Below are 143,947 nucleotides of genomic sequence, written 5' to 3'. Positions count from 1 at the left end.
ATGATAAAAACTCTCCAGATAAAAAGCAATGCTCGATTGAAACTGAGAAGTGCTAATTCAAGCGAAGAAATCTACCACGAAATTATACCGAACAAAAAAGCAACTAATAAGAAATGAGAATTGAGCGGAATTCAAGGGAGAACAGGGGAATAGATGGAAGTAAAGAAGAAAAGCTGCCGAACGTAAACGGTTCGCTATCCAGTCGCGAGAAACTTCTCGCTGTAAATAGCATAATGTTATAACTAATTTGAGATACAAATTCAGCATATTTAAATCTTAAAAAAACTTCTCGTTCATCGTCTATAACTAATTTGTACATAATATAAAAATAATAATCTAATATCATTATTATTGACACCAAGAGTCTCCCAAATTAATAATTAAAATAAAATATTCAATCGGTAATGAAAATTATATTCTCATAAACAATGGGGATTTACGTAAGCAAAATGGCTTATTAAGAAGTGCCTTTACTCCTTTCCTGCAGTTCCTCCTGCTACTACAAGCTTTATGAATGATCCTGTAACAAATAAAACTGAATGATGGATACCAATATTTATATGCACAAAGGGTGCTGATAAAATCATTTGAATAGCATGTAAGTTAATTTAGAACAACATTCAATGTTATAACCACCGTTTGGTTTGGATTTTTCTTTCACGAGTGATTGATCCATTGAGCCAATAATGTAATGCCAAAGAAAGTCAAAAACCTTTTTCTGGTGTACATGCATCTTACCTTTGATTTCTTGAATCAATTTCCAAACTTTGTCATTTTCTTTAGATATTAGTTCATCAGGATCAGTAGCATGAGTTGAGAACATATCATCATCTTCATCAACTTTTGGCTATGATTTTTGTTCATTATTATCTTCTCCACTGCATTCTTTCTCCTCCTGTGTCATTTTGGACTTTACACCTATCATTAAATAGTGAATCTTAAAAGAATGGTGATTTGTTCAAATTTCACTATGTTGTAGCCGCTATTTAAAATTGCAGCAGACAAAATATATAACTATCCTTAAAAAGAACATATATAACCAAATTAGGGAATAAATTTATATGTATATTCTTGTACCTCGGTTTCCACAAAGCCGCATCTAAGGAGTATATTCCAATTTCTTCATCTAATTTATAGTCATGTTCACAAATTTACTTGAATTCCTTCTTGGTATTCAATAAATCCTCTGCATTTTAACCCTGCTATTGTATACTATTATAGTTGAACTGAATCAAGATTTAGCCTTAGAATAGAAGATAAAATAAAAAAAATAAAAAAAAACAACTAATTGAATTCATATATACTGTCAATATAAAAATTTGTACACTGTTGATCGGTCAAAATTTTTAGATCATTAAAAATGATAATTGATTGCAACTTGTTGACATGAATGACAATTGGTTGCAATCTGTTGACTGTATACAATTTTTATAGCAATGCATCAAAATGTAACAAAAAATTCATATAAATAAATACAAGTAAAAGACAAGAGAGGGGGAAGCAATTGTCACCTCACTTCCATCAAGGAGTTTTTTTTTTTTTTTGAAAGAACCTCACTTCCATTGTATCCATTTCTTCTCGCATTGCTTAGAAATATAGTGTGTGTAGTGTTTATAAAGCATCGGCAACCCTCACCTTACAACCCACTATACATTAATGTGAACTTTGACTACTTTATAAAAGCTTGAAAAAAAATAAAAAATTAATGTGAACATGTGAACATTGACTACTTTATAAAGCATTGAAAAAATTAATGTGAACATTGAAATTAATTAATAGATAGAGTTTAATGGTGGTGGAGTTGACGATCCAAAATAACTTTGCACACACGACCAATAAAAATATTTAGAATTGTTACGTCAATTAATGTTTTTTATTTATATGACAATTATGAATAATTTGATTAATCGTGTGTGTAAAGTTCTTTTAGACTGTCAACCCACCACTATTAAACTCTATTAGATAACTATGTAAAGTATTTTGACACCTTAAACTTTAAAATTAAAAAATTAAGTTTTTTTTTCAATTGTTAAGGTGTAAAATATATTTTCATAAAAAAGGTCTAAAATATTTATTGTTAAAATAGGTATAAATTTGTTTTTTGACAGAAAGGTATAAAATATTTTTTGATAATCATTTAATACATTCAAAATTTTGTTTATATTTATCATTATTAATTATTAATTTGGTGTTGAACACAAAAGATTATTTTTGTAAAGTAAGTAATGAATTATTAAATATTATTTGAAAGTTTTTCCGGACATTTTTTCTCCTCTTAAAGTGAATATGTAAGGTATCCGGAATTCGGATCACAACCGTTGTATATATTATGCAATGTTCATACCAACAACCGGAATTCAGATCAGAACCGTTGTATATATTATGCAATGTTCATACCAACAACCGAGTTAAATGCATGGAGACTGTTAATGATATTTATTAATTTAATACTATATTTATTCGCTTTGTAATCATTCGATACCATTAGATTGACAATTTTATCATGCCATTCCATATGAGCATGTTTTAGACTATACAGAGATTTATACCTTGTTTTCTTGTTCATGAATCACAAAACCTTTAGGTTGTTCCATATCGCGATTTCTTCTTTTAGTTCACCTTTTAAAAAAGCAATTTTCATATCCATTTGGTGTACTAACGAGTTATGAACAACAACTAAGGAAATTAGTACCCTTATAGACATGATTCTAGTGACTGATGAATGAGTGTCGAAGAAATCTATTTTTTCTCTTTGTCTAAAACCTTTGACAGCAAGGCAAGTCTTGTATTTATCAACTGATCCATCAAGTTTTAGTTCCTTTTTCAAAATCCAAATACAGCTGATTGATTTGCAACCAAGAGGCAAGTCTACTAAGTGTCATGTTTCTTTAGACTTTAGAGAATCCATTTCATCGTTTATTGCTTTTTTCCGTAAATTAACATCCAATAAAGACAAAGCTTCTTTAATGCTTAATGTATCTTTTTGAAGGAAAATCGAATACAACAGAAGGGAGTAGAAGCAGCGGAATAATTTCGATTTTCTTTCCTTGGATCATTACGAAATTCAAACATGAATCAGTGATTCGATTGTTACCTCGAAGTGTGAAATCTGAAAGCTGAAAACTGGAAACTGGAATCTCGATCACAGCCAAGCAAGCAGCAAGCAGCAAAGCCTCTAGCAAGTCCACACGAACAGTGCTCCTCCAAAACTCGGTGCTAGCCAAGGAATCAGAAGTGCAGAGAAGATGGTTGCTTCAAAACGTGTAACCAAAAACTTCAGCACTAGGGTTCTATTTATAGATCTTCTAGTGTGCTCTGCAAGTCAGAAGTCACTACTGGGCTTCATTAAGCCCAACAACGAGTTTAGTAGTTTTGCTAACTAATTAGCGTCATTTACTAAACGCACCCCTTTATGTAAGTCATACTTATATATTTCTCTTTTGACTGTTCTTTGTGTGTGACCCTATAGGTTCTAGTCACGTTGGCAATAATATTAAATCTAATATTTAATACTATAAACAATGAGCGGTATCTAGCAACACATCATTGCTACCCAAGTGACAAGAATGTCAAGTGATCTGACGAAACCTTTCCATGATAATACTCATGTGTATAATTACTCCTTTGTCGCGATATCTTCATTGATCCCAAGGCATAGATATTTTGTCATCCTTGTATAGATCAATATTTATATTTGTTGATTCCAAAATATACTGAATAACGAATAAGTCCAATATCTTATATTGACTTAGTTCGGCATGGCCATGCAGTTTTACAGTCATATTTCATCAAGAGGCCTAAAGATATATCTCCTGTTTATGAGGATGGACAAATCCCATCTAGGACACTCATGTCCCTCAGCATGATTCATCAAGTACCCATCAACCAACGTTATGGTTATCCTGTTACAGACAACGTTAGAATGACAACAAAGCACTTGAGTCCACATCTAGGAATCATAGTGGTTTCAGGTCTAAGAGCGATATACATTATTATCATTGTGAGAATATCTTATGACAATATCATAACATACTATGTAGTATTCTCACGGTGGGTCAATGCAGTATAAATATTACTCCTAATACTTATACCTATGTATAGACTTAATATCTCATATCTATGACCCATGAGATGCGGTCATCAGTCTACATACATAATAGTCTCGATGCTTTATTATTATCCTTTATTCATATTAAAGCTTTGACTACGGATGCATTTAAGAATAGCGTTCTTTATGATAATGTAATCTCATGATTAAGTCACACTTAATTATATTATTACACGAACTATCTATTCTAAGGACTTTATTAACATTACATAAATATAATAAAGAGTGCCATATATTATTCAATAATAAAAGTCATGATACATGTTTTATCTTGGTTTTCGGGTGTCAAACATTGATTACGTTTGAACCTTTTAAACCGGTGATATCTTATTTTTTCTTGGGAAGGGAAAAAGTAAGCAAAACCCTTGAGAATCGAGGTCCGGGAGTTGTTTTCGCTATGGGAAGGTGTTAGGCACCCATAACGACTATAGTAACCTATAGGAACCGTCTTTAATTTCTACGTGCACGCTTTATTTTTAAATGCTATTTGAAAATGTTATTTATACCTAAATTTTGCTAAGTGAAGAATTGGAGGGAGAAGAAAGTGTTTGAATTTTTATTTTATTTGAATTGAAGGAATTTTGTTCCTTGCCTACGTACCCGATTAAGGGATCAAATCCACCGTAGTTCTCTTCCAAAAATGTTTTTGTTTTTGTTGATTAATTTTAAGTTTGAAAAAAGGGTTTTGAAGAATAGAAAGAGACCTCAAGGGCATGAGATTAGGAAATAGTGGGGTTGGATTAGTGAATTGCAAAAGAGGTCAAAGTTTGATTATTTTCATTGAAATTTGATTAAGAAAATGGAAAAGAAAATACAATGGGATGTTGGATCCCAAGGTTTATTTGGGAAAGCTTTGAGTGAAGTTGTTCACATTTGTTTGAAAAATTGGTTTTTCCTAAGTGTAAGTCCTAGGCATTCATCTAAACATACAATCCTAAACATACATCTAAACATGCATATTCTAGCTATATAGTGATGTGTGTGCATGTGTCGGTGCTTGTGTCGGTGTACATTATTAGAGTCCATTGTCCTTTACATCATACCCTAGATACATTCTATGGCCTCTTTGCCAAGAAATTAAAAGCATGAAAGTGAAATATTACAAGAATTCCTAAGTGTTTACATTCTAACTTTTGGTACAAATTAAATTGCAAGAAAGAAATAGAGATGAATATAGGATGAAATGGAGATGCTTATGAAATGATGAAACATGAAATGAAAGGAGTTAGTAGGACATGACAATATCAAGGAAGTGAAATAAGAGAAATACTAGAATATAAAAGATAGAAAATAAGTGCAAACATGGCTAAAATTTGTTCATAAAATGCAAGAACCAAGTGACCTATAATTCTCACATTCCAATTACATTTTAAAGGTTTAGAAACAAGTTTTGGAATGGGAATTAAAGCTACATGATTTACTTGACATTTTAAAACAATTTTGGAGCATATTTTCATTATTTAACTACTTAATGACTTGTAAGCTAAGTAACCTACCAAAATTCACAATTATGCAACAAAATTAAACACAAACAGTAGCTAAAATCCTATGGACTCAAGGAGTATAGGTCACCAACATTCATCAAGCAATTTGGATTAAAATCAAGTAGATTTTCATTCATTTTTAGCACAAAACATGACAAAACTAGCAAGAAAATTAACACCTCATTTTTTAACCAATTTTAACATGTGAAAAATATCACAAAACACTACAAAAATATCAAGAAATCTATATAAATTTTTTGGAATTTTTTAAAGGTTTTTTGGACTAAAAATCACAAGAAAATTACTAATTCTAACAAAAAATGGGGAAAAAATGCTTCAAATACTTTTCTCAATTTTTGGCACAAGAAAAAGTCGCAAACATGTTGAAAGAAATATTAAGAATCACATAGAAAAGATTTTAGGATGTTTACAAGATCTTTTAGCAAGCCAGGGGTATAAAAATCAATTTACAGTGTAAAAATAGTAAAAAAACGAGAAAATAGAAAATCTGCAAGAAAACATGCCCAGGCCCAAGGTCATGCATGGATCTGGACTATCCATTAGCTATACAGCCGTTGGATTGATCCAGGTCCACGTTTGACCTAGATCTAACGGTTAAAAGCAAGATGGAGCATGGTAAGCCCAAGGACGCGCGCGCGTGGGAGAACGGGGAGTATAAAAGCCTGGCGTCAGCAAGAAACAGCACAACTCACCTCTCCTTCTCTCTCTAAGTTGTTTTTAGAGAGAGAGGCTCTGCAACCAGACGAACGGAGAAGATGACCGGAGTAGTTTTCCGGTGCGGTGGCTGCCGGAGGCGCCGCCACACCGGAAAAATGAAACTTATTATTTTTTAAAGATTTTTATACCAAATCAAACCTCTTATTCTCCTCCGTTCGAAACTGAAAGTAGTTTTTAGAGATAAACACGAAATCACGCCAGATCTAACAATCTAAGTCACGAAAATTTCAAGAAGAGAAGGAGAGAAAAGGATACCTGTTTGATTCGTCGCACTCTGAGGACGTTGTTATCGTCCTTACTTCGTTTTGCTCCGTACTTTCCTCTTCGTCTTTTGATTTTCTGGAAGTTGCTCAAACCCTAACCGTTTCAGTTCTTTCGCAGATTCAAGATCCTTTCGCTGTTGTTCTTCGATTTGATACTTGATTCGAAACCCTAGGGTTTTGGATTAGCTCGAATTGAAATTTGATTTAGTTTTGTTGAAGGTTTTGATTCGGTTATGGCGAAATTGGTTCAATCTTGATGAACTTGTTTCTATTTGAGTTCGATTTGATGTTGATGCTGGTTTTCTTGATCGGATTTGATTTGGCTTTGAAAGATTGTGTTGTTACTGTATTTTCTGGAGACGAATTCGATGATGAACTTGATGAAGATTCATCATGTTCTTCATCATTTTCTGGGTTTTGATCGGTTTTGGAAGAGAGAGAAATGTGTACTTGTGTTTCTGATTCTGTTGCTGAGTTGTTAGCATCTGAATGGCACTGCAATGATTGGAGCCTTTTATAGGCTGCCAAGTGTAGCTTCTGGACCAATAGAATACTGCCACGTGGCACTGGACCTTGTAACAAACTCTTGGACAAATGGACCAATAAGAAACTGACACATGTACAGACCTGATGACTTGGACAAAAAATGGACTATAATGCAAATATTAGAAACTTTAGGACTAAAAATAAAATAAAATGAACTAAAATTGGTAATTGGAAAATAACGTAAAGTGAAACGATTAAAATTGACAAAACGGACTAAAACGAACCAATGGCCTAAATGAGGTACTTTAAAGTAACCTCTCTCTGCCGAAATTTCGTGTGAAATGACCAAAATGCCCCTGGGGCTAAAACGACTGAAAATGACTCAGATGCAAATTTAAAATGGATTTTTTAACAGAGAAATGAAACAAAGACTTATACAAGCAAAATTAAAAGACTCAGAGACAATTTTTAGGATTTAAACAGTGACTTGACACTTGAAATGACCAAAATGCCCCTAGGGGCAAAATTGACCTAAAATGACTTCAAATGCAACTTTTGAAATGGATTTTGACATAGAATTGAAATGAAGACTTATTCAAACTATTTGAAAGGACTCAACCAGATTTTTGAAAAACTGAGAGAGATTTGACATAGGAAATGACTAAAATACCCTTACATGTGAATTTTGCAAATAACATTGAAATAGAATGCAGAGAAAGATGCAGTTGATCAGAGACATTTCAAATAGCTTGTAATGCAAGAAAAGAAGAATTAACTAGTATTTTTAGGTCCAAAATTAGGGTATAACAGCTGCCCCTATTTAAGTTTCTTTGTCCGGAGACTCAAGAGACGAAGTCTTAGAGTTGACGGGACGAAGATACTTAAATATTAACATTTGCACTGTTTTTGGACATAAAAATACGCTTTCAGAGTTTCAAAAACATGAATGTTATGTAATGTTTGATTATGAATGCAAGACAAACAACTGGAGTCTATGGAGCCTGTCATGTCACTGGGGATTCAGGTGAACATTGACAGGGTAGACAAACCAGGGAGTAGAAAATAAGGTACAAGTTGTTCTTTGGGTCGAACTAGCCACTTGACCAAGGAATACAAACAAAAGATAGGTGCAAGCTATTCTTGGGATTGAACTTGGCGCTTGACCGGAAACATAGACATATAGGCTGATACAAGCGGTTCTTTGGATCGAACTTGACACTTGGTTGAAGATACAAACAGATAGGCAGACACAAACTGTTCCTTTGGATTGAACTGGCTGTTTGGCTGGAGACATAGACAAAAGGGTTGATACAAGCTGTCTCTTTGGATCGAACTTGCTTGTTGGATTACCACCACATCATGTGGGAGAGTGCAGACTGTTCTCTTAGATCGAACTTGTCGTTTGACCGATAACAAAGCATAAGCTGGGTACAAACTGTTCTTCAGATTGAACTTGCTGTCTGACTGATAACAAAGCATAAGCTGGGTACAAACTGTTCTATCGAACTTGCCGTTTGACCAATAACAAAGCATAAGCTGGGTACAAACTGTTCTATCGAACTTGCCGTTTGTCCGGAAGCACAGGTATACAAGCAGGTACAAGTGGTTCTTTTTTTCGGATCGAACCTGGCACTTGACCAGTAACAAGATACCAGTTGAGAGTCTGGTTTAACAAGATACCGATTAGGGGGTAAATTGTCATTGACTTGATTTGGAAATAGACATGACCATTTTTGTTGGCCCAAGAGTAAATTGAGAGTAAATTGACATTGATTTGAATTGAAAATTGACATTGAAAGTTGAGATTGAAAGTTGAGATTGGAAATTGGAATTGGATTGAGACATAGACATTGACATCGGATTGGAGAATTGCAATTGACATTGAAATTGGATTGAAATTGGATTGAAAATTGACATTGACATTGGATATTGACGTTGATATTGACATTGGATTTGAAATTGGAAATTGACATTGGAATTGGATTGAAATTGGAATTTTGACATTGGGATTGGGTTGAAATTGGAAATTGACATTGAAATTGACATTGGAATTGGATTGAAATTGGAATTTTGACATCGGGATTGGGTTGAAATTGGAAATTGGCATTGGAATTGGAGATTGACATTGACATTGTCATTGGATGTCAACATTGACATTGTTATTGGAGTTGAGATTGCTTCGAATTCGACATTTGACATGGTTTGGAATTGAGATTGGAAGGTTGAGATTGCATCGAATTTGACAATTGACATTGAGTTGAATTTGACAGTTTGACATTGAAATTGAGGTTAGGATTGACATTGGAGATTGGAAATTGCTTCGAATTTGACAGTCGACATGATTGGAATTGAAGTTGGAGAGTGGAAACTTGCATTGAATTTGGCAGTTGAAAGTTGGATATGCAACATGTATGTATGGTATAGCAAGATTATTGGATGTATGAGCACATAAAATGCATGATTATGCATGTATGAATGCTTGAAATGCATGATTGATTGGCAGTTTGACAGAGAAGTTTCACAAAGGCAGACGAAACATTGGAAGATTGGGCACATAGTGGCTCGTGCTGCAACATATTCACAGGGGAAAAACCTCTTTTGGAGAGACCGTCGTTGGGAGACGTATCGAGACCATGGCTGAGGGCAATAAAACTTGTAAAGGAGGACCCTTGGAAAGTCCTTGGATACAGGTCGCCGTTGCTAGGCGTGTCAGTGCTGGGTAAACATTGGATGTTCGCATCTGTGGTCAATGCTTTTCAATATTTCATTCTTTCATTTTCAAACCCCACTTTTGCCTGAACCGCCCTTTCGGGTTTTCGATTCACCGGGGAATAGATTCTTTTCATTGCCCCATTTTTGCCTGATTTGCCTTCACAGGTTGTCGATCAGCGGGGTGCTCATTTTTGCCTAAACCGTCCTTTCGGGTTTTCAGCTTAGCGAGCTTTTCATTTTCATTTTTCATTTTTCATTTTCATTCTGTTTTTTCATTCTTGCCATTGACCACAGATCATCCTGGGGAGTAACCTGCTTGTAACATGTATTGAAATAGACATTGATATTCATTTATTCATGCATGTTTCATTGAAATGTACCCTATTGCTCAGGTTTGCTTTCAAAATAGACAGGAAAAGATTTTTTCAATTTTCAAAAATGTTTGTTTCAGATATTGACATTATCAAATAGAAAGAAAATGTTTTGTATAAAGCATTGAAAGTAGAAAGAAAAGTAGAGTTTCAAACAAAAGCACAGGCTCAAATTGATGTAGAAGAGTGAAAGTCAGCCAAGGGCACGACTCCACGGATTTACAAAGCTTGGAAAATGGTAATTTTATTGGTTGGTGATACATTGAACACGATGACCGCTACATTTCATAGAAATTTTGCATTCACAAGTACAGAAGCCTCTGATGAAGACGACCATTGACAGTTGCAGATGCCCCAAGGGGTGATGGTGATTTGCCAGATATAGTTACTTGTCTTTTATTATCAACCTCATTTTTGCATGAACCGCCCCTCCGGGTTTTCGGCTCATCGAGGCGCTCATTCTTGCCTGAGTTGCGTACAATCTCAGCGAGCTTTTTCATATTCATTTTTTTGTCCCTAACTTTTGCCTGGATCGCCCTTTCGGGTTTTCGATCCACCGGGAAGCGCATTTTTGCCTAGGCCGCCCTTTCGGGTTTTCGACCTACCACGCTGCTCTTTTCTTTCTAGACAAAGTATTTCTTGACTATATCGGCATTGACAGGATTTGGGAGTTCAACACCATCCATGTGTGTAAGAATCAAAGCACCACCAGAGAAAGCCTTCTTGACAACGTAAGGACCTTCATAATTAGGCGTCCACTTGCCCCTTGGGTCGGGTTGCTGACTTATCCTTCTTTTCAATACAAGTTCGCCTTCCTTGAATTCTCGAGGTCGGACTTTCTTGTCAAAAGCATTCTTCATTCGTACTTGATACAACTGTCCATGAGCCATGGCATCCATACGTTTCTCTTCAATCAGATTCAACTGGTCATACCGACTTTGACACCATTCAGCCTCGGTTAGTTTTGCTTCCATGATCACTCGAAGAGATGGAATCTCCACTTCCAGAGGGAGAACTGCTTCCATACCATACACAAGAGAGAAAGGAGTTGCCCCAGTTGAACTGCGCACTGTAGTACGGTAACCATGCAAGGCAAATGGTAGCATTTCATGCCAGTCTTTGTAAGTAGTGACCATCTTCTGAACAATCTTCTTGATGTTCTTGTTAGCGGCCTCAACTGCACCATTCATCTGAGGTCTATAAGGAGAAGAGTTGTGATGCTCAATCTTGAATTCTTCGCATAAAGCTTGCACCATGCTATTGTTCAGATTGGAACCATTGTCAGTGATGATCTTGTTGGGAACACCATATCGACAGATGATGTTATTCTTGATAAACTTGACAACCACTTGCTTGGTCACATTTGCATAGGAGGCAGCTTCAACCCACTTGGTGAAATAATCAATTGCCACTAGGATGAAACGATGTCCATTGGAAGCCTTCGGTTCGATTCTTCCGATCATGTCAATGCCCCACATAGAGAAAGGCCACGGGGAAGAGATAACATTGAGAGCATGGGGAGGCACATGAATCTTGTCAGCATAAATTTGACACTTGTGGCATCTCTTAGCATGTTTGTGGCAGTCACGCTCCATAGTTATCCAGTAATAGCCGGCTCTTAACAGCTTTCTTGACATAGTGTGGCCCGAAGCATGGGTCCCAAAGGTGCCATCATGTACATCATGCATCAACTTCTCAGTTTCTTGTTTGTCAACACATCTCAGCAAGACCATGTCATAGTTCCTCTTGTATAGGATTTCTCCGTCCAGAAGGAATTTGCTAGCCCATCGTCTCAAAGTCTTTTTATCCCTGTTGGAAGCACCAGGTGGATATTCACGATTCTGCAAGAATTGTTTGATGTTGTAATACCAAGGCTTTTTATCATTCACATCTCTATCAGCTTGACCTGGCATATTTTCAATAGTAAACACATGAGCGGGTCTATCAAGACGCTGCACTTTGATTACAGGCACATCATTCCAATGGTTCACCCGAAACATGGAAGACAGAGTAGCAAGAGCGTCAGCCATCTGATTTTCATCCCGAGGGATGTGGTGTAGCTCGACCTTGGTAAAGTATGTCAACAGACGTCTTGCATAGTCACGGTAAGGGATCAGCTTCTCATGATGAGTCTCCCATTCACCCTTTATCTGATTGATAACAAGTGCAGAATCTCCATAGATGTCAAGGTGTTTGATTCTCAGGTCAAGGGCTTCTTCAATGCCCAAGATGCATGCTTCATACTCAGCTATGTTATTCGTGCATTCAAAAGTTATTCGAGCGGTGAAAGGAATGTGGTGCCCCTGCGGAGTCACAATGATGGCTCCAATTCCTTTACCGTAAGCATTAACAGCACCATCAAACACCAATCCCCACTTGCTATTGGGATCCGGCCCTTCATTGATCAGTGGTTCTTCACAGTCTTTTGCTTTCAGATACATAATCTCTTCATCAGGGAAATCAAACTTAATTGGCTGGTAATCATCAAGAGGTTGGCAAGCAAGATGCTCAGCAAGGACGCTTCCTTTGATTGCTTTCTGAGCTTTGTATACAATATCATATTCAGACAACAACATTTGCCAACGTGCAATCTTTCCAGTAACAGCGGGCTTTTCAAAGATGTACTTGATTGGATCCATTCGGGATATCAACCAAGTTGTATGATTCACCATATAATGACGCAGGCGTTTGGCAGCCCAGGCTAAAGCACAACAAGTCTTTTCAAGCATCGTATACCGAGTCTCGCAGTCGGTGAACTTCTTGCTCAGATAGTAGATAGCATGCTCTTTCTTACCAGTCTCATCTTGTTGACCGAGAACACAACCCACTGAATCGTCTAACACTGACAGATACATAATCAAAGGCCTCCCTTCCACTGGCGGGACAAGGATAGGTGGTTCCAACAGGTATTCTTTGATGCTATCGAAAGCTTCCTGACATTCATCATTCCATACAACAGGCTGATTCTTTCTGAGCAATTTGAAAATGGGACCACAAGTAGTAGTCATGTGAGATATGAATCTTGAAATGTAATTCAGACGTCCGAGGAAACCTCTGACTTGCTTCTCAGTTTGAGGGGCCGGCATCTCTCTGATGGCTCGGACTTTATCAGGATCAACTTCAATGCCTTTTTGACTGACAATGAAGCCTAGCAACTTTCCCGATCTTACACCAAATGTGCACTTGTTAGGATTCAACCGCAGCTTGTACTTTCTCAGTCTTTCAAACATCTTTTTCAAATACACAACATGCTGCTCTTCATCACTTGACTTCGCAATCATGTCATCAACATATACTTCAATCTCTTTGTGGATCATATCATGAAATAGAGTTGTCATACCCCTTTGATAGGTAGCACCAGCATTTATCAAGCCAAACGGCATCACTTTATAGCAAAATGTTCCCCACGGAGTAATGAAGGACGTCTTTTCTCTATCTTCAGGTGACATTCGTATCTGGTTATAGCCAGAGAAACCATCCATGAAAGAGAACACTTTAGATTGAGCAGTACTGTCAACAAGAACATCAATATGAGGCAATGGGAAGTTATCTTTTGGACTAGCTTTATTCAAATCTCTGTAATCAACACACATTCGAACTTTCCCATCTTTCTTTGGTACTGGTACGATGTTGGCAATCCACTCAGGATATTCAGCTGTCATGAGGAAACCCGCATCAATTTGCTTCTGCACCTTAGCCTTGATCTTAAGGGCCATATCTGGACGAGACCTTCTCAATTTCTGTTTGACAGGAGGACATTCAGGTCTTGTCGGTATCCGGTGTTCCACAATCTTGGGATCTAAGCCCGGCATATCTTCATAGGACCATGCAAAGACATCTGGATAATCATGGAGAAGCTGGATGATTTTCTTTTTCACCTCTGGCTCGAGTGCTGCACCAATCTTGATCTCTCGCTTGTTCTCTTCAGTACCCAGGTTGATAAGCTCAATCTCTTCCTGGTGAGGCTGAATGGCTCTTCTTTCCTGCTCAAGCAGTCGAGTGATCTCATACGGTATCTCTTCATCATCATCATCCTCATCTTCAGCTTCATATACAGGGAATTCAAAATTTGGATGAACCATAGGGTCACTGTGTTCAACGGGTTCATTATGGTTCAATCTGCATAATATGATTGGGATGATTTTAGAAAAATGTTTTTCATGCAGATTTTTGAAATTAATAAGAAAAATACAGATGTTTTGGTTTTTTCTGGCATTACCATTATTTCCAAGAAAAAGGCACTAAAAAGTAAAAAACAAAGAGTCGTGGGAAAGACGACAACTTTTTATTGATAACGGCAATGCCGAAACAAACATGCCCTTACAATGATATCACTTTCGCCTTGGGCAGAGCGAAAGGATTGTTATTTTGAAAACAAAAAACATGAGCAACAAAACACATTACATGGAAGCATGCATGATTAAAGGAACATCAATGGCTTCCCAATTTCTCACAGTGCCTCCTGGTATAACAAAGGCAGGCACATAACCACCCTCAGCAGCATCTTCAGTAATAGCATTGATGAACCCAGCACTGTAGAAAGTTCCCTTTGAAACAGCAGATGTCGGGGAGAATCCAAGGCCCTCTTTACGCTTGTTTTCCAAGATCTGAATCACCTTGCCCCAGCCAGCAGCTTGCCCTGCTTGAACAGCCTTCTGGGCATCTTTCAGTGAAGCCATGCTAGCACCAGCCCTCCGGGGCTCTGCACCCTCAACAGTCAAGCCTTGGAATGACGTCCCTTCTGCGGACCCTGCTTCAACACAAGAGAACGATGATATTTGGCTAACCAGAAATGCCTCCTCACCATATACGGTGACAACCTTACCGTTTCTCATGAACTTGAGCTTCTGATGCAAAGTGGATGTGACTGCTCCAGCGTCGTGGATCCATGGTCTTCCGAGGAGACAGCTGTAAGAGGCATTGATATCCATGACTTGGAAGATTATTTGGAATGTCTCGGGTCCAACGGTAATTGGCAAGTCCACTTCCCCGAGAACATCCTTGCGGGATCCATCAAAAGCTTTAACCAGATAACTGCTACCCCTCAGAGAAATTCCATGGTGGCTCAATTGCCTTAGCGTGGATTCGGGCATTACATTCAGAGATGATCCAGTGTCTACCAATACGTTGGATATCAGGTCAGATCCACAATGTACTGAAATATGTAGAGCCAAGTTGTGGCGTTTCCCTGCTTCGGGGAGCTCATCGTCACCGAACCCCAAGTTGTTGCAGGCAGTAATATTACTCACTATCCCATCAAACTGATCCACAGAGACCTCGTGGTCAACATAAGCTTGCTCGAGTATCTTCATTAACACTTTCCTGTGAGCCTCAGAGCTCATGAGCAGAGACAGGATGGATATCTTTGAAGGAGTCTGTAGCAGCTGGTCAACAATCTTATAGTCACTTTTCTTGATAAGTCTCAGGATTTCGTCCAGATTGGACTCTTCAATAGATTGGCCTGCTGGGCCGGTGTTCTTGTCAACAGGGGGAGCAACTGGTGGAGTTACCGTGGCAATAGGTGTCACCACCTTCTTTTGAAACAAGGGTGGACGGACTTTTCCACTTCTCAGAGTTGTAACTTCACTAGCAACATTATCAACTGTAGCTGGGGATACGAGAGGCACCTCCACTCCGTTCTCAATCATGGTTGCATTGTATTTGTAGGGAATTGCTTTGGTAGAGGTATAAGATACCGGACCAGGTAACCTGATTACCAAAGGCTCAACATTCTTTACCTGAGATGCACTTTCAACAGGAGAGTCATGGAATACTGGCACAATCACACATACATCACTGGCAATCAAGTACTTGTCATCCATCAGGCTCTGGATATCATTTTGCACAACACAACAGCCCATAGGATTCTGCAGACATTCTGAACAAGAATCATGATCATGTTTGAACAGAGAAGCCTGGCAAAGCTTGACATGTAATGGCACCAAGGGAGTAACGACATTGCGGACATCCAACATGGGATCCTCTTGAGGAACGGGAATCCTTTCAAAAGCCTCAATCATATTGACGGCAGCATGGTTCGGAAGCGGATTGTCAAGGACATGAGGAACACTGTTCTCAAAAGTCAACCGTCCCTTTTCTATCAGATCTTTCACAATATATTTCAGAGCAAAGCAACCTTCGACATCATGGCCTTGAGCACCTTGATGGAATTCACATGTTAGGTCCTGACGGAACCTGGGAGGCAATGGATTAGGCGGAGGCCTGCCTGGTCTAGTGACACAGTGTCCCTTAGCCAATAGAGTTGGAAGCAGCTCACCATACCGCATTGGTATTGTTGGAAAAGAAGGTTTGGGTCGGGGACCCTGTTGTTGTTGCCGTTGCTGTTGAGCAGGAGGCTGTTGTTGTACTTGCTGGGGGATGGCATTGACGGGCATTGGTGGTTGACCCGGTGGTAGAGGATATTGCTGGTAGAATGGTGGGAAGAAAGGATGTTGAGAGTATTGCATGTAGTGATAAGGTAGAGGTAATTGTGTAGCAGCTGCAGATGGGTTACCAGACACCATTCCTACGTCCGATTCTTTTCTCTTGTGGTGACCATTGCCATACTTCTTTGGTGCACTGTTTGAAGATTCACCTTTCTCGAGGACAATAATACCATCTCGGACAGCCTCTTCTAGACGGGTTCCCATTGTAACCATATCAGAGAAGTTGTTAGGAGCAGAGACTATCATTCTCTCCTTATATTCCTTCTTCAGAGTCTTCAGGAATGTCTGTGTTAACTCTTCCTCATCAAGTCGAGGAGAAACACGGGCAGCTGCCCCTCTCCACCTCTGAGCGTATTCACGGAAGGTCTCATCTGATTTCTGAGATAGGGCTTTGAGAGAGTCCCTGTTTGGCCTTAGACGGGTATTGAATTCATATTGACCTTCGAAAGCAGCAGCGAGTTCCTCAAAAGTATGAATGTTATCTTTGCTCAGACTAGTGTACCAATCTGCTGCATCATCTGTCAAGCTACTCTGAAAGCAGTGGATCATCAGTGCGTCATTGTCGGCATAGTTAGCCATCTTTCTGACATACCGGATAACATGGTTATGCGGGCAAGAAGTCCCATTGTACTTGTCGAATTCTGGCTCTTTGAATTTCTTAGGAACCTCAAATCGGGATACCAAGCACAGATCACGAGCTTTAGCAGGAGCACCATTGTTTCCCCGGCTAGCCTTGACCTCACGGAGTTCTCCAGCCAACTCCCTCAACTGTCTCTTCATAGCTTCCATTGCGGGATCTTGTCCACGCGGAGTATCAACATCAATTACCTGTTGCACAGTGTGTACAATAGGGTCGGTAACAACAGCAGTTACCTGAGGCATAGCAGTAGACACAGGAATCTGTCCTTGACCAGCAAAACCAGAGACACCAGCAGCAGTATTAGGAGAGTAGTAAGCTGAGAGGCCATAAGGACGGCCGTTGGGCATAACAAAACGAGCATCTGTAGCCACAGTAGATAGTGGGATAGAGGGAACCACCTCAGCAGTAACTGGAACAGAAGTGGCTGGCTGTTCTTGTGAAGCCATCATAGCGGACATAGCGTCATGAGCCTTGGCCAAATCTTCTTTCATAGCAGCCAATTCGGCACGGAGCTGAGCATTTTCCTCTTCAAAGTTAGCCATTATCCTTCTCTTGTGAAATCTTGTTTGATGAATTCTATCTGGTTGGTAGACTTTGCGAACACGAGCCACCTTTCAGACTGCGGCGGACAAAACCAGGAGGCAATGAGCACGAGAGAAGTTTTTTGTGGTCAATGAATGCATATGATGCATGAAATGTGCTGATGTATATGCAAAAAAGACTCTTTTTAGGTTATCGAAGGGTTTTAGACAAATTATGAACTCGTAAACATTACTAAACAACAATTAACATAAACGGGAATCAAACAACTAACATATAGTTTTACAAGACAAATCCAACATGAACAAATAACAACAGGAAATGGAAATCCTCAAGCATAGGAAGTGGAAGCATCGTCCTCAGAGTCGGACTCATAGCTGCAGTATCGTGCGTAGAAGTCACGGGCACTCCTAGCCCTCTTGGAGTCCCTCATAAGCAGCCTATCTTTCTCCTCAATCTCTCTCTTAGCCTTAGCTAACTCTTTCTTCAGTGTCAAGACCTCATGAGTCTTCTGCTCATCCTTTCCATCCAAAGTCATGATCAAGTTCTCAGCCTCATAGCATCTAGCTCTCCACTGATGCTTCTCCCGACTCTCCATAGCTAGGTGCTCCTGATACATCTCCTGGGTAGGTGGGAGTAGAGGCAAAGGCATGGTAGGAACAGTTGCAGACACATATCTCATAGAGGGGTAAGGCGTACCAGCCTCCTCAGCTCGGTTTATCACCCACTGTGTATAGGCCTCATGAGCGATACCGGACCTCACACCCATATGCTTTACCTCTTTCTTCCGAAGTTTGGTCCAAGCTTGCATGAAATCTTCTCTAATGCCTGTGGGAGCACTGGAGTAGTGAAAGAAGTAAGGAGCTGTAGCAAGATTGATGGGCTTATCTTTCATCGGAAAACCAAATTGTCGCAAAGCAAGCTCCGGGTTATAGTTGATTCCACCCCGGGTACCAAGAAGAGGTACATTAAGAAACTTTCCACCACCAAAGATGATTTCCTTGACCCTAGAAGCGGGAGTGAGCCAAACTACTTCATTAGGAGTGAGAGCCATAATCCTCTGTGAAATAGACCAATTCCTCGGATTGTCGTGGAAAGACTGCGGAAGGTGCGAAATAAACCACCTATAGAGGAGAGGCACACAACAAAGAATGTATCCACGACCTTTGCTGGAACGATCGTGAATAGCATGGTATGTGTCAGCTAGCAAAGTAGGAACCGGATTCTTGGAGTGGAAGATCATAATAGCATTCATGTCCACGAAGCCATCAAGATTCGGAAAGAGAATAAGCCCATAGATGAGAAGTGCAAGAATAGCCTCAAGAGTGTCAAACATTGATTACGTTTGAACCTTTTAAACCGGTGATATCTTATTTTTTCTTGGGAAGGGAAAAAGTAAGCAAAACCCTTGAGAATCGAGGTCCGGGAGTTGTTTTCGCTATGGGAAGGTGTTAGGCACCCATAACGACTATAGTAACCTATAGGAACCGTCTTTAATTTCTACGTGCGCGCTTTATTTTTAAATGCTATTTGAAAATGTTATTTATACCTAAATTTTGCTAAGTGAAGAATTGGAGGGAGAAGAAAGTGTTTGAATTTTTATTTTATTTGAATTGAAGGAATTTTGTTCCTTGCCTACGTACCCGATTAAGGGATCAAATCCACCGTAGTTCTCTTCCAAAAATGTTTTTGTTTTTGTTGATTAATTTTAAGTTTGAAAAAAGGGTTTTGAAGAATAGAAAGAGACCTCAAGGGCATGAGATTAGGAAATAGTGGGGTTGGATTAGTGAATTGCAAAAGAGGTCAAAGTTTGATTATTTTCATTGAAATTTGATTAAGAAAATGGAAAAGAAAATACAATGGGATGTTGGATCCCAAGGTTTATTTGGGAAAGCTTTGAGTGAAGTTGTTCACATTTGTTTGAAAAATTGGTTTTTCCTAAGTGTAAGTCCTAGGCATTCATCTAAACATACAATCCTAAACATACATCTAAACATGCATATTCTAGCTATATAGTGATGTGTGTGCATGTGTCGGTGCTTGTGTCGGTGTACATTATTAGAGTCCATTGTCCTTTACATCATACCCTAGATACATTCTATGGCCTCTTTGCCAAGAAATTAAAAGCATGAAAGTGAAATATTACAAGAATTCCTAAGTGTTTACATTCTAACTTTTGGTACAAATTAAATTGCAAGAAAGAAATAGAGATGAATATAGGATGAAATGGAGATGCTTATGAAATGATGAAACATGAAATGAAAGGAGTTAGTAGGACATGACAATATCAAGGAAGTGAAATAAGAGAAATACTAGAATATAAAAGATAGAAAATAAGTGCAAACATGGCTAAAATTTGTTCATAAAATGCAAGAACCAAGTGACCTATAATTCTCACATTCCAATTACATTTTAAAGGTTTAGAAACAAGTTTTGGAATGGGAATTAAAGCTACATGATTTACTTGACATTTTAAAACAATTTTGGAGCATATTTTCATTATTTAACTACTTAATGACTTGTAAGCTAAGTAACCTACCAAAATTCACAATTATGCAACAAAATTAAACACAAACAGTAGCTAAAATCCTATGGACTCAAGGAGTATAGGTCACCAACATTCATCAAGCAATTTGGATTAAAATCAAGTAGATTTTCATTCATTTTTAGCACAAAACATGACAAAACTAGCAAGAAAATTAACACCTCATTTTTTAACCAATTTTAACATGTGAAAAATATCACAAAACACTACAAAAATATCAAGAAATCTATATAAATTTTTTGGAATTTTTTAAAGGTTTTTTGGACTAAAAATCACAAGAAAATTACTAATTCTAACAAAAAATGGGGAAAAAATGCTTCAAATACTTTTCTCAATTTTTGGCACAAGAAAAAGTCGCAAACATGTTGAAAGAAATATTAAGAATCACATAGAAAAGATTTTAGGATGTTTACAAGATCTTTTAGCAAGCCAGGGGTATAAAAATCAATTTACAGTGTAAAAATAGTAAAAAAACGAGAAAATAGAAAATCTGCAAGAAAACATGCCCAGGCCCAAGGTCATGCATGGATCTGGACTATCCATTAGCTATACAGCCGTTGGATTGATCCAGGTCCACGTTTGACCTAGATCTAACGGTTAAAAGCAAGATGGAGCATGGTAAGCCCAAGGACGCGCGCGCGTGGGAGAACGGGGAGTATAAAAGCCTGGCGTCAGCAAGAAACAACACAACTCACCTCTCCTTCTCTCTCTAAGTTGTTTTTAGAGAGAGAGGCTCTGCAACCAGACGAACGGAGAAGATGACCGGAGTAGTTTTCCGGTGCGGTGGCTGCCGGAGGCGCCGCCACACCGGAAAAATGAAACTTATTATTTTTTAAAGATTTTTATACCAAATCAAACCTCTTATTCTCCTCCGTTCGAAACTGAAAGTAGTTTTTAGAGATAAACACGAAATCACGCCAGATCTAACAATCTAAGTCACGAAAATTTCAAGAAGAGAAGGAGAGAAAAGGATACCTGTTTGATTCGTCGCACTCTGAGGACGTTGTTATCGTCCTTACTTCGTTTTGCTCCGTACTTTCCTCTTCGTCTTTTGATTTTCTGGAAGTTGCTCAAACCCTAACCGTTTCAGTTCTTTCGCAGATTCAAGATCCTTTCGCTGTTGTTCTTCGATTTGATACTTGATTCGAAACCCTAGGGTTTTGGATTAGCTCGAATTGAAATTTGATTTAGTTTTGTTGAAGGTTTTGATTCGGTTATGGCGAAATTGGTTCAATCTTGATGAACTTGTTTCTATTTGAGTTCGATTTGATGTTGATGCTGGTTTTCTTGATCGGATTTGATTTGGCTTTGAAAGATTGTGTTGTTACTGTATTTTCTGGAGACGAATTCGATGATGAACTTGATGAAGATTCATCATGTTCTTCATCATTTTCTGGGTTTTGATCGGTTTTGGAAGAGAGAGAAATGTGTACTTGTGTTTCTGATTCTGTTGCTGAGTTGTTAGCATCTGAATGGCACTGCAATGATTGGAGCCTTTTATAGGCTGCCAAGTGTAGCTTCTGGACCAATAGAATACTGCCACGTGGCACTGGACCTTGTAACAAACTCTTGGACAAATGGACCAATAAGAAACTGACACATGTACAGACCTGATGACTTGGACAAAAAATGGACTATAATGCAAATATTAGAAACTTTAGGACTAAAAATAAAATAAAATGAACTAAAATTGGTAATTGGAAAATAACGTAAAGTGAAACGATTAAAATTGACAAAACGGACTAAAACGAACCAATGGCCTAAATGAGGTACTTTAAAGTAACCTCTCTCTGCCGAAATTTCGTGTGAAATGACCAAAATGCCCCTGGGGCTAAAACGACTGAAAATGACTCAGATGCAAATTTAAAATGGATTTTTTAACAGAGAAATGAAACAAAGACTTATACAAGCAAAATTAAAAGACTCAGAGACAATTTTTAGGATTTAAACAGTGACTTGACACTTGAAATGACCAAAATGCCCCTAGGGGCAAAATTGACCTAAAATGACTTCAAATGCAACTTTTGAAATGGATTTTGACATAGAATTGAAATGAAGACTTATTCAAACTATTTGAAAGGACTCAACCAGATTTTTGAAAAACTGAGAGAGATTTGACATAGGAAATGACTAAAATACCCTTACATGTGAATTTTGCAAATAACATTGAAATAGAATGCAGAGAAAGATGCAGTTGATCAGAGACATTTCAAATAGCTTGTAATGCAAGAAAAGAAGAATTAACTAGTATTTTTAGGTCCAAAATTAGGGTATAACAATACATAAGATAAGTTTAACATAAATTATTGGCCTCTAGGGCTTACACCAACACTTTTTCCAATAGATATGACATATAACGGGTCCATACTCTTTAGCAAATCTTGATTTCTTACCTCTTTGAGCTTCTATAACATCTTGTACGATGTTTTCATAACTATTTCTGATTACTGGAATGTGATCAAATGTAGTGCCTCCACCAACGCCCCCATTAGTGCCCCCACTATTCTTTAATTTAAAAGGGCATTTATTTTCATAGAAGTCGACATTTGATTTTACGATGACTTTAACATTTAGGTCATAAAACCTATATGTTTTGCTATTAATAGCATACCCAATGAATACATATTCATCAGTTCTACTAGTGAGTTTAACTCTCCTGAGGTCCGAAATCGAAACGTAGTCCAGACAGTTCCAAGTTCGATTATAAGACAAGTCGGGTTGTCTTTTCTTCAAAATTTCATAAGGAGAAATCTTGTTCTTAGACTTGAGTGCTCTATTTACCACTTAGAAAACGATTAATAAAAGTCCTCTCACCAATGAGATATATAACCAAAAGTAAGTATGATCTAAACAACTAGCTCGATAAAGGTTCTAATTTTTTTGCCAACGTTATTGTTCATTTCACGAGAGTAAGATGTAGTTGTTTCATGAATAATTTTGTATTTCTTATAAAACTCATTGACAATGTTGGGATCATATTATTTATCTCTATCATCACGAAAAATATGGCGTGTCAAATATTAAAATCACAAAAATTATAAAACAAAGTGAGAATTTTAATTTCGAACATACCTTCATCATATAAAATCTTCTTTTTTTCCACTAAAAATGGCTAAAGTTTACCTTTGAATCATTTTTTAAAGGTCCATATTATATACATAAACTTTTCCTAATATTTTATCTATTTCATACATAATATTGTGATTCGATAATATTAATTTTTAATGTATTATATGTTACATTTTGCATCAAGCATACAACTTTACAATTGTTTTATGGTATTGGTATTCTTATAATTTCTTTAGAATTGTAATCTTGATATTCAAAAACCGATCTAAATTACACGAGATTATATAGGATCAGATCAATCTTTTTAGAATCATCTAAACCAAACTTCAAAATAATTTTGGGTTAATTTTGTTTTTAATCCCTTTAAAACTCTTAAGCAAGTTTTGGTCCCTCAAATATTTTCAGTCACAACTTTTGATCTATTCTTTTAAGTAAGTAAACTCATGTGTATCTTTTTTAATGATTTTTTTATAACAAGATCTCCCACAAAAATTTATATTTTTTTAATACAATATGAATTGTTAAACCCTAACAACTTGAGTTCATATTTATTTCTTCTCATGTTATAAAAATTTAAATTTTGTAAGTGAGATTTTTGTTGTGTACTAAACATGACTACAAAAAATAATTTAAAGTTTCTAAAGATAAACATGAGTTTATTCAAAAGTTGGAATCCAAAGTGGTGACAGAAAACATTTTTGGGACCAAAACTTGTTGAAACTTTTTTGATGAACTAAAATAAAAATTTTAGATATTTATAGGGATAAAAAAAACTTATTTAACTCTTCGATCTTTACATTTTATAGTTCTTTCCTTCATAATTGATAAGTGTCATATTTCAATTATTTTACACATTGATTCACGGTACTTGTTAACTTGTTTTGAAAGTAATATCAAGAAACCCCCAATAAATCAAGCAAATATAAAGTCCGTATACTTATAATACCACTTAAGCTGCTTTTGCCTATTTCCCTTCAATTGTGTAGGTTTTTGAACTTAATAACCAAGAAATAGAAGATGCCATATTTCAACTGCACCCCTTAAAAGCACCAGGCCCTGATGGTTTGCCTGCGCTTTTCTTTCAGAAGTTTTGGCATATAGTTGGTAGGGATGTGAAGGCTCATGTTAAGGAAATTCTGAACCATTCCAGGGATCCAGAGGACATAAACAAGACGTTTATCGCTCTGATTCCGAAAGGGAAAAACCCAGCTTCCCCAAAAGACTTCAGGCCCATTAGTCTTTGCAATGTTGTCATGAAGATTGTTACAAAGACCATTGCTAACATAATCAAGCAAATACTCCCGGATATTATAGATGAAGAACAAAGTGCGTTTGTCAAAGGTAGATTAATCACAGATAACGCTTTGATAGCTATGGAGTGTTTTCATTGGTTGAAGAAGAAGAAGAAGGGAAAGAAAGGAATGCTGGCGCTTAAGCTTGATATGTCCAAAGCATATGACCGGATAGAGTGGAACTTTGTTGTTGGAGTTTTGAAATCCATGGGTTTTCCGGAGACTATGGTCCAATTGATCTTTAGGTGTATGTCCACGGTTTCCTATCAGATCCTCATAAATGGGCGCCCTAGCAGAAGCTTCTCACCGGAGAGGGGCCTGCGCCAAGGGGACCCCCTCTCCCCCTATTTATTTGTTCTTTGTGCAGATGTTTTGTCTGGCCTTTTCAAGAAGCAGGTGAATGGTAACAAAATTCATGGCATCCAAGTGGCTAGGAGAGCTCCTCAAATCACTCACTTATTCTTTGCAGATGATAGTTTGTTGTTTGCCCGTGCAAACCCCGCCGAAGCTGATTGCATCATGGAAACTCTATCCAAATATCAGGATGCATCAGGGTGACTGGTTAATTTGGAGAAGTCTGAGGCATCGTTCAGTCGAAATGTGCTTGATGAGGTAAAAGATATGATCCGTAACAGGATGAATGTAAAGACTGTGTTGTCTCACTCCAAATATTTGGGATTACCGGTAGTTTTTGGAAGATCCAAGAAGGAGGTTTTCTCATTTGTCTTGGATAGAGTTTGGAAGAAGATCAAAGGATGGAAGGAGAGATTTCTTTCTAGAGCAGGCAAAGAAACATTGATCAAGGCGGTGGCACAGGCAATTCTTACTTATATCATGAGTTGCTATAAACTCCCTGAAGGTTGTTGCAAGGATATTGAATCTATGTTGGCTAAGTTCTGGTGGGGCTCTAAAGAAGGTGAGAGGAAAATTCATTGGATGAGCTAGGAGCGAATGTCAAAATCCAAAAACAGTGGTGGTATGGGATTTCGAGGGGTCAGTGATTTCAACATGGCCTTGTTAGGGAAACATTACTGGAGATTGCTGACCGGGGAAGAGACTTTGTTGGGGAGAGTCTTTAAAAGTAGATACTACCCTAGGTGTTCCATTTTGGAGGCCAAAGTGGGTTTTTCGCCGAGTTATGCGTGGAGGAGTATCATAAGCGCAAAGGATCTAGTCTCCAAGGGTTTCAGATGGAGAATTGGTAACGGGGAACGCGTCAAAATCTGGGGTGACAATTGGCTGCCAAACCAATGCGGGTTTAAAGTTCATAGCCCGGTGAGGATTCTTGAGCCAGAGGCAAAGGTGGGGGAACTGATTGACAAGGATCTCAGACAGTGGAGGAAGGACCTTATTTTTGCGTGTTTCAACCCTTCTGAGGCTATGCAAATTGTAAGTATCCCTCTTTCAATGAGACTGCCGGTTGACAAGATTATTTGGCATTCAGAGAAAGACGGGAAGTACTCAGTGAGATCAGCTTATCATATGTTGGGTGGTGAGAAGTCCTTAAAGAAACCGGGTCCCTCTACAAGCTCTCATAGCAAGTTGTGGAAAGAAATCTGGCACACACCGATTCAGAACTGGGTCAAAAACTTCATCTGGAGACTTGCAAAAAACATCCTGCCAACGAAGAGTAATTTATTAAAGAAGGGTGTTCAATTGGATCCGGTCTGCCCTCTTTGTAGTTCCTGTTCAGAGGACAATGCTCATCTCTTTATGTATTGTAACTTTGCAAAGATGGTATGGTTTTCTTCCCCTCTTGGAATTCATGTACCTTTAGAACTGGATGTGAATGATTGGCTGTTACACTGGCTGTCATGTAAAAATCATTTTACAATTCAGGTTTTTTGTACTACTCTGTGGAAAATATGGTCTGCCAGAAACCAATGTCTGTTTAAAAACCAGAAGCCTGAGCCCCATGTGACGGCAGCAGATGGCCTGGATTTTGTGTTGGAATTTAACAAAGCTAGCCCTTGCAAGAAAGTTCTCAGACAACAAAACCCTGCTGCTGATACCGACCCTGTGTACCGAGGGTTTAACGTCATTCAAGTAGATGCTGGCTGTTATGTGAATGGGACTGTTGCGCTGGGCTGTGTCATTAAAAACCAAGCAGATGATGTGATTTTATCAGCCAGTAACAGAGAAAACATAGCAGCTAATCCAGCTACGGCAGAAGCCTTTGCCATTCGCTGGTCTTTGCAGAAGGCCCAGGAGCTAAAATTGGACAGAGTTTTAGTGCAGTCCGATGCACTTGTGGTGGTGGATTGCCTCAATGATATTAACTTCTCTGCTGCCCTTGAACCTCTTATTTCAGATTGTAAACTCATTATGAGTAGTTTTTCTCAATGTGCTGTTATTTTTATTAGTAGGAACCTGAATCTAGATGCCCATCACATGGTGGGGGTTGGTAACTTAGTTGGCTCCAAATCTTGGATGGGTCTTATTCCCAGGAATGGAGTTAACATCCCATGTATTGCTTCTGTTGTTTTCAATGAATGAAAATCTTGAACTTCAAAAAAAAAAAAACCAAGAAATAATAAAGAGCAAAGATTTCGAGTCAGAGCAAATTTGCTAGGTGAATCAAAAGAGAATCATCATAAAAGAAAGTTTCAAAGTTGCAGGACAAGAAGTTCGTTAAGCGAGCAAGAGCGAGTTCAAAGGGAGGGGATTTCATGGAAGATAAGGGGTATTACAAGAGTAAATTCTCTAAGCGAGTCATATTTCTCTTAAAGATTTAAGGCAGTTTTAGTGACATGTTGGGCGAGTTGTACTTTCCCTCCATCTGAACAAAATTAAGATTCACTCGAAGAGTTAAATTCTCTATGTGAATGCCAACTTATCATAATTCTATAAAAAAAAAAGTCTCCATTTCTCTTCAATGGAATATAATATCGAATACTACAATTGGTTCTTTGCATTGTGATATATCTCAAGAACATATATATCTACATATATATATATATATATATATATATATATATATATATAGAGAGAGAGAGAGAGAGAGAGAGAGAGTCAGTCAAGGGTCTCTTCTTCTTCTTCTTCTTCTTCTTCTTCTTCTTCTTCTTCTTCTTCTTCTTCTTCTTCTTCTTCTTCTTCTTCTTTTGTATTGTAAGATCATGTATATTTAATCCTCTCTATTTTTGGGATTAGGTCTAGTTGCTATGATTCTAATGTAGATACTTGATATTCCTGGTTATATACAATCTCTGTTTCATTATGTAGATGATTTATTTCAGTTCTTAACACTTTTTCTGACGTGCAATCTGATATTTTGATTTACAAAGTGTGAAATATACATTTTTTTTATCTAAGAGATCTAAAATAATTTCATATGTGAATGTTAGTTGCTAGGCATATGACTAGGTTTACAGTCACATACACTATCTAATCTTAAATCATTGAACTGGTTAACTCTGAGGGAGATATTGAAAGTTAATAGACGCAAGGGATCTTACGTCATTTGCCAGACATAAAAACATACAATGAAGGACAGATGGGAGCATAATTGTAATTTAGAAAATATATAATCGATCAAGGAAGGACATTAAATGATTAGTGAACAAACCTTAATACCAACAATATTTTCTCTTTGCTCTTGTTTCTATCTTTAACTTTGAAGATCCCACTCATGTACAAACAACTCATATTTTCCTACTTTGAGCAATAATAGTAATTGAAGGGCTTTAATATCACACGAGTCTTTATTGATATGATTATTCAAAATACTTATTTTTGATGCCCTGTAAAAGCAACTCATCAAATGGCGTTATTGTCGAGGACTTGGGTTTAAGATATTGGAGCATCGCAATAACTTATATTGTTTTAAGTAAGGGTCTTGTTAATCAGTGCCCCGGGACACTAGTTAAGGAATACAAAAGTAGAAAAGTTGTCTTGGAAATATAAACTGTTACTTTTGACTAACTAATTATTACACAACTTTTTAATAAAATCTTACCTCTTTTAGCTGTTTAACCAATGCCCCAGGGGCACTGGTTAACATTCTCCTTTAAGTAATTGTACATATTTGATTATATTGTATATTATTTTTGTTTCTCACTAACCCTTTTTTGCTAGCCAAAGAAAAATCTTGTTAAATACTTCCTTTTTAGATTCTCCATATCAGATAAAGACATGACTGATCGTGGTTACAACAACGTTTATACTCAGTATGAACAATCTAATTCAAAAGAAGAAGGAATTGATTCTGATCTTATTCACCAAAATTATATGAGAGATAAATGTGAAAACAATATACTAAATGTGATTGTATAAATATACAATTAAACACAATAAAAAAAGCGATAGACATACACATTAGTGCATATGTTTGGGAAATGCTATTTCTCTAGAAAAATAGCATCAAGAATTTTTCAAGACACAACTGACAAGTTTTAGTTGCATTATTTATTTGTTCACTTCCTATTTTTCAGACACACCTCCTTGAATTGTGGCAAATAGTGCATTGTAATTGGCTGCTCTTTATTCTTGAAGAATTCTTGATGTTATTTTTCTAGAGACATAGCATTGCTCTTTATGGCATTGCTCTTTATGATAACAAAAATAAAGCAATGACTAATATGAGTATTTGAGTAATAAAATGCCAGAACTTGGGCTCATAGAAAAGCCTATTAAGTCTCATACATCAGTATTTTGAAAATGGGTCTTTAATGTTCACATGATAACAACTAAATTTTTTTATACCCGTCAAATTTTTATAAAATACAATAGCAAATAATTATTAAAAAAAGTAAATAATTATATTTTTTAGTATTAACCTTCTGGTTCTCATGGGAGGGGTTCTGAAAATTCAAAGTCTGACTGCGAAGTAAGTAAAGTCTAATTATTCCACACATGAATTGAACTCAAGTTATCTTAAATAATTCGTTTTACTAGAACTCGTTAACCACTTGAATTAATTATATCAAATTATTTATCATTCATTTATTTTAATAATTACCTACTTTTCTATTTATTTTATAACCAATCTTACGTAGTTTCTCTCTCCCTACAAAGACCTTATCTAAAAGGAGCTGAAATACTTAATGAGTTCTAGTTTTTTTTTTTTTTTAAGTAATTTAATGAGTTCTAGCTAAGAAAAAAATTATTTAGGAGGATCTGAGGTTTTTTTGTTAGATAGACGAAATGGTAAAATCATTATAAACTCACACATAAGTGGGAGTGTCGGGGTTCAACCCGATCAAGGGATCCTGCCTAACAATTTTGATATTTTATCATCATTAATTGTGGTTAAAACAATTTTTTTGTTATACTTTACTTATCATTAAACTTCAAATTGCTAGAACCCAATTAATAATTCCCATGCCGGGAAAACCATAAAAAAGTATTGAATCATTTGTTTGTTACTTTTTAAAGATATTATTTAAAGCAAAATAATTTTCTTCCTCCTAAAATAATATTATTTTGTCTTCAAAACCACATTAATAATGATAAATATAAATTTTTTAAAATAAATAAATATTACAATTTATAATTTTTTTAGGTAAATATTACAATTTATATATGCACTTTAGTTATATATATATGTATGTATGTATGTATGTATATATATATATATATATATATATATATATATATATATATAGAGAGAGAGAGAGAGAGAGAGAGAGAGAGAGAGATTACTTGGTTATTATGAGAAATGAGAACAATTAATCACAACCAGCATATAAACAATTAATTAAAATTAGTGGTTGGATTATGTTTTGTTAAAGAGTAAATTACACTCCCCTCCGTTGAAAGATACCAACATTACACTACCCTCCCCTCATGTTTCAAAATACTTTGTCCCCTCCCTTATTCAATAAAAACTAGTTCAATTTAATCCAATTTAAGATTTTCCGTCAAATTTTCTAACTTCCGTTAAATAAATACAATTTTATTTATAAAAATTAAAAAAAAAAATACATAAATACAATTTTCTAACTTCCATTGTTAAGAAGTTTTTCATTGTACCGAAAAGGGTACCTTCTCATTTTTTTAATCATATTATTGCTTTGTCTATGCTTGCTTGATCAATTGACTGCAGCTACAAAAATTTCTTTGCAACAATTTTTTAAGAATATGCACCGACTGCAAATAATATATCTTTTTTTAAGAATTTTTCTGCAAGTAATTCATGAGATCAGCCAAATATATCAACTGCACAAGAAACACGACTGTCTACTCAGGTTTCCATTGTTCACATTTTATGAGGTTCATGCCCCAATTTCTAACTCGCGTGTGAGATTTGATGCAAGTGGGGGAGAAAGTTAATAACAGGGGAAGTGGGAGAAAGGGATTTGATATTTAAGAGAGAAAGGTGAAATGGGTGCAAAGGTCAAGACGATAAATTGTTGGATCGGTGGTTTCTAAAACCCTCGTAACAATGGAGAAATTGTTGGCGACATGGTTGTCGCGTTGATAACAGTTAAGGAGATGGTAAACTTGCTTAGAAACAATTAAAGGTTATTTTAGTAAAAGAAACATTTTAACAGAATTATTCTAAAGAGTTAACGGAAAAGTTATAAAATGGTGAGAAAGTAGCATTTTGTAAATATAAAGGGAGGGGAATGTGTGTTTCAAACCATGAGGGGAGGGGAGGGGAGGGGAGGGGGGGGAGTGTAATATCTTCAACTCTCAAGGGAGGGTGGAGTAATTTACTACGCTTTGTTAAAATAGAATGCGTGACTAGAGGATCATTAAATCACTCACACAAATTTTTTTCACCGCCATTAACATGTGACTCCCAAATCTGCTTACCGGTCCTGTATCATGCCTGCATACTAAAATTCTCCAATTTTGCACGAGAACTTGAGAGCAATCTTTAACCTAGACAAATTTTGTTTCTATAAACAAAATATAGTGACCTAATGATTTTCTAGTAACGCATTCTATTGTAACAAAACGTAATCCAGCCATTAATTTTAATTAATTGTAATCTGATGGTTATGATTAATTGTTCTCATTTTTCATAATAATGTCCGTTTGGTTCGAGAATTAGGAGGGAAGGGGAGGGGAGGGGAGGGATTTTAATGGAGGAGAGGTGAGGGGAGATATTTTAATTAATAATGTGTTTGATTCGTAAGGGTTGATTCGTAAGGGGAGAGGAGGGGTTTTAAAATTATTTTACTGTTTTACCCTTAAACTTAATTAAATAAGGATAATAAATTAATCCAAGGATAAATTATTTGAGATTTTAAATTAATCTAAGGATAATTTTGGCAGTACAATAAAATTTGCTCTCCTCCTCTCCCCTTCCATCCCCTTCTAAAAAATGAACCAAACACTTCAAATTAAAAATCTTCCCTCCCCTCCCCTCCAAAACTCTCGAACCAAACGGACAAGTGTTCACCGGAATCACTCCTTTTGTGTGTGTGTGTGTGTGTGTGTGTGTGTGTGTGTATATATGAGATATTCTTGCATGAACTCTTACCTAAGAGATTATTCTTACACCCAACCAATAAAAATATGACACATGTTATCAACTTTAAAAAAAATGTGATTTTAATTAAGGAAATGGAAACATAAATGGTGGTGGGTGGTTTTTGTTGGTTAAAGAAAGTGGAAAAAGGAGAGAGAAATATTAAAAATAATGAGAAAAAATTATGATATTAATTATTTTTATTATTTTAATGAGATGTTTGATTTTAATTGGTTGGGTGTAAGAATGATCTCTTAGGTAAGAGTTCATGTAAGAATTTCTCTATATATATACTCCCTTCGTCCCTATATCTAAGCACTCATTCGACTTTATTTTTGTACCAAATTATTTTACTAGATGCATTTATTTATTTTTTTCCTAAACATACCCTAATTAATACTACTATCTTGTTTTGAAATATGAAAAGTCAAATTTAATACACATACAAACAAAGGACAATTTGATAATATTATCACACAAAATAAACACATTAATTACACTAACAATTTTTCTTAAGAAATGTAAAAAAAATAAAAAATAAAGGGGTATAGGACGAATAAAAAAGGATTCAAATTCATTCAATAAAATTTGACCAAACATGTCCCACGGTCTTAATTAACTTTACCAATAACCGTACGAAGTAGATGTGGATGGACCAACCCCTGTCCCACAGTCTTGATTTGCCTTTCATGAAGTACCCAACAAAGAGAAATTACCCAAGATTTTACAAGATTACAATCACAATCACCCCAAGCTAAAATCCTTAAAATAAAATAAATTGACATCACTAGACAGCCAAATATCATTATGCATGAGTAGTGAGTACGGAGTACCACAGAGAGATTCGTCACCACCACCACTTTATACCAAAACACCTATGATATCCATCCGTATACATGCATAATCGTTGCCTGTCGCATTTCCATCTACTCCATTGGCTCGTAATATTTGAAATGATAGCTACCCTTAACTGAAATGAAGTGAAGTACAACTTGTTTACGTTTCATGCATGTCTTGTATTACTATATACAAACACCCCATGCTAAAATCCAATAATGGCATCATGAGTATCATATAGAGATTCGTCAACACCACCATTATACTTACACTTCTCCTATCCAATCATACATGCATCTCCTGTCACACATTTCCTTCCCACTCCATTGCATTTTCACAATCCACCACTACCATGGCGCAAAACCACCACTTCCTCATCATAACATACCCTATACAAGGTCACATAAACCCTGCTCTCCAATTCGCCAAGCGACTCGTTTCTTTGGGAGCACAAGTCACTTTTGCTACCACTGTTTACTTACACAACCGCCTTATCAACAAACCAAACATTCCCGGCCTCTCCATCGCCACCTTCTCTGACGGCTACGACGACGGTCACAAATCCGACACCGACGCCGATGTGGTCACCTACATGTCTGAGCTCAAGCGTCGCAGCTCGGAATTTCTCACAGATATCATACTCTCCGCCAAACGGGAAGATCGTCCATTCACTTGCTTGACCTACACTCTCATTATTCCCTGGGTCGCAAAGGTAGCGTGTGAGTTTCACCTCCCATCAGCGCTATTGTGGATTCAAGCAGCAACGGTTTTTGATATCTACTATTATTACTTTCATGAACACGGTGACTACATCACAAACAAATCAGAGGATGCAACGAGTTTGATAGAGCTGCATGGATTGCCATTCTCACTCAAAAGTCGCGACCTTCCCTCATTTTTATTCTCTTCAAATACATACACTTTCGGTATTCAATCTTTCAAAGAACAACTTCAAATTCTAGATGAAGAAACCAACCCTAGAGTACTTGTTAACACCGTTGAAGAGTTTGAATTAGAGGCACTAAGAGCGCCGTTGATGTTGGTAAGATAAAAATGATACCCATCGGACCGTTGATTCCATCTGCTTTCTTGGACGGTAATGATCCTAATGATACTTCATTTGGTGCTGACGTTGTCCGTGTTGAGCCAGGTGATAATTACCTTGAATGGTTGGTTTCAAAGGATGAATCGTCTGTGGTTTATGTTTCATTTGGTACTCTTGCTGTTTTGTCTAAGAGACAAATGGAGGAAATTGCACGTGCCTTGTTGGATTCTGGATTTTCTTTCTTGTGGGTTGTTAGAGACAAAAAAGTAATGCAACAAAAAGAAGATGAGGGTGGTAATGACGAGTTGAGTTGTAGAGAGGAACTTGAGAAGAATGTTAATGGGAAGATAGTTAAATGGTGTTGTCAGGTGGAAGTTTTGTCACATAGTTCTTTAGGTTGCTTTATGACACATTGTGGATGGAATTCAACAATGGAAAGTTTGGGTTCAGGGGTTCATATGGTGGCGTTTCCTCAGTGGGCAGATCAAACTACTAATGCAAAGTTAGTTGAAGATTTGTGGAAGACTGGGGTGAGGATGAAACGTGATGAGGAAGTGGGAATAGTGAAAGCTGAGGAAATTAGAAAGTGTTTGGAAGTGGTTATGGGGAAGGGAGAAAAAAGAGAGGAACTTAGGAGGAATGCTAAGAAATGGAAGAGTTTGGCTAGGGAAGCTATGAAGGAAGGAGGGTCTTCGAGTAAGAATCTGAACAACTTTCTAGATGATATTTGATGTATAAGTGAAAATTAGTTAGCTCTAATTTCCCTCTGATTTTAGCTATACATCCAACTAATGGAATGTTAATTTTAAAGAAGGGAAAACTAAAACTATGTTAATTAGAATGTCTCCCAATAATGTTATAGCTCCATGTCTAGGTCAAACTCTAAAAATGTTTCTAGTTGGAAAATGCGGTTTGTAACAAGAAAGCTTTTAGAAAATGGTGTGATATATGATTATGCAATTGGTATTATTAATCATTTAGAAGAGGGAGAGACAATACAGCTGTGGGTGAACCGTCCTAGGTTCTCAGCTGCGTTTGCTGCGGAGGCTCAAGTGAATATGGGTCCGATTAGTGGGTCTTATGAGAGGTTTGGAGGCTCCCGTGAGCGCATGGAGCAATATTTTACACATCAAGAGGAGTATGGTATACGCATGAGGAGGGAAATCACTAACGATTTCAATGCCACCGAGCAAGATCAAGGGGATGGCATCTTTGAGGGATTGAGGACACCGGGTGCTGGACACTCGGATGATGATCACTACAAGAAAGCTTGAGTATTCCGACCAAAAATTTCCGAGGAACAATGGTTTCTCGCTAAAATTAAGGATTTCCGAGGAACTTTTTCCTCGGTATGTCCATGTCAGAATCTCTGCTACCACTTCCTGCAAACTGAGTGCGGCGCGCTTTTCCAAGATAAATACCGAGGAAAATGTTCCTCGGAAAATATGTTGTCATTATTAAATTCGTTTCAAAGCGTGTATGACCTTATAATGTATTAAACAAGGATTTTATATAGCAAAAAATCATTTTGATACATTTGAGAGAACACTACTCTTCTCTGTCTCACTCTTTCTTTCTCTCTCACAAGGCTGGATCTAATATAGCGCTTCTCATCACTTTCTCACAGAACCAAGCTCGGTCACACAACCATTGAAGAACTCAATCAAATATTCAAAGGTATTCTCATCCTTTTTTTTGTATGATTTGGTGATTAGGGTTTATAATCTTTGAAATATTTTTAGTGATTCTTCTCAAATCTTTCAATAGAAGCTAAAAAAAATCAAGCTGAGTTGAAATTCTCCATTTTTGTTTTTGATTTTTGCTGAACCCACAAAACCCTTTTTCCCCAAAATTCCATTTTTCATTTTAGCTTTAAGTTGACAATTTCTGGTGGATTTTTATGATTTTTTATTCAATTGGTTATTCTTTGGGGATTAGAGTTTATAATCATTTGGGCACCCTTTTTGATTTTGTATGTGGTTTATAATCATGACAGTAGTTAACAATACTCTTTGTAATTCGTAGCAACCTAATGTATAGATTTGAGTTGTGACAGAGAAAACCTGCTAACACATTCCATTGAAATTGGATTAACACAATACTACCATGTAAAACGTCTAATTAAGAAGAATGAAAACTCATGAAAAAGTTAACCAGGTCATGTCTATCTCTAGCTCACTATTCTTTCTTTCTATTTTAGATAATGTTAATTTTTAATTTATTAAAGAATTAAATTTGACGTGAAGAAAATATTTTCACATACAATTTGGCGCTTTTTTGAAATTTAAATTTTGAAACACAGGAAAATAATTATAATTTTTATATTTTTTTTAAATATAATACATTCCGAGGACAACGTTCCTCGGAAACGCTAGTCACTTCTATGTCAGCCACAACAGGTGCGGCAGACTGTGGGTTAGCCGTCACATCTTAATTCCGAGGACATGTTTCCTCGGAAACAAAAGTTCCTCGGAAATTTCCTCGGTATTTGGATTGCAACCAACTATTTTTCCAGGACATGAGTTCCTCGGAAAAAGTTGGTATTCCGAGGAGATTTGGACGATTTCCAAGGAATTTTGTGCCTCGGAATTTCAGTGCTTTCTTGTGGTGGATGTGAACATGGGCTGATCTACTGATGGATTAGCATTTTCTGCTTTGTATTTTATTTTCAGTTATTTTTCTTTTGATGTATTGTCTTTATTTTCTTTCTATGTCGAAGTCCATTGAACTTATTTCCCTATTGTAATTGCTCCTGCACGTGTTTAATTAATGAATTTGTTTTGTTTCATGTGACCTATTCCAGTTTAGTAACAGTTGTTTGATGAAACGGTATTCCAAAAGTTCTAAAGGAGGGGTGACTTGATTCAAAGGCGAAGTGTACGGCGTTGCTAGGTAGTCACATACTCCCAGAAATCTCAGCCATAAGGTTCATTGCCAAATTTTGTTTTTCAATTTACTTATATTTAGATTAGTTTTCCATGCAAACTACATTTCTAGAACTTGCATTGTTTCTCTATTATTGATTGGTCTTTGTTAATTACACACTGAGGCAAAAGTGTTTGGTCCTGTGAGCCTTTTTGAAGCCTACCCTGTTTTAATTTGTTGAATTTATCCTTTCTTAACCAATTGTGAGCCGGTAGGATTAGAACTTTTTGTTCGGTGACAAACTACATTACAAGCCTAGAGACTTTTAGGACTTGTCCCTTAATGCATTTTCTGAGTTAAGGCATTGTAGAATGTTGCTAAAGATTAAGTTTGGGGTTGCTATTGGAATTTGCAACCAACTAAGTTTGGGGTAGGGTTACTAGAGAATAAGAGAACAAAGAATGAACTTTATCATGAAAAATACACACAAAAAAATGGTGTATCAAAAAAAAAATGATACTCCTAATTGAATGATGAAAAAAGGGACAAAACATTGAAAATTCGAGTAACTTCAAACTCAATTGTCCCAACTGTTATAAATATTCTCTAGTACCTTTGCAATTGTTGTTCTATGAGGTGAATGAATGTGTTGGATTGAATTTTGTGCTTAACTTCCGTAGGAATGCCTAACTCAAATTTTGTGTAGCCTACTTATCCAAATATATCCCACCTTTCACCTAAGCCCCGTTATAACCCTAAAGACCTCAAAAGTGTGTAATGATATTGACTTTGATTGATGTTTAGAAACTTTTCAAGCGTATGGTAATATGTAGACCTGCATGTCGACTGGTAGAACCCTATTTCAAATTGATGCGAGGAGTTGTGAATTGGTGGATGCGAACAAATCAAACTAGCTCATCTTTAGCTAGAAGGAGAATGAACTTTTGGGTACTATCGTTTTGTCAGGTAACTGTTATTTTACTGTCGTTTGTCACTGTTGCAAGCAAATTCCTTGAGGACAAGGAATGGTTTAAGTTTGGGGTTGTGATGACATGATGTCATTACGTAATTTTTAGGACTTATTGTGACATTTTGATAGAGTTCTCATGCAATTTATACTGTTCTGGAGTGCAAAAAGCTGAAATATTGAAGTCTGTTTGAAGCAAATCGCGCCATGCCAATTTCAATTCGTGCTGCGATTTTGGAAGCAAAATTACAACATCTCTGTTTGATGAAAATCGCGGCACGCCAATATATAGGCGCGGCGTGATTTTGACGGGTCAGGCCCATGACTTCTATAAATACTGCACTCAATCTGAAGAACAAGGGTTACGATTTTGGAGAGCAAAGTGCGATTTTGAGACATCGGAGACGGCTAGAAGGGCGACTTCTTCAACCTTTTACCTATTCATGTATGTTTTAATTATTTCATTGATTATGCTATTTGTAAACTCGATTATGAGTAGCTAAATCTCTTAGAGATTAGATCCGAGATGAATCTTTGTAACCCTAATTGAACCATGTTGCTGTGAAACTCTATTTCGTTTATGAATTCAATTCTAGTTTATTCAATTCAATTGTTCTTAATGCTTTTTATATCTTGATCACATATAACCTGATTTTGTGAGAACGAATGACCATTGACCATGGCTTTCGACTTAGACCTAATTGAATTGTTCTAATAAACAGGGTTAGTCTAGGAATAGATAATCGTTTGTTAGTGATAATAGGTTAACGTTCGGTAAAACCTTCAAGAATTATTAGACCACCCAAGGGATTGGGGGTTGTAGTTTGAGAAGAGGGCTCTAATTCAAGGGATTGATTAGAGCTATTTTGTTAATCATCGTAAATTAGAAGAAGATTCATAACAAATAGGTGCGGTATACCAATTAGGGGAACTTAGAGGATTCGAAGGATCTGATCTCATCTTTCTCTCATATTTTCTTAATCAAATCTTTATTTTCAGTTACTTGATTTAATTAAAATCAAACCAAATCTACTGCCTAGTGGCAAAACAAAATAAACTTTTATACATCCTATTTTTATAACGCAATTGAATTATTGAAGTTAAAAACAGTCCTCGTGGGATCGATATTTTTACTACTTCGATAGTATTTGGTGCACTTGCCAAACGTCTATCAGTGGCTAACCAGGGCTACGTAGACATTATGCAAGTATCAGCTAATTAGTGTTAAATAATAGGTTTTTATTTATTTGGAGGCCTAAAATCTTTTTTTTTAAATCTTTTTAAAGACCTAAAGGAAGGATTTGGGCTGTGTTATCGTTGGGTTGGTCCTGGCTAGTGATTATGCTATGCACCATGAATGTAACGATACGAGTGTTATCATCAAAAGATCAACCTCGAGAGGGTAATCAATACACTTGGCTATTTTCTTCCGTGGTTTCTATGAAATTTCATGTTGTTCGTCAAATGTATTCATGAACGGTGTATAGAAGAGTATTAGAAGAATTTCCACTCGCATAAACATTGATGAAACTACTTGCGATTTTTCGCAGCACATATGGACCCTGCATTATTTTCCTCATCAATATTTGAGTTAATTTTCTTTGCGATGTTGTCCAAGAAGAATCTCCTCGCCTGCACATTGAGAAAATCGTGTGCTTTAGTTGCTATTTTGCCTCTCCTCTTTTATTTAGGATCCAACTCTTGTAGAACTTCATGAAAAAATTCCGGCCTAGCTAAACAAAGTGTGTTGAAATATTCACATAAAATTGTTTTGAAACAATTTGCCATAAAGTAATATTCTCAATTCTGTTGGATGTTCCTTTAAACGTTTCCTCAAACTTGATTTAATGCTTCTAGGATTGTGTCCTTCATCAAGCATCAAAACCCATCGCACAATGTTTTAGCCATGTAATTTCTATCTTTTGATCTCATTAATGCTAAAACGGAAGTATAGACTATAGCCCATGACAAGAACACTACGGTGTGAATGTCATTTTTGTATCTTGCTAAGACAATCGAAAATATGTTTGACATAATTAGAATGTCTTGGAGCTCCAGGAAGAACCACTGATTTTGGTTTTGTCGAACCTATCATGTTTTGGATAATATACACTGGAACAGGAACCTTTCATTTTTCAAACTCTTCTCGCCATCTTTAGAGTGTGGTTTTTTGTGTAAGGACTAAAAATCATTTTCTCTGGAGATAACTTCAAGTAACTTACAAGAAAAAAATTATGAGAATGGTTTTCCCAGCCCCAGGAACATGAGAAATAACACTGCCACCACTTGTTTTGGATTTTTCTTTCATCAATGATGGTTCCATAGAGCTGACAATATTTTGCCAAATAAATTCAAAAGCTTTTTTCTGATGCGCATGCATCTTACCTTTGATATCTCGAATCAATTTCCAAACATCGTCATTTTCTTTAGATAATAGTTCATCATAATCAGTAACATGTTGAGAACATCTCATTATCACCTTCATCAACCTTTGACTATAATTTTTGTTCATTATTATCTTCTCCACTGCATTGTTTTACATCTATTATCATTTATTATATATGTTATCAAGTAGATTCATACTAGGGAACATTTGTTATTAAATAGTGAATAAAATGGTGATTTGTTCAAATTTCACTACGTTGTAGACGTTATTTAAAATTACAGCGGATAACATATATAACCAAAGAGGAATGATATTTTGACATCCAATTTCCAACAACTTTTAGTGACAACCTTTTTCCTCTCTTTTTATTGGACAATAACAACAGAGAGAGAAAAAAAGAAGAGAGAAAATAAAAGTACAATGAGAGTATGAGAGAGAGAGGGTTGTCACAAAAGTTGTTAAAAAATGGATGTTCAAATATCATTTCTCATGACCAAATAAGGGGCTAAGTTTAAACGTATAATCATGTTAAGGTTTTTTACTTGACTTACAAAGATTTGAAATGAAGTACTGTTTAAAACAAAGATTAATTGTGACTATAAGAGCATCCACAATGGAGACACCCTTTTTGGGTACTTAAATGGGTCACACACGTATATATCACTCTTTTATCATTTTTTAATAGTAGTACCTAATAAGCACTCAATCCCTTCAACCCAGATCTCACACAAAGTTCTTAAATGAGACCCACTAATCAACTATCAATAAATTTATATCACTACATTTCAATTTTTTAATATTAAAAGCGTGCGGGTCCCGTTTAAAGTTGGGGGTCTTAAATAAGACCCTGGGTCTTAAGAGACCCAAAAATAAAAATTCTCCAATGGGGGTACCTATTAGGTACGGTGTTTTAATTGATAAAGACACCACTGTTTTATCTTGGTTTTCGGGTGTCAAACATTGATTACGTTTGAACCTTTTTGACCGGTGATATCTTATTTTTTCTTGGGAAGGGAAAAAGTAAGCAAAACCCTTGAGAATCGAGGTCCGGGAGTTGTTTTCGCTACGGGAAGGTGTTAGGCACCCATAACGACTATAGTATCCTATAGGAACCGTCTTTAATTTCTACGCGCGCGCTTTATTTTTAAATGCTATTTTGAAAGATGATATTTACACCTAAAGTTTGCTAAGTGAAGAATTGGAGGGAGAAGAATGTTTTTGGATTTTTATTTTAGTTGAATTGAAGGAATTTTGTTCCTTGCCTACGTACCCGTTTAAGGGATCAAATCCACCGTAGTTCTCTCTCAAAAATGTTTTTGTTTTTTGTTGGTTGATTTTAAGTTTGAAAATTGGATTTTGAAGAATGGAGATTGAGAGGCCTTAAAGGCATGAGAATTTAAGAAAATGTGAGGTTGAATTAGTTGTTTGCAAAGTGTGATCCAAGTATGGTTATTTTTCATTAAAATTTGATTAAGAAAATGGAAAAGGAAAATTCAATGGGGTTTTGGACCCCAAGGTTTATTAGGAAAATAGTTTGAGTGATATTGTTTATATTTTTGGAAAATTGATTTTTTCTAAGTGTAAAGCCTAAACATTCATCTAAACATACAATCCTAAACATACATCTAAACATGCATATTCTAGCTATATACCTAAAGTGGTGTGTGTGCATGTGTCGGTGCTTGTGTCGGTGTACATTATTAGAGTCCATTGTCCTTTACATCATACCCTAGATACATTCTATGGCCTCTTTGCCAAGAAATTAAAAGTGCATAAAGGAAAATATTACAAAACTCCTAAGTGTTTACATTCTAACTTTGGTACAAATTAAATTGCAAGAAAAAATAGAGATGAATATGGGATGAAATGGAGATGCTTATGAAATGATGAAACATGGAATGAAAGGAGTTAGTAGCACATGACAATATCAAAGGAAATAAAGCAAGAGAAACACTAGAACATAAAGGATAGAAAATGAGTGCAAACATGGCTAAAATTTGTTCATAGAATGCAAGAACCATATGACCTATAATTCTCACATCCCTATACATCTTTAAAGATTTAGAATCAAATCTTGGAATGGGAATTAAGGCAACATGATTTACTTGGCATTTTAAAACAAACTTTAAACATACTTGCATTATTTAACTATACAACTAACTTGTAAGCTAAGTAACTAATCAAGATCCATATTCATGCATTAATATCAAACACAAACAGTGGCTAAACTCTATGGAATCAAGTGGTATAGGTCACAAATATTCACCAAGCAATTTGGATTAAAATCAAACAAATTTTCATTCATTTTTAGCACAAAATATCACAAAAATAGTAAGAAAATTAGCCACATTATTTTCTTACCAATTTATTATGTAAAATTAACACTAAAAGGTCACAAAATTATCAAGAAGCACTCATGAATTTTTAGGAATTCTTTAAAGGTTTTTTTGATCACAAGAACATGTAAAATTTTCACAAGTTTTAACAAATGTAATAAACAATTGAAAAAAAAGCTACTTATTTTTTGTCCAAATTCAACACATAACAGCATCACAAGAAAGTCAAGAAACTAGTCAAAAACACATGAAAAATTAATTGGAATTTTTAACAAAGTTTTTGAGCATGAAGGTGTGCAAATAGCAAGAAGTAGTGACAAAAATAGCAAAAACAGGGGAAATTCGCAGGAAAACCAAGCCCAAACCCAAGCCCAAGGTGGAGATGGATCCTGGATCCTTCAGGAATCAAAGAAGGCCGTTGGATTGATCCAACTGGATCAACCCCTAGATCTAATGGCCAGGACGAAGGCTCAGGGATGAACCAGACTGGTTCAGGTGAACCGGTCTGGTTCAATCCCTCTATATATTCTAAGAGGCCGGTCCAAGCCTCATTCGTCCCATTCTTTTCTCTCTCTAACTCTCAGACTCTCTCTTCTCTCTCTAAGACCCTAACCTGGCCGGAAACTGGGGAGGACGGCGGAGGACGGCGGAGGAAGATGAAGATTCATCGGAATCTTCATCTTCTCCGACGATCTGATGCCACTTTTTCAAACTTTTTACACAGAAACATTCGTCTTCCTCCCCTGTTTACGGATCTACAGTTATTTTTGTGAAATTGTGATGAAAACGGAATAGATCGGACTTTGAACTTACGGTTTCTAGGGTTTTCAAACTTTTTCAGATCTTCATGAAACTAAACCCTAACTTGACTTATTTTCTATGCTGATGACGAATTTGAGCTTTGATTTGAAAAATAAACGGCGAATCTTCGTGATCTCACATTTTAGGGTTTCGTTTCAAACTTTTCAAATCTTTCCGAAGTTTTCACTTCGATTCACCGTTTACTTTTACTTTGAATCCTTCGATGATGATTTGAAGCAAAAACGAGAAGGATTTGTTTGTTTACCTGATTTTGTTTGGAGATTCGAACGATTAGATCCTGCGAAGCTTCTGGTAAGTCTTGAACTGAAAATAAATCAGTTATTCTTTTCTCTTTCTGCTTCACTGGTTCAGAATTCACTTCGATCTTCTCTTCTTCTTACTCTTGATTCCTTGCTTCTGTGATCGTTCAGGTTTGTCACTTAGGTGATGAGCTTGAGCTTCGAATTGCAGAAGCAAGAGTTCGATGATGAAGATTCTTCAATGAATCTCTGAGAACTACTTCGAATTCATCGCCATTGATAGAAATTCTGTAACTGGAAGAAATTAGGGTTTGTGTTCTTCTGTGTTCTTGAGTTTTTTTGGGATTTTGATCGTAACAGAATAGAGAGAGAAAATGATGATTTGTTTCTGAGACTTTTTGATGAGTTGGCGTTGAATGATTGATCCTGGCACTGCATTGGGTGATGTGGCCTATTTATAGGCTGCCAAGTGTGATGTTGGACCACTGAATTGTTGACATGTGGACTTTTGGCTTAGCTGGCCTCGGCCTTGCTGTATTTTGGACTCAGGGACCATCCTGCAATTTTGAGAATTAAAGGGACTGACCTGCAAAATAAAAAACTTAAAAAAAGATGACCTGGACAAAAAAAGGACTATCTTGCAATATTTGGAACTTTGGGGACTAAAGTGTAATTGACCAAAAAGGACTTAAACGAAATTTGACCTAAAAAAGTCTTAAAATAAAATAACATAAAGGGCCAAAAGGCAATTTTAGAATCTTTAGGACTTAGAAAGAAATTTAAAATAAAATTGGATTAAAATTGGTAAAATGGAAACAAACGTAAAGTGAGACGATTAAAATTGACAAAACGGACTAAAACGAACCAATGGCCTAAATGAGGTACTTTAAAGTAACCTCTCTCTGCCGAAATTTTGTGTGAAATGACCAAAATGCCCCTGGGGCCACAACGACTAAAAATGACTCAGATGCAAATTAAAAATGGATTTTTAACAGGGAATTGAAACAAAAGTTTATTTAAACTAATTTGAAAGACTCAGAGACAATTTTTAAGATTCGAACAGAATTTTGACATATGAAAAGACTAAAATGCCCCTAGGGGCAAAACTGACTCAAAATGACTTCAAATACAATTTTTGAACTGGATTTTGACATAGAATTGAAATGAGGACTTATTCAAACTACTTGAAAGGACTCAAACAAAATTTTGAAAGACTGAGAGAAGTTTGACATAGGAAATGACCAAAATACTCTTGCATGTGAATTTTGCAAATAACATTGAAATAGAATGCAGAGAAAGATGCAATTGATCAGAGACATATCAGATGACTTGAAATGCAAGAAAGGAAAAAATTGATTAGTATTTTTAGGTCCAAAATTAGGGTATAACAGCTGCCCCTATTTAAGTTTCTTTGTCCGGAGAGTCAAGAGACGAAGCCTTAGAGTTGACGGGACGAAGATACTTAAATATTAACATTTGCACTGCTTTTGGACATAAAAATACGTTTTCAGATTTTCAAAAATATGAATGTCATGCAATACTTTGATTATGAATGCAAGACAAACAACTGGAGTCTATGGAACATGTCATGTCACTGGGGATTCCGGTGGACATTGACAGGGTAGACAAGCAAGGGAGTAGAAAATAAGGTACAAGTTGTTCTTTGGGTCGAACTAGCCACTTGACCAAGGAATACGAAACAAGAGATAGGTACAAGCTGTTCTTGGGATTGAACTTGGCACTTGACCGGAAACATAAACATATAGGCAGATACAAGCTGTTCTTCGGATCGAACTTGACACTTGATTGAAAACACAAACAGATAGGCAGACACAAACTGTTCTTTGGATTGAACTGGTTGTTTGGCTGGAGACATAGACAAAGGGGTTGATACAAGCTGTTCTTTGGATCGAACTTGCTTGTTGGATCATCACCCCGTCATGTGGGGAGGTGCAAACTGTTCTTTTAGATCGAACTTGCCGTTTGACTGATAACAAAGCATAAGCTGGGTACAAACTGTTCTTCAGATCGAACTTGTCGTTTGTCCGGAAGTATAGGTATATAAGCAGGTACAAGTGGTTCTTTTTTGGATCGAACCTGGCACTTGACCGTTAACAAGATACAAGTTGAAAGTCTGGTTTAACAAGATACCAATTGAGGGTAAATTGTTAAAAAATAGACATGACCATTTTGGTTGGCCCAAGAGTAAATTGAGAGTGAATTGACATTGGTTTGAATTGAATTGAAGGTTGATATTGAAAGAGAGATTGAAAGTTGAGATTGAACAGAGACATAGACATAGACATTGGATTGGAGAGTTGCAATTGACATTGAAATTGGATTGGAATTGAATTGAAAATTGAAATTGACATTGACATTGACATTGAAATTGAAATTGAGATTGCTTCGAATTTGACAATTGATTGAAATTGAGATTGCTTCGAATTTGACATTTGATTGAAATTGAGATTGGAAATTGCTTCGAATTGACATTGAATTGAAATTGAAATTGAGATTGCTTCGAATTTGACAGCTGACATGATTTGGAATTGAGATTGGAAAGTTGAGATTGCATCGAATTTGACAATCGAAATTGAATTGAATTTGACATTGGAATTGGAATTGAAATTGAAATTGAATTTGACAGTTGACAGTTGGATATGCAACATGTATGTATGGTATAGCAAGATTATTGGATGTATGAGCACATAAAATGCATGATTATGCATGTATGAATGCTTGAAATGCATGATTGATTGGCAGTTGGACAGAGAAGCTTCACAAAGGCAGACGAAACATTGGAAGTTTGGGCACGTAGTGGCTCGTGCTGCAACATATTCACAGGTGAAAAACCTCTTTTGGAGAGACCGTCGTTGAGAGACGTATCGAAACCATGGCTGAGGGCAATAAACTTGTAGAGGAGGGAACCCTTGGAAGTTCTTGGATACAGGTCGCCGTTGCTAGGCGTGTCAGTGCTGGGTAAACATTGGATGTCCGCATCTGTGGTCAATGCTTTTCAAATTTTTATTCTTTCATTTTTCATTTTCAAACCCCTATTTTTGCCTGAACCGCCCTTTCGGGTTTTCGATTCACCGGGGAGTAAGATTCTTTTCATTGCCCCATTTTTGCCTGAATTGCCTTCATAGGTTGTCAATCAGCGGGGTGCTCATTTTTGCCTAAGCCGCCCTTTCGGGTTTTCAACTTAGCGAGCCTTTCATTTTCATTTTTTCAATTTTTCATTTTCATTCTGTTTTTTCATTCTTGCCATTGACCACAGATCATCCTGGGGGGGTAACCTGCTTGTAACATGTATCGAAATAGACATTGACACTCATTCATTCATGCATGTTTCATTGAAATGTACCCTGTTGCTCAGGTTTGCTTTCAAAATAGACAGGAAAAGATTTTTCTATTTTCAAAAATGTTTGTTTCAGACATTGACATCACCAAATAGAAAGAAAATATTTTGTATATAGCATTGAAAGTAGAAAGAAAAATAGAGTTTCAAACAACAGAAAGGCTCAAATTGATGTAGAAGAGTGAAAGTCCACCAAAGGCATGACTTCACGGATTTACAAAGCTTGGAAAATGGTAATTTTATTGGTTGGTGATACATTGAACACGATGACCGCTACATTTCATAGAAATTTTGAATTCACAAGTACAGAAGCCTCTGATGAAGAAAATCATTGACAGTTGCAGATGCCCCAAGGGGTGATGGTAATTTGCCAGATATAGTTACTTGTCATTTCTCAACCTCATTTTTGCATGAACCGCCCTTTCGGGTTTTCGGCTCATCGAGGCGCTCATTCTTGCCTGAGTTGCGTACAATCTCAGCGAGCTTTTTCATATTCATTTTTTTTGTCCCTAACTTTTGCCTGGATCGCCCTTTCGGGTTTTCGATCCACCGGGAAGGGCATTTTTGCCTAGGCCGCCCTTTCGGGTTTTCGACCTACCACGCTGTTCTTTTCTTTTTAGACAAAGTATTTCTTGACTATATCGGCATTGACAGGATTTGGGAGTTCAACACCATTCATGTGTGTAAGAATCAAAGCACCACCAGAGAAAGCCTTCTTGACAACATTAGGACCTTCATAGTTAGGTGTCCACTTGCCCCTTGGGTCGGGTTGCTGACTTATCCTTCTTTTCAATACAAGTTCGCCTTCCTTGAATTCTCTAGGTCGGACTTTCTTGTCAAAAGCATTCTTCATTCGTACTTGATACAACTGTCCATGAGTCATAGCATCCATACGTTTCTCTTCAATCAAATTCAATTGATCATACCGACTTTGACACCATTCAGCCTCAGTTAATTTTGCTTCCATGATCACTCGAAGAGATGGAATCTCCACTTCCAGAGGGAGAACTGCTTCCATACCATACACAAGAGAGAAAGGGGTTGCCCCGGTTGAACTGCGCACTGTAGTACGGTAACCATGCAAGGCAAACGGTAGCATTTCATGCCAGTCTTTGTAAGTAGTGACCATCTTCTGAACAATCTTCTTGATGTTCTTGTTAGCGGCCTCAACTGCACCATTCATCTGAGGTCTATAAGGAGAAGAGTTGTGATGTTCAATTTTGAATTCTTCACATAAAGCTTGCATCATGCTATTGTTCAGATTGGAGCCATTGTCAGTGATGATTTTGTTGGGAACACCATATCGACAGATGATGTTATTCTTGATAAACTTGACAACCACTTGCTTGGTCACATTTGCATAGGAGGCAGCTTCAACCCACTTGGTGAAGTAGTCAATTGCCACCAGAATGAAGCGATGTCCATTGGAAGCTTTTGGTTCAATTCTTCCGATCATGTCAATGCCCCACATGGAGAAAGGCCATGGGGAAGAAATAACATTGAGAGCGTGTGGAGGCACATGAATCTTGTCAGCATAAATTTGACACTTGTGGCATCTCTTGGCATGTTTGTGGCAATCACGCTCCATAGTTATCCAGTAATAGCCGGCTCTTAACAGTTTCCTTGACATGGTGTGGCCCGAAGCATGGGTCCCGAAAGTACCATCATGTACATCATGCATCAATTTTTCAGCTTCTTGTTTGTCAACACATCTCAACAAGACCATATCATAGTTCCTCTTGTATAGGATTTCTCCGTCCAGAAGGAATTTACTAGCCCATCTTCTCAAAGTCTTTTTGTCCCTGTTGGAAGCACCAGGTGGATATTCATGATTCTGCAAGAATTGTTTGATGTTGTAATACCAAGGCTTTTTATCATTCACATCTCTATCAGCTTGATCTGGCGTATTTTCAATAGTAAACACATGAGCGGGTCTATCAAGACGCTGTACTTTGATTACAGGCACATCGTTCCAGTGATTGACACGAAACATGGAAGACAAAGTAGCAAGAGCATCAGCCATCTGATTTTCATCCCGAGGGATATGGTGCAGCTCAACCTTGGTAAAGTATGTCAACAGACGTCTGGCATAGTCACGGTACGGGATCAGCTTCTCATGATGAGTCTCCCATTCACCCTTTATCTGATTAATAACGAGTGCAGAATCTCCATAGATGTCAAGGTGCTTAATTCTCAGATCAAGGGCTTCTTCAATGCCCAAGATGCATGCTTCATATTCAGCTATGTTGTTTGTGCATTCAAAAGTTATTCGAGCGGTGAAAGGAATGTGGTGCCCCTGTGGAGTTACGATGATGGCCCCAATTCCTTTACCATAAGCATTAACAGCACCATCAAACACCAATCCCCACTTGCTATTGGGATCTGGCCCTTCATTGATCAGTGGCTCTTCACAGTCTTTTGCTTTCAGATACATAATTTCTTCATCAGGGAAGTCAAACTTAATTGGCTGGTAATCATCAAGAGGTTGACAAGCAAGATGCTCAGCAAGGACACTCCCTTTGATTGCTTTCTGAGCTTTGTACACAATATCATATTCAGACAACAACATTTGCCAACGTGCAATCTTTCCAGTAACAGCAGGCTTTTCAAAGATGTACTTGATTGGATCCATTCGGGATATCAACCAGGTTGTATGATTCACCATATAATGACGCAGGAGTTTGGCAGCCCAGGCTAAAGCACAACAAGTCTTTTCAAGCATCGTATACCGAGTCTCGCAGTCGGTGAACTTCTTGCTCAGATAGTAGATAGCGTGCTCTTTCTTACCAGTCTCATCTTGCTGACCGAGAACACAACCCACTGAATCATCTAACACTGAGAGATACATAATCAAAGGCCTTCCTTCCACTGGCGGGACAAGGATAGGTGGTTCTAACAGGTATTCTTTAATGCTATCAAAAGCTTCCTGACATTCATCATTCCATACAACAGGCTGATTCTTTCTGAGCAATTTGAAAATTGGGCCACAAGTGGTAGTCATGTGAGATATGAATCTTGAAATATAATTCAGACGTCCGAGGAAACCTCTGACTTGCTTCTCAGTTTGAGGGGCCGGCATCTCTCTGATGGCTCGGACTTTATCAGGATCAACTTCAATGCCTTTTTGGCTGACAATGAAGCCTAGCAACTTTCCAGATCTTACACCAAATGTGCACTTGTTAGGATTCAACCGCAGCTTGTACTTTCTTAGTCTTTCAAACATCTTTTTCAAATACACAACATGCTGCTCTTCATCACTTGATTTCACGATCATGTCATCAACATATACTTCAATCTCTTTGTGAATCATATCATGGAACAGAGTGGTCATACCTCTTTGATAGGTAGCACCAGCATTTATCAAGCCAAACGGCATCACTTTATAACAGAACGTTCCCCACGGAGTGATGAAGGACGTCTTTTCTCTATCTTCAGGAGACATTCGTATCTGATTATAACCAGAGAAACCATCCATGAAGGAGAACACTTTGGATTGAGCAGTGCTGTCAACAAGCACATCAATATGAGGCAATGGGAAGTTATCTTTCGGACTGGCTTTGTTCAGATCCCTGTAATCAACACACATTCGAACTTTCCCATCTTTCTTTGGCACTGGTACAATGTTGGCAATCCACTCAGGATATTCAGCTGTCATGAGGAAACCCGCATCAATTTGCTTTTGTACTTCAGCCTTGATCTTAAGAGCCATGTCTGGACGAGACCTTCTCAATTTCTGCTTGACAGGAGGACATTCAGGTCTTGTCGGTATCCGATGTTCCACAATCTTGGGATCTAGACCTGGCATATCTTCATAGGACCATGCAAAGACATCTGGATAATCATGGAGAAGCTGAGCGATCTTCTTTTTCACTTCTGGCTCAAGTGCAGCACCGATCTTGATCTCTCGCTTGTTCTCTTCGGTGCCCAGGTTGATGAGTTCAATTTCTTCCTGGTGAGGCTGAATGGCTCTTCTTTCTTGCTCAAGCAGTCGAGTGATCTCATACGGTATCTCTTCATCATCCTCCTCATCTTCAGCTTCATATACAGGGAATTCAAAATTTGGAGGAAGCATAGGGTCACTGTGTTCAACGGGTTTATTGTGGTTCAATCTGCATAATATGATTGGGATCATTTTAGAAAAAATGTTTTTTCATGCAGATTTTTGAAATTAATAAGAAAATACAGATGTTTTGGTTTTTTCTGGCATTACCATTATTTCCAAGAAAAATGCACTAAAAAGTAAAAAACAAAGAGTCGTGAAAAAAAACGACAACTTTTATTGATAACGGCAATGCCGAAACAAACACGCCCTTACAATGATATCACTTTCGCCTTGGGCAGAGCGAAAGGATTGTTATTTTGAAAACAAAGAAAAACATGAGCAACAAGACACATTACATGGAAGCATGCATGACTAAAGGAACATCAATGGCCTCCCAATTTCTCACAGTGCCTCCTGGTACAACAAATGTAGGCACGTGACTACTTCCAGCAGCATCTTCAGCAATAGCATTGATGAACCCAGCACTGTAGAAAGTTCCTGTTGAAACATCCGATGTTGGGGAGAATCCAAGGCCTTCTTTGCGCTTGTTTTCCAAAATCTGAATCACTTTGCCCCAGCCAGCAGCTTGCCCTGCTTGAACAGCCTTCTGGGCGTCTTTCAGTGAAGCCATGCTAGTACCAGCCCTCCGGGGCTCTGCTCCTTCAACAGTCAAACCTTGAAATGACGTCCCTTCAGCGGACCCTGCTTCAACACAAGAGAAAGATGATACCTGGCTAACTAGATATGCTTCTTCACCATGCACAGTGACAATCTTACCGTTCCTCATGAACTTGAGTTTCTGATGCAAAGTAGAAGTGACTGCCCCAGCGTCATGAATCCACGGTCTTCCGAGGAGACAGCTGTACGAAGCATTGATGTCCATGACTTGGAAAGTGATTTGGAATGTCTCTGGCCCAATGGTAATTGGCAAGTCTACTTCCCCAAGAACATCTTTGCGGGATCCATCAAAAGCTTTAACCAGATAGCTGCTACCCCTCAGAGAAATTCCATGATGACTCAATTGCCTTAGGGTGGATTCAGGCATTACATTTAGAGACGATCCAGTGTCCACCAACACGTTGGATATCATGTCAGATTTACAATGTACTGAGATATGCAGAGCCAAGTTGTGGTGTTTCCCTGCTTCGGGGAGTTCATCGTCGCCAAACCCCAAGTTGTTGCAGGCAGTAATATTACTCACTATCCCATCAAATTGATCCACAGAGACTTCGTGGTCAACATAAGCTTGCTCCAGTATCTTCATTAACACTTTCCTATGAGCCTCTGAGCTCATGAGCAGAGACAGAATGGATATCTTTGAAGGGGTTTGCAGCAGTTGGTCAACAATCTTGTAGTCACTCTTCTTAATAAGCCTCAGAATCTCATCCAGATTAGACTCTTCAATGGATTGGCCTGTTGGGCCGGGGTTCTTGTCAGCAGGAGGAGCAACTGGTGGAGTTATTGTGGCAATGGGTGTCACCACTTTCTTTTGAAACAAGGGTGGACGGACCTTCGCGCTTCTCAGAGCTGTAATTTCACTAGCAACATTATCAACTGTAGCTGGGGATACCAGAGGTACTTCCACTCCATTCTCGACCATGGTTGCATTGTATTTGTAAGGAATTGCTTTGGTAGAGGTATATGATACCGGACCAGGTAACCTGATCACCAAAGGTTCAACATCCCTTGTCCGAGATACACTTTCAACAGGAGAATCATGGAATACTGGCACAATCACACATACATCACTGGCAATCAAGTATTTATCATCCATCAGACTCTGGATATCATCTTGCACAACACAACAGCCCATAGGATTCCGAAGACATTCTGAACAAGAAGTGTGATCATGTTTGAACAGAGAAGCCTGGCAGAGCTTGACATGTAATGGCACCAAGGGAGTGACAACATTGCGGACATCCAATATGGGCTCTTCCTGAGGAATAGGGATTCCTTCGAAGGCCTCGATCATGTTAACGGCGGCATGGTTTGGAAGCGGGTTGTCAAGAACATGAGGAACACTATTCTCAAAAGTCAACCGTCCCTTTTCTATCAGGTCTTTCACAATATATTTCAGAGCAAAGCAACCCTCAACATCATGACCTTGAGCACCCTGGTGGAATTCACATGTTAGGTCCTGACGGAACCTGGGAGGTAATGGATTAGGCGGAGGCTTGCCTGGTCTAGTGACACAGTGTCCCTTAGCCAGTAGAGTTGGGAGCAGCTCACCATACTGCATTGGTATTGGTGGAAAGGAAGGTTTGGGTCGGGGACCCTGTTGTTGCTGCTGTTGTTGTTGAGCAGGAGGCTGTTGTTGTACTTGCTGAGGAATGGCATTGACGGGCATTGGTGGTTGACCCGGTGGCAGAGGATATTGCTGGTAGAATGGTGGGAAGAAGGGATGTTGAGAGTACTGCATGTATTGATAAGGCAGAGGTAATTGTGTAGCAGCTGCAGATGGGTTACCAGATACCATCCCTACGTCAGATTCTTTCCTCTTATGGTGACCATTACCGTACTTCTTTGGCGCACTGGTTGAAGATTCACCTTTCTCAAGAACAATAATACCCTCTCGGACGGCCTCCTCTAGACGAGTTCCCATTGTGACCATATCAGAGAAGTTGTTTGGAGCAGAGATTATCATCCTTTCCTTATATTCTTTCTTCAGAGTCTTCAAGAAGGTCTGTGTTAATTCTTCCTCATCAAGTCGAGGAGAAACACGGGCAGCTGCCCCTCTCCATCTTTGAGCATATTCACGGAAGGTTTCATCTGATTTCTGAGATAGGGCTTTAAGAGAGTCCCTATTTGGCTTCAGACGGGTATTGAATTCATATTGACCTTCAAAAGCAGCAGCGAGTTCCTCAAAAGTATGGATGTTATCTTTGCTCAAACTAGTGTACCAATCTGCTGCATCATCTGTCAAGCTACTCTGGAAGCAATGGATCATTAATGCATCATTATCTGCGTAATTAGCCATCTTTCGGACATACCGGATGACATGGTTGTGTGGGCAAGAAGTCCCATTGTATTTGTCAAATTCTGGCTCTTTGAATTTCTTAGGAACCTCAAATCGGGACACCAAGCATAGATCACGAGCTTTAGCAGGAGCACCATTGTTTCCTCGGCTAGCCTTGACCTCACGGAGTTCTCCGGCCAACTCCCTCAACTGTCTTTTCATAGCTTCCATTGCGGGATCTTGTCCACGCGGAGTATCAACATCAATCACCTGTTGCACAGTGTGTACAATAGGGTCGGTAACGACAGTAGTCACCTGAGGCATAGCAGCGGACACAGGAATCTGTCCTTGACCAGCAAAACCAGAGAAACCAGCAGCAGTATTAGGAGAATAGTAAGCCGAGAGACCATAAGGACGGCCGTTGGGCATAACAAAACGAGCATCAGTAGCCACAATAGACAATGGGATAGAGGGAATCACCTCAGCAGTAACTGGAACAGAAGTGGCTGGTTGTTCCTGTGCAGCCAGCAAAGCAGACATAGTGTCATGAGCCTTAGCCAAGTCTTCTTTCATAGCAGCCAACTCGGCACGGAGCTGAGCATTTTCTTCTTCAAAGTTAGCCATAATCCTTCTCTTGTGAAATCTTGTTTGATGAATTCTATCTGGTTGGTAGACTTTGCGAACACGAGCCACTTTTCAGACTGCGGCGGACAAAACCAGGAGGCAATGAGCACGAGAGAAGTTTTTTGTGACCAATGAATGCATATGATGCATGAAATGTGTTGATGCATATGCAAAAAGACTCTTTTTTGTGTTATCGAAGGGTTTTTAGACAAATTAGAAGTTTGTAAACATTACTAAACAGCAATTAACACAAATGGGAAACAAACAACCAACATATAGTTTTACAGGACGATTCCCTTTGAAATGCTAAGCCAAGGGATAGACTTTGAAATGTAAAACAACATAAACAACTGGAAATAACAACAGGAAAAAGGAATCCTCAAGCATAGGAAGTGGAAGCATCATCCTCAGACTCAGACTCATAGCTGCAGTATCGTGCATAGAAGTTACGGGCACCCCTAGCCCTCTTGGAGTCCCTCATAAGCAACCTATCTTTCTCTTAAATTTCTCTCTTAGCCTTAGCTAACTCTTTCTTTAGTGTCATCACCTCATGAGTCTTCTGCTCATCCTTTCCATCCAAAGTCATGATCAAGTTCTCAGCCTCATAGTATCTAGCCCTCCACTGATGCTTCTCCCGACTCTCCATAGCTAGATGCTCCTGATACATCTCCTGGGTAGGTGGGAGTAGAGGTAAAGGCATGGTAGGAACAGATGCAGACACATATCTCATAGAGGGGTAAGGCATACCAATCTCCTCAGCTTGGTTTATCACCCACTGTGTATAGGCCTCATGAGCAATACCGGACCTTACACCCATATGCTTCACCTCTTTCTTCCGAAGCTTGGACCAAGCATCCATGAAATCCTCTCTTATTCCTGTGGGAGCATTGGAGTAGTGGAAGAAGTAAGGAGCTGTAGCAAGATTGATGGGCTTTCCTTTCATCGGGAAACCAAATTGTCGCAAGGCGAGCTCCGGGTTATAGTTGATTCCACCCCGGGTACCAAGAAGAGGTACATTAAGAAACTTTCCACCACCAAAGATAATTTCCTTAACCCTTGAAGCGGGAGTGAGCCAAACCACTTCATTAGGAGTGAGAGCCATGATCCTCTGTGAAATAGACCAATTCTCCGGATTGGCGTGGAAAGACTCTGGAAGGTGTGAAATAAACCACCTATAGAGGAGAGGCACACAACAAAGAATGTATCCACGACCCTTGCCGGAACGATCATGAATGGCATGGTATGTGTCAGCTAGCAAAGTAGGGACCGGATTCTTGGAGTGGAAGATCATAATAGCATTCATGTCCACGAAGCCATCAAGATTCGGAAAGAGAATAAGCCCATAGATGAGAAGTGCAAGAATAGCCTCGAGAGTGTCCTGACAGGTGGTATTGAGATTGGCTTTCCCAAGGAGATACTCTGAAGTGAACCCTCGGATGCGTGCTTTAGTGACAAGATTCTTGGAGACATCGGTGGTCTTGAGATAGAGATCTTTAGCAATAACCAATGGAGTAAGAGGAGGCTCAAGTCCTGAGAAAGGTACCCCCTTAGCAATAGATAGACCCATCAAGGAAGAATAAGCCTCTAGAGTATGCACCAACTGAAAGTCCGGAAAGGTGAAGCATCGATAGTCCCGATCATAGAATTGCACTAGAGTGTACACAAGCTTCTCATCCACATTAGTCTGGAGAATAGAAAGTAAAGCCCTGTAACGACGTCGGAAACCAGTCGTATCCTCGATCTTGAGTGCCAAATCTCTCAAACTAGCCAAATCCACTTCCTTGAACTTGTAGGAATTAGTCTTCTTCATTCCTACAATGTTTACAAATTCAACTTGTCTAAGCCCTTCGATAACAATGCATGGAAAAAAGTTTATGCATGTATGCATGCATGCATGAATGCATGATTATGTTCAAGTTCGGTGAAAACATGGTGGGTTTGAAGTTCAAAGTCGAGGAGTCATGGGTGGACACGGTGTCCGGTGAAACTAGGGCTTTTAGGATAACAGTAACCGGGTTCTAAAAAGGTTCCCAAGTTGCAACCTCTCCGACGTATATCACGGTGTCACGAGACAACACTCGCTCCATGATTATCCGTGGAAGGTCTAACTTGAGTGTAGTATCGCGTGACGACTAAAATTCGAGACAACACTCGGTTTAGCCTCCGCACTACGTCCTAGAAAATGGCCATGGATGGGTTTGGTTATCTACGGTTCATAGCGTCATAGAACAATTAGAAGTAAAGTGCCTAAACGCGACAACACGCACCGACAACATCACCTCCAAAATGCCTCAGCTATGTGGGATTGATCGCATAATCCAAAACACGAGGCAACCCCCGGAATGAATCGTCGATTATATCCCTCCTAAATTCTAAGTTCACTCAGCCCGGGTGCAGGACTTTTGATATTCTCACCCCACACGTTTGCAAGAAATTAAACATTTATTCACATAGGAAAGCAAGTAAAAGAAGCAAGTAAAAATACAAGCGCAAGCGTGGAAATAAAGACTAGGCGTAACTCTCGAATCTCCCCAGTGAAGTCGCCAGCTGTTTTATCTTGGTTTTCGGGTGTCAAACATTGATTACGTTTGAACCTTTTTGACCGGTGATATCTTATTTTTTCTTGGGAAGGGAAAAAGTAAGCAAAACCCTTGAGAATCGAGGTCCGGGAGTTGTTTTCGCTACGGGAAGGTGTTAGGCACCCATAACGACTATAGTATCCTATAGGAACCGTCTTTAATTTCTACGCGCGCGCTTTATTTTTAAATGCTATTTTGAAAGATGATATTTACACCTAAAGTTTGCTAAGTGAAGAATTGGAGGGAGAAGAATGTTTTTGGATTTTTATTTTAGTTGAATTGAAGGAATTTTGTTCCTTGCCTACGTACCCGTTTAAGGGATCAAATCCACCGTAGTTCTCTCTCAAAAATGTTTTTGTTTTTTGTTGGTTGATTTTAAGTTTGAAAATTGGATTTTGAAGAATGGAGATTGAGAGGCCTTAAAGGCATGAGAATTTAAGAAAATGTGAGGTTGAATTAGTTGTTTGCAAAGTGTGATCCAAGTATGGTTATTTTTCATTAAAATTTGATTAAGAAAATGGAAAAGGAAAATTCAATGGGGTTTTGGACCCCAAGGTTTATTAGGAAAATAGTTTGAGTGATATTGTTTATATTTTTGGAAAATTGATTTTTTCTAAGTGTAAAGCCTAAACATTCATCTAAACATACAATCCTAAACATACATCTAAACATGCATATTCTAGCTATATACCTAAAGTGGTGTGTGTGCATGTGTCGGTGCTTGTGTCGGTGTACATTATTAGAGTCCATTGTCCTTTACATCATACCCTAGATACATTCTATGGCCTCTTTGCCAAGAAATTAAAAGTGCATAAAGGAAAATATTACAAAACTCCTAAGTGTTTACATTCTAACTTTGGTACAAATTAAATTGCAAGAAAAAATAGAGATGAATATGGGATGAAATGGAGATGCTTATGAAATGATGAAACATGGAATGAAAGGAGTTAGTAGCACATGACAATATCAAAGGAAATAAAGCAAGAGAAACACTAGAACATAAAGGATAGAAAATGAGTGCAAACATGGCTAAAATTTGTTCATAGAATGCAAGAACCATATGACCTATAATTCTCACATCCCTATACATCTTTAAAGATTTAGAATCAAATCTTGGAATGGGAATTAAGGCAACATGATTTACTTGGCATTTTAAAACAAACTTTAAACATACTTGCATTATTTAACTATACAACTAACTTGTAAGCTAAGTAACTAATCAAGATCCATATTCATGCATTAATATCAAACACAAACAGTGGCTAAACTCTATGGAATCAAGTGGTATAGGTCACAAATATTCACCAAGCAATTTGGATTAAAATCAAACAAATTTTCATTCATTTTTAGCACAAAATATCACAAAAATAGTAAGAAAATTAGCCACATTATTTTCTTACCAATTTATTATGTAAAATTAACACTAAAAGGTCACAAAATTATCTAGAAGCACTCATGAATTTTTAGGAATTCTTTAAAGGTTTTTTTGATCACAAGAACATGTAAAATTTTCACAAGTTTTAACAAATGTAATAAACAATTGAAAAAAAAGCTACTTATTTTTTGTCCAAATTCAACACATAACAGCATCACAAGAAAGTCAAGAAACTAGTCAAAAACACATGAAAAATTAATTGGAATTTTTAACAAAGTTTTTGAGCATGAAGGTGTGCAAATAGCAAGAAGTAGTGACAAAAATAGCAAAAACAGGGGAAATTCGCAGGAAAACCAAGCCCAAACCCAAGCCCAAGGTGGAGATGGATCCTGGATCCTTCAGGAATCAAAGAAGGCCGTTGGATTGATCCAACTGGATCAACCCCTAGATCTAATGGCCAGGACGAAGGCTCAGGGATGAACCAGACTGGTTCAGGTGAACCGGTCTGGTTCAATCCCTCTATATATTCTAAGAGGCCGGTCCAAGCCTCATTCGTCCCATTCTTTTCTCTCTCTAACTCTCAGACTCTCTCTTCTCTCTCTAAGACCCTAACCTGGCCGGAAACTGGGGAGGACGGCGGAGGACGGCGGAGGAAGATGAAGATTCATCGGAATCTTCATCTTCTCCGACGATCTGATGCCACTTTTTCAAACTTTTTACACAGAAACATTCGTCTTCCTCCCCTGTTTACGGATCTACAGTTATTTTTGTGAAATTGTGATGAAAACGGAATAGATCGGACTTTGAACTTACGGTTTCTAGGGTTTTCAAACTTTTTCAGATCTTCATGAAACTAAACCCTAACTTGACTTATTTTCTATGCTGATGACGAATTTGAGCTTTGATTTGAAAAATAAACGGCGAATCTTCGTGATCTCACATTTTAGGGTTTCGTTTCAAACTTTTCAAATCTTTCCGAAGTTTTCACTTCGATTCACCGTTTACTTTTACTTTGAATCCTTCGATGATGATTTGAAGCAAAAACGAGAAGGATTTGTTTGTTTACCTGATTTTGTTTGGAGATTCGAACGATTAGATCCTGCGAAGCTTCTGGTAAGTCTTGAACTGAAAATAAATCAGTTATTCTTTTCTCTTTCTGCTTCACTGGTTCAGAATTCACTTCGATCTTCTCTTCTTCTTACTCTTGATTCCTTGCTTCTGTGATCGTTCAGGTTTGTCACTTAGGTGATGAGCTTGAGCTTCGAATTGCAGAAGCAAGAGTTCGATGATGAAGATTCTTCAATGAATCTCTGAGAACTACTTCGAATTCATCGCCATTGATAGAAATTCTGTAACTGGAAGAAATTAGGGTTTGTGTTCTTCTGTGTTCTTGAGTTTTTTTGGGATTTTGATCGTAACAGAATAGAGAGAGAAAATGATGATTTGTTTCTGAGACTTTTTGATGAGTTGGCGTTGAATGATTGATCCTGGCACTGCATTGGGTGATGTGGCCTATTTATAGGCTGCCAAGTGTGATGTTGGACCACTGAATTGTTGACATGTGGACTTTTGGCTTAGCTGGCCTCGGCCTTGCTGTATTTTGGACTCAGGGACCATCCTGCAATTTTGAGAATTAAAGGGACTGACCTGCAAAATAAAAAACTTAAAAAAAGATGACCTGGACAAAAAAAGGACTATCTTGCAATATTTGGAACTTTGGGGACTAAAGTGTAATTGACCAAAAAGGACTTAAACGAAATTTGACCTAAAAAAGTCTTAAAATAAAATAACATAAAGGGCCAAAAGGCAATTTTAGAATCTTTAGGACTTAGAAAGAAATTTAAAATAAAATTGGATTAAAATTGGTAAAATGGAAACAAACGTAAAGTGAGACGATTAAAATTGACAAAACGGACTAAAACGAACCAATGGCCTAAATGAGGTACTTTAAAGTAACCTCTCTCTGCCGAAATTTTGTGTGAAATGACCAAAATGCCCCTGGGGCCACAACGACTAAAAATGACTCAGATGCAAATTAAAAATGGATTTTTAACAGGGAATTGAAACAAAAGTTTATTTAAACTAATTTGAAAGACTCAGAGACAATTTTTAAGATTCGAACAGAATTTTGACATATGAAAAGACTAAAATGCCCCTAGGGGCAAAACTGACTCAAAATGACTTCAAATACAATTTTTGAACTGGATTTTGACATAGAATTGAAATGAGGACTTATTCAAACTACTTGAAAGGACTCAAACAAAATTTTGAAAGACTGAGAGAAGTTTGACATAGGAAATGACCAAAATACCCTTGCATGTGAATTTTGCAAATAACATTGAAATAGAATGCAGAGAAAGATGCAATTGATCAGAGATATATCAGATGACTTGAAATGCAAGAAAGGAAAAAATTGATTAGTATTTTTAGGTCCAAAATTAGGGTATAACAACCACCATTCGGGATGGTCTAATGACCATAGGATGTGGGGATGGATTGACCAACCCTGTTCCACGTTCTTAATTAACTTTAATAAATAACCGTACAAAGACAGGTATGGAAGGACCAACCCCTGTTCCGCTGTCTTGATTAGCTTGTCTTATTTCATTCAATGGTGCATAGCTTGAAATGAAGTACATCACGAGAGTCCGTTTAAAAAAAAAAAAATCATGAGTGTCGGTGTCTTGTCTTGCGTAAAAAAAAATGACTAAACCACTAAATTAGTCATTGTCTTTGCAACTCACTCTTAAATAAGTATTTGTCTCTATTAATATTTTAAAGGGTGTTGCTAACTAGTGCTCTAAGAGCATTGGTTAAGGAATCCACTAATAGAAATTTTATCTTAAAAATATAAGCTTTTAATTTTGTCTTAGCAATAATCACACCACTTTTTGATGCAAATTTACTTACTAATATTAACACCTTAACTAATGCATCAAGGGAACTCATTAACATTCTCCTATTTTAAATTAGTACTTATTTATGTCAAAAGTTTTTTAATTAGATACCTCGTGATGTGACAAAAACATAAAGACAATGACCAAATTGAGAAACTTTTGACAAAGATGGAGACTAGTTTGAAATATTAATAGAGTCCGTGATAAATTTGAAAGTGGATTATAAAGACATGGACCAATCTAGTAGTTTACTCAAAGAAAATTATATGATGAACCGTGAACAATTTTTTTTTTTAACAAGGTAAACGCAATCTATCTTAAAATTAAATCAAAATGTCGAGTTGCAATTTTTTTGGTCAAGAGGTGAACGCAACCTATCTTAAAATTCAATTAAAATGTTGTGTTTGCCGTTGGATGTATGATAAGATTAAATGAGATATAATTACAAATGACGTCGTTATAGAGAGAACTGGGGAAGCACTTATGGTAGAAAGATTGTAGAAACTAGACTTAGGTGATTTGGACACGTGTAGAGAAGACTTGTATATTATGTGGTTAGGTGAGTAGATCAGGTGGAGTGAAGTCAGATCACTAAAGGTAGGAGTAGATGTAAAAAGATTATAAGAGAAACTATTAGCAAGGATCAGAGATAAATGAGTTGGAGAAAGACACAATTTTTTATACATTATAGTATCGTTTGATTCATGTAACCGATCCGACTTAATGAGATAAAATTTGCTTGTTGTTTATTTATAAACATAATCAAATTTTGTATGACTTTTGGTTATGCATGTATCCGACCCAAACTCACCATAAAAATTTAATACAAGATTACAATCATCCTAAGCTTGAAATCCTTAAAATAAAATAAATTAACACCATTAGACACTAGAGAAATGTTAAAAACTCATTCTTTTAAATATTTTCTACTAGGGGTGGGAAAATACGGGTCAACCCGAATTTACCCGACGAACCCAACCCTAGTTTACACATTCGGTTCGGGTTAAAACGGGTTACGGGTTAGACGGGTAAATTTTACGGGTTAATATGGGTATATTCGGTTCGGTTCGGGTGCTTATTTTGAACCCATTGGAACCCTAACTAGCCCGACCAACCCAACTTAAGCATTATTATTATTATTATTATTATTATTATTATTATTATTATTATTATATCTATTATTATTAGTGTTTTCCATTGTTATTGCAATTATTATTAGTTTTTTTTTTCATACTTGTTTTTCACAAGTCCACAACTCAATATAGTGGCCCAAAACTGAAAAATATGCCCAGTCCACTTAAAACTTAAAACCCTAACCAGTAAGCACTCCATACATGTTTCCTCTATCCATGTTGCTGTCGTCACAACAACCTTCCTTCCTTTAACCTCTGTGTGTGTTGTGTCTGTCCTTCTATCTCCCTCCCTCTCTCCTCTCTATTATATCCATTCACCATTGTTATTAGTGTCTCTATTACTCTCTATTAACCACAACAACAAATCAAAACTTTATTGTAAACAAACACAAATCTGTTATAACAGTGGAAAAGAACACAAATTGAATTTGAGAAAAGAATGATCCAAATCTACATCTTTTCTTTATCTACAAAAATTTCTGGACTTTTGTTATTTGAGATTGTGTCTCAGAATTTTTCTCTTCATATGTGTTTTTTCGATTTTTTTTTGGGATGACACAACCCGGGTAACCGAACCGAACCTACCCGGAACCCGAAAACCCGAAACCCGGATAACCCGATTTAAATTTAAGGTTCAATAGGGTTGATGTTCTCTACCCGTGGGTTGGCTCGGATTGAGGGTTTGAACCCGAACCGAACCGACCCTATGCCCACCCCTATTTTCTACAACACTCAATCTTTTATTTAATCAAACTTATGTGAATTTCACCATATCATGTGTGATCTCTTCAAAAAAAAAAAGTATGATCTATGTTTAAAACGTATGACACATTTAAGATTTACTCCATAAAAAAATAAGCGTTAAAAAAATGTTAAAAAGATATTATCCAAATCACTTCTATACCACCAATTATACTTGAGTACCACATAGAGTATGGTCACCTCGAACGTCACCATGGCCACCACTTATATAAAAAATATAAAAACACTAAGCTTATGCCATCCATCCATATACATGCATAACCGTTGCATGTCACATTTCCTTCTACTCCACTAGCTCGTGCTATTGCATTTTCACACGCCACCACTACCATGGCGCAAAACCACCACTTCCTCATAATAACATACCCACTACAAGGTCACATAAACCCGGCTCTCCAATTCGCAAAGCGTCTCATTTCTTTGGGCGCACAAGTCACTTTTGCTACCACTATTTACTTACATAACCGCCTTATCAACAAACTAACCATCTCGGGCCTTTCCTTCGCCTCCTTCTCTGACAGCTACGACGACGGCCCAAAATTCGAAAGCAACGAAGACTTCATCGCCTAGCGGTTTGAGTTTAGGCGCCGCTGCTCGGAATTTCTCACAAATATCATACTCTCCGGCAAACAGGAAGCTCGTCCATTCACTTGCTTAATTAGCCTACGGTATCATCATTCCCTGGGTTGCAAAGGTGGCGCGTGAACTTCACCTCCCATCAGCGCTATTATGGATTCAAGCTGCAACGGTTTTTGATATCTACTATTATTACTTTCATGAACACGGTGACTACATCACAAACAAATCAAAGGATGAAACATGTTCAATATCATTACCGGGATTGTCATTCTCTCTTGAAAGTCGTGACCTTCCCTCTTTTTTATTATCTTCAAATATTTACACTATCGCTACTCAATCTTTCAAAGTACAAATTCAAGTTCTAGATGAAGAAACCAACCCTAAAGTACTTGTTAACACCGTTGAAGAGTTTGAATTAGAGGCACTAAAAGCCATTGACGTTGGTAAGATCAAAATGATACCAATTGGACCATTGATTCCATCTGCTTTCTTGGACGGTAAAGATCCTAATGATACTTCGTTTGGTGGTGGTGTTGAACCAGAAGATAATTACATTGAATGGTTGGATTCAAAGGATGAATCGTCTGTGGTTTATGTTTCATTTGGTACTCTTGCTATTTTGTCCAAGAGACAAATGGAGGAAATTGCACGTGCATTATTAGATTCTGGATTTTCTTTCTTGTGGGTAATTAGAGATAAAAAAGTTTTGCAACAAAAAGAAGAGGAGGGTGATAGTGATGAGTTAAGTTGTAGAGAGGAACTTGAAAGGAATGTTAATGGGAAGATAGTGAAATGGTGTAGTCAGGTGGAGGTTTTGTCGCACCGTTCTTTGGGTTGTTTTATGACGCATTGTGGATGGAATTCGACTTTGGAAAGTTTGAGTTCAGGGGTTCCTATGGTTGCATTTCCTCAGTGGACAAATCAAACTACTAATGCAAAGTTAATTGAAGATGTGTGGAAGACTGGGGTGAGGATGGAACGTGATGAGGAAGCAGGAATAGTGAAAGCTGAGGAAATTAGGAATTGTTTCGAAATGGTGATGGGGAAGGGAGAAAAAGGAGAGGAATTAAGAAGGAATGCTAAAAAAATGGAAGAGTTTGGCTAGGGAAGCTAAGAAGGAAGGAGGATCTTCAAATAAGAATCTGAGCAACTTTCTAGATGATATTTGATGTATAGCTCTTGTTTCCTCTAATTTGAGCTATATCCAACTAGTGGAGTGTTAGTTTTAAAGTAGAAAAAACTGTGTTAACTAGAATGTCTCCCCATAATATTGTTAGCTCCACTAGGTCAAACTCCGAAGTGTTTAGTTGGAAAATGTTGTTTGTAAGATTTTTAAAGAGTGTTGTTAGTACCACACGAATTTACACATGTTTATCTTTAAGTAATTCTCTCTTTTAATGGTGTTAACTTATAATATTTATAAAATAAAACATAAGTCTAGTTATGAGCTGCAACACATATTTCACTGTCTTACAATCAATGGAGATCACCAACTCATATCCTACATTAATGTGAAGAAAAGTATTTGCAATTTATCATAAACAAACGTATCTACTCGGCTACACCGATCATTTGAAGTAAAACAATAATTAAAAGAGAATTCAAATCAATATGATTGTGCAACTTTGACGAATTATTTTATTGTGAACTTTAGCTTTTTCCTTTTAAAAATAAGATGTGATATTTGATTATGTGATTGGTTACATATAACCCATACATGCTGATTTTTTCTTTAACACTGCAAATATTGTTTTATTTATTTTTTTTGATTTTTTTTCTTTTATAAACAGGGAAAAGTGATCTCATTAATTTTTTAGAAGAGGGGAAGGAGAGGCAATCCTATAATATTAAGAGAAATTCAAGCTCGTTACAAAATTGTATCACCCTTACTATGCAAAAGACTGACTCAACAATGTATTTGTGAGGAAAAAAACAACATCAAAACAAATATGAATGCCCTCCAATTTGATTCAAACTTGCATCTCTGCCTAAGAGCAATTTTAATGGTGATCTCATCCAAATATTATTTTGTGGATTCTATCATATGCCACATCATCTCGAAGTAACTAACGCATTTTTTATTTCAATAGTGTAACTCTAAAAACTTCATATTGGGTTCCACAACTTTACCTTATATATTAATATTTTATTTGTAGGGTAGTGATACATAGACCACCTTGGGTGGCATGTACCACTTGTACACCCACATACAATTGTGACATGTGTCCATGTGGTTCCCACACACATAAAAAACTCATCTTTTGTGTCCCTCACACAATCTCACATGGGGTGGTACAATGTGTGTATGGGGAAAAAGGTGTCCATGAAACAATATCCTTATTTATATTACTCATTTATTCAATGGGAGCAATATGAGAGGGATGCTGGAATACTTTTGCTATTTAGTCAATGTTCCATCAGGGTGGCACTTGGGTGACATTGGGGTGTCAATGTCATGTGACATTTTTTTTTTGAGTAATGATATATTGACATTCATTTGATGACAACTTTGTTGACAACCTTGTTTTTCTCATTTCTTATTGGTCAAAAACAATGGAGAGAGAAAAAGGAAGAGAGAGGATATCAACATCATGTGAGTATGAGAGAGAAAGTTGTACAAAAGTTGTCAAAAAGTGGTTGTCAAAATATCATTTCTCTTTTTTTTTTACGATAAAAATAATTTCATTAACGAAAGTCTAGCAATAAATCAAATGTCAAGACTGCAGAAATACAAGGCGGAGTTTCTTCGACCCATATACAATCTAAATTCTTCAGAGCATATTTAGCTAAATAATGAGCAGCTTGGTTGGCTTCACGCCTAACATGCAAAAAAATTAAACTACGAAAACTACCCTTAAAACTGATGCAATCTCGAATAATAGAGCCAACATAGTTGGAAGATTGTTGGTGAGCATTCAACGCTTGGATTTAATCTCTATAACAAAAATTAAGGACTAAAATTAAACAAAATCTTAGGAACTTGACCTAAAAATCGCAAGTGTTGTAGATAGGAAAAAACAAAATAATTCAAAAATTAACCAATACATGAAAATTAACTAAGAGCAACAACAAATGATAACAATTGAAAATAGCTATTCAAAAAAGTTGGACAAAATGTGTTTCAAGAAGTCAATTTTATATTTTTATCATAAATGACTGTTTACAAAATAGATTAATAATGTCTTTTTCAATTTACACAAATATGACCATTGTCTTGATAGTTTTTATTGGTGAAATTTTTTCTCTATAATGGTTATTGAGACAAAAAGTACCAAGTCAATACAAATAAATATATCAATCATGTAATAATTTTTTTACTTTTTTTATTTATGCTAATTTTCGACAATTAAACTTGTTTAGGGTAACTCGTTATTTATTATTTAACGTAACTCCGTATAAATACATATCAACTAATTGAGGAATAATATTTTTTTATGGTAGCCAAGGCTACCTTCACAAAGAAAGGATACGCCCCTGGTATCACCACTCTGATTGAAATGAAGTGAAATACAACTTGTTCACGTTTCATGCATGTCTTGTCTTGTATTACTATATACAAACACCCCAAGCTAAAATCCAATAATAGCATCATAGTATCACTTGGAGATTCGTCACCGCAAACGTCACCACCACCATTATATAAACACTTCTCCTATCCACCCATACATGCATCTCCTGTCACACATTTCCTTCCCACTCCATTCCCTAGTAGTAGTACCATTGCATTTTCACAAGCTACCACTATACCATGGCACAAAACCACCATTTCCTCATCATCACATACCCTATACAAGGTCACATAAACCCTGCTCTCCAATTCGCCAAGCGTCTCATTTCTTTGGGTGCAAAAGTCACATTTGCTACCACTATCCACTTATACAGCCGCCTTATCAACAAACCAACCATTCCCGGCCTCTCCTTCGCCACCTTCTCTGACGGCTGCGACGACGGTCAAAAATCCTTTGGCGATGAAGACATCGTCTCCTACATGTCCGAGTTTACGCGCCGCGGCTCAGAATTTCTCACAAATATCATTCTCTCCTCCAAACAAGAAAATCATCCAATCACTTGCTTAATCTACACTCTCATACTTTCATGGGCTCCCAAGGTGGCGCATGAGCTTCACCTCCCATCAGCACTGCTGTGGATTCAAGCAGCAACGGTGTTTGATATATTCTATTATTACTTTCATGAACATGGTGACTACATCACAAACAAATCAAAGGATGAAACAAGTTCAATATCATTACCGGGATTGTCATACTCTCTTAAAAGCCGCGACCTTCCCTCTTTTTTATTGGCTTCAAATACATACACTTTTGCTCTTCCATCTCTCAAAGAGCAAATTCAGTTGTTGAATGAAGAAAACAACCCAAGAGTACTTGTGAACACCGTTGAGGAGTTTGAACTGGATGCACTGAGAGAAGTTGATGTTGGTAAGATCAAAATGATACCCATCGGACCGTTGATTCCATCTGCTTTCTTGGATGGCAAGGATCCTACGGATAATTCGTTTGGTGGTGACGTTGTCCGTGTTGACTCAAAGGATGACTACATTGAATGGTTGGATTCGAAGGATGAATCGTCTGTGGTTTATGTTTCATTTGGTACTCTTGCTGTTTTGTCTAAGAGACAAATGGAGGAAATTGCACGTGCCTTGCTGGATTCTGGATTTTCTTTCTTGTGGGTAATTAGAGAAAAAAAAAATCAAAAACAAAAAGAAGTTGATGATGATGAGCTGAGTTGTAGAGAGGAACTTGAGAATAATATGAATGGGAAAATAGTAAAATGGTGTTGTCAGGTGGAGGTTTTATCGCACCGTTCTTTGGGTTGTTTTGTGACACATTGTGGATGGAATTCGACTTTGGAAAGTTTGAGTTCAGGGGTTCCTATGGTTGCATTTCCTCAGTGGACAGATCAAACTACTAATGCAAAGTTAATTGAAGATGTGTGGAATACTGGGGTGAGGATGGAACGCGATGAGGAAGGGGTGGTGAAAGCTGAGGAAATTAGAAAGTGTTTGGAAGTGGTGATGGGGAAGGGTGAAAAAGGAGAGGAACTAAGGAGGAATGCTATGAAATGGAAAGATTTGGCTAGAGCAGCTGTGAAAGAAGGAGGGTCTTCTGATAGGAATTTGAGGAGTTTTCTAAATGATATTGCAAGTATAACTCAAAATTAGTTAACTCTTATTTCCTCTGTTTTTTTTGCAGTGTTATATCTAGAAAAGGAACATCACAATCTCTTCGAGAATAAAGAGCTGCTAATCACAATCCAGTGAACAACAAACCAAGCAATAAACATTTGAAAATCTCCCTATGCCTATCTCTTGTTAGAAATAACATTTTCTGTTTTTTTTTTAATGCGAATGAGTTGTCCCTGTATGATATTTTTTTGGTAGTGTTACAATGTAACGAGGTAAAAAGAAAAAGAAAAAAATGATCTTACATTTTTAAGATATATGTCTTTTTGTATGTGTCCTTAAACATTAATACATTTGATTTTATGACATTAGAAGACTTCTTTATTTCTTATCATTTTAGATATATCTTGCAAGAGGGATGTTAGTTTTAAAGGAAAAAAATTACGTTAGAATGTCTCCCAAATCCCAATAATGCTTCACTTTGTTAAACTCCAATTCCAATTTGGAAAATGTTACTTGAAAAATGTTATTTGTTAAAAGTAGTTGTTGAGACAATGGTTTCTTCTTCTGAAAGTATTTGTTTCGGGTATTTCGTGATCAAATTCCTTCATTCGCACAAAAGAGTCTAATATACTATTGAGAGTACTTCCTCCAACCTCAATTCCAAAAAAAAAAAAAAAAAACCACACGTGATTTTAGAAATATAGCTCTAATTTGTTCTATAAATGGTATAAAAATATGTATTTTTTTCTCAAATTTGTGAGGATGTGGAAATTTTCTCCTTATTTCATGACATCATTCTTTGATGCAACAGGGATTATTTATGATAGAAAGGTAAAATGGAATGTTCAGCTCAAATGAGCATGAACACCCCGAAATACTTGTGTGACATTAATGTTACGGTGACATTAAATCTGGACCACACATTGGGTGACATTAGATGTGTTGTGTGGCCCAGATGCAATGACAATGACAATGTGTGACCCAGATGCAATGGCACGGTGACATTAATGTCACCAAAGTGCCACCCATGAACACCCCTCTTAGGCCCAAGTCATGCAACATAACAATTAAGCGTACTTTTGTAAAAGAAAAAAAATACAATTAAGTGTACTAATTTGGGAGTATTTTTTTGTAACCAAAAAAAATTTGGGAGTATTTTTTACCCAAAAAACTGAAGAAAAAAAATTATGTAATTTGGCGGTAATTACCACCACTTTGTTGCTAACACGTCAGTCCCTCTAGATAAAGTGTACTATTTTTTCATACATGTTTTTTTGTTTGAGAACAAACTTTTGAACAAATTTTGTTTGTCCAAGAATAAACTTCTGAAAAATACCAAGGTACGTAGTGGAAAAATGTGGCTGTTAAAAGTTTAGCCTATACTATTTGAGTGTAAGTCTATCCAGCTTGGATTTAAATCCTAAATGAACTAGTTTTTTTAATTTCAAAAGTTTATGTGAGTTGTATCTTGAACTTAAAGAAAATCTTAAATTTAGAAGTGTTTTCATAGATTTTTTTTTTAAAATTTGATATCCAATTTTAAGATAGACTAATTTGAGGTGTTCAATCTCTCCGTTCAGTTATGGGGGTTCATTTAAAGTCAGAGCAAAGCTCTTTATGGAATAGTCTGTTAAAATTGACACAAAAGATAATCGAACTTGAAACCTTAAGGAAAACATGCTTCAATGTCGCAAACCAACACTACTAGACCAACTCAAATAGGTTGAAGCATTTACAAAGATACTCACATATTATTTACTAAAAAAGTCATCACACTGACATCGAGAGCTGAACTCATATCTATGCAGAATATGAGTCAAATCTTTATCAATTGAATTATGTTACTTGATAAGTTTTGGTATAGTTATCTATGATAGGTCCATAACTCAATATTGTTTGTCATCTTAGTTTCTTAAATTAATAGAATTCAAGTTACCCTTTATGTTAAAAAAAAAAAAAAAAAGTTACCCTTTAGAATCTGTCCCAAAAAAAAAAAGCCTTTAGAAGATAACATAAGTACAGTGAATTAGTGGAATATAGCTTATAAAAGTTAACTTTTGAGATAAAAATATTTTGAGAAAAATAAGCCTAACTCATGGAGGTGTATTACATAAAATAAGGGTTCAAAACATACTGTAATATAATTCGATGCTAGAAAGGCCCATGTTTTTTTTAAAGAATAAAGGCCCATGTTGATAACAACATATAGAGATAGAATATTAAGAGTATTACTTTTCCCACCCTGCTGCCTTCTCGCGCGCCCTGCAAAATTTCCAAAAATACCCCTGGTCCGGATTATATAATCCGGACAAGATTGTTAGTGATTTCCGGAAAACGAACTCCGGACCATATTGTTATGTGCTTTTTTGTGTCTTTCTTAGATGTCAAGAGTCTTTGTTGAACGTTATATGAACCCCACACAAGCTGCAATGCAATTGCAGGGTTCATATGAACGGTCAACAATGACCATGACACCACCGACACCCCTAAAAAACTAGAAACATTTGAAGAAAATGGAAGAAAAGAGGTGAAGTGAAGAATGAATGAATTTGTTGAAGATGGAAGCCTATGTATAGCCTAAAACAAGTCCTAGGTCATTAATACAGTCAATGAAAACGTGTTAGTGGTTGTAACCGTCCAAACCCACATTAATGGCTCTCTTTCAAAAGAATCCAAGCTCTCTTTCAAAAGAATCCAATGCTGAAGCTTTCCGGATTTTACATTCCGGAATGTCCTTAACACTACAAGAAGTGCCAACTTTTCCCTCGTTCATCATTATCGCATTAATCTGGAAAATATATTCCATAAAACAGATGTGCATTCCGGATTATATATTCCGAAATGCATCAGTCATGGCCGGTGGTCTGCACCACACGTTTTTGTCAGTGGTCAAGTCAAAAAAACGTGTTTTACCACGTTTTTTGACTGCATTTATGGCTTCCCAACCGTTTTTGACCCACCCCTCCCTATAAATAGCCTTCCAAACCCCACCATTTCTCACACCATCCTCTCCCACCCTCTCCTCCTCTTCTTCCTTCTACAACCATGGTTTTCCATCGTTTGCCTTTCATAGATAAGGGCCTCGTTGAAAACTTTCAGGGTTTGTATGAACGGTCAATGAGGATGGAACCGCGCTGCAACTAAGTGCGGTTCATCTGAGGGTCATGTGGGTTAGTGTGGTTCTTAGCTTCGCCTGTTTGGGCGTAAGTTTGAGCATCCCCCACCTCCCTCAGGGGCATTGTTTTCTTCTTCCCGCCCTCCTCTGGTTTTCCTCCAATAGCCAAACTACTGATATATCCTATCACATACCAGTGGTTAGGCTCTTAGGAGATTATAATTGGGCTCTTATGAGATTAGAAATAGATTTAGGATCTTATGTAATAAGCTTAAAAAGCTTCAAAGTTATTGTAATGTATTGTTCATATATTAATAAAATGAGTTGTTTTTATGTTTGTGTCTTTTTATTTCTGTTTTTTATTTTATTCGCATTTTATTTTACGAATTGTAAAGCTTAAAATTGCAAAAGTTCTGGTAAAACATTATTCCGGATTTTAAAATCCAGAAACATCTGCAAAATTCTAACAATTCAATCCGAAATACGAAATCCGGACCATGGGTAAAATTGGAAAAAAATAGGGCGCGCAAGGAAATACATAGGGTGGGAAAAGTAATACTCGAATATTAATTGAGTGAGCTCTTCTCACTTTTTAAATTGTTCAAAAACATAATCCAGCTGTAGTTAAGTGTCGTTGGACACTTTTTAGAACAGTTCAATCATTTTTTAAGTTGGTTAAACCAATCTCAAAAGTGTTCAACCACACTTAACTCCTGCTCGAAAGTTGAACGACAATTAATTTCCGTTGTACCAACGACAGTTGAAATATACCTTCTTTTTTTTTTTTTTTTCCTTTTTCATCTTGAAAGTGTCCAAACGGTTGGTTTTAATTCAATTTAGTGGAGACAAATAAAAATTAGCTAAGATAGAAAGTAGTTATAGTTTGTTGGCTACTTTTAAGCAAAGTTTGTTAGTTTCTTTTGGTTACTTGATAAGCAAGTAATGTGATTAAGTTTATATATAAGCATGATGTAAATACTGCTAATGATAATGAGAATTAGAAGTTTACAATCAATAGTACTCTCTCTTCTTCTCTCTCAATTCTCTCTTAGAAAAACAGATAACTTGCGCTGCAAGTTATCATTGCCGCGCTAACACAAACCTAGTATAGGACATCTAATGCATGATGAGGATTTTTTTTTTATGACCCCCTCAATATCACATTTGTCTGAAAAATGCTTTCGTTGAGTTATCTATTAGAGGTGTTAAAAAATTTTAAAAAAAATGTCATCCAAGAGTTATCTTCCGAATTTTAAAAGAACTATAATAGATATTGAAGGAGCCTAAAAAGAATCTATCATGCATGATTTATATTCTAATGAAAAGTAGGCAAATATTATTTATTGTTTCATTTACGTGAATTCCCCGTGAAAACAAACACTGCAACTCCATTTAGAGACACTGCCAACATCTTTATTTGGAGACACCCCCTCCCCCGTGAAATCTGACATTAGACCTCTAGTTGCCTAATGCATTTACAAATCCTGATTGATAGACAATTGATGATAGTCTTAAGAGTGTCGAAGATGATACCATAGGCCTCGGTAAAGATTAGTTAAATCATGGATATTATTGATGATAGTCTTAATTGTGATGATTAATTCATCTTATAAGTTTATCTTCAACACATGTATACTTGTGATAAGTGCCAAGAAGTGTTAATTTCATGTTATATTTCATGCACTTTTTGTTACTTGTTTTACAAGTTATTGAAGGAAAAGCCGAGAAATAAGTGTTAAATGCCTTATTACGCTTTATATATCTTACTCTATCCTTTTATGCAGGAATTAGCCTCAAGACACTGATCAAAGACCAAAAATCATGAAAAAAGTACTATTTGGGCAGAAGCTGATCCAGGAGGCATGCAACTCGCACTTAAACTCGCAACTGCGAGTGCCAATGCGAGCAGCTCACATCTGCGAGCTCCCTTACTCGCAGATGCGAGTTAGGGCGGTTTGACCTCCTCATTTATGACGTGGCAGCATCTCATTGGACTAGAAGAATCACTCGCATCTGCGAGTGATGCTGCTCGCATCTGCGAGCTCAAGCAGAACAGAGGCTATTAAATGCCCACTTGCTATTCCTTGAGATGTTATGTTGGGATCTTATCTTGATATTTTCTTAGTTTTCTCTCTTAGGTTTTAGCTTTAGATATTTTATAGAGAGAAGTAAGGTAGATCATATAGAGTGAGAGTGGTTTTGGAAGTGGGATTATTATTCCTTTGTTGAGACATCACAAGTGTAATGAATCCTTCCTTTTCAATCCATCCTTGCAAGGCTTCCATGATGATGTGTAGCTAAATACCCTTTGTTGGGATGAGAGGTACTTGATCCTTGCTAAACATGTAATCTTTTGATCTTGCAATATATGGTTCTAGCAATTTATATTCAATATTGTTGTTATTCTTGTGTTAATGCTTTCAATGAGATTCAAGATGCTTTGGACACAAACTCTTGAATCTAGAGCTAGAGTAGCAATATATCTTAGGTTAACTTACTTGACATCTTTGTTAATCTTGTGATAATCACCATAATCAAGAGTTAAATGCTTTCGGATACTTAATCAGGCTGGACACGGTCGATTAGGTTATTTGATCGACTTTGTTATCGTTTAAGGGATTTGGACACGAATGTTTAAACGATACCTTAGAGTTAATTATATCACTTTGGACACAAAGGATAGTTTAGAATTGATTGTGATAATGTTGTTTATAAAGCTAGAATTCGTATGGATCATTAGGTTACGTGTGACGCTTGATTAAGGAACGCTGCTCCTAACAAGTTTCAATCCTTATTTATCTCAACTTTTACTTTTTGCAAATTAGTTTAGCTAATCACATTTCAAACAAACAAGTACTCTTAATACTTTGAATGATAATTGATGTTAAACTGTCATTGATAACACACTATTCCCTGTGGAGACGATACACAAATACTTATCTTGTTTGATGCAAAACTACTTCATCAACTTGTTGCCAATTTTACTTTTTTTTTTATAACATTAATTTTTCATAACGAAATTGACAAAAAAAAGTGCATTAAAAAATATTATTTTTGTTTGACGGCCGACCCGTCAACTCGTTATTAAGTGTGGTTTAGTGGAATTTTAGACTCAGCCATCTAAATTGTCTCGACTCCTCCTGTTTTTTTACGGATTTAAGCGGGACAGATCTAAACGGAACGGGTCAACCCGCTTTGTCATCCCTACATCAAATCTTGTTTATTTTTCATCTTTTTTTTTCTGTTCTCAAACTCCTTCTTATCTATTTCTTTCTTTTCAACTTCTCTTCCAAACCAAACACACTTTAACGAAAAACTATTGACCAATTACATTCTTACTCAATTCAATGGATTAATCATCACAATTATTTGCAAAGGATATCAAGTTCAAAAAAATCATTACGGGAATGTTTCAAAATCTTTAAAATAAACGAAGTTAATGAGTAACAAAAAGAAAAAAATGGGAAGCGCAGTTACTTCTTTTGCATGCAGAGCTGACGAGGAAAGGGAACAAGAGAATAATAAAAAAGTTAACGACAGGGTCAAAAGTCAGAAAAAGAAGAAAGACGAGGGTGTTTGGCAAAGAGAAATGATATTTTGACAACCATTTTTTGACAACTTTTGGACAACTTTCTCTCTCATACTCACATGATGTTGTTATCCTCTCTCTTCCTTTTTCTCTCTCCATTGTTTTTGACCAATAAGAAGTGAGAAAAACAAGGTTGTCAACAAAGTTGTCATCAAATAGATGTCAAAATATCATTACTCTTTGATAAACAAGTTTATGATTGTGATTAAGTTTAATAAACCAATTTAATTATTCTTGCTTGTGACGCTTCCATGTCCTATAATAAATAATCACATTAAGGACATATGTAATGCTCAGAATAATAATTCGACCACCAGCTAAGGTGGTCTCTCTGAAGGGTCAATAGCGAAAGACAATTAGATGATGGTTTTGTACACACGAAATCTAGTAAGCAACAGTTGGCATTCGTTGGGTCCACAACCACGAAATACAGCGGTTTATGCATCTGATTTGCCAATCTTCTACTCTGGATGTGGGACCCACACTGTCCCACCGTATTTTCCTTTTCCTATAATCATGTCATTACCAAAACTCACTTAACACTTAACTGAAAATAACATTTCACACCAAAATAACCACCTTACCTTACTTTACTTTACTTGCAGTAACAAAAATATTATATTGGCACTTGTTGTCCTCAAATTCTATTCTACACGAAAAAGAAAACTCATTTTATAAAGTTCACTAAAATCTTTTCTTCCTTTTATGTTTTTTTCCTAGGCAATTTCTTTTCTTTTTTATGCTTGAAACCAACAAAAGAAAGTTTGCAAAAGGAAAATCTAACTTTACCTCTCAGATTTTTCAATTAATTTAATTCAACTCAAACATAATTGAAGTTTAAATTCAATAATTAATTTGATGAACTTATTCATAAAATAAACTTGAACTAAATACTAAGTTGAATAACTAAGATGAAATGAGTATTTGAGATAATCAGACGAAGTGAGTTATTCACAAACTTCAATCAGATAAAATTAAAAAAAAATGTATGAAACTCAAATTAAATTTCAAACTAAACATATTATTTTCAAATTGCATTAAGATAAGTTTGTCTTCAACTTTCTTTTGTCAAGTGTTTCTCTCCGACTTTACTCATGATAAATAATCATATTTATTATTCCAAAAAAAAAGTCATACTACGTTTATCATTTGCACAACTAATTTTTTTTGTTTTATTTTTTTTCTTCCTAATTAGCCGATCCTAATTTCCAGTGAGAAAAATTCTAACTTCTTTCTAAATTTTCTTTCTCCTTCATTCATCGAGGAGACGTAGTTTTAGGTCATTTTTTTGACATAAAATCACCCATCTACATCTTTTCTTTCTTTTTCTTTCAATCTAAATAAGTGGTTTTTAGATATATCAAGTTTTTCCTTTCGTGTTTTTTGTGAATTCGTCGTCTAAGTGCGGCGTTGTGTTGTTCGTCGTCTTGTGCGACATTTGATTTTGTGTCTTGTCGCGGTATCCGTTTAATTCCTATTGAAAGATCGACATCAGTCAATTTCAAATTCAACTAATGATTTGGGTGTCAACGTTACAGATTCGGAAGCATGAGTATTTCGATGATTTAGGTTTTATCATATTATTTGTGGACATTTTGTCGTTCTATACTGTTAACTTGGGTGCTGTGAGTTTGTTCGCAGATTCAACATTTACATTTTTAACGATGTTTATATCTGGTGTACTCTATTGATTTGAATGAATGAGTATTTATTGAAAGAAAAAAAAAAAAATCATTTGCACAACTATGCAAATGGATTTAATGCAGTACAAATCCATTAATTTCCATAATTAAAAAACCCTGACATTATTCATGATCATTAATTGATTATATAGTTTTCAAATTTAAAAAAGGAAAAAAAGAAGAAAGCAATAACTACCACATGGGGGTTAGCTTAGTTATCCCCTTTCTTCATCTAAATACTCTCTTACGCAACTACTTACACCATACTCTCTTCTCTTCTTCCTCCTCTCAATGGCTCCCCCAAAATCAAAACTCAAAACCCTAATTTCTCTCTCTAAACTCTTCTTTACTTTCTCTCTCCTCCTTCACACCGCCATTGCCGACGATGCCGCGTTCATGTCAAAGCTCGCCAAATCTCTAACTCCACCTCCGTCAGGATGGTCGGGAACCTCGTTTTGCAGCTGGAACGGTGTGAAATGCGACGGTTCAAACCGTGTTACGTCGTTAAACTTAGCTTCAAAATCACTCACGGGAACTTTACCTTCCGATCTGAACTCACTCTCTCAGCTCACTACACTTTCTCTTCAATCCAATTCGCTCACCGGCGCGTTGCCTTCACTCGCGAACCTCACCATGCTCCAAACGGTTTTCCTCGGTAGCAACAACTTCAGTTCAATCCCTGATGGTTGTTTCGTTGGACTCACCAGTTTGCAGAAGCTCTCCTTGACGGAAAACACCAATCTCAAACCGTGGAAGCTTCCTACGGATTTAACTCAGTCTTCGAATCTTGTTGAGCTTGACCTAGGTCAAACAAATCTCGTTGGTTCATTGCCGGATATTTTCGTTCCGTTGGTTAGTTTGCAGAATTTGAGGTTATCTTACAATAATCTCACTGGAGATCTACCTAACTCGTTTTCAGGATCTGGGATTGTTAATTTGTGGCTGAATAATCAGAATGATGGGTCTGGTTTTACCGGTTCGATCGATTTGCTTGCTTCAATGTCGCATTTGGCTCAAGTTTGGTTTCAGAAGAATAAGTTTACTGGTTCAATTCCTGATTTGTCTAACTGTACTAATTTATTTGATCTTCAGCTTCGTGATAATCAGTTAACAGGTGTTGTTCCATCCTCTTTGATGAGTTTATCCAGTTTGGCAAATGTTTCGTTGGATAATAATAAGTTGCAGGGTCCTTTGCCTTCTTTTAGGAAAGGTGTAAAGGCTCTTGATGAAGGGATCAATAGTTTTTGTAAGAGTACTCCTGGGCCTTGTGATCCGAGGGTTAGTACTTTGCTTGATATTGCTGCTGGTTTTGGATATCCACTTTCATTGGCGAATTCTTGGAAAGGGAATGATCCTTGTGATGATTGGGCCTTTGTTGTGTGTTCCGGAGGGAAGATTGTTACGGTTAATTTACCGAAGCAGAATTTGAATGGAACTATTTCGCCTGCATTTGGGAATTTGACTGATTTGAGGAATTTGTATCTGAATGGTAATAATTTGACTGGTTCAATACCCGGGAGCTTGACAGGTTTGACTGAGCTTGAGGTTTTGGATGTATCTGATAACAATCTATCTGGAGAGATTCCTAAATTTTCGGGTAAAGTGAGGTTCAAGTCAGCTGGGAATGTTTTGCTTGGAAAGTCCGGAGCTGATGGAGGAAGTGGAACTGCTCCACCAACGGATTCTAGTGGTGGGCCGATTGGAAGTCCTTCGGGAAAGGTAGGTGGTTCTTCGTTGTCACCTGGTTGGATTGCAGGTATAGCTGTTATTGCTGTGTTTTTTGTTGCAGTGGTGTTGTTTGTGTTTTGTAAGTGTTATGCTAAAAACAGGAGGCATACAAAATTTGGAAGGGTTAATAATCCTGAAAATGGTAAAAATGATGTTAAAATTGATGTCATGAGTAATGTTTCCAATTCTAATGGATATGGTGGAGTTCCGAGTGAGTTACAGAGTCAGGGAAGTGAGCGTAGTGACAACCTTCAGGTTTTTGAGGGTGGAAATGTTACTATTTCAATCCAAGTTCTTAGACAAGTAACTGGTAATTTCAGTGAAGATAACATTTTGGGTAGGGGAGGATTTGGAGTTGTTTATAAAGGGGAATTGCATGATGGAACTAAGATTGCTGTCAAGAGAATGGAATCTGTTGCAGTTGGAACTAAGGGATTGAACGAGTTCCAAGCAGAGATTGCAGTTCTGACTAAAGTTAGGCATAGGCATTTGGTTGCTCTTTTAGGATACTGCATAAATGGCAATGAAAGGCTTTTGGTGTATGAGTATATGCCTCAAGGAACATTAACGCAACATCTGTTTGATTGGGGTGAAAATGGATGTGCTCCTTTGACTTGGTTACAGAGGGTAGCAATAGCTTTGGATGTAGCGCGAGGAGTAGAATACTTGCACAGCTTAGCTCAGCAAAGCTTCATTCACAGGGACTTAAAACCCTCCAACATACTATTGGGTGATGACATGAGAGCAAAGGTTGCAGATTTTGGGTTGGTTAAAAATGCACCGGACGGCAAATATTCCGTCGAGACGAGGTTGGCTGGAACATTTGGATATTTGGCACCTGAGTATGCAGGTATAGAAATCCTTTTATTATGCTTCTATTAAGCTCTTATTTTATTTCCATTTTTTGTTAATAGCTACTGTATATATCAGTTACTGCACTTAATGCCATGTTTTGTTAAAAAGAGAAGCTTTCAAAAAGTCAAAAACAGTTTGATGGTAAAGTTATTGATATTTAATTCCTTTATGTGTTTCTGAACTACTAGCTATGATGTTTTTTCCTTCTGTGGTCAGTAATTTGCATATTTTGTTTGTCCTTTTTCATGAGTTTTTTTTTTTTGCCCCTTTTAAATTTGTTTTTTCCATATACATCTCCTCGATGGACGTTTTCGGGGCTAATATATGTTTTTCCATCTAAAGATGAATAGATTGTTAGAAGTGGATGTCAACTAGTTATCATTTTTGTTGCTGTAAATACTCTGGTTACATCAAATCTTGGATTAATCTATGAGTTTTCCTATATCCATCTAATACCATATGCTTTATGAAGAAAATAGAAAGGGAAAACGTATATATGATTGATATCTCAGGAAGATAATAAGTGTTTCGTATTTTTATTTAGTAATTAAGAGGATTGGTGAAAGACTTGTTATTTTTCTTAGGTCAATGCAAAATTGCCAATGAGTAACCTTAAGGCAGGGGTTAAAGAAACAGAAGTGGATTGACCAAAAAAAGGAAAGAAACAAGAATGGAAATTATTTATGGAACAGATGAAGTATTTACTAGTATTAATTAAAAATACCAAATTTATTAATTCCTGTTTTTTTTTATTAAATTAATTCCTGTTTTCTTAAATAGCTAGAAGCAATTGTTTACGGACTGCTTCGTAACCAGCTTCCTTATTGCACTCGTTAGTAGGACCTTATATTTGTTGTTTTGTCATAGGTTTAGGTTGCATTTTTAGAACGGCATTGTTTTAGCTGGAGCCATAGTATTGTTTAATCAGATGTCAATAGTAGTATTTGCTTTGTGCTGGTGTATTCCCTGATTTGTAATTTGTAATAACTGTAATCCTGTTCCGTTGCAGCCACTGGAAGAGTGACAACCAAAGTAGATGTTTACGCTTTTGGAGTAGTTCTGATGGAACTGATTACTGGTAGAAGGGCATTAGATGATACTATGCCTGACGAAAGATCTCATTTGGTTTCATGGTTCCGTAGGGTACTAGTCAACAAGGAGAATATCCCTAAAGCAATTGATCAAACGCTTAACCCCGATGAAGAAACCATGGAGAGCATTTATAAAATTGCTGAGCTGGCAGGCCACTGCACTGCTCGCGAACCATACCAGAGACCAGATATGGGTCATGCAGTGAATGTCCTAGTTCCTCTGGTTGAGCAGTGGAAGCCTAGCAACCATGAAGAAGAAGATGGTTATGGTATTGACCTTCACATGAGCCTTCCTCAAGCTCTACAAAGATGGCAAGCCAATGAAGGCACTTCCACAATGTTTAATGACATGTCTTTCTCACAAACCCAATCAAGTATTCCATCAAAACCTTCAGGTTTTGCAGACTCATTCGATTCAATGGATTGCCGGTAACAAAAATGACAACTTCTAATTGCTTCTCAGCTCTGATTGAGAAGGTTAGGCTGTTTTGATCAAGCAGCATTGCGAAATTGTATCACAAATTTCATTTATTTATTTTTTGAAAATGTCAATTTTTTGGTGTTACTGCATTCTCTCCTGATGTATAAGTCTGAATTGTTAAAAGCTAGCGAATTGGTTTGTTAGTGTTTGGGATTGTTAGATAGAAAATATTATAGAAACGTTAATTGTATGATATATTTAACATATTTTAATTATGAGAAGAATATTTGCTGTATTTTGTTGTGTTGTTTACTAGTGAGCAGATAATGATGTTTGTCCCTTTGTCTTTTGGATCAAGCATCCAAAATTCCAATTCATTATTACCAATACCGCGTAAATCAACATCAATTAACCAAATGGAGAATTTCTAATCTAAACTAATGATTTTTTTTTGTTTGCTTTTTAATTATTTTGATTTAGGTTGTAATCTTTCTTTTAATTTTTCTCCTTTCAAGTGGGTCCACCCACATTGTGCGGCATAATAGAACGCTAATCTGAGTTGATGTAGCTACACGTTTGCGCATGTCACGTTGTTTGTTGTTAGTTAAGAGCGAGCTGGACAAGACACTAAACAATGGTCTCAGAAAGGTGACTTTCCAAAGAGAACACATGCATGCTGCGGGTTCCAATCGGAAACAACACATGCAATGATTTGACTTTCTAGATTCCTGATGCCTTCCAATCCGGAACCACGGCTTAGTGGCGCATGTATCACCCGCCGGACGGGACTAATTTGTCTTGCTATTTTGGAATAATAATTGAAAAATACTACTTAGGGCATTGTTTAATAAATTAAGGGTAAATTACACTCACCTCCCCCGAGGTTTTCTTAAATTACACTAACCACCCCTCTAGTTTTCAACTAAACACCAACCACCCTCCATATAACACCGTTAGTTCTCAGTTCAATAACCCTTCCAAAAACCTCACCCTCTTCACTTACTCAACAATATTGTTATGCTTTCGTCATCAGTGCCTTTCTCCAAAAACAACACCTTGTAAATCGTCTTCCTTTGGTTTGTCTTCGCCGCTTACAAAGTTGTGTGATCGCTTACACCGTCAAAGAAAACATGTTCATGAAATTGGATAGTGTAGTGACTATAATAATAACCAAATCGAAACTGAATATGAAACAGAATTGTTGATAGAAACGTTGAGTTAGAACTTAATCGGAGATAAAATCATGAGAATTGGAAGAAGTCACAAAATCTGTCAAAATTAATTGAAAAGTATTTGCTAGTGAATTTGCTCTTTAAGTAGTGAATTTGCTATTTAAGTATCGCTCAAGACACATAAGAAGAAGTGAGAGGAGAGATAGCATAAAAATTGGGGCAGATTTCTGATTGAGTCAATGAATTTGAATTACTAAAATGATTTTCAATTGAATTGAGCCAAAGTGAAGATGAGCCATCAAACGGTGCTTTGTCAATACAAGAAGAGGAAAGTGCAGATCAGAAAGAGCAATGGTATACGAATAAGGGAAAATTGGGTGAATGAGTGTACTGATTGTATTGTGTACAATTAATTTTTTTTTTCCTTCTTTCCGAGTCCTTCTATTCTTCTATCTGTCCACTTTACTGAGTTCATTGCAATTTCTATGGAATCTTGGATCACAGCAAATAAAAGGTGGAGAAGTTAAATAGGCCACTATAATAAAATCATGAGAAGTTAATTAACCAAATACAACTAACGGTGTTAACAATGAGTTAGAATTAGGGGAGGGGTTTGTCATTTTAAATAAAACTTAAGGGAGATTAATGTTTAATTGAAAACTAGAGGGGATGTTAGTGTTATTTACCAATACCTCAAGGGAGGTGAATGTAATTTACCCATAAATTAAAATAGATAATTAATGTATAGAGATATTGTTAATGTTTGACTTAAATGATATTGTCTCGGTGCCGGAACTCGACCGAATTTCTCAAAGTTAAAAAGAGTCTCTCAACCAAATGACTTCTCTAAAAGTAAATGACATTGTTAATGTTTAATTTAAATTTCCAAGGTAATTTACTTTTATTAAGTTCTTAACCAATATTTTAAAAATTCGATAACATGGATATTCTGAAATCTAAATCTAAACATAAGCCCAATAAAATAAACTAGTGCTCTTTTTTTTTTTAAGAAAAGAAAAACTAATGATTAATTGTTGATATTTACTCTCCCTATTGCTAATTATAAGACTTTGGAAGGTTAGTTTGTCTCTAAATATACGAGTATCTTATTTGCAAAAAAATAAATATCAAACATACGAGTATCTAAATATTTTTAGCTACATTTATTATTTATTTTTCGAACATATTCCTTGCATTGAAAAATGAATATTTAACATGTTCATATAAAAATGGTAATTTAATACGTATATACAAATTATAAATGTAACCGTCCCGTGAGCTGAGCTCAATTAGTAAGGACACTGCATAATATATGCAAGGTCCGGGATTCGAACCCCGGACACCACCAAAACAAATTATAAATGTAAAAAAAAGAATTATAAATATTAATTGCACTGATGTAGTGAGATCTAAAGAAGGTATGAAGAGTCACCCTTGAAATTTGGGAGTAGATAAAAAGTAAGTGTTATGCAAAAGAAGTGTGGAAGAGAGAAAGTGAAAAAGAAATGTTATTATTTTGAGAGCTCCACAATGAAAAGAAAGTGTGGAAGAGAGAAAGTGACATGAAAGAGGAATTGGAAGAAAAAGATAGTAAAAAGAATGAGAAAAATTATGAGAGGAAACTTATAACAATTATCTAGATAAACTAGGAAGATATAAAATATCGTTGGGCTTAAAATGTTATGAAGCATTACTGAAACTTAAGTAACAAGAAAGGTGATTATATTATTGTGTGTGGTGTGAATTCAATACTTAAACAAAAATTAAACAGTAAGGATAGAGATGTTAACACATGAGTTATTTTGATTCCCCAAATGTGGGTTAGTCTAATCTTCGCAATTGTGAGACTTTTCACATGGTGCTTGAGAATGTTCTCAACACATGCACCTTCGATTTTTAGTTGCTGGGAACTTGTATAGTCTACATTCTTTTTGCCTCAACATGCTTACAAAATTATTTTCTTAGCCTCTACATCCTTACAACAGTATTCACTCATTTAATCTGTACAACTTAAAAAGAAGATTAAAGGTGTTTACAAGAGTGTGATTAGGGTTGGGATCTGTTATAATTCAAAGATGTAAGGTTAATTTGAATACATACATATGATAAATCCTCATATCTATTATTTGCAAGAGGTATTGAAATTAAATGATGAACACTTTGATCAAAGTAGGTTACAGTTGAGTGCAATCTCTTGATGTTTAATGTTATGAAACAATGATATTTATACCTGAGTAAAGTTTTCAGAAACTTGATGAGCAAGCTATGACTATAGTCGTTGGTTTTTTTGGTATGCAGAGAAACGTGTCAGTGCAATTGAGAGAATTCTGGTCAGCTATGTTATAGAGAAATGATTTAATGGATCAGTTCATTTATGATTTATGTCTGTCATATCTTTGTCTTCTGATGAAACACTTTCAGGATGGATTACAATGTTTTTATGTAATTTTGATATTTTTTTCTTGATTTTAACCGGTCTCATAAACCGATGATTTTCCTTTTGATCTTTGAGAATGATCAAAGGACTTATTAAAAGTAGACTTTGTTTCCTTTAAATTTGTAATGACTCCTTATCATCAACATATTGAACTTGCTCTAATTAAACCGCTCTAGAGAATTGATTAGTGAACAAACAAGATCAGGATGTTTAATGACTTTTCAATAAAGTAAGTTTGTTATCTTGTTCTTTTATGGTTGATAGACAAAATGGTAAGAGTCATTGGAAATCCACAAACATAAGTGGATGAGTCGAGGTTTAAACTCTGGTTACAACGTCCGATTTTACAATTTTGACATTTTTACTAGTTAAGCTAAGACTTATGGATAAATATGTTATATTTAAAACATCAATTTAAGACTATTGCCTCAACATTTTAAAAAACTAAGTTTGAGCGCATGATTTAGTAACTATAGTCTATATATTGATAACGTAACATTTTTTTTTTTTTTTACTTATTGATAAAGTAACATTTGTTATCTCGTATTTCACCAATGTTGCACACCAAAAATAGATTCTATCAAATATCTGATAAGAGAGTAAGGTATGATTGGACCATATAAAACGCTATTTACTTTATTAGTACAAAGTTGTCCAATTCCAAAAATAAAAATTAAATAATTTGAGATTTTATTGAAAAACAATACAAATATCAAAGCAGATTTTGATATCACTGATATTCTTTTAGTATATATAGGAAAACGATGTAATGATTGAGAGACAATTCAATCTAAGCAAATCGCAATAAATACTTATGAATTACAGCACATCCATTTTAATCAAATAAATAAATAAAGACAAAGACTAATGAGCAAATTAGCAATGAAGTAGAAAGAAAGTAATAAGTACACAACACGCCTCTAAGAAGAAATGTGATTTTGAGCTGTCGTCAAAGACAGGACAAATTGAGTAGTTGAAAATGATTGGAAGTTGAAAGTGATTGAGATATGATTATATCTAAAAGGAAAGTTTCAATTATTACAATTATTTTGCCCCCCTCTGATTGTTTTTGAAGGTAAAGATCAGAGGGTTACTGGTTTCGTTGGAAGTTTAGAAGCAAACATTAGATTTGGATATCGGAACGCTATGAGTTGGCAAGTTTAAGTCTGTGTTTGTGTATGCTAAGAGTGCGTTTGATCTGCTAAAATATAAAGAACTGGCCATGACAACTCAAGTTGTATTGTGTTTGATTTTAATATTGTTCATGGAGCACCAAGATATATATCATCACAAAGATTATATTATGGAGTTGCACTTTTAAATTGTCAAAAACTCCCAAAAATATACTGACAATTTCCTTGTAGTTAATCTTCAATGCTTATAATGAAACTCTAATTTTATTTTATATTCATACACATACACCAGAACTAATGTTACACTAAGAAGAAAGGGATCAAATTAGATGGATGCTAAAGAATTTATGCTAGCAAAAAGACAGTATCTAAGACGGAGCACCAAGATATGAAGCAAGTCGTAAAATGTCGCTGAATATTCCACCAGCTGTGACTTGTGCACCAGCTCCTGGTCCACGGACTATCAGAGGCTGATGTCTATATCTTCTTGTTGTGAATGCAATGATGTTATCTGAGCCAGATAATTGTGCAAATGGATGGTCCTTCTTGTATCTTCGTAGCTCGACCATTCCCTTTTGATTAGTCACGTCTACCACTCCCACGTATCTCAATACCTTCAAACATTACAAATGTTCTTAAACACTATACTATGAAGAAAATGTCATGGTGGAAAAACTAATAGTTTGTAGGTTCCAGAATACTGTCTAGTTACTCACTTCTCCAGCAGTGTCAGCCTCTTCTTGTCTCTTTGAAAACTCCTCGTCAAATTTTGGTAATTTCTGCATAAACTCTTGAGTTGATGCGCTAACCTGCATAAAATCAACAATGTATCCATGTTTAGTGCAAAAGTACATACTGTTACTTAGAACTGCATAATTCATGAAATCGGTTCTTACTCTTAATGGTTCCGGCACAAGATTTTCAACCGGAATATCAGAAAGCTCTAGCTTTAGGCCAGATTCCCTCGCAAGAATTATCACCTGTAGAACCACAGAAATTTAAAGCTAAGTGATTACAACGAGAAGCTATCATAAACCAAGAAATCTGTCATTATAGTACATGTTCCAGCTAGTTCTCATGAAATCATGCAATGTGCATATTTTGAGGTTGATTACCACCATGAAATCAACTTGTGTATTTCAAATGTTTCTAAGGCTTTTAGTATATGAACATTTTAACCATTCTAAGCTTGAAATCAAATACAAGTTTATACATGTAAATCAAGCTTATACATAAATTTGAGGTTCAATGTTTTGCGAATACACAACAAACTACCACACATTTGGCTTAATTCGACTAAAACTGTGAGAAAAAAATGTGGCAGATATGTTAATATTGCACACTGTACCTTTCTTGCTACGTCAGTTCCAGACAGATCATCCCTTGGATCTGGTTCAGTATAACCTGCTTCCTTTGCTTCAGCAACTACCTCACTAAAAACTCGGCCATCCTTGAAGTTATTAAAGATGCAACTCAATGTCCCACTGCAAAATCAGAAGTAATACCTTCAGTTTGAAAGCATAAGATCAAATGAACAAAACTTACAGATAATGATAATCCTTGAATTGGTACTTTTAATTTATTTGTCCCTTGAACAAGGGAAAAGTGTGGATAGACAGTTGGACTGAGTGCTAGATCAGATATTTCTAAGTCTGAGATGTGAAGTCTGATCCACAAAAAAGACAAGTGGAGGAAGAAAAAGAGTTTTGAAGTGAACCTGAAGATTCCTTCAATTTGCAATATTTTGTCACCGGTTTCGAGAAGGCCCCGTAAAGTGCCAATAATGGGAAGACCAGCTCCAACAGTAGCTTCATAGAAGTAATGTGTGTATGATTGCCTTTGAAGAGCTCTTAACCTCAAATACTAGAAGCAGAGAGAGAGAGAGTAAAGATGAGAAAGTCCCAAAAAGAATAATTTGTGAATCAAATAGTAATGAGTGTGTTATTCAGGATGACTTGTTAGTCTTTCTCATAATAAAAAATCAATTATCTTTTCTTTTAATGCATTAGTTTATTTTATTTGAACATAATGCATTAGTTAATTAAAAGAACTTAAGAAACCAACAACATTTGCCACTGGTATGGGATCTCAATTTTTAGCTGAGAAATTTTATTATGTTGATTGAAGACAGCAAGGTTACATAACAATGGCCAGCGAAAGGACATCGTGTTTACCTCACTAAGTGGTCCTGAATTTGCCTTTTTATTGGGGGTGATAACATGTATTCCCTTGCGCAGCCAGTCATCATAATGGCTTGCTATGGCGGAGTCAGCTGTGCAGTCTACTAAAACCGTGTTTGGTATAACATGATTTCCGTGTACATTTTGAACAAATTTTTCCAAATCAGCCGCTTCACCTTTTTCCTCTCGAATTTCTCTCCACTTTACCAAGTCGATTCCCCTGCAATAAGAAACTATAGTTCATCATAACTGAAGTAGAACCAAATTAATATGACTAATAGAGCAGAGATAAAGCGAAAGACATCAGTTAACAAATTCCAGGATGCACACTGCATATCAAAGAACTTTTCCTATCAACAGGTGAATATCGAGAGTAAGGAGAGTCACAGCGATAAGGGTACTTTGGCCTACCAAAAAGTTAAAGTGAAAAGGGCTATCACCAAATTGAATTGATAACAGAATCATATGTGTAACATCTGTTATCTTTTTGTTACACTCAAGTATGCTCAGTTACTCACAATTGAGCCTTCATTGTTGATTAAGCGATTTCATTGTTAATTCCTTAGCATTCAAGGGATTTAGCTCAAAATAATTTGACTTACAAATTATCAAGGAGCATCGACTTTGAACCCATGATCCCCATTACACGCAAATCAATGTTTGATTCTTCTTTCAAAGTTGCTGCCTGCATGAAAAAATGTTATATGAATTAATCCATCGATTGGGAAGCCATTATGCTTGTTGGATCCCTACATAAACATAACATTTGTGGACTGAACTAATAAAAATATGAAACTGTAACCAATTTATAATACTTGAAAGCACTGAAAGAAGCACAACAAGCATACACAGACTTAGAAACAGAAATTGTACCTGATCCCTTAGCTGATCAAGTAGTGTGCTCCCAATTAATCCAGGTCCAATTATGCCCATTGCCATGGTGGTTTGTGAGTCATAAAATCTGGAATGGACAGCCCGCAGAGCCTTTATAGAATCTTCTCGCTTAAGAACAACAGTAACATTGTACTCAGAACAACCTTGTGCTATAGCAAGGATATTTATGTTGGCCTGTTTCATTTACAAGTTTGACCATAAACAAGTTAGACAAATGAATAAATAAATAAAACACCAACATATTAAAACATTTCCTTCATCTTTCTTTGATATCTTGTTTTGTGATCAATATTTTCCCCTCTTCTTCCTTAATGTATTTCACCTGATTTAAGTCTTGTTTCTCTTTCACTACTTTTAGCAAGTTTATAGATACCTTTTAATGTCCAGGGGCTGGTATAGTCCATCGAAATTCTATTACTTTAGCTTCACTTATCAGCTTTCAAGTGTCTTACTAAACTAAAATAAGATAAACTCTCATAAATTTACAAAACATAGTATTCTAAACTTAACAAAAACGGTCATACAAGTACGATACCTGAGCCAATGCATTGAAAAGGGTGGCACTAACTCCTGGAGTACTTGCCATTTTCTGGCCAACAGCTGCCAAAATACTGCAATTTGAAATGACTGCAACCTGAGAAGTGGTTACATACTTTAGATTGTTATAAAGTTGTTTTTTGACAAGAAGTGGTTACATACTTCAATTCACAATTGAACAAAAGAAGAAGAATTTGGTTGCAATCAAATTGAAATAAGCATGTTGTTATAGCAGAATTGGAGTTGGCACCTGAGAAATACGCCCAGCAAACAAAGCGCTGTCAAATATAGATTCCAACACCTCAGCTATAGCTTTTACTTCTTTCTCAGGCACAGCAAAACATACGGAATGCTCACTACTAGCCTACACAAACACAGTTAAACATCATGTCACATGTCAGTTTCATACATGTAACTGTGGATAAACAAGGGAGGGAAACAACAAAAACTGGTGAGTGTACCTGAGATATCATAATAACATTGGCTCCAACCTCTTTTACTGCGCTAAAAATAGTACTGGCGGTACCTGGAACACCAGCCATTCCAGTTCTACAAAACAAAACAATGACAAAAACATTATAGTCTACAACATTTGGGAGTAATCTTTAAGAGTAATCAACGAGAAAGCATCAAACAGAAAGAAAGCAAATCATTCATTATATGAAATGCTGCAATTTCGTGACTCACCCTTCTACATTTACAAGTGCCAAGTTGTCTATCGTTGTAAAGCCTTTGACATAATCTTTTAATATCTTCTTATCTTCATTTTCAATAATAGAAGGATGGCAGATCTTGGTTCCAGAAGCAGAGGTGTTGAAAATATTCCTTATTATAATTGGTATGCCATAGCGAATAACAGGACTAATTGTGCGTGGATGTAAGACATTTGCACCAAAATAAGACTGCACAAGATGCAATTTGAAAGTTAATCTCCTGAATTTTAAGGGCACAAGAAGCTTTTATGTTTTCCACTATCCAGTGTGCAACTTACCATCTCCCATGCCTCTTGATAAGACAGTGTCTTCAAAATCACAGCATCACTAACTGGAGAAGATATCATTTATGCAGAATGACATACATGTTAAGACAGTCTCACATAAAACAAAACTAAAACATCATCAATATGTCTAGAGTGAAGAAGTAAATGAAGAATAAATGCCATGGTATGTATCGACATAAGTATTATTAGAATTAAAATTCGATGACCATCATATAATATCCACTGATGGTTAAACCAGCACATGAAATAAGAAGCAGAACAAACCTTTTCTAGGATCTGCACTATACACACCATCAACATCGGTCCAAATGGTGACTTGACGAGCCCTGAATATCGCGCCCATAATTGCTGCGGAGAAGTCACTTCCATCTCTCTTGAGAGTAGTGGGAATGTTTTGAGGTGTGCTTGCTATAAATCCAGTAGCAATGATTACCTTAGATGGATTAAGAGAGTACCATTTATTAAGTCTCTGTTCAGTTTCCAAGTAATCAGGATCAACTTGATCATCACGAGTAGGATTTACAATGAGGACTTCCCTTGTGTCCATCCATTTGCAGGGAGTCCCTTTCTGCACAGTAGAAAGGAAGCATGATGCAATCAACACTACTCACATAAATATATATTTTTTATCTTAACCCTATGGTTCTCAGGGAAATCAGTCCTAGTAATCCAAAATTTGGCCGAGAGGTAAGTAAAGTCCGGCTAAGAATTGTTCTACCTAAAACTTGAACATACCTTCTTAACAACAAAAGACAATATCTGTGCAGACCACAGCTCCCCATGTCCCACAACTAAGTCAGTAAAGGATTCTGTAGCATGACCAGCTGCAAGGTATTAAGTGTGTTATTAGTTGGGATGATAGCACCAGAAATTTCTTTTAAGCAACAATACAGATGCATAAATGATTCTTTCTTTATTCCAAAATATTAAGCTTAACATGGTATCAGATCAAATAAAAGCACTTACAGTTACAATCCTCAGCCAAAGAATTTTAAGTAAGGCAATAATTTAGTCAAAAAAAGAAAAGACAATAATTAGGAGTTAACAGGATCACGGTTAAGAAAGGACCTTAGGTCTAAATAAAAAGGGATAAATTTTAGACCATATCAAAAATATTTGTCGTTTATATTTTCCTTTTTGTAATGCTCTTCCACGTCAACTGCACATGTCTGTTGTTTGCTGAACAAGAAATACTGTTGGTATTTTAACTCAGCTTATTTAATGATTTTGTTGCCATGCATGATGAGAGAAATGAAAATTAAAAAAATAATTCCATCAATCATGAAATCTAAACTAAGTACTGAAATATTTTATTATTATCATCCAAGACAGAAACTCCTTTGATCACAAAAAATTCATCTTACCATATGCACACAAGTACACCAAAACAGGTAAATATGCATGCTTTTCTTAGGGGCTAAAAAAACGTAGTTTTATAATTTGCAAAGAGCAAAAAGTAGGTACAGACACTAAGGCACTTTTGGCAAGGCAAAACTGTTAGCTTATAGTGGATAGTTTATATCATATAAGTTCGTACGATCAAAGTAGAGCAACTTGGTAACGATTCTTCTCAACCGTTAATTTTACTAAACACTTCAAATTCAATATGCTCATTTACGATTATCGATCTTATCCATCATCCACTACTTTTTACCAAATAAAGCCGAAATTTTTTAAATTTTATATCGACTGAAAATATATTTAACTCATAAATAAATAGATAGTTATTTGGTTAAGGCTTTGTTTGGTAAAAAGTAGAAGCTAGTTGATAGTGGATAACAAATAAGCTAGTTGACTTGTTCAAAAACACAAATAAGCTAGTTGATAGGGTATAAGCTAGCAGTTAGAATTTGTAGTATTTAGTAAAATTGGTGATTCAACTAACTTACAAATACAAAATGACATAAAATATATTTTTAATTAGTATATAATTTTTTTCAATTAAGATGATATGTATAAAATTTACAGAAAAAACAATAATTATAAGTTATAAGCTACAGGCACAAATGTTCACTTGAAGTAGCTTTTTTGAAAAACACTTTAAGCTAGTAAAAAATGTTATAAGCTCGTAATAATAAATCAATACCCCAAACAGGTCTATTTTAGTTGTACGAACTTATAAACTATAAACTCAAAAATCATCCTTACGAGACAGAGACTAAAGAAAGAAAGAAGCTGAACAAAAGAGAGGTATACCTATGTCAATAGCTTGAAGCATTGCCTTTAAATTTCCAACATCTTGATGCAAATTTGACAAGAAAGTAGCAAGATCATCTCCATCAAACAATTCTTGTGCCGTTAAGCTATGCTTCTCTTCAACAGCATCAAGTGCAGATATATAAGACTTATCCTGAGCTTCAGCCTTGTGGATGAGATCATACATCATATCTGTTACTTTTGACATAGCAGAAACTACCACCAATTTTCTCTCAGAATCATCATTGATTATTACATCTGCAACATTATTTATTCTTGCTGAACTTCCAACACATGTTCCACCAAATTTGTGAACTGACCATGTTTCTCCTTTTGGTAGCTTTTTTTCCTCTACAGCTACATCCACTGAAAAATCTGATAAAAACATTTTTTTAATTAAATTATTAGTATAATAATTCTGCAAAATTACAATAATGATTAAGTAAAATATAAACCTGTAAGTGAAGAGTGTATTTTGGTTCTTGGTGAGTCTTTCCTCCATGGTAAACTAAAAGCAAGAAAACAAGAAAATGTTATGCAGGGGAATGAATATAACATGATAAAGAAAGAGATTGTTGAGCATATATGTGGTATATAGTCAAGGAAAATGAAATAATAATAGTAAAAGAAAAGATACCTGAGGGAATGTGAAGAAGATTGAAAGGTGAAGTTGTTGTGGCGTGGAAAATGTGGAAGGGAAATGGAGAAGAAAGATTGGTGGATCACATTCACATTCACGGGGCAAAAGCAAAACAACACCATTTGGCAGTGAGTGAGTGAGAAACAAGAAAGAAGAGAGACAGTGTGAGTGTGAGTGAGTGTGAGTGAGTGTGTGTTTGTGTGTGGCGCCTAGCTTCTCACTTTTTATACTGAAATATCTAATCTGACAAAAGTTTGGTTGGTGTCAAGTCTGATTGCACATTAACTATTCAAGATTCACCAATAGAAAAATACTTGTAGTTCAGTCATTTTGGCACACTGACACAATAAAATACACTCACTACAGCTTGTACGATCACAGTCATTTGGCACACTGAGAGAGTAAAAAATTCATACTATTTCAAATTGTAAGGAGCACATGCTCTTTCTAGCTATCCTTATAGGTTAGGTCAGCATATATCATGAGTGGAGTATTATCCTTCAATATCTTTTTATAATTTCACAATTTTTTATTGATAAAATGTATCATATTTCTCGTAAGGCATGTTTGAATACTTTTGGGGAGTATCCAGTTCATTGTAAGGAGCTACCCGACTTTGAGGACACACATGACTTTTTTTAAGAATGTCCTTTTTTATATATTTAGACGGACAGGAGTATAAGTGAAGAATGAGGCGCTTGTGAACTTTCTCACTGACCAACTAGATAGAAGATCGACACTTAGGTTTGATGTTATGATGTACATATGAGTAGGAGGAAAACATGCATGTAAGGACTTGAATGGGGTTTCACGACTTGTGGGATTAGGGGTCGGAGCTTTGAGGGTAGGACATGCAGCCCTAAAAGTAGCGTCAAACAAAGTGGTCAAACGTGAGAAAGCGTGTTTTGACAATAAACATGTTTTTATACCATTTACATTTGACACTTTTGAGTTCCTAGCACCAGAGGTTGTTGACATTCTACTTAGAGTTCAAAGGGTCATGCATAATAATGTCATGTCTCCTAGGTTCATGAACGTTGTGTTTACGATGATTGATTTTGTCATCTAAAAAGACTTAACGGAGTAGCTTCTTGTCCGCTTGCTTTCCATTCATGTGTAATTAGTCATTTTTATACTCAGATTTATATTTAGCCAAAACTTTATTTTGAGAAAAATATTTAGGCAAAACTTAGTGTTACTATTCAACTGTGCACTATTCATAAGATATATTTTGACTATATATTTTTATTAATATATAAAAACAATTGTTACTATATAAGATGTTTCGAACAATATTTTCAAAATATCAAACTTTTTATTAATAAGTAGCACTAAATGATGACCATTTTATAAGTGTCCCAAAAGGATTTGAACTTTGTTATTTGAGATTACGCGACTAAGATCTTACCATTGAGTTAACAATTCACGGGTAAAAAACAATTGTGGATTAACATTTTTTTTATTTTGTTATTACTAATAATAGTGAATGATGAATAGCTTTTAGAAAAATGTAGCAAGTTAGTATAATGTTAACAAAACAATTTGACTCAAATACTTAATGAGTTTCACTGACGACTTATTTAGAAAAATCTGAGTTATGGGTAGAATGATTCAGTCATGCTTTAATTACCTTGAGAACCGAATGATTAATAAAAAAATAGTATAATGCTTATAAATGATGAAATGTTTTTTAAAAAAAAAAAATACAAAAATTTACAAATAGCTCTTTGATTCACAAAAATTGTCATTATTTTAAGACCCTTTCATTAATTAAAAAATCAATTATGCATAAACCCTTCCATTTATTGATGTACCGTTCGTAAACATCTTACTGAAAAACTAATATGTTTGGTAGGGTCAGTACGAGGGTGACTTTTGGCACAATATGTTAACTGATCCATGTAATTAATCTGCACCATGCAACATCTCAGGTTGAATTGGATTGTTGTATTAAACAATGTACTTTTATGTTTGGCAACCATGTTTGGGAAATAAGTCCATTAACAAAACAACAGGTTGAAACCAGCAGGTTACATCATTAGAGTTTGCAATGATGATATTTCCCTATTGTTTGAGAAATTGGTTCATAAAAGAAAATTATGAAATCTTGCTCCTTATGTAGACATTCATAATACTCGTCTCTGAACTTCAATATATTTTCAAGGATAATGGTTGCAATTTTAAACTTCTCTAAATTTGTGAAAAGTGTATGTTATTTGTAGCACGCAATTACCCTTACAAAGGAGAGAGATAACAAATTTGTGTCTCCCATATTTTTGTGAAAGTTTGAAGATGATTTTATATCAAGGACAACAAATTAGAAAAAGTGGATCTAATAACTGAAGATAGAGGGGAGTAATGAAAATCTTTTTCTCTTCATTGATAATCCTTCTACAAATTGATGAATTTCAGGGCCGCTGCTAGGGAGACAAATTGTTTCACACACTCTTAAAAATGGTTAGTTTTTCAAAACGCGACAAATTGTATTTTAAATTCTTGTTGAGATTAATCACATGTATGTGTCATGCATTTTTTAACAAGACCACCTTAATTAAGTTGTAACTTGTAAGATGCATTCATCCAACATTATTATAAAGAGTAAATTACACTCCCCTCCCCTCAAAGATGTTTGAATTACACTCTCATCCCCTCTTATGTTAAAATATACATTCCCCTCCCCTCTTATTCAAAACATATTAGAAAACTTTTCACTCCCCTCCCCAAAGAGAAGCTTGAATTACATTACCCTCCCCTCTTATGTTAAAATCTACACTTTGCTCCCTCAATAATTTTTTTTTATTTCAAATAATCTTGCAAAAAAATAATAATCTAACACACTTAAAAAAAAAAGAATTGCGGGTCTATTTTAATTTAATCATTAATTGAATACAAATTTTTGGCTATTTTTTATTCACAATTTCATTAACATGTAGTTTTAAACTCTATTATAAATATGAAACAACCCAAAATAAAATTAAAATATGTAAAAAATTACTAAAGACAATAAGACATAGTTATTTAAAAGTTAATTTTATACTCTAAATTATAAAATCAATAGCAAAATATTTAAATTTAATTATCATGACATTTTCCCTCAAAAAAATTATCATGACATTTAAATTATAAAGAAATTAATTAAGTTTTCATAAATGGTGGTTCAAAATAAATATATATCATAAAAAAAACAAACCGCAGGATTTGGTTCAATTAGCAGATAATGTAAATTTTTTATCTTTTTCTTGGCTGAAGGCTAATATGCTCACTTCCGCCTTCGATTATAACGACTGGTGGCGGCACCCCTTAACTTGTATGGGTGTTTAGGAGTAGCTTTTTTTGTTTGGTTGGTCCGCTGCATTTTTGTGTGGTGGAATCATACACTTTGACATTGTATTTTTTATGGAGTTATTCTCTTTGCACACCTTGTGCGAGAAGAATCACTGTCGTTGATTTATTATATTCCATTTTGACTTCTTCAAAAAAAAAATATCATAAAAATATTTATTTATGTTAAAATAAATTAAAGTGTAGTGCATATTTAATTATTAAGGGAATGAGTTGTAATTCAAGCATCTTATAAGGAAGGGGAATATAAATTTTACTTTTTAAGGGAGGAGAGTGTATATTTTAACATAAGAGAGGGAGGGGTGTGTAATTCAAGCATCTTTAAAGGGAGGGGAGTGTAATTTGCTCTATTATAAAAGACAAAATAGCATGTGCATACTCTCTTGTTTTTTTATATAAGACACACTTTTGAGATTTTTTTTTCCCTAATATATGATTTTTATAAAAAAATTTCACATGCATGCATTAATAATTTCTTTATGAAAATTTCCATGTTTAATTTATCATTGAGAAATGTAAGTTCTCTTTTACTCTAATCACTTATGATATCGATATTTGCGAGAGTAATATTTATGAAAAAGTGATACTCTGACCACTTGAGTGTCATAAGAACATTAAGATAATTAATAAAAAAACAAAATGAGATTCATTCATTCTAATTGACTGAACACATCATATACAGTAAAATGATCAACATCGCTAAAAATATAAAGGGTGAATATGCAAACAAACTCACAACACTCAAATTAATAGCATACAACAACAAAATGCCTAAAAATAATATGATAAGATCTAAATCATGAGAATACTCATGTTTCTGTATTTGCAATGTTGACGTGTAAGTCATTGGTTCAATCTGAAGCTGATCTTTTCAACAGGAACCAAACGAACACCACAACAAGACGTGACATCAAACAACGGCACACAAGACGACAAGCAACACAACGCCGCACTCGGATGACAAAATCACGAAAAAACACAAAAGAAAAAACTTGATCTACGTGGAAGTCACTTATTTTGATTGAAAGAAAGTGGAAAAAAGATGCATATGAGTGATTTTAGGTCAAAAAATGATCTAAAATCACCTCTCCTCGATGAATGAAAAAGAAAGAAAACTTAGAAAAAATGTGGAGTTTCTCTCATTAAAAAACTGGAGCCGACTAATACTTCTTTTTTTCGGTCATTGTCAACCCTTATACAAGTTAAATATTTTTTTTTATTTTTTTTAACACCACAAGTTAAATATTTATCAATGTAATAAATACATCATTTTTTCACACCAACCTTTCTTTTTAGTTCTTTAAAACAAATTATGTTTTAATGGCAATTGTTTGCATATTCTTCTTTTTCATTATTATACTGTGAACATTTTTTTTTACAGAAGTTATTCTGAACATTAAGGCTTGGATCACACAACTTATTATTTATTTTCATGAACAGTTTATGATTTTTTCAACTACTCTCTCCATCTCAAAAATGGATCATTTTTTTTTTTTTATGTATTTGGTCCAAATAGGATAATTATAAACGTATTGGGTAATGATTAGCAAGAGCAATCATGCATATTTGGTGGGCTGAAAATTATTTGCATGACTGTTGTGCTGAAAAGTGAAAATGTGATGTATCTCAGATATTAGAGTATTTACAAGCCCTTTAAAAAAATTCATATAGTTTGTAAAAAGAAAAAATTCATATAAATTAATTTTTTTTTTGAAGAAATATAAATTAAAAGTTGCTGTCAATTAGTGTGTGTATAGATATATTTTTTATATGTTAAAATAAATTAATAGTACTACTTAGAGATATTTTAAATATAATAAATATGTATAATAATTTGCACATAAATTAGAGGCTTCCATAAATTAGAGGCCTAGTTTCATAGAGCTCCTTGCTCTTGTCAAAGAAGGGGTCTGGTGCTAGTTAATTGGTAAGAGTTTAACATTGTATTTTCAAAATATTGAGTTTAAATTTTTTGGGAATGGTCGTAAAATAGTCATAATTAGTGTCACTTTAATAAAAAAAATATCTTCATATGTCCTCGTGAGCTTAGATCAGTTGGTTGGACAATGCATAAAAATATGCAAGGTCCGGGGTTCAAACCCCGACCACTACCAAAAAAAAAAATACCTTCATATTACTTTTGAAAAGTAAATAGATCATAGGTTATTGTAAGTAATGATTTTAGGATTTTAAAATAAAATTACAAATAATTTGAGAAAACAAATATTACGAAGATTCGAAGAAACAGTTAATATGTGATAGGAGGAATGGTAACTTTAAACGGTCACATTTTTGACATGGAGTCGTTGTAATTAATGACGAAAATAAAAGAAGAAAACTAAAATGTTAAGAAGTGCTACACTACACCTCAAAACAAAGATGAAGCATTAATTGAGGAGGGGAATTATATAAGATAGACGTGTTATTCTTTTCTTACTACAACCAGTTGCGGTTAAGTTTATTGGTTTCCTTTTTTAAATAATAAAAAGGGCCCCAGGCCAAAGTTTCCTTTTTAATAATGTTATGCACAAATGGAGTTGGAGACTTGGACTCTGTTTGATAGTTTAGAGGAGAGCGAAGGAGAGGAAAATAAACAGAGTTTGTTTTAAGGTTTGTAATGTGATTTCTGGAAATGTGAGATTAGGAGCTGAAATTAGTCAAGATCGTATGAGTATTTTCAACCGTGAAGAAATTGTGTCCCTCAATTGTAGGTTCCTCAGCTTATTCAATAAAGCACTAGGTACGATTGTGTTTTGGGTCTAAGCTGCACTAAAAAATGCATGAATAAAAAAACAAAAAGATAAAAAAATGGCATCCACGTTTATTAGCATATTTTCCAATCATTACAATTATCCTTATTTGATATGAGTGCACATACATATCCATCCACGTTTTACACGAGACTTAAGATGAAAATGATACTCCCTGCGTCCCGGATTAACTGAGTCATTTACTAAAAAAAAGTGTCCCAAAATAACTGAGTCATTTCAATTTTCAATACTACTTTCATCATTCCCAATTCAATATATTCCACTTTTTCCCTTTATAACTCTAATTGATACTACTTTCATCATTCTCAATTCAAGATATTCCACTTTCCCCTTTATTTATACATTTTTCTTAATAAGTGTGAAATGAGCCAAGAGCTCAATTAATTCGGGACGGAGGGAGTAACATATATATTTTGTCGATTATATAGAAAAGTTTATATTTGAAAAAAGTGGAATATTATTGCGAAGAATGTTAGCAACACTTAATTTTCAACATTCTTTCTATTACTTACTCTTGTATTTGATGTAATTAATGTATGCCCCATCATTTTGTGTGATTTCTATTTTTAAAGTGTAGATCCACGGTGATTTAAACCAACAATAGAGTGAGTATAAAAGAAAGTGATCAAAAGAGAGTGTTGTTAGCTTTTTTCTATTAGTATTTAAATCACATGAACCATGGAATGATTTTTGTAGGGTCTTGATAACAAGTGCTCTTAGGGATACAAAAATGAAATAATTGATAATAAAAAAGTTAAGCAAAAAAAGTTACTTTTTAAATTTTCAATGCATTGAATGCACAATTTCCAAGACAAAATTTCTTCTTTGGTCTTCTTAAGAAGTGTTATTATGGCACTTGTTAGCATTTACTTTTTTTTTTAATAGAAAAATTTAAGTGGGTTTGACTCCAGGCTTACCATCCAAGTCAGGGCAAACTTTAAAGTTTAGCAAGCACTAGTTAAACTTATGAGATTGCGGATGAGTTAAATTTATTAACTGAGTCAACGGTCATTAACAACCTTTTAAAATCTGCTCCCATATATTACTCAAATATCAAATATAACCAAAAAATTTCTTCATATTTTTGTCTTAAATATAAAAAGAGAAGTGCTAGCAACACTCTCTTTTAAACACCATCTCTAATACTTAGTCTTTTATTGGTTTAAATCATTATGGGTTTACACTTTGGAAATAGAACCCACTAAAAGTGGTGGGACATACATTGATTTCATCCAATAAAAGAGTGGGTGTTAGAGAGTGTTCAAAAGTGTGTGTTACTAGCATTCCTCATATAAAAAATATAACTACATTTAACTCTATTTAACGATGTTATCCTAAAATACATTCGATTAATATGTAATTTATTTTTCAATCATTCTTTTATTCTTATCGAACAAGATACTTTCCTATGCTAAATCCCACCACAAAAGTACAAGATTGACAAAATGGGCAAATTTGCCCTACTTTGCCCTCCACCATAAACATGTCAAAAATAGCGTCGAGGTGGCTTGAAAATTCTACCCAATCCCGCCCTACATCGATTAACGAATTGGTTCATCAATAACAAATACTCCCTCCGGTCCTTATTATAAGAAAAAGTTGACTTTTTAGGTTCATAGAATAATTAATGTATCTTATTGTAAAAATAGACTAGGTACATCACTTATACAATGAACCAAAAAAGTTAAGACAGATACTACCCACACCCCAAATAATCCAAGTTACACCCCAAAGTTACTAATATACCCTTTATTCATGTTCACTGCACATTAATTATGTATAAGTAAATTCAGTTTACATGGTGTATGTAAACTCAGTTTACATGAGCTAAGTAAACTGAATTTACATATACTATGTAAACTGAATTTACATAAGTAAGTTAAGACTGAGTTTTAGTACATGTAAACTGAGTTTACATAGTTTATGTAAACTGAGTTTACATACACCACGTAAACTGAGTTTACGTAGTTTATGTAAACTGAGTTTACATACACCAAGTAAACTGAGTTTAGGTGTATGTTATTCCTTTTTAGAATATGTACGTAAACTAAATTCACGTGAGACCTATATGTAAACTTAAATTATTTTACCTTTCTACGTAAACTTAAATCAAACAAATCGATGTAGATAGACAAACGTGAAATTAACAACAACTATAAACATCCATAAATCATAGAACAAACGATAAATAGAAACTCGAAGAAATTTATGAAATTCACTTACTTGTATTAATCGAGTACGTATCAATGGAAGAGACGTTGATTCAATTGACGATTTTAGTAGGTATTGAATGCATATACATGGTGGTTTGTGGGTGAAAAAGGGGTGAGGGTTCAGAATGATAGTAAAAGAAGGGTTTTTAGAAATTTAGATGAAGAGGGTAATTTTGGTATTATTGTAAAAATTTTAATAAATTTGGGTGTAACTATGATTATATGGGGTGAAACTAGAAATAGTCAAAAGTTAATTGTTTCTTATAATAAGGATCAGAAGGAGTATATTTAGAAACATAATCCAGTTGACTATAGCCTTAACCATTGCGAACTCAATATATCAGACTATATTCTAAGACTAGAGACTAAAATTAACCAATGATCTTCAATTTTAGAGATCTTCAATATTTATGATTAAGAATGTAAAATAGAAGTCAATACAATAGCTAAACAAAATGTTGGAAACATCTTGATAAAAAAATGTTGTGAACATGTTCCAGTCTGAAATCGAAAGATGTTCATAATAATTGTCACTTTACAATACTAATGCAACATTTATTATTATATTCCACTATTATTGTAACGCCCACTTTTTAATTATTTGATTTATTCCTTGTTACTTGATTTATTTGGTTTATTTATTGAGCCTAGAAATATATTTATATATATTTATATGAATTATGTGATGAGATGTGAATATTTATAGGACTTATATGTTTATATAAATTATGTGATGTGATGTGTATATTTATATGATTTTATATGATTTATGTGCTGTGATATTTATGTGTTATGATGTGATATTTGTGTGAATAATATATGATTTCGTATGATTTTATGTGGTGAGAACATTTATGTGATTTTATATGGTTTATGTGCTGTGATATTTATGTGAATATATTTGTCATTTGGTGTAGAAATATAATTGTTAATTGTGAGAGATATATTTAATTTAGAAATAAATAAGATTATGAGGAGTATATGATGTTGTGGAGTTGTTATGTTGTTATGACTTATTTTATTATTAAAAATTGGGCTGTGTTGTGAGATGAGCAATTAGTAGTGAGAAGAGTAAAAAGGAGAGATAAATGACAGACATAAGTTAGGAAAAAGAGTACGTACGTTTTTGGAGAAAAAGGGAGAAAAGTCAGAAAGAGAGAAGAACCAAGGGAGGGCTGCGATTCTGCTATTATCAGGTAAGGGTGAGACTAATTTTCAATATTATTAAGGGTATAATTCTGTAGAATGAATTTAGCATGATTAGGTTAAGTTTTAGTGAGAATTTAAGAATTAGGGTTTTGAGGATGTTATAGATTATTGATAGTATAGAAGTTGTTAAAACTATGTATAGATGATTTACAGTTCATAGATTAATCCTATAACAATGTTCTAATCAGTATTTTGGGATTTGGGTAGATGAATTCGGGATTTCCATGTGAAATATTGATGTTAAGCGTTTTTGAGAATAAGTGACTAAGTGGGATTTTGGAAAACGATTTTTTTTGAGTGGGTTAAACTTGAATTTTTCTATAGAATATGATAGAGCTTAGTGTCAGGAGCGCGTAGGCGAAAACGGCATCGAAAACGGATTAACGGTTTAGGTTTTATGCATGAAAACGTGAAAGGTAGAAAATCCGATGTTGTCTGTCGAACTAAGAACGTGCCACGATTTTTCCAGAAACGAAACCATTTTTAGGCTGTCCAAACGTGCCACGATGAAGTGTTGACTTAGACTATTTTTGACCTATTTTCATGTCTCTAAAGGGGTCCTAAGATGTATAGTAAGACCCCAAATCAATAACCTTAATGAGAGAGATTGTAATTAAGGGTTATAGTAGTAGTTTCTTTTGCCATAATGTGGTATTGTTATATGAGTATTATGTGGATTATATAAGACGTTTAAGATGTTTTTGATTATCATTGATACTGTTATAATGATGCTTTATGATACTTATGTTGATGTAATTCATTCCTTAGATGATGTTAACGCATTCAAGTGTTATTAAATGCTGTATCTTGCTGCTGTTCCCTGCTATTGACTGTTAGTGTCTTGAAGTTGCATGAGTCAGTTTATGTTGTTGGAATTTAAGAAGTTGTCCATGATTATGAGTCGTATGAGTTGTTCATGTTGTTGTCTAAGTTGTTGGAAGTTTGAGTTCATTGCATACTCATTAAAGTTGGGGGCTTTAGGCCCGGCAGCCTTTGTGCTCATTAAAGTTGGGGGCTTTAGGCCCGGCAGCCTTTGTGCTCATTAAAGTTGGGGGCTTTAGGCCCAGCAGCCTTTGTGCTCACACGTTGAGGAGCCTATTATGCTCATTATATTGTTGATTGGTACCACATGCATTTGCATATCAAGAAGTTTCATGATGTTTAAGATTGTCAAGTTGTTGTTGAGTTGATAGAGTTGCATGGTCTAAGATGAGTTGTGTTGTCAAGTTGTTGTTGAGTTGATAGAGTTGCATGGTCTAAGATGAGTTGTGTTGTCAAGTTGTTGTTGAGTTGATAGAGTTGCATGGTAAAAGGTGAGTTGTGTCGTCAAGTTGAGTGTTAAGTTGATTATGATTTGTGATGAAAATTAGTAATGGTATTAGATGATTGCATTTGTTATGAAATGAAAAATATGCTAATTGTTAATTGTTGATATGTTATTAATTTTTAAGTTGTTAAATGCATTTTATTGGATTATATGCTTAATGTATTGATTATGAAATCTCACCCCTTCTGCGTATATGTTGCCTCGACCGTGGGTAATGTGCAGGTAATAAAGATTAGAGGCGTTCGTGAGTGGACTCCTCACTTGGTGTCTAGGTGCTCTGATACGTAACGGGATGGGGCTTGCTTTTACTTCTATTCCTTACGTGTCTCTTTTATGAACTAATTTATGAGATTTTCCAATAAGGCCTGCGTGCCAAGACTTTTAAATGTTGAACTATTTTCCGCTGCAACAGTTTTAAGATTTTCATGATGTTGAATTTGAAGGATAATTATTATTATCTGTTTGGGATGTTAAAGTAGTGTGTGACATTCCGTTATGAATTAAATACTCTGATTTTAAATGAAATTTTTATGTTGGGAAAACGGGGTGTTACAATTATACCCTTATTTATTGAATTTCATGAAATTTAACTACTCTAATAATTACAACTAATAAGAGTATTTGAGTACATGTTACTCCATCCGTTTCACAACACATGTCGCTTTTGAATAATAATTTTGTTTCACTTTACTTGTCACTTTCAAGTTTCAATGCAACATTAATTATTGGTTTGTCAATAATACCCTTACCTATTTATTGTTGAGAGAAATAATATAATAAAATAATAAATGGTTAATGGTATTATATAAAAAACATAATGAATTTCATCAAAAATAACAAAATTTATTTGATTTTTTGGTATGTGTAATTTCCTCAAAAGCGACAAGTATTGTGAAACGGATGGAGTACTAATTTTACCATTAAAATCAACACAATTAATCATTTCGTTAAACATCGTGCATAAATCTTAAACGATTAATATTGTGAGACGGGGGAGTATTTGTTTCAATCTTGAAAGTGTCAAAATTGATTTTAGAGATTGCATCATGTTTGAAAAATTTAAATGAAAAATGATTTTGCTAATAGAATTGATACCAATAAAAACTAAAATTTAGAGTTTTTACCTTTTTGACTTGATTTTAGTCTGAAATTAATTTAAAAAATCCACTTTTATCTAAAATCAATTTATTTGTTTAACCGCATTGTTGAAATCCAACCACCATCAATTTATTTATCTAACCAGCAATTTATCTGTCCGCGTGAACATAACTCAATTGCTTTGGACAATGTATAATATATGTAAGGTCTGAGGTTCGAACATGCCGCCACAAAAAAATACTGCATTGTTGAAATCCAACCACCATAAATTTCAATTACAAAAATGGTGATTCGTTCATCGACTCATTTGTTCAAGTCCAACCACCATTTCTTCTTCTTCTGCAAAGTGAAATGTCAACGATTCCCTTCACTTCCAAATGCAACAACTATGCTTCTTCAACCTTCTTCTCCTATTCTCTTCCTCTCTTCCTTCCTCGCCACAACTTCACCACTTCCATCAACGTTTCTCGAACTCGTTCTTTTCGTGTCTCTTGCCAATCTCAATCCAAGGTAACTAACTATCTTCACTTCCAAAAACATTCATGCTTCAAATGCTAACATCTTTCATTGTTTATTTTTTGTTGACCGTTATTTAATTTAATTTTTTTTACTATCAACTAATAAATCAATACTTTAGGGAAGAAATAATTTATCATCCAAGTGGTTGTTTAGTTTGACCATGTAAGAATCTGTTAGAGTTTGTTAGATTCTAACTAACTCATGCTGCTGATGTGGCATCTAAATATATACCACTGTACACTCATCATCTTTGTGTAATTCAATTTTCATTTTCATTCAATTCAATAGAATGAGTTTTATCTCAAACAGTTTCTCTATTACAGATAAGAAGGTTCTCCCCTTTATTAGAAAGTTCATTGCTTTCTGGTAATGATGGCGTCGTCTCGGATGAGTGGAAAGCAGTTCCTGACATTTGGAGAACTTCTGCTGAGAAGTATGGTGATAAAATTGCTCTCATAGATCCATATCATGATCCTCCTTCAACTATGACCTACAAACAGGTTTTTTTTTCAAATTATTTAGATTTTTACGAGCTTGAGGTAGACGGTGAATGTATTGGTTTCTATGTTTAATTGTGTAAGAATCTTATCATTTGAAATGTCATTCAGTTGTATGCTATGTAATTTACTGTATCTTTCTTATCCAATATTTAGTTGGAGGATGCAATATTGGACTTCGCTGAGGGCTTGAGGGTCATTGGAGTAAGTCCCGATGAGAAGATTGCGCTTTTTGCTGATAATTCTTGTCGCTGGCTAGTGGCAGATCAAGGTGTTTCAAGCTTTATGTATTATTTATGACTACCTAAATAATCAGAGTTTATCGTTTATCCGTTCTCGGTGTATTGTGTATGGGAAGTTGCTAGCCGCATAATTTGTATGTGCACACATGGTTCCAACTTTCACAAACTAGAAACCACAAAAATCCGATATTGGTTTTAATTTTAAATGTTTCAAAACTTAAAACTGACAAGTAAACTGAACAAGGCCTTCGCTTTTGTTGTCATTTTATTCTTTTGAAGGAAATGGTAAGCAAAAATCTTTTGCAGTTAGACTTCTTTTTATCTACACTGCAAAGGCGAACATTTTACATTTTTTGTGTTTATCTCATATCCAGATCTATGCTGAGCATATTAGCATATAATGTACTCACAATAACTGCATGCCTGTGAGGGGTGTGTACATGCTCTATTACTTTGCTTTATTTTAGCTTTTTTTATCTAGAGAACCAAAGCTGATGGGAAGTGTGAATACAGTTGTGAATAGCAATAGTCCTACCCTATACTGTGGGGTCAATTTTTTTAAATAACTCTAGTATGCGCTTGTAATAATTATCTACAATAGTGTTTTTTTTTTTTTTAATCATGTCCATGCTATGTTTTTAGTCTAGGTATGATGGCAAGCGGAGCAATCAATGTTGTTAGGGGTTCAAGGTCATCAATTGAAGAACTGCTGCAAATATACAATCACTCTGAAAGGTTTAAATAATACCATTTAAACAGCTTGTATCTAGTGTATACTTGGCGCTTGCACAATTCCTACCCTTGCATTTGAAATACTCCCTCCGTTTCAAAATGAGTGTCGCTTTAGCCAAAAAAATTTGTTTCAAAATGAGTGTCGCTTTAAGTTTCCAATGCAATAATAACTTTTTCTTTCCAATTGTACCCTCTAATTAATACTCTGCACACTATTTCCAAAGTATTACTTTTAAAACTAACCAATAGTTAATAAGGATAATTTGGTAAAATAACCATTCTCTTTCTCTTAATCATTGCATTTCTTAATATGTGTGTAAACACCTAAAACGACACTCATTTTGAAACGGAGGGAGTATTATTTTTCACTCTGATTATTACTTTCACCATGCCTTTCAGATTTTGTTGAGAAATATCAATTGTCCATTTTCTGTATTAGATAATTATACGCACTTACAACTAAAAGTTTGAGATGGATCACCTACGTCGAATCGTCGTGGTAAAGTTTAGGGAACTGATGAGAAATGCATCTATGTTTACTTATACTCTTTCATGGGCTGTAGAAATGGTTAAGTTTTTCACCCGTCATAGGTTGAAACTCAAACCATTTCTGTCCCCTTGTTTTCATATTATAATTTTGTAGTTATATTCCACCATCCCGCGTTGTTTCTCTTGTCCACTTTTACATATGAAAGGCCATAGGGCTCACTTCAGATTTTTGTAACAAAATCTTCATTAGCTTGATCGTGTTGAGCTCAACATCTTTTTGTACGCATTTATATTAATTTAGCTTTTCTTTTAAAAAAATATCAACCAACATTTGCTTATAAAATGTTCTCTTAGAAATAATATTAAAGTATATGAAAGAAAATTATATCGCTGGAAAGATTTAACTTCAATAATTGAAGTCTACCTAAAATAGTAATAATAATAAGTGTCTCTCAATTACATTAGAGGCTTTTAGTACGCATGAATGTTACAAAAACACGTTCTTTGACTAAGATGCTGTGTTTCAATAGTCATGTTTTCTTACATATTTTTAAGTGCATGATCTATATTGATGATTCAATAGAATAGTTGCTGACTTCTGCAATTGTTATTTAGCGTTGCACTAGCTGTGGATAATCCAGAAATGTTTAATCGGATTGCAAAAGCGTTTGATTTGAAGGCTTCAATGAGATTTGTTATTCTGCTGTGGGGAGAAAAATCATGCCTGGTCAATGAAGGAAGCAAGGAAGTGCCAATTTTTACATTCACGGAAATCAGGCATTTGGGAAGAGAGAGCCGCAGGTTGTTTGAATCCCATGATGCTAGTATGTCACCTGGATCTTCTCTACAAGTTCAGCTTATGTGTATATTTAAGAACTGGTACCTTTTGTTAATCGTGTGTGAGTGTGTGTAAAAATTACTACTAGTGGGAGGATGTCTCCGTAACAAAATCGAAAAGAAAACCGGTGGGCTTAATATGTGGTAAGATTTCCGGACCTTAATGCAAATCTGAGATAAGAATGACCACGTAGAAGCCAAAAATGGAACTGTGTCCCAATTGAGATATGCCGATATTTCTTGTTCTTTTTAAAAATTCTTTTCTTTATTTATTCATTTACTTTGTAAAGGAGATTACATATTGCTCATTATCTTAATCATCAAAAACCGCAGTAATCGGGTACTCTACAACGCATCTACAATGTGATTGCAGGGAAGCACTATGTGTTTGAAGCAATAAAATCTGATGACATTGCTACTCTTGTATACACAAGTGGTACTACTGGAAATCCAAAAGGTGTTATGCTAACCCATCAAAATCTTTTGCATCAGGTTTGCAATCTTTCATAAAGTTTACTGTGACAACTTAGGTAATGGTTCTTTCAATAAGCCATGATGATTTTTATAAACACACACACACACACACACACACACACACACACACACTATTATAGGGACATTACTTATGAACTGTTTAAGCACTATTAATTGTGGAAAGATTAATCGGAGCTTGATTCTTGTCTATTTTTTTGGTAGTGGCCGGGGTTTGAACCCCGGACCTTGCATATTTTATGCATTGTCCCAACCAACTGAGCTAAGCTCACGAGGACTGATTCTTGTCTTTTAACATAGCACTGATACTGCATATCATGTCTAAATGAATTTCTAGATTAAATTTTATTCGGACATTGTACCTGCTGAAGTTGGGGATAGATTTCTAAGTATGCTGCCTCCTTGGCATGCATATGAAAGAGCTTGTGAGTATTTCATTTTCTCATGCGGTGTTGACCAAGTATATACAACTGTGAGAAACTTGAAGGTATTATTACTTTAATCATATTTTTCATCTATCATGATCTGTCTAAAAAGAACAGAATTACCTCATTTTTCGATATGCTGTACTTTTTTGTTCTAGGATGATTTGGGGCGTTACCAGCCGCATTACTTGATTTCTGTTCCTTTAGTTTATGAATCGTTGTACAGGTAACTTGTTTTCCCAGGAATTGTATGGATATATTTCATTGTACTCAATGCCACTTGTGAATTGCATTCATTGTTTTTCTTGATTCCTCTGCAGTGGGATCCAGAGGCAGATTTCTACAAGCTCCCTTGTTAGAAAGCTTGTTGCACTGACATTCATCAGGGTCAGCTTAGGGTACATGGAATGTAAGCGGATTTATGAGGTCTGGTTTTCAACTCTTTTAAATAAGTTTTAACAACATTCCGAAAATCATTATTCTTTGCTTTCTATCTATTATGTTTGTCTATGCTTTAGGAAAACCTTTTTTACACAATTACTTTGTTTAAAAGGAAGAAGAAAACAATAGGGGTTGGCAAATGGGATAATTCAAAGAACGCAGACAAATGTGGGTGGGACTGCATTTTGCTGTTGTTACGTGATATGGGCAACTAGTGTGTGTCACGACAAATCGGATCTATTTAGAAATATGTTCATACCTCATAGGAATAAACATAGGAACAAACCCAACCAATCAATTTCCTAAACCTATCACATTATCAAATATTCAATTTCTCTGGTTACTACTCACCCACTTCAATTTCTCTGCACTACCACTTTTTTCCATTAGGTTAAACAGGTATATAGTAATTTTAATTCTGGCCGAAGATGATAAATTTTGAAGATGTTTACAGGGTAAATGTTTAACCAAGAACCAGAAGTCGCCTTCCTATCTCTATGCAATGTTGGATTGGCTAGGGGCAAGAATTATTGCCACAATATTATTTCCAATTCATATGCTGGCAAAGAAACTTGTCTACAGTAAAATCCATTCAGCTATTGGATTCTCTAAGGTCTTGTATTCTTTACTATGCTTTGTTGTTAAGTTTAATATTTTTGTTCTGTCTTCTCTGTGATGGGCCATACTGACTCAATGTCTATGACTTCGGAAATAGCTTAGTCTTAATTTCTAAGCTTATCTTCATATTTAAAATCATTTCCTGTTTATTAGTACGTTCCCGATAATTCAAAAATGTTGTTAGTATGCAATCAATGAGCAATCCCTTATTGATTTTATTAACCTCTTGATCAGATAATTATTCTTATAGCAGGGAATTTTTTGCCAATAATTATTCTGCTGCACTTTAGCAGAAAATTTATTCATATTTTTCTGTCAATTATTTTGCTGCTTTAACATTTTCAACCATGTTGCTTCTCGTAATTATGTCTATGTAAATGAACTTTGTAAAGTCTGGCGAGACTTGTATGAAGCTTATATTTCAAAAATAACTTTAAGAAGGCCTGTGTGTGGTAGTAATGCATGTGTTGTCAATAGAGGGAACCTTCGAGATGAAGTTTGTGTTGTGATGTTATTCTGACTGCACTATAAAAAAAACACCTTTATTAGTCTTCTTGGCTGAGATCAACTTCTCTTCTAATATGGTGCGGTCTTTTTTTGGCTGCAACTGAAGAAGTAAAAAATGTAATGTGTAGAAGACGGACGTGTCCATGGTACTGCCCTTTGGTTAGATAAAAACAAAGGAGTTTTTAAGAGACTGTTTAGACAATCCAAACATAAGTAGACATTGATTCTAGTTTTGCAAAGGATCAAGAAACCAATGTGCAAATTGTAGTTAGACAATTATACATTAATTGTCTCTCAGTTTCCTCTTTTTGGTTGTTGTAGAAAATGATGAACTCTTAATTGTTCATCCAAAGAATCAGAGCCAGAAGAAAAATCTATCCTGGAATTTTCTGATAATACCTCTATTGGAATTGCATTCAAGTCAATTACACAAAACAAAGATAGCATCCTATATATACAAGGAAGTGGCTAATAAAATTAAAGGATAACAGCTGGTAAACAATATATAACAGAATTAACATCTAACTAAATAGTTAAATGTTAGATACTGGTTCAGATATGTATAAATACAAATGATAATTCTATGGTATTTGGGAGATTATTGCATAATAATAAGGAAATGCACGTGATGTATTATTATTGATATAAGAAAGTAACTGCAGAAAGGTAACCAACCTCTAGGAGTTAGAGAGCCTAGTCTCTCCCAAACCAACCCACATACAAAATACCCAATCCCCACCCTTTTCCTCTGCATCTTTATTTATAATAGTAACTCACTATAACAGTTACATAGAAGTTCTGCAGATAACAGTTACTATGTAACAGTTACTAATTAATATATTAAATAAACAACTAATATTTTATAACTTATGCCCTTAGGAGTCCTATATCTAAGAATACTCCCCCCTAAAGATTCACCTTGTCCTCAAGGTGAAGGATAACATAAGTGTCCACCAGGGTCCCATAACTTGAAGTAGAGCGACAAAGTACTGCTGACCACTAGAAAAACAGCCGTGTCCTCAAGGCTGAGATGAGAGAATTGGTTTGAGTACATTTTGTCATTCCTAACTACTAGAGTAGCCTTGACACAAGTAGCTTGCAAGTCACCCAAGCAATTGAACATGAACAATTTCAGCAAGACAACTGTTGCTACAGCACAAAGTAAGGCGACAACTAGGACAATGGCGATGAGACATTGAATTTCCTGATAAATGAATTCCCCAAAAACTCTCATTGTGCTGTAGTGTTCGAAAACCGAGTCATTTCCTCCAGGATCCCATTGATGGGAGCCGGACAAGCCCATTTCAAGTGATCGAGTCATCCACACAATTCCACTCCCATTGTAATTGGTTGGCAACCGACAACTAATGTATTTCACATGCCAAGGGCCTAATACATCATCAATCAAAGCCATCACCACCATTGAAGAGATCTCAATATTAAGAGTAGATGGCAGTGACAATTCCCTTTCCACTTCCATGTTCCTCCTGCTCATAAAAAGAATTACGCGTGTCTTCAACAATATAGATAAAACCACTTTGTTGTACTTAGTAACTCCTTCACCTTTCACTTGGATAAACTTATCAGCAATCAGATATAGGCTGCTCCAATGACCTTGAGATGGAATTCCTGTTTGATCTAATTGAAAAATAGCGTGCTTCAGAATATTTGTACGTATGTTATCCTTTAAGAGCCCCTTCATCAATAGCATCTTTATGACTGAAGGATGAATCACCGATGATTGTTTGAAAAGGTTTGATGCAAAAACCTCTAAATTACAACCATAGGGTTGTCTATATTTTATGCTATTTTTGGAATCTGGTGACTCTACATTGCTCCACCTTTTAATTTCTCTCACCCACTTACTAGAATTGTTTTGTGCCTGACCCACTAGGTTTATTGTTAGATCCAACATACAACCTGACCAATTTGTTCCACTGTTTTTCTCATTCTGGTTTGTATCATCTACTATAGCCACCCCCTTTTTCATAACCCAATGGCTATCATTAAATTGAACCGAACCTAGTAACTCTATTCCTGTCCACATTTCTAATACCTTCCATACCAAACAAAAAATAACTTGGGTCTGATCCATTAGATTAAAAGATATACCAACCTTAACAATTGACCCTGTTATCCTTTTGACCTCACAATCCTTCCCAACTGAAGCGACGTTGAAACGTAACCGTTCAGTTGCAAGTGTGTTGCTCGTCGTCGGTAGCGGTCGAACCATTGCAAGTTGGTTGATGCCAGGCGGTTCCGGCCATTTCAGCGGCGGTGGTATGTGCTGAGTATTAATTGTTGGCTCTTTCCCTTCCTCCTTGGATTGGGGCCAGTCTCTTGTTGCATCTGAAGACGACCAATCCGGTGGTTTGGGTGGCGGTTCTCTCCGTTGGAGATCTGTCGCAGGTTGACTAGAGTCTAGCGACTCTGGTGGTGGTGATTGTGATGAAGGCGGATCTGGTGTCTCCGGTGGAGGGTGCAGATCGGGAACAATCCTTCTCTCCTTCTCACCTCTCTGTGTCTCAGTTGCTGCATTGATGATTGTCTCAAACACTACCACCGATTCATTGTGACCTGCAGATTTTTGTACCATGCATTTTGTGAATGGTGTCACATGAAATTCCTGATGTGACCGCTCTGGTGGTGGTTCGATGCCGCTCAAACTAAGCAGCGATCCAGAGTTTGTCTCCTTACCAACCTCCTTTGACTCTTCATAGTTTTCTGTGTTCTCATTCAGAACGTACTCATGGCTTTCTTGCTCCTCGCCTTCTGCAGACTCAAGCATATCCCATAGGTCTGGGATGAATTTCTGAATAAAACCTCTTTCAAATATCTTCCATGTCGCATTCTGCTTGCCATTCTTCCAATAAGACCACCAATTGGAAGCTTCTCCTCTGAAAGCATACAGAGTAACCCAGTCGACCTTCATTTTCTCTGTGATCCAAATATTGGCTTCAAAGTACCGTTTTAACTGGATCAACCACCAATACGCATCTTCCTTTCCATCAAAAATAGGAATTAGTCTCTCCAACATCATTGGCTCTCACTCTTCTATCAAGAACAAATGTGATTTTTTTTTTTTTTTTTTTGGGATCAGAACTGCTCTGATACCAGTGTTAGATACTGGTTCAGATGTGAATAAATACCGATGATAATTCTATGGTATTTGGGAGATTATAGCATAATAATAAGGGAATGATCTATTATTATTGATACAGGAAAGTAACTGCAGAAAGGTAACCAACCTCTAGGAGTTAGAGAGCCTAGTCTCTCCCAAACCAACCCACATACAAAATACCCAATCCCCACCCTTTTCCTCTGCATCTTTATTTATAATAGTAACTCACTATAACAGTTACATAGAAGTTCTGCAGATAACAGTTACTATGTAACAGTTACTAATTAATATATTAAATAAACAACTAATATTTTATAACTTATGCCCTTAGGAGTCCTATATCTAACATTAAACTGATAAAAATAACTGATGGAGTAATTAGGAGCAAGTCAAAGTATAGGTAGCAGTTGTATTGTAGTTACATTCTTTCCTGTCCTTTTTTTTGGGATTATTTGGGATTCTTATTAGACATTATACTCTTCATATACATGTATATTACGGAATTCCCTTCAATATCCCTCTTATCTGATGGTATAAAGTGTTCTCTTAAACTGTACTACATACCATATGATTTTGGAAGTGGATCACTTCTATGCTCATGATAAGCAAAACCTTCTGGCTCTCTGCAGGCTGGAATAAGTGGTGGCGGTAGCTTACCTTCTCACGTCGATAGGTTTTTTGAGGTTTGATACTTCTCACGTTTGTTACTCTCAAGCAGGAATTGTCTTTCTGGCATTCTTTTCACATTTTCTTAATCATATGCAGGCTATTGGTGTGACATTGCAGAACGGATATGGTTTAACAGAAACTTCACCAGTTATTGCTGCTCGACGACTTAGTTGTAATGTAAGCCATATATTATAAACTGCATGATATCATGCCAAGTACCATTATTTTAAACATAATGCTTTTCCTTTGCTTTCTGCAACTTAAAACTTGTCATTCTACTGATAATGAGTTTTCTAAGTAAGTTTAGAGAACATCGAGAATTTGTGATAACTGTGTAAACTGAATTTGATTATGGCCACATTGATCTTTCCCATCTGAGTTGCAGTATTTATACATGGTACAAAACCTTCTTGAGACTACCAGCTCAGAATAATTAACATTGACAGACACTACTAACTATAAGTGATTTGCTGAGGACCTTCTCACCAACAAACTACAAGTCAAACTCTAGGTGTTTAATATGAGAACGTTGAACCAGATTGTGGCTAAAAGCTACAGCACTCTGATTAGGGGTGTTAAGGGACGGGTTGAGATGAGTTATGTTTGTCCCTCACCTGGTATTAAATGTATTTGGGCCATTCTACTTAATTATTATTTTTTCTGGAAAAGTGTCCATTCTACTTAATTTGTTTATAACAAGCACAGTGTAAACCTTTGTTCTATCTTGAGTTTGGTATTCGTAATTACACGGTCTGCATTCTTTAAATTAGTCTGTAAGTTGAGTTAGCAAAGAGTGGTGCCTTTTATCTGAAAATGTTTCAAATCCAATCTTTTGAAGGTTATCGGATCTGTCGGGCATCCACTTAAGCATACAGAGTTTGAAGTTGTAGATTCTGAAACTGGTGAAGTTCTTCCACCTGGTTATAAGGGAATTTTGAAAGTCAGGGGCCCACAATTGATGAAGGGATACTACAAGGTAATCTATTTTCTCAAAAATGCAAACTTGTTGTCTCTTGTCTCTGCATATATAAATGTGTGTACATGTGAGAGAGAGAGAGAGAGAGTGAGAGAGAGAGAGAGAGAGAGAGAAGAGAGAGAGAGAGAGAGAGAGAGAGAGAGAGAGAGAGAGAGAGATTCTAAAGTAGCTCCTTTGTACTGGTGTTATAGTTTTATTTGTTTGTCTTGTAACACCTTTTCCCTGATGTACCTACCCGTAACTTGTGTAATGAGTAGTTACATGTCTCTGTTCTTGTAACAGAATGCTTCAGCCACAAATCAGGTCATAGACAGGGATGGCTGGCTGAATACTGGTGACATAGGTTGGATTGCTGCCCACCATTCATCTGGACGGAGTCGTAATTGTGGTGGTGTGATTGTTGTTGAAGGCCGTGCTAAAGACACCATTGTGCTTTCATCAGGTATAACAGAAGTTTGTGTTTGCTGATCTTTGAATCCTATAAGTAATTCTCCTCCCTTTCGGTATGTTTGTTTAATAATAGAAAGCACACGTAACATAGCACAAACATGGCTTCTTCAAAAAAAACATAACACAAACATGCATAAAGGGAGGAGACATTACTTATCGGAATAATGGGCACTTCCGAATTAAACCAAAAAAAAAAGAAATGGACACTTCCAGTAAAAGTAACCTTGTCACTTGTAGCTAATGGATTTCTTAGCTGTAATATGTCTACTGTCTGTGAGGCTCTTTTAAGATCATTACTCCATTTTTTGACCCTTAATTGCAACTGTACTTTTTTTATCTCTGCACAAAAAGGGTGGTGATAATCATTTTGCCTTCTTATGTGAGTACTAATTATGTGTTTCAATAAGAGAAGGTGAAAATGTTGAACCGGGAGAACTTGAAGAGGCTGCGATGAGGAGTAGTCTCATACATCAAATTGTTGTCATTGGCCAGGTTAATTTAAATTTTGATGTCTTTAAATTTTTTCGGTTCAAGACCTACATACAAACTGTATAAAAGATATTGCAAAATGCAATGATTTCACTTATTTGGGCATATAGGATAAGCGACGTCTAGGAGCTGTAGTTGTTCCTAACAAAGAAGAAGTCTTAAAGGCAGCAAGGGAATTGTCAATTATAGATTCCAATAGTTCAGATCTCAGTCAGGAAAAAGTGACCAGTCTAATATATGATGAATTAAGGACCTGGTAAGTCCTTGTCACTCTTCTGTTTGTGTTTACAAGGAAGGAATTTTTTTTATTATAATAGTTAATATTAGCTTAAGTTGAAGTTTATGTGAATGGAAGAGAATATTATTTTTTACCTCTAATTAAATTATTGTAAGAGTGAAATTCAGTACATGGTCAGGGGTGTTATGAATGGGAAACATATCAAATTTTTTCTATCTAAAAATTGAATCTCTCCCCCCATTAACATGCAGGACGTCCGAGTTTCCATTTCAAATTGGGCCAATCCTTCTCGTAAATGACCCCTTCACGGTTAGACTTAACAGATTTGTTTCTTTGTATTATTTCCATTGACGTATTTGGTTAACGTTTTACTATAATGACAGATTGATAATGGGCTAATGACACCCACAATGAAAATTCGAAGAGATAGAGTTATGGCTCAATACAAGGACCAAATAGAGAATCTATACAAGTAATATTTCTTAATGCCAATGGCATGACTACAAATAGTTAAGACTCAACACAGAAATCAAATGAAGAATATATACAAGGAAACTCTCCTCATGCTAATGGCATGCACAATAGAGTTTTAGCTGTAGATAGTAGCAAAATCCTTAATCCTTGTTCCTGTCTGACATTCCTTTTGTCATTATATTTTCTTAGAGAATGTAAATACCGTTCGCTTTCATTAATAAAAGATTTTTTGCCAATGCATTATGTTATTACAGGATGGAAATTACTGTTTTCTTCTTTTGAAGTTGGCATGTCAAGTTAGCTCGAACTAATTAGCATCAACATTGATAGTTAAATGTATGTCTGTCAAGCTAAAGATTTTAGTTAGGATTGTTCAAATGAATGAGTCAAACCTGAGTAATTCATTTTGTTTTCAAGTCAAATCTAAACTTCAATAGCTTTTTGTTGGCTCATTTGCACTCCTAATTGTTTGAATGCAATTTCTTTGTTCTTTTTTTTGTTTGTCGAAATTTTGCATTTGAAAACTAGCAACTGGAATGAAAACAAAACACAATAACTGTCTTCTAGAATTGATGGTGGGGAGGGGATGTAAAACCATTAGGAGAAAGGGATTGTTTGAGTGATTCTAAATAGAGAAAAGGGAGAGAAGTTATGTAACATTTGCAGCATGTGATTTTGGGTTCTATCGTTTTCAATTACTTAAACCAACTCTTGACATCGATGGTCTGTTTGCTAAAATGATGTGATTAGCAGCCCTTCCAACTCTTGGCCATTTTTATTTTTATTAATACAGAAAAGAGTAATGAATATTATTAGCAGCCCTTCCAACTGGGTAGCAAGTATTAGCAGCCCTTTATGGATCACAATTTTTGATTTAGATTTTGTTGGATGAACTGATTTAGATCATGATTATGGCAACCATAATTTTTTTTGATAGCAATGCCAATTAGCAGCCCTTCCAAGGGTTTAAGATGTTTGAGTCTCTTTCCATTGAGACCAATCACATGTTATTGCAGCAATAAATTTAAGATTGTTATCAAAATTTCATAAACGGCAAACAAGTCTTAAACAAAGCCTCAAACAAAGCCTAAGAGAATTAAAAACGTTTAACTATCATAAAGTAGAAACATATGGAGAATGAAAAATGGTTTAATTAGCATGGAGTGGAAGCATGTAAATAATGAAAATCACTTAATCGTCTATGGTTGGTGTAAAACATCAATTAAGCGTTTTACTTGAACCATAAATAAACGGAAGAGATCCGTGCAAGAAAGAATTCAGAGGTCGATGTCCAAAGTCCAAACAAAACAAATTGGAACCGAAATGGACGGTTCAAAATTGAAGGAAAAAAAAAGGATAATTCTGTAAAGGTGTTTTCACATAGACATAGACATGAAACAAAGAAGAGAGAAGAAAAATATATAGAATTAGGATTATCTCCCGACAATTTTTTTTTATAGAAAGTTTGATTTTAAGATTCATTGTCCAAAAAAATGATAGTGTAGGAATCATCTTAAAATCAATGTATTTATAACTAATATAACCAAATTCTAACTAATTATAACTAACTAATGAACTTGTGCAAGAGGGTAAGACTGCATACAATACACCAAATATATCAAAACCCCTTCGTAAACCTGTGCAAGAGTTTTATTGCACCGGGTTGAAGAAAAAAAAATGATCTACGTTATACAATATTGAGCCAAGCTTAATTAATATTCAAATATATCTAATATACGAGTTAGAAATGTGTTCTCTCCACAATAAAAATCAACGATATCTAAAGTACGAGTTAGAAATGTACTCCATGATATCTAAATTTCTTCATGACCCGAAAGGAAATTTAGGCTTTGTTTACGAGTTTAGAGGAGAGGGGAAGGAAAGGCTTCAGGAATAGAAATATACGAAAAAATTGAGAACTAGAGAATTAGATCATCTCATGTGTGATCTTCAAATTATAAAATAATGTATGTAAATTCAATGTTTTGTATGTTTCTCTCTCATTTTTAACAGTGAGAGATTACACACTAATTTCTCATAAAAATTACACATAAGATCTACTTCTGAAAAAAGGAGTATTATGACACTTTTTTTATCAACACTCTCTAACATACTATTTTATTGGATGAAATGGTAAAATGGTAAAATCCACGTGAGTTTCACTCTGTGGAAGAGTGGAAGTTGAAAAGAGGGTTTGAAAAAGAGTGTTGTAGCATTTATCTTTCTAAAATTTAGGATTATTTTGATGGCAATTGTAATAATAAATGACAGTGCCACACCATGTAAGGGCGATATCTACATTACAATTCTTCCCACACTGAATATATCTTTTTCAAAAAATTAATGGAAACCGATTTAACGTTTTCTTGAAAGATTCAAGAATAAATATTCTATAATAAATAATAAATGATTTACAAATTTCAACAGTTACAGATTGGACCCTCATGCACCAAAAACTGACATAAATATCAGTTGGACCAAACTACTTTCTCATTCTCACTACTACTACTTGTTCATATTAACAATAATCTCTCTTACGTTCTCTGCATCCATTCCATTCCATTATCTCTTCTTCTTCTGCCAAATTCCAATGGCGGGAATTCCTATCACCTCCGCTAACTACAACTATGCTTCTTCCATCCATTCACTTCCTCTCTTCTTCGCTCGCACCAACTTCACCACCACCATCAACGTTTCTCCAACCGCTTCTTTTCGCGTCTTTTGCCATACTCAATCCAAGGTACGTAACTGCTTCTATATGTTTTTATTTTTTATTTTTTTTATAGAAGTTGTGGAAGGGAAAACTATTACCAATAATACACAACACTAACGACCATTTTACAATTGTCTTGTATATATGCAGACAAAGAAAACGGAGATAAGAAGGTTTTCCCCTTTATTAGAAAGTTCTGGCAATGGTGGTGTGGCTTTAGATGAGTGGAAAGCAGTTCCTGATATTTGGAGAACTTCTGCAGAGAAGTATGGTGATAAAGTAGCTTTGGTAGATCAATATCATGATCCTCCTTCAACTATGACATACAAACAGGTTTTTTTTCTTACTAGGTTGATAGCATGGAAAACGGCTTTATCACTAATTTTATTGTTATTGGGTATGGTTAGAGTAGAGTTTGGTTCAAAGTAGATGGAATTCTTTACACAGAAAGAAGGGGTAGCAGAATGCAATATATATATTATATATATATATATATAACTAATTTTCAGGTTTACTTAGGTAATAAGATGCCCTATAATATAGATTAATAGTTTTGAAGAATAAGCACCGGCTTTAATCAATGATCTTTGTGTGGTTTCTTTTGTTTTATTTTAGGAGATATGGTTGAGTTTTATTGGTGGTGGGACATAGATATCAGAAAAACATTATCTTACTATGTTGACTCAATTGACTCTTTTTTTGACTTCATGCTCTTAATTCTTAAACCATTGTCTTGTGGAATATATGTGGTCCTTTTGAAACTTTGATTATTGAATGTATGGTATAATTTTGTTGATCTGCACGTCACTATGTGATTTTGTACTTGTCTGAAGATTTATTGATAGGGTGCAAAGCAATTTCAAATTATTTTTAAGTTTTATGAGCTTGATGACATAACAAGTGATTTTGTTTCAATTTGAACCATGTGTGAAACTTATCCCTTGAAATCTCATTCGGTTGTATGCTATATCATATGTCAATTTTTCTTACCAACATTTCAGTTGGAGGATGCAATTTTAAACTTTGCTGAGGGGTTGAGAGTTATTGGAGTAAAACCTGATGAGAAAATTGCTCTTTTTGCCGATAACTCGTGTCGCTGGCTTGTAGCAGATCAAGGTGTGCAAAATTTTGTGTATTATTTTTTACTACCAAAGGTTGCAATGTTGATGTGAACTTATTACCTACGGTCCTGTTTGGGGTGGTTGCAATTTTTCAGTTTTTGTTAATTTTCAAATGCCAATTCTAAAATAAAACATGTTTGGTTAAAGTGGAACAAAATTAATTCTTAAAGCATGCAAAGTCGGGATCATCTACACTGGTAGTTATGTCAGTTACAGTTTAATTACATCCATGCTATGTGTTTAGTCTAGGCATGATGGCAATTGGAGCAATCAATGTGGTTAGGGGTTCAAGGTCATCAATTGAAGAACTGCTGCAAATATACAACCACTCTGAAAGTGTTGCACTAGCCGTGGACAATCCTGAAATGTATAATCAGATTGCAAAACCATTTTATTTGAAGACCTCAATCAGATTTATTATTCTGCTTTGGGGAGAAAAATCAAGCCTTGTCAATGAAGCAAACAAGGAGGTGCCAATCTATACATTCATGGAAGTCATAAATTTTGGGCGACAAAGTCGCAGGGCATTGCACGCCTCCCATGATACTAGTATGCCACCTGCACCTTCTCTATAATATATATTCATGCCTATTAGCCTTTCTCTTGATCATCAAAAGGAACAGTAATCAGGTTCACAACAAACTCATCTACATTGTGATTGCAGGACAACACATGTTTGAAACAATAAAATTGGATGACATTGCTACTCTTGTGTACACAAGTGGTACTACTGGAAATCCTAAAGGTGTTATGCTAACCCATCAGAATCTTTTGCATCAGGTTTGATTGCAAATCTGTCATAAACTTTACTGTGGCAATGTTATTTTAGTATTTTCAGACAAGCTATGTTGATTTTTAATAGAGATCATAGAACTCTTGTAAGGCTATGATTATTGGCTTTTAACATAGAGTCGATTATTTAACTTTATATCGTGTGTTAATGAATTTCTAGATCAAACACCTATCGGACGTTGTACCTACTGAAGCTGGAGATAGATTTCTAAGTATGTTGCCTCCTTGGCATGCATATGAAAGAGCTTGCGAGTATTTCATTTTCTCACGTGGTCTTGAACATATATACACTACTGTAAGAAACTCGAAGGTATTATTACTCTAATCATATATTTAAACCTTCATGCATGGTACTGTATGCCATAAAAGAACACTCATGGCTTCATTTGATTAATATCATGTACTATATTTTGTTCTAGGATGATTTGGGACGTTATAAGCCACATTTAATGGTTTCTGTTCCTTTAGTTTTTGAAACTTTGTACAGGTAACTCCTTTTCTCAGGAATTGTATGAAGAATATAGTTTGTTCTATTTAATGCCACTTGTGAATAGTAACATTTGTTTTTGTTTTTGGTTCCTCTGTAGTGGGATCATGAAGCAGATATCTACAAGCTCACTTGTTAGAAAGCTTGTCGCTCTCACATTCATAAGGGTCAGCTTAGGATACATGGAGTGTAAGCGAATTTATGAGGTCTGGTCATCATCTCTATATTTCACATCTTTCTCAGATTATGATTATTTCCAAAAGCTGAACAAAACAAATTAAAAAAAAATATCCTACTTTACATGTTTTATCATGGTAATTCTATTTTGGGTAAAATATGCTTTTCGTCCCTGTAATTATAGGCCATTTGAATTTTCGTCCCTGAGCTTACTAATCCTCCCATTTAGTCCCTGTAAAAGTTAATCACTTGAAATTTCGTCCCTCGCCCCTTTTAATCACTGCCACGTCAGCAAATTACCAAAATGTCATGGGAAATGACGAAAATACCCCTGGCTTATTTTTTTTTTGTTTTTTTTTCCTTCAAAATTTTTTTCCCAGCTTTTTCCCGAATTTTTTTTTACAATTTTTTCTCCGAAAAATTTCAGTTTTTTCAGTTTTAATTTTAACATTTTTTTTCCGAAATTTTTTATGTTTTTTAATTATTTTTTCAGATATTTTAATTTAAAAAAATAATTTTCACAAAATTTTTTTTCCCAGTTTTTTCCCGAATTTTTTTTTTACGATTTTTTCTCCGAAAAATTTCAGTTTTTTCAGTTTTAATTTTAACATTTTTTTTCCGAAATTTTTTATGATTTTTAATTATTTTTTCAGATTTTTTAAATTTAAAAAAAGAATTTTCAAAATTTTGAAATTTTTTTTAAGGAAAAAAAAATAAGTCAGGGGTATTTTCGTCATTTCCCATGCCATTTTGGTAATTCGCTGACGTGGCAGTGATTAAAAGGGGCGAGGGACGAAATTTCAAGTGATTAACTTTTACAGGGACGAAATGGGAGGATTAATAAGCTCAGGGACGAAAATTCAAATGGCCTATAATTACAGGGACGAAAAGTATATTTTACCCTTCTATTTTTGACCAATGTTAATAAATTTTGTACAATATGTTTATAGGGTAAATGTTTAACCAAGAATCAGAAATCACCTTCCTATCTCTATGCAATGTTGGATTGGCTATGGGCAAGAATTATGGCTGCAATATTATATCCAGTTCATATGCTGGCAAATAAATTGGTTTACAGTAAAATCCGTTCAACTATTGGGATATCAACGGTATTGTATTCTGTACTGTGCTTTATAATATAGTTTTATGATCTTATTTTACTGTCTCATCTGCGAAATGTCGTACTGATTGACTGACTCTGTTGAGAGGCAAAACGTCTTGGGAAGAAAATACCACACTCTTCAAATTATTTGTGATGAAAAAATAGTCTTCATGCTATATACCATAGTGTCATTATTTGTTATTTGGAAATGCATCACTTTTCTGCTCAGGATAAGCAAAACCTTTTGCACTCTGCAGGCTGCAATAAGTGGTGGTGGTAGCTTACCTTCTCATGTTGACAAGTTTTTTGAGGTTTGATTCTTCTCATTTTTGTTATTCTCAAACAGGAACCTTCTTTTCGGCTATCTTCTAATATATTTTTTTAAAATACTATACAGGCTATTGGTTTGAATTTGCAGAATGGATATGGTTTAACAGAAACTTCACCGGTTATTGCTGCTCGGCGACTTGGTTGTGACGTAAGCAACAATACACTATAAACTGCATAATATAAAGCCAAGTACAATTAGATTAAAAATATTGTTTTGACCTTCATGTGATAGAGACTTGGGTATTATGGGGTGCTCAAAGTCCCAAATGGTGTAGTATGGGATACTCGGTAGAATATTTAAGTAACCTGGTTATTCCTCTTCGATAGCTTGCTTTTAAGGGAGGGTTCCTCGAGGATTGGATATTTCTCACACTGACAGAGATATCATGATATAAACCGGTTATGTGATGTTGAGTTAAACCTAAAATCTACCATGTGATAAAAATGTAGAGAATAACAATTACTAGGTTTTGTTAAGAAATCAGAAAGGCTAAATGATGGTTCTACTTAATTAGGTGTTGGCATGCCTACTTAATAAATTTTTCTTTTCAAAATGCATCCATCTATTCTACATCATATGTTAATAACAAACACACCGTACACCTTTCTTCCCGATCTCTGTCTAGAGGTTTGTATTCGTGATTATTACATAATTTGCATTCTTTAAATTAGTTTGTAATTTGAGTCTGCAAATAGCAGTGTTTTAATCTGAAAATTCTTTGAATTCTATCTTTTATAGGTAATTGGATCTGTGGGGTATCCACTTAAGCATACAGAATTCAAAGTTGTAGATTCTGAAACTGGTGAAGTTCTTCCACCTGGTTCAAAGGGAATTTTGAAAGTCAGGGGCCCACAATTGATGAAGGGGTACTACAAGGTAAAATAGTCTTAGTCAAAATGTAAACTTCTTGTGTCTTGTCTTGACATGTACCAGTGTGTATATGAAAAAATCGTAACAATTTCGTTGGACACATATTACAGTTATGAAAGCATGCATATAACTATAATCTTTTAGACTTTCTAAACCAGATACCTTATAAATACTTGAAGACTGGAACAAGGAATTATAAAAGGCTCATTATGAAGAGTTATGTTTATTATGTAACACCTTTTCCTTGATGAACAAGCAACTTTTGCGATGGTCATAGCAGTCAATAATTTTGCTTACTTAGAGCTCACATCACATTCATCCACGGGGTCTTATTTACTCATGCCGATCAAAGTGTGTAAGTTACATGTCTTTATTCTTGCATCAGAATCCTTCAGCTACAAATCGGGTCATTGATAGGGATGGCTGGCTGAATACTGGTGACATAGGTTGGATTGCTGGCCACCATTCAATTGGGCGGAGTCGTAATTCTGGTGGTGTGATTGTTGTTGAAGGTCGTGCTAAAGACACCATTGTGCTTTCATCAGGTAGAACATAAGTTTGTGTATGTTGCTTTTCATGTGGTAACTAAGCTGTTTGCTGAATTTCACTAATTGAATAAAATATTTTGCAATTAACTTACGGATTTCTTACTTGTCATTTGTTAAACGTGAAGCTTTAAGAGTTACTTTCCATTTTTCGGACCCTTAATTGCAACTATGTTGTTTTATCTCTGCATAGAAAGCCTGTTGTCATTGGTTCTTTCTCCTTATGAAAGTAATAATCATGTGTTTCAACATGAGAAGGTGAAAATGTTGAACCGGGAGAGCTTGAAGAAGCTGCCATGAGGAGTAACCTCATACAACAAATTGTTGTCATTGGTCAGGTGAGTTTAAATCTTGACGGCTTTAAAAAATTTTGGTTCAAGGCCTACGTATAATATAAACTGTATATAAGTTATTACAAATGCAATGATTTCACTTATTTGGACATATAGGATAAACGGCGTCTAGGAGCTGTAATTGTTCCTAACAAAGAAGAAGTCTTAAAGGCAGCAAAGAAATTGTCAATTATAGATTCCAATAGTTCAGATGTTAGTCAGGAAAAAGTGACCAGTCTAATATATAATGAACTAAAGACCTGGTAAGATCTTGTCTTACTTCTGTTGGTGATTGTGTTTACAAGGAAGGGCAGTTTTTTATTCTAATAGTTAATAGTTAATTAACTTCAGTTAAAGTTTGCGTGAATGGAAGAGAATTTGTTTTACTTTTACCTCTAAATTATTGAGAGTGAAACTAAATACAAGGCTAGGGGTGTTATGAATGGGAAACGGATCAAATATTTTCTATCTGAAAATTGAATCACTTCCCATTATCGCGCAGGACATCAGGGTTTCCATTTCAGATTGGGCCAATCCTTCTCGTAAATGATCCCTTCACGGTTAGATTAAGCATCATAGTAACGTCCATCTTTATATTATTTACATTACAGAATTGACGTATTTGGTTAATCTTTTACTATAATGACAGATTGATAATGGGCTAATGACACCCACAATGAAAGTTCGAAGGGATAGAGTTATGGCTCAATACAGGGACCAGATAGAGAATCTATACAAGTAAACCAACCTAATGTCAATGGTATGTTACAAATAGTTATAGCTCAAACACAGGATCAAATGGAGAACCTATACAAGTAAAATTACCTAATGCCAGTGGCACAATAGACTCGTACCAAGTGATAACAGTTATACCATTACCACAATAGTTAGATTAGTAATAACATTTTATGATATCTATAGTGACTCTTGTAACCTCTAACTTGTTGTATTGTTTTTTTTTTTTTTTAGATTCTAGTTATTAATATTATAATTTGAACTTGTTTTTAAGATATCATATCAAATTCTGTAAACTTAATGAACTTAATTTTCAGAATTAAATTGATTTTAAGGTTTTAGAATAATGCTAGTTAGTAATATATATTCATGTTACTTAATATTAACGTTTCGCAAAGTAGAGGTACTCAGTGTTTGGTTCAATTGAATAACAAACAAGCTCCAACAAGTTGGTTACATACCTCAGCAAGCAGAAATAAAATAGAAGTTCTACTCAACAAAAGAAAAGGTATTAAATGATAAAAGAGTACTAATTACACTTACCTCACCAATTCTTTTCAAAAAATACTCGGAACATTATGCAGTTCAAGGGGGGAAATGTAGAAGAATGTCAAAAAAACATAGATACTGATTTCTTGAATCAGAGTAAAGACTTATTCGTAAATTTTGATGTTTTTCTCGGTCTTTCTTCTTGCGGTGACATATGGAAGCAAATAATATGAACCAGCATGAGCTCTTGCAGACATAAGTTGACACAATATATTGCATAACAGAAGACCCTTAACATAAACACCATTTTTTACCAACTCTTGAGCACAGGTATCATGTCAAGTTAATAGTACTGGCCATGCACAAGGTTGCATACCCATCATAACATAGGCCAGGTTCTTAGAACATAAATACACCCAATTTGACCCTGAATAGCATGTAATATGGTGTTCGGCACCTCATGCTAGAATTCTTCATAGTAAGGGCCTCAACTCAATGTCAAATGTGTGAAAATCTCCGAAGTCACCAGAAGTCATTGCACGAACATTTCCCATCCTTAAAATGGTGATATCTTTTGACATCTCGAACATAAATTTCCCTACTTGTTATAGCACTGATGAGCTTCAGCACAGTGTGACAATCTCCGCAAACACGAAGATTTTTAACTATACGTATAGTAGTCCCTGGAACAGCCTTTAGAAGGCCGTAGGCCAGAGCCAACCTCTCACTATGCCAGAAAAGTTGTCTTTCCTTCTCTTGTTGATCCATGTCAAGTAAAACTGAGCTAGTATCAGGAACATAACCCCTTCTCCTCATCTCTGAATCTAATTTCGTCATTAAACCTAGTATCTCATCCTTCGTTGGTTGAGATGCCTCTCCGGCATGAAACACCTGGAATTCCCTTCCCACGTCAACGCAGCTATAACCTGGCACCTTTTTTACTTCCTTGACAGCCATTAACTTCCGAACCTTTGAAACATTCTCCCACATACCAGCTCCGGCGTATATATTAGATAACAATATATAGCTGGAAGGGTCTTCTGGTTTTAAATCCAATAAATGATCAGCAATTCTAACTGCCATCGTAGTGTTACCATGGTGCTTACAAGCACTAAGTAAAGCAGCCCAAGTAGGTTCATCAGGTTTGACTGGCATTGTTCTGATCAGATTCTCTGCCTCCTCAAGGTGCCCCGACCGACTAAAAAGATCCAGCAAACAAGTATAGTGCTGCAAAGACGGCCTAATTCCAAAATCTTCAACCATGGACTTGAACAAAGCACGACCCTTGCTAACTAGACCAACATGACTGCAGGCATAGATCAACCCAACAAAAGTCACCTCATTTGGTTTAACCCCAGCCAAAACCATGTCATCATATAAAGTTAATGCCTCCTCAGCCAGCCCATGCTGAGCAGTGCCAACAATTATCGAAGTCCAAGAAACGACATCCTTTCTTCTCATCTCACAGAATATATACTTCGCAGCAACAACGTCACTGCATTTGGCATACATATCCACAAGCGCGTTGCTTATAAACAAGCAAGATTCATATCCAAGAGCTATGACTACACCATGCACCTGTTTCCCAAGCTCCCAAACAGCTGAATTAGCACAAGCACCAACCACACTCGAAAGAACTAAAGGGTCAGCTATACTAACCCCTTCACGCCTCATTTCAACGAACAAGTAAAGTGCATCAGTTGCATTCCCACTCTGAACCAACCCAGATATCAAAGCAGTCCAACCATACAAATTCTTAAACGGAGATTCTCTAAACAGCTGTAAAGCCTCAAGCTTTCGTCCACTTCGTGCATACCCAGATATCATCGCAGTCCAAGAAATCGAACTCAATTCAGAAATCGAATCAAAAACAGCACGCCCATAATCAGGCAACTCAAATTTCGCATACATATCAACAAGCGAAGACTTAACAACATCATCTTCAAAAAAAGGCGAGAGCAAGAAACGAGCATGGAGTTGTTTCCCTTGCTTGACATGAACACTACCCAAGTTAGCACAGGCCTTGATGAGGGAAGAGAAAACGAAGTGATCCGGCTGCAACCCTTCATGGAGAATGGGGAGTGAGATAGAGAAGGCTTTATGTGGGAGGTTAGAGAGGTTGCAGGCGGAGAGAACAGTAGCCCAAGCGACGTGGTCTCGTTGAGGCAATGCGTCGAACAGTTTGAGCGCATCTTTGAGGAGGCCACATTTGCCGTATGCGTCAATGAGAGTTTTGGGGAATGGATGGTGGTGATTAAGACCAGATTTGATGATTTGTGCGTGGAGTTTCTTTGCAATGAATGGATTCTTGCGTCCCAAGGAAAAGAGTTGAGATTTGAGTGCGAGTACAGTGGGAGAGTGAGAGAATGACATTCATCAACGTTGTTATTTTGTCAAGTCGTACGTTAACCCTCGGAGTTGGTCGGATGATGTAAGTTTGATTTCTTCAATTATTCACAAACCCCTTAAATTTTTTTCTCTCGAAAGAAACCCCTTAAACTTTTGAAAATTACATATTGGTTCGTAACAATTCGGAAACGATTTGAAAGTTAACTCCTTATCGCCCAAGTTATGACTTACGACCCAATCCGCGCTTATACATACTATTGAAACCGAATCAAAAACCACCATTTATGTTTCAATTCTGTTTTCTTACACTTTCTCTGCCTACTCCAACGAATCAAAGTTCATCAAAATTCGTCAAACTCAAGCAACAAATCAAACTCAAACTACAATTAAGTGTTTAAAATCTTTAAGTCTATGCATTCCTTTGCATTTTATATGTTAGGGTTTTTGAAGTTGGTAAATATAATATTGAATTTGAATATTGTTTAGTTATTTGGTGGTTATTGGTCAATTACAAGGTTGATTTAAGATGATCCTTCAAAACAACAAGATTGTAAGATGTATTTGACTTTTATTTTAGTAGATATTTAAACGTTAGATTTTTTTTAGTTTTATTTTTAATAAAAGTTACTTAAAAAATAAAATTTGTTGATATGAACTTGCCACGGACACATAAAAAACAACTTTGTAAGCACATTTTGATGAATAAAGGTAACATTGCAAATATTATACTCCCTCCGGTCCTATTTATAAGAAAAAATTGATTTTTTAGATTCATTGAGTAATTGATGTATCTTGTCTAAGATATAGACCAAATACATCATTTATACAATGAACCAAAAAAGTCAAATGTTTCTTATAAATAGGACCGGAGGGAGTATATTATTTAAAAGACCATAATATTATAAAATAAAATAAAAACCTAAATGATTGGCTTATTACAAATATATAACTTACGAATCATATGATGTATTTGACGTATATTTGTAGAGATTAAAAAAATTTACAATCAACTCACTTGAAGAAGTGGTTCAATGATTTTGACTTGAGATCTTGGTGTGTACTCTTATCAAGTTTGTTTAATTTTTTCGAATTTCAATTTTAAGATAATAGATTATATGAGTTTTGAGACATCCGTAAATGGACGGTAGAATTAGATACTCCAAATTAATCAATTTGTATATATGCCTAAACACTATATATCTGACTTTGTGACTTTGAAAGACAAATTCCACTTGAATGACATAACTTTTTGATAACATTTATGTTATTAGTGCAACTCTAAATGAAAGAGGATAATGGATGAATAATTAAAATAAATTATTTAAACGAGAAAGAATAATTGATTAAAAAAGATACAAGAACAGTGTTACCAATATCACCAACAGTTATATCACCCTTTGAAAGATTACACGACACACCTCGATCCCACATGCTCACTTTTAGAGAAATGATATTTTTACAACCACTTTTTGACAACTTTTGGACAACTTTCTCTCTCATACTCACATTTTGTTGTTATCCTCTCTCTTCCTTTTTCTCTCTCCATTGTTTTTGACCAATAAGAAGTGAGAAAAACAAGGTTGTCAACAAAGTTGTCATCAAATGGATGTCAAAATATCATTACTCCACTTTTAATTGCAGAAAAAATATATTTATTTTCTTACTTCTTATCTAAACACGGTCAAACATCTATCGTGGAATCCTTACCAACTTTCGGCGATTTGGATATACATATATTTGTGATGATGAGCAATTTAAGTGAAAGATGAATTAATTAATACATAAAAATGTATCAGCTTAAATACCTAAGTTTGTCATTTAGCTAGACTAGATGCATTTTCACTTGCTCGTTTGCGTCGACCGTCGAGTGATTTTTTTTTTTGCACAAATCAAAATGGTATATATATATTAACATCAACGGTGAAGCTCCCTGCACAAGGAGTGCAAGAAACACCACCGATCAAAGTTTACAAATACAAAGTGCCACTGAAAAAAGAGCACCAGGAAAACAGACAAAATAAAAATTAGTGGACACCCATACAAGGTAGCGGATGTTTCCACCAGTCATGATAACAATAACTAAAGATTGGCTGTTTGGCTTTCAACCACAAAAAAGAGAGCAATTTGACCTTCTCAACTAGAACCAAAGGAGTTGACACCATATTTTTGAATGTACGGTTATTACGTTCCTTCCAAATCACCCAAACACAAGCGAACCAAGTGACCTTAAAGAAAGAATGAGTACCTCGCGGCATGCCCGCCATGAAAGAACACTGAATAAAATGATCACGTATCTGTAAAGGATGAACGACCGAGAGCCCCACCCAATTCCAGACCTGAAGCCACAAAGCATATGAAAAATCACATTCAAGAAAAAGGTGGTTAACAGTTTCGGATGCTCCACACCCGGATACACACTCCAGGTCGTTGACATGAATAATGTTTCGCCGCAATAGATTATCTTTTGTTGGAATCCGGTTACGCAAGAGACGCCACACAAACAGAGACACTTTCTCAGGGATAAATCTGTGCCAGACATCATCAACAAAAGTCCTATTCACCTGTTCACCTGAAGAAGTGAGAAAGCGGTAGGAACCCCGCACCGAATAGCCATGCACAGGATCTAAAAGCCACTGCCACGTATCAGAAACATCATCCTGCAAAACAACGTTAAGTAACACTTCGGAACACACCCTGACACTCTCCTCCTCCCAAGCTAACAAACGCCTCCTCCATTCCCACGCCCCTCCCTCCGTCTCCCCACCTAACCTCACCATCTCCTCCACCGTGCAATCCTTATTTACGGCTAAATCAAAGAGTCGAGGAAATTGGAAGCGCAATGGCGATCCCCCAACCCAATGATCAAACCAAAATAAAGTTGAACGGCCATCTCCAACAATCCTACGGACGTTATTATCAAACCAACTCCCCACTCCCTCTCCAACCCCTCCTCGGACATGACATAAAGTCCGCCACCACATAGAATCATTCCTTCCCCCCTCCCTCAACCGGCCACCTAACTCCCCATAACGGGCCTTCAGAACACGATACCACAACCCCTCTTTGTCAGTCAACATCCTCCAACACCATTTTCCCAACAACGACATATTAAACTCACCTAACCTCCGAACCCCCAACCCACCATCCTCCTTCGGAACACAAACAGAGTTCCAATTTATCCATGCTATTTTCCTATGATCCTCACCACCCCCCCAAAAATTTTTTTTAAATATAGATTCAATAGAAGAGATAATACCTGCAGGAGCCTTGAAAAAGGAAAGAAAGTAAACCGGAAGCGAAGACAGGACAGATTTCAACAATATCAAGCGACCACCAAATGAGAGAAATTTATTATTCCACGAGGACAGGCGAGCAGCTATACGATCAATAACCGGTTTCCAAAAACTCAACTTCCTGGACTCCCCCCCAATAGGAAGTCCCAAATAAAAAAAAGGAATGGTCCCCGTTCTACAATTCATCACCCTAGCCGCCTCTATCAACCAAGAATCGGAAATATTAACACCAGTTAACATACTCTTATGGAAGTTCACCTTCAGCCCCGATAATTCTTCGAACAAAAGTAACACCGCACGCATTGAACGCACGTTCTGCCAACTCTTCTCACCAATAATCAACGTGTCGTCGGCGAACTGAAGATGAGTAAGATTAACCTCGCCCATGCTGCCCACTCTATAACCCGTGAACCTATTCACACCCACCATAGCCTCCATCAAGACGTTGAAACCTTCGGCAGCCAACAAAAATAAAAACGGCGAGAGAGGGTCCCCTTGACGTAGACCGCGCTCGATCGGAAACTCATCCGTCGGACTACCATTAACAAGAACCGAGGCCATTGCCGTTCCTACACATTCTGAAATCCACTTCCTCCATAGAGTTGGAAAATTCATACTAGCCATCACAGAGTCAAGATATTTTAAGTCCACTGAATCATAAGCTTGACCGTCCGTCGAGTGATTCTTGTTTCAAAAGAAATTAAAAATAATAAGACAGTGCCACAGCCCACAAATTCTCGTGCACAGATATATATTCTATGAGATCGATGTTGGAATATTTTGTTGAGTATTTTATTTAATTATTATGTTTCAATATAATTAATTATTTGGGTTAATATTTATGTTTTGAGTTTGCTACAATAGACCCATTTATTTTTATGAAAGTTTATTTTAGTAATCAACACTTTTTTATTTGGACAAAAGTATAAGTCGTTTTGTCCAAATGAAAAGAGTAGGTCTATTGTAGCAAACTCTTTTATATTACTTTTTTGGGTGTTAAAAGTTAAATATAAACCCCTTTATATTTAACTATACGTATTAATTATTTCAGTGGAATGGTCTAACTTCTTCAAAAATAATATATTAGTCATCATAATATATAGGCCATAGTCTTCAATACTCTAGAGAGATCACATATTGTCTCTTTCTTTCATTTGAAGAATGTACAAGGCATTCCCTCCAAAAAAGAATGTACAAGGCATAAGAAGCCTCGATTGACGAAGATCACAAGCCAACAAATGTTTTTTTTTTTAAGAAACTAAATTAACCCACCAAAATTAACATCGAGGAGAATTAAACGAGACTTTGAAGATGAACACACTCACATGTACCAAGTCAGTAAATGAATGTTTGTTATCCATATCTCTTTTGTGATTGTTGTTAAAAGATTTTCAAAATTAGATCCAAGTTAATTTGTATACAATCGTTAGAATCCATGACATGTTGATTTATAAAGGATATTAGAAGTTTTTAGTAAAAGATAAATGATTAAAATTTGAAAAAAAAAAGGATCAAAAACAAATTTTTAGTAAAATATAAACGAATATATTTAATGAATACCTTTAAAAAAATTCTGATTTCTTTCTATCAAATTTTTTTTGCTGCTTTCTCATATGAACAAATCATAAAATATTTAATTTTGTCATAAAAATAAGAAAATATTGTTACAATTATATTTAGAATAAAATAAAAAAATCTTATTTTGGTGTTAATCTCCAAGTACAAATGTAGTGTACATCCACCCTGGACACTATTTGATGCGAATATGCACAAAGACGATATTGCTGATTCAATACATACATACACGTGTCACACTTTCAGTTTATATATCATACAACGTTGTTTGTCTCTTCCATCAACTTTTTCATGCGAGTTTGTAGCTTTTTGATATATCTCACACATCATCATCACATTTTTTCTTCCTCAAAGTCTCTGTGAGAAAAAATGGGTACGGTTTTGCAACATGCTGTGGTTTCAGAGAAAGTGAATAACCAACATGGTTGCTGCAAATCAGGGCCAGGTTATGCTTCCCCTCTTGAAGCCATGTCTGGTCCCAGAGAAACCCTTATTTATGTCACTGCTGTCTACACAGGTACCAAATACTATGTTCCTAGGGTTAAATAAAGTTGGTGTATTTGGTCTAAAATATCTTTTCTCTTTGAATTCTTGTTTTTATTTGTAATATTGATCAATTGAATTTTAGTGATTTTGCATGTTGAGTGAATACAGGGACAGGAATAGAAAAGCCAGATTATTTGGCTACTGTGGATTTGGATCCAAACTCTCCAACTTATTCAAAAGTGATCCACAGGCTACCTGTTCCTTATGTAGGTGATGAATTGCATCATACTGGCTGGAATTCTTGCAGCTCTTGCCATGGTGATCCATCTGCACAGAGAAGATTTCTCATCGTACCTGGAATTGTGTAAGACCCTCTACACACTTGCTTTCTCTGAAATTTTTAAACATAAAGGACAATTCAATTAATGGAATTCAATCGATGGTTAATGGATATAACAGGATATTGTAGCTCATTAACCATCCACTTGACACAATTATCCATAATTTTAAACTTTAACCACGGTGTTCAAGTGTATGTTTGAACACAAACTATGCTTGGTTGATGATTAAAGAGTTCTGACACTTTGTTATACTCCCTCTAGTTCTATTTATAAAAGATATTTGGTTCAATAAAAGATGATGTATCTGGTACAAAATTTGGACCAGATACATCAACTTTTGTTGACTCAAATGTCTCTTATAAATGGGACCAGAGGGAGAAGGAGCATTCGTTACCCATCTCTGAATATAATCAATTACATATTTAAATTGTGCTTACCATCTAATTTGTTGTCGAAATTTTTGTAAAAATAACACAACTCTTTTAATATTACTACCTTGTGTTGTAAACTAAAAGTGAAGTTCATAATATTTCAGATCAGGTCGCGTATATGTGATTGACACCAAAACAAATCCAAGGGCTCCATCTTTGCACAAAGTTGTAGAGCCAGAAGATATCTCAACGAAGACTGGGTTAGCTTATCCACACACATCTCATTGCCTTGCTTCTGGTGAAATTATGATCTCATGTATTGGAGATAAAGACGGAAATGCTGAAGGAAATGGATTTCTTCTTCTTGATTCAGAGTTTAATGTCAAAGGAAGGTAATCATTTACATATTTGATTGAGAAATGCAAGAATGCTTACTGGCGTGCCTAAAATACTCATGGGATCGAACATTATATGATGTTGCATCTTCAGAAACAGTTCTAGTTGGAACTATTTATTTAGTTAGCATTTCAATATCTTATTTTCTAATTATATTATCTTGTATCTTGCTTCACGTTGGTTAGGTGGGAGAAACCTGGGCATAGTCCATTATTTGGGTATGACTTTTGGTACCAACCGCGGCACAATACCATGATTAGCACATCATGGGGTGCTCCTAAGGCTTTTTTACAAGGTTTCAACTTACAGCATGTCGCTGATGGACTTTATGGGAGGCATCTCCATGTATACAACTGGCCCGGGGGCGAAATAAAACAAACACTTGACCTTGGTGATAATGGGCTTTTACCCTTGGAGGTATGTATGTTGTTCAAAATAATCTGCGAGATGTTGCGGATGCATTTTTTCGTTATGTTTTTCTGTATCTGAAGTCTGTTAGAATTAGTTGGAGTTTGGAATTTGTTATCAGTAGTTGCAAGTTAGTTACTGTTATTTGCAGCCGGTTCAGATTTATTAACTTAGTTAGGATCACTATATAAAGTGTATCCTACACTCATTGTATTCATCTTTGCTCATTTTATCAGTTCCAAACAATCAACTTTATCTCAATTTATTTTTCTCTTTGTTGGGCTTAATCATGCTTCTCGACCATGTTTGTTAATAGATTTGTGTGATTTAACTATAAATTGTACCCTATTCCACCTCCTCCCTAACTTGTAGTTGTGAGCCATTTTGCAAATGTTGGCGTGCTTCATAACTAATACACCTTGATTGCAGATAAGGTTCCTGCATGATCCTGCTAAAGATACAGGTTTCGTCGGGAGTGCATTGACAAGTAACATGATAAGATTTTTCAAGACACAAGATGGAACATGGAGCCATGAGGTAAATCAAATGGACTTTAGTATTTAAGCTCTTTTGGATAGTTTTTGTACTTCAACTCATGAATATTATCAATAGTACTTACAGACTAAGCTTACTTGCAGATTGTGATATCGGTGGAACCACTGAAAGTGCAAAACTGGTTTCTTCCTGAAATGCCTGGGCTTATAACTGATTTTCTGATTTCTCTTGATGATCGGTTTCTGTACTTCGTAAACTGGCTTCACGGGGATATAAGACAGTATAACATTGAGGACGTTAAAAATCCTAAACTTACTGGTCAAGTATGGGCTGGTGGCCTTATCCAGAAAGGAAGCCCTGTAGTAGCTGTTAAAGACGATGGTGAAACTTGGCAATCTGATGTGCCCGAGATTCAGGTTATTGATATTTCGATTTTTCAATGCTTAGTAATCCTAGCGTCAAACTTATTACATAACACATGTTTGAGTACCCTGCATTGTCTTTATGAAATAGATCTATACAACACCGACACTTCAGATAATCGACGTGTATGGTGTCCAATAGGTGTCAGTGTCTCACACCGTTATGCATTATTTGCATTCTTGGAACCTCAAAATTATATATGTGATGTATGCAATGTTGGTTTTTCAGGGGAAAAGGTTGAGAGGAGGTCCTCAGATGATTCAATTGAGCTTAGATGGAAAGAGGCTGTATGTTACCAACTCACTGTTTAGTGCTTGGGATAAACAATTTTATCCAAAGCTTGTAGAGCAAGGATCTCACATTTTGCAGATTGATGTTGATACTGAGAATGGTGGTCTGAAAATTAACCCAAATTTCTTTGTGGACTTTGGAGCTGAGCCTGATGGTCCTTCTCTTGCTCATGAGATGAGATATCCTGGTGGTGACTGCACTTCAGATATATGGATTTAAGCATACTTTTCATCATTTCATTTCATTGTAGGAATGAAATGTATCTTTGGTTTAGTTTAAACTTGAAACAAACAATAATAGAAATAATGTATTGTTCATCTTTAATGATTAGCAATGGACTGGAATTTACATGTGTTATATTATAGGGTTAATTATGTTTCTAGTCCCTATAAAATAGCGACCTTGTAAGTTTAGTCCCTACTTAATTTTAATAGCATTTTTAGTCCCTATAAAAAAAAATTTACTTATAATTTTAGTCCCTGCTAAAACAAAGTTTGATTAATTATCCTTAAACTCTTAAATTTTTGAACGATTTTTTTGAGACAAGATTAGAACACTATGAAAGGTTCGTTTACTAAAATTTAGAATTTTCTGACATGAAATGAATTAAATATGAATTTCTTAAAACGACAGAAGTTAAAGATAAAAAGTAATAAAATCTGGATGTAGAAATCAAATTTTGCAATAATTTTTTGCGGACGAACTTTTAGTAATGTTCTAAACATGTCTGCAAAAAATTGTTCAAAAATTTAAGAGTTTAAGCATAAATTAAACAAATTTGAATTGAGTAGGGACTAATACTCAGTGCAGAAAAACAAAATTAAGGACTAAAAATGGTATTAAAATTAAGTAGGGACTAAACTTACAAGGTCGCTATTTTATAGGGACTAGAAACATAATTAACCCTATAATGGCCTATGAACCACTTATACAAGCACGCGATACAACACTGACTCGTAAACATTAAGAATAATTTAGAAGTATAAAACGAAGGTTAATGAATGTAGCTCCATGTGTTGGTGTCCGTACACACTTTCAGTCATGGGTGAATGACTATGTTTGGTATGCATCCTGGTAATGCCATTTCTTTAGCTTCTTAGAAGGAAAAGAAATTACCCAAATGTGGTGGAAGGCTGGATTTGCATGTCAGGTTGGGCGCTATATCTACATTGATCTGAATCCAACGATCATCAACATGGTATCACTTTTTATACCACCGTAATCATACAACCCGTTCTTTGTTTTTTTTTATTTTGAATAAACTCTTTTAAATGCTGTTGCAAATCTTACAACTTTGATGATATCCCCCGCTCTATTACTACTGCTGTCACCTACTTCTATGCCACAGTGGAGTAAAAGACAATTAAATTGAAAAGAGAATATACACATACAAATTGTGGGAATAATAAAGGTCTGATAGCCTATAAACTAGAATAAAAACGAAATTTGGACCCTTACAAAGTTACAATTCAATTGAATGAAATTATTGCAGAAACCATCATGAGTGGATGACATGAAAAATAAATTAAAAAGGAAACACTATCACTTTGGACCTTTGGCAACGTGATTTATGACTTTTTTTTTGTTTTTTAAAAGGAAAGTGGTCTTTGCCACCCTCTTTTAGGCAAAAACAAAAGGCTGCAAATGATGTCTTTGTCGTGAAAATTATCCTTAATCACAGCAGATAATACGGGAATTGGGGCCCTACAGGTTTAATAGCCGGTCTTGTAGTTGAGTTGTATATCCTCTCTTTGGTATGTGACTGTGACAGTGTATATGTGTGTGACCATACTAAATGCTACGAAAATTTAGAGGTTACATTATATGACATGCACATGCATCCCATAACTTCTTATGTCCATGTATGAGCCTTTAAATTCTCAACATTTTCCTTCAGTTTTTGTCGGTAGAACGGAGCTGCAGCTCAATACACAGTAACTTCTACTGTCGGCAAAACAATATAATTCTAGACTGTAAAAATAAAATTGTCACACCTTTAGTTTTTTATAAATAAAAAACCTGCACTGGTTTAGCTACAAAATAGAAGAGTAAACCAACAAATTCGTTTCTAACTTTGTTGGACGTTGTCAATTAGGTCTACTAAGACTATGAATATTTTAAATAGGTCGTTGACGTGTCAAATTTTACTCATTTTAGTTGTTATTAGAGTCAAGGTGGGACTAAAATGATGATAAGGGGTTAATATATGGATATAATAGATAGTAAGTGGTTAAATATAAGGACCAACTTAACAGATTAATTGAGTGAGATATTTTTAAGATATTCATAATCTCATAGACTTATTTGATAGCATCTACAAAGACATATAAAATGCTTAGCTATATATCACAAAGTACATGATAAATGTAAACCAAGAAATAGGCATAATGAACAAATCAGAAAATATGCTAAATTTTAACTATGAATACTTTTGTTCAAGTAATAAGTATATATATTATCATCATAAACTAACAGTGTTACTGAATGGATTATACACTATCTAATTAAATGTATACTTATAATGATCTTCATCTGCAAAACCAACACTAGGATCTTTCCCTTTTCTCATTGTTTCCCTTACATTCTCAATCCTTTCAAGCATCCCTTTCAATGCTAAATCAAATGCATCTTCAAAATTATCTAACTTAGACCTAGGATCTGCATAAACTATTTTTGGAATAAGCTCTATAACCTCTTCTCTCATTGCAATAACCTCCTTCTCTGGAATTGCCAACAACACCTTCTCAAGATCAACATTCCATTCTTTCACATCCTTCACAGGTATATAAACAGAATACTTAGTTCTGGTTTTTGGTAAATGCCACTTATATTGTGAATAAGCTGTACCAGGATGGAAAAACACAGGAATACAACCAGCTAAAATTGAATCAAAAATTGATCTTCTTGTGTATGAATCACCAGAAGGTTGCAAAGAGAACACAGAATTTCCAAACACCTTCATAACATTAACAGGATCATCACATTTCTCTCCACCATAACTACAATCAATGAATTTGCAAAACCTCGAACCACGACACTGTTCAATAATTTTCCCCCTAAGTGAATCTTCATTTTCAGGCCTTGGTGCTCCAGTGAAAGTAAACAAAAATTCCCTCTTTTGATGTCTAATTTTACTCTGCCATTGCAAAACATCATTATCCATTGAAGGATGAAATGAAGTTGGATAAGGTATAGCATAATCATTATTCCATGAACTACCTTCAACTGCTAACATTGACATATTCATAGATTCAGGTAAAAACCTAAACTTACTACCCCAATAAGCCAAATCATCAAATTGTCTTCTAAAATCCCAAGAAATTCTTCCAGAAATAAGAAAATGATCCCTACCCCACATTTTCTTCCACTCAGGTTTTTCAACCAACCAATTAACAAGTTCAAAACCAGATGAATCTCTCACAGTAAGATTATTAACCCAAAGAAAACGACTAATATCAAGACCAATATAAGAAGGAACAAAAACTGCAGAAGCTAAAGATGAATCATTTGTCAAACATTCATAGCTTTTCATCCTATTGTGAAAAATAACCTCCAACAGAAACTGGTTTGTAGCATACCAAGTATTGTTTGGGACAAGAATTTCCTTAAAGTTTTGATTTTTAACCTCAGGACCTAAACCCATGTTGTCCATGTACGGACACATGTTTGGTTTGTCGGTTCCTCTAGTTAAAAATTGACAATTTTGAAGCAAATATTGGTTGAAACGAGAAGGGAGATTTTGAATGAAAACATAGCGACCAGTGCATGAATCTGAGACAAACGTGTTTGGTTTTTTGGTGAGTGAGAAAGTGAGGATATTGTTGGGACTATGAAATGTGTGAGAATAATCAAAGCATAGAAGTAATGAACATAAGAGAAAGGAAATGAGAAATGCAAACCAGAGTTGATGATGATTATTGTAACTTCGAGAGATCATTGGTGTTTTTTCCATTGATCTTGTTGCAAATCAAAATTCTAAGTGTGAGTGAGTGTGTGTTTGACTGAGAGTCAGAGAAACTTAAAATGAATTAAAGTTTGTGATCATGCTCATAGAATCGGTACCAATACAGTGTCCATTGGTCTTTTCATATTATATTGGTTTTTTTTTGTCACTGGACGAAGTGATAAAGACTATCGGCAATGCATGATATAAGGGGTCGGGGTTCGAATCACAAAAAATCAATTTCTCTACACATAATGTGTGAGCTCCAGTCACTAGGTTATTTGACAAAAAAAAGACTATCAAAACTCACACACACGATATATTTAACATAACAATTTCACCATTGTCAATTAAGTTAGACTTTACGGACATATTTGTTTTTTTTTACATAGATGAAACCACAATAATTATTGGAAATTGGAGATTCATACTTGGAAGAGGTTTGAACTCAAATTTAAATTTTTTAATATTTTGTCAGTTAAATTTTTTATTTTTATTAGAAGTTATTATATACGAAAGAAAAGAATAAAAATTTAACAATTGAAAAATATGATTAACATTGCGTTGAAAACCAAGAAGTGACAATTATTTTTCCATACATAACTTTTACAAATGTGACAATTATATAATATAGCAAAGTCGGAGTAATTTTTTGGTAGGTTCTCTCAACATAGTAATCTTATTTAAGACATTAAATAATAAACGTAGATATTTCTCACCGCCCGAAATTCAAACGTTGATTTAACATGTTACGAGAGTTTATTTGTTTTTATTTTAAGAAAGTTTCATCTATTTCATTAAAATCCCCATCAAAAAAAAAATCTATTTCATTAAAATCAATATTTTTTTTTATCTGTATACATTTGTTGGTTTATTTTTGTATCACTTTAAATAATTATCGTACACTCTTTTTTTCTTTTATTTATTTATATTTGAATGAAGTCTTGATACAACGGTAAAATTGTTGTTCAAGTCATGAAAACAATTTTTTATATAAAAAAACTGGATAATGTTGCGTACAATATATAAAAATTGATGGGACTTCTTTCCCGATCCTGCGTATACATGAGCTTTAGTGCACCGGAATGTCATTGTTTATTTTACACCTCTATATTTTCAAAGTACCATTAAAGGCAATTTCAAGGGCTATGAAATCATCCAATGAGTAACATTCAAGGAGTAGCGAATCTTCGTTACATTGTCATCAGCTCTTAATATCAGACAATATTGCTTTATTAGTCCTTATATTAAAATGTTTTATTAATATTAGGGGAAATTACACTCACCTCCCCTGAAGTTTTCTTAAATAACATTGACATCCCCTCCAGTTTTCAACTAAACACAAACCTCCCTAAAATATTTTACACTTGCAACTGGTGGAAGAGAATGAACGAGCTTGCTGGGGAGGGAGGGAGGGAGGGAGGGAGGGAGGGAGGGAGGGAGAGAGAGAGAGAGAGAGAGAGAGAGAGAGAGGGAGAGAGAGAGAGAGAGAGAGTGTGAAAGCGGAAGGTGTTAAGTATCTGAGAACTAACAATGTTAATTGTAAGGGAGATATTTGTCACTTTCAATAAAATTTAAGGGAGGTTTGTGTTTAGTTGAAAACTAGAGGGGGTGTTAGTGTTGTTTAAGAAAACTTCAGGGGAGGTGAGTGTAATTTCCCCTTAATATTATCATATCAGTCATTTAATATATTTATTTATTGTCATATCAGTTCTTATAATGACTTACTTGTTGTAATTTTAACCCATATATGAAAAGAGTTGTTGTGAGTATTGATATATTATTTTAACTTCATAGACTATTTTGACTAATAGAGTGCACAATTAGGGACTATTTTGAAATTTTGGTACATTGAGAGACTATTGTGATTACTCGTTACACATTGAGGAACCAAACCCTTTTTTCTATTTTGGTGAAGTTGAAATTGCGTGGCTTAGTTAATTAAAGCCACCGTAGCGTGAATCAACGTTATTATCATTA

General features: G+C 35.6%; 9 protein-coding genes, 1 long non-coding RNA gene and 2 pseudogenes across 13 annotated transcripts; 7 read left to right on the top strand and 5 right to left on the bottom strand.

Moving 5' to 3' along the window:
* Window positions 1-339: 339 nt before the first annotated feature.
* Window positions 340-1,637, bottom strand: LOC146940822 (uncharacterized). 3 transcript variants are annotated; one of them, XR_015032169.1, is made up of 4 exons: window positions 1,512-1,636; window positions 1,078-1,199; window positions 739-918; window positions 340-520 (listed from the first exon to the last, which is right to left on the bottom strand). It is a non-coding gene; the product is annotated as an uncharacterized LOC146940822 (long non-coding RNA). The 3 variants fall into 3 exon arrangements; XR_015032167.1 differs by having other exon boundaries at window positions 739-1,199; window positions 1,512-1,637; XR_015032168.1 differs by having other exon boundaries at window positions 739-1,202; window positions 1,512-1,611.
* Window positions 1,638-32,927: 31,290 nt separating this feature from the next.
* On the top strand, window positions 32,928-34,953 carry LOC146940821 (phloretin 4'-O-glucosyltransferase pseudogene; annotated as a pseudogene).
* A 16,270-nt stretch (window positions 34,954-51,223) lies between these two features.
* Window positions 51,224-133,898, bottom strand: LOC146940813 (uncharacterized). The gene is made up of 3 exons (XM_085754574.1): window positions 132,026-133,898; window positions 113,023-113,031; window positions 51,224-53,066 (listed from the first exon to the last, which is right to left on the bottom strand). Exons 1-3 carry the CDS (start codon window positions 133,860-133,862, stop codon window positions 51,361-51,363), a joined length of 3,552 nt encoding a protein of 1,183 aa, XP_085610700.1. The 5' UTR covers window positions 133,863-133,898; the 3' UTR covers window positions 51,224-51,360.
* On the top strand, window positions 63,587-65,298 carry LOC146940820 (phloretin 4'-O-glucosyltransferase pseudogene; annotated as a pseudogene).
* On the top strand, window positions 67,501-69,421 carry LOC146940819 (phloretin 4'-O-glucosyltransferase-like). Its single transcript, XM_085754581.1, has one exon. It carries the CDS (start codon window positions 67,662-67,664, stop codon window positions 69,090-69,092), a length of 1,431 nt encoding a protein of 476 aa, XP_085610707.1. The 5' UTR covers window positions 67,501-67,661; the 3' UTR covers window positions 69,093-69,421.
* LOC146940818 (Leucine-rich repeat protein kinase family protein) lies at window positions 77,660-81,832 on the top strand. Its single transcript, XM_085754575.1, has 2 exons — window positions 77,660-80,020; window positions 81,035-81,832. The coding sequence occupies exons 1-2, from the start codon at window positions 77,734-77,736 to the stop codon at window positions 81,547-81,549; spliced, it is 2,802 nt and encodes a 933-aa protein (XP_085610701.1). The 5' UTR covers window positions 77,660-77,733; the 3' UTR covers window positions 81,550-81,832.
* On the bottom strand, window positions 86,429-93,906 carry LOC146940817 (bifunctional aspartokinase/homoserine dehydrogenase 2, chloroplastic-like). Its single transcript, XM_085754577.1, has 18 exons — window positions 93,724-93,906; window positions 93,542-93,594; window positions 93,087-93,461; window positions 91,626-91,714; window positions 91,155-91,458; window positions 90,882-90,934; window positions 90,578-90,792; window positions 90,352-90,439; window positions 90,141-90,254; window positions 89,889-89,987; window positions 89,333-89,527; window positions 89,062-89,144; window positions 88,454-88,679; window positions 87,997-88,142; window positions 87,628-87,763; window positions 87,176-87,259; window positions 86,996-87,088; window positions 86,429-86,893 (listed from the first exon to the last, which is right to left on the bottom strand). Exons 1-18 carry the CDS (start codon window positions 93,846-93,848, stop codon window positions 86,648-86,650), a joined length of 2,724 nt encoding a protein of 907 aa, XP_085610703.1. The 5' UTR covers window positions 93,849-93,906; the 3' UTR covers window positions 86,429-86,647.
* Window positions 105,984-118,138, top strand: LOC146940816 (putative acyl-activating enzyme 16, chloroplastic). The gene is made up of 18 exons (XM_085754578.1): window positions 105,984-106,196; window positions 106,529-106,705; window positions 106,859-106,973; window positions 107,592-107,679; window positions 108,781-108,989; window positions 109,376-109,494; window positions 109,832-109,981; window positions 110,078-110,145; window positions 110,240-110,345; window positions 110,815-110,973; window positions 115,236-115,289; window positions 115,372-115,452; window positions 116,114-116,251; window positions 116,534-116,693; window positions 117,114-117,193; window positions 117,301-117,446; window positions 117,680-117,737; window positions 117,812-118,138. Exons 1-18 carry the CDS (start codon window positions 106,038-106,040, stop codon window positions 117,902-117,904), a joined length of 2,160 nt encoding a protein of 719 aa, XP_085610704.1. The 5' UTR covers window positions 105,984-106,037; the 3' UTR covers window positions 117,905-118,138.
* LOC146940815 (putative acyl-activating enzyme 16, chloroplastic) lies at window positions 120,395-127,454 on the top strand. Of its 2 annotated transcripts, none has more exons than XR_015032166.1 (17): window positions 120,395-120,642; window positions 120,766-120,948; window positions 121,617-121,731; window positions 121,986-122,285; window positions 122,401-122,516; window positions 122,689-122,838; window positions 122,948-123,015; window positions 123,116-123,221; window positions 124,143-124,301; window positions 124,552-124,605; window positions 124,692-124,772; window positions 125,364-125,501; window positions 125,881-126,040; window positions 126,234-126,378; window positions 126,490-126,635; window positions 126,875-126,932; window positions 127,022-127,454. XR_015032166.1 is itself a non-coding variant. In XM_085754579.1 (17 exons), exons 1-17 carry the CDS (start codon window positions 120,493-120,495, stop codon window positions 127,112-127,114), a joined length of 2,157 nt encoding a protein of 718 aa, XP_085610705.1. In that variant the 5' UTR covers window positions 120,395-120,492; the 3' UTR covers window positions 127,115-127,454. The 2 variants fall into 2 exon arrangements, 1 of the variants encoding a protein (XP_085610705.1); XM_085754579.1 differs by having other exon boundaries at window positions 126,299-126,378.
* On the bottom strand, window positions 127,496-130,336 carry LOC146940814 (Pentatricopeptide repeat (PPR) superfamily protein). The gene has a single exon (XM_085754580.1). The coding sequence runs from the start codon at window positions 129,967-129,969 to the stop codon at window positions 128,119-128,121; it is 1,851 nt and encodes a 616-aa protein (XP_085610706.1). The 5' UTR covers window positions 129,970-130,336; the 3' UTR covers window positions 127,496-128,118.
* Window positions 133,899-135,159: 1,261 nt separating the features above from the next.
* LOC146940812 (selenium-binding protein 2-like) lies at window positions 135,160-138,381 on the top strand. Its single transcript, XM_085754573.1, has 7 exons — window positions 135,160-135,330; window positions 135,468-135,663; window positions 136,176-136,403; window positions 136,593-136,824; window positions 137,245-137,352; window positions 137,454-137,726; window positions 137,962-138,381. The coding sequence occupies exons 1-7, from the start codon at window positions 135,183-135,185 to the stop codon at window positions 138,241-138,243; spliced, it is 1,467 nt and encodes a 488-aa protein (XP_085610699.1). The 5' UTR covers window positions 135,160-135,182; the 3' UTR covers window positions 138,244-138,381.
* A 2,072-nt stretch (window positions 138,382-140,453) lies between these two features.
* LOC146940811 (putative xyloglucan galactosyltransferase GT14) lies at window positions 140,454-142,138 on the bottom strand. The gene has a single exon (XM_085754572.1). The coding sequence runs from the start codon at window positions 141,974-141,976 to the stop codon at window positions 140,525-140,527; it is 1,452 nt and encodes a 483-aa protein (XP_085610698.1). The 5' UTR covers window positions 141,977-142,138; the 3' UTR covers window positions 140,454-140,524.
* Between the last annotated feature and the right edge of the window lie 1,809 nt (window positions 142,139-143,947).

This window comes from Medicago sativa, chromosome 3, assembly GCF_051527215.1.
Source record: "Medicago sativa cultivar Bolivia chromosome 3, Bolivia_mono, whole genome shotgun sequence".
NCBI lineage: Eukaryota > Viridiplantae > Streptophyta > Magnoliopsida > Fabales > Fabaceae > Medicago > Medicago sativa.
Note: the sequence above shows the minus strand (reverse complement) of the source record. Positions and strands in the feature narration are given on the sequence as shown.

Excerpts from the sequence above, each read along its gene's own strand:
- LOC146940816 (XM_085754578.1), top strand. The coding sequence starts at position 106,038 with ATGTCAACGATTCCCTTCACTTCCAAATGCAACAACTATGCTTCTTCA. Across the intron at positions 106,974-107,591 it reads CTGGCTAGTGGCAGATCAAG|GTATGATGGCAAGCGGAGCA; the intron begins GTGTTTCAAGCT and ends TTTTTAGTCTAG. Across the intron at positions 110,346-110,814 it reads AATGTAAGCGGATTTATGAG|GGTAAATGTTTAACCAAGAA; the intron begins GTCTGGTTTTCA and ends AGATGTTTACAG.
- LOC146940817 (XM_085754577.1), bottom strand. The coding sequence starts at position 93,848 with ATGGTGTTGTTTTGCTTTTGCCCCGTGAATGTGAATGTGATCCACCAA. Across the intron at positions 90,793-90,881 it reads ATCAAGAGGCATGGGAGATG|TCTTATTTTGGTGCAAATGT; the intron begins GTAAGTTGCACA and ends CATCTTGTGCAG. Across the intron at positions 89,988-90,140 it reads TTGCTGGGCGTATTTCTCAG|GTTGCAGTCATTTCAAATTG; the intron begins GTGCCAACTCCA and ends ACCACTTCTCAG.
- LOC146940814 (XM_085754580.1), bottom strand. The coding sequence starts at position 129,969 with ATGTCATTCTCTCACTCTCCCACTGTACTCGCACTCAAATCTCAACTC.
- LOC146940819 (XM_085754581.1), top strand. The coding sequence starts at position 67,662 with ATGGCACAAAACCACCATTTCCTCATCATCACATACCCTATACAAGGT.
- LOC146940818 (XM_085754575.1), top strand. The coding sequence starts at position 77,734 with ATGGCTCCCCCAAAATCAAAACTCAAAACCCTAATTTCTCTCTCTAAA. Across the intron at positions 80,021-81,034 it reads TTTGGCACCTGAGTATGCAG|CCACTGGAAGAGTGACAACC; the intron begins GTATAGAAATCC and ends GTTCCGTTGCAG.
- LOC146940815 (XM_085754579.1), top strand. The coding sequence starts at position 120,493 with ATGGCGGGAATTCCTATCACCTCCGCTAACTACAACTATGCTTCTTCC. Across the intron at positions 122,517-122,688 it reads ATCAGAATCTTTTGCATCAG|ATCAAACACCTATCGGACGT; the intron begins GTTTGATTGCAA and ends ATGAATTTCTAG. Across the intron at positions 122,839-122,947 it reads CTACTGTAAGAAACTCGAAG|GATGATTTGGGACGTTATAA; the intron begins GTATTATTACTC and ends ATTTTGTTCTAG.
- LOC146940811 (XM_085754572.1), bottom strand. The coding sequence starts at position 141,976 with ATGGAAAAAACACCAATGATCTCTCGAAGTTACAATAATCATCATCAA.
- LOC146940813 (XM_085754574.1), bottom strand. The coding sequence starts at position 133,862 with ATGGCTAGTATGAATTTTCCAACTCTATGGAGGAAGTGGATTTCAGAA.
- LOC146940812 (XM_085754573.1), top strand. The coding sequence starts at position 135,183 with ATGGGTACGGTTTTGCAACATGCTGTGGTTTCAGAGAAAGTGAATAAC. Across the intron at positions 136,404-136,592 it reads GAGTTTAATGTCAAAGGAAG|GTGGGAGAAACCTGGGCATA; the intron begins GTAATCATTTAC and ends CACGTTGGTTAG. Across the intron at positions 137,727-137,961 it reads CTGATGTGCCCGAGATTCAG|GGGAAAAGGTTGAGAGGAGG; the intron begins GTTATTGATATT and ends TTGGTTTTTCAG.